At 44.8% G+C, this 144,179-nt stretch overlaps 1 protein-coding gene across 1 annotated transcript; it reads left to right on the forward strand.

The window, feature by feature from the left end:
- Positions 1-37,259: 37,259 nt before the first annotated feature.
- RAB18 (RAB18, member RAS oncogene family) lies at positions 37,260-90,118 on the forward strand. The gene is made up of 7 exons (XM_056519384.1): positions 37,260-37,494; positions 68,563-68,618; positions 69,679-69,740; positions 77,248-77,320; positions 78,678-78,796; positions 81,690-81,756; positions 89,181-90,118. The coding sequence occupies exons 1-7, from the start codon at positions 37,427-37,429 to the stop codon at positions 89,348-89,350; spliced, it is 615 nt and encodes a 204-aa protein (XP_056375359.1). The 5' UTR covers positions 37,260-37,426; the 3' UTR covers positions 89,351-90,118.
- Positions 90,119-144,179: the final 54,061 nt, after the last annotated feature.

The following is a 144,179-nucleotide window of genomic DNA, read 5'->3' on the forward strand; positions in this document are numbered from 1 at the left end:
GGGGACATGTGATGTGGGGGGCTGGAGAGGGGGGACATGTGATGTGGGGTGCTGGAGAGGGGGGACATGTGATGTGGGGTGCTGGAGAGGGGGGGACATGTGATGTGGGGTGCTGGAGAGGGGAGACATGTGATGTGGGGGGGGCTGGAGAGGGGGGGACATGTGATGTGGGGGGGGCTGGAGAGGGGGGGACATGTGATGTGGGGGGGTGCTGGAGAGGGGGGACATGTGATGTGGGGTGCTGGAGAGGGGGGGACATGTGATGTGGGGTGCTGGAGAGGGGGGACATGTGATGTGGGGTGCTGGAGAGGAGGGACATGGGATGTGGGGGGGGCTGGAGAGGGGGGACCTGTGATGTTGGGGGGGGGGGCTTGAGAGGGGGGGACCTGTGATGTGGGGGGGGCTGGAGAGGGGGGGACCTGTCATGTGGGGGGCTGTTATGTGGGGTGGGGGGTGGCCTCTAAGGAGAGAAGACCTGCTGTTACTACTTTGTAAGAGTAGTTTTCTTTTATTGCAATTTAAGTTGTTAGTTAATGAAAAATAATAAATCATTTTTTATATTTAACTACAGTTAAGGGGAATGTTCTGCCTAAACAGAGCGCAGCATAAAACTGGTGCAGGCATCACGATCCCAGGACACTAGGAAAAACACTGAGAAACTCGGTCATTCAGAGTAATCTTAGTTTGAAAATCCTGCTGAAACCCCGGAAATTAGTCCCTGGGGCTGGTCCCAGCGGGGCGGGTGACGCATCTCTCCCTATCAGTGGCGGATCCAGGGGGGGGGGGCAACGGGGCAACAGCACAGGGGGTAGTATATGTGTGGGGCACAGCACAGGGGGTATTATATGTGTGGGGCACAGCACAGGGGGCATTATATGTGAGGGGCACAGCACAGGGGGCATTATATATATGGGGCACAGCACAGGGGGCATTATATGATATAATGTCCCCTGTGCTGTGCCCCACACATATAATGCCCCCTGTGCTGTGCCCCACACATAATGTCCCCTGTGCTGTGCCCCACACATATAATACCCCCTGTGCTTTGCCCCACACATATAATGCCCCCTGTGCTGAGCCCACACATATAAATTATATGTGTGTGGGGCACAGCACAGGGGGTATTATATGTGTGGGGCACAGCACAGGGGGTATTATATGTGTGGGGCACAGCATGGGGGGCATTATATGTGAGGGGCACAGCACAGGGGGCATTATATGTGAGGGGAACAGCACAGGGGACATTATATGTGAGGGGCACAGCACGGGAGGCATTATATGTGAGGGGCACAGCACAGGGGGCATTATATGTGAGGGGCACAGCACGGGAGGCATTATATGTGAGGTGCACAGCACAGGGGGCATTATATGTGAGGGACGCATGATGGGGGCATTATATGTGAGGGGCAAAGAACAGGGGGAATTATATGTGAAGGGCACAGCACAGGGGGCAATATATGTTAGGGGCACAGGGCATTATTATGTGGGGGGAACAGGACGGGTCATAATTATTATATGTAGGGGCACAAGATGGGGCATTATTACTATATGTGAAGGCACAGAGTGTTCTGCATTTCAGAAGTATATTGTAGATTATGAGGAATTTCTGGGGTGGTACGTTTTTTTATGGGCCACAATACATTTGGGTATTTTATTCAGAGGGTGCACTGCACAGCAAGTTATATTCAGAGAGTGCAGTGTGTGGTAGTATTAAATTTAGAGGGCACAGTGTGTGGTAGTATTATATTCAGAGAGTGCAGTGTGTGGTAGTATTATATTCAGAGAGTGCAGTGTTTGGTAGTATTAAATTTAGAGGGCACAGTGTGTGGTAGTATTATATTCAGAGAGTGCAGTGTGTGGTAGTATTATATTCAGAGAGTGCAGTGTTTGGTAGTATTAAATTTAGAAGGCACAGTGTGGTAGTATTATATTCAGAGGGCACAGTGTGTGGTAGTATTATATTCAGAGAGTGCAGTGTGTGGTAGTATTATATTTAGAGGGCACAGTGTGGTAGTATTATATTCAGAGAGTGCAGTGTTTGGTAGTATTAAATTTAGAGGGCACAGTGTGGTAGTATTATATTCAGAGAGTGCAGTGTGTGGTAGTATTATATTCAGAGAGTGCAGTGTTTGGTAGTATTATATTCAGAGAGTGCAGTGTGTGGTAGTATTATATTCAGAGAGTGCAGTGTGTGGTAGTATTATATTCAGAGAGTGCAGTGTGTGGTAGTATTGTATTCAGAGTGCAGTGTGTGGTAGTATTATATTCAGAGAGTGCAGTGTTTGGTAGTATTAAATTTAGAGGGCACAGTGTGGTAGTATTATATTCAGAGGGCACAGTGTGTGGTAGTATTATATTCAGAGAGTGCAGTGTGCTAGTATTATATTCAGAGGGCACAGTGTGTGGTAATATTATATTTAGAGGGCGCAGTGTGTGGTAGTATTATATTCAGAGGGTGCAGTGTGTGGTAGTATTATATTTAGAGGGCGCAGTGTGTGGTAGTATTATATTCAGAGGGTACGGTGTGTGGCGGTATTATATTCAAAGGGTACAGTGTGTTGTTTATTCAGGGGGTACAGTGTGTCAGAATTATATTCAGAAGGTATGTGCCAGTATTATATTCAAAGAATACAGTGTCTGGCAGTATTATAATAATTATTGTTTTCATATAGAGGATCAGAATCCGCTGACATAGTGAGGAGCCATCTGGGCATCAAGTTCTGCAGGGAGAACATTTAGCTGGAACAAGTCCTGGTGGTATATACGTCTGAATTAGATAAGGGAAGACTATAGAGAAGACGTCACCTGTAGTCACTGATATCATTCTGTATCCTCCTGTGTGTTTCCCATCAGAGCTGGAGTCACTTGTAAGTTCTGCAGTAATGATGGGGGAAACAACAACTCCCAGCATAACCTTACCACTGCTTAGGCCATACTGGGAGCTGTAGTTTTAAATGGTTAAAAACTTCTTTAGCACTTTCCCATTCTGTGGCAGTTGTTATATTTGATTATTATTCTGACATATGAGCATGGCCTAAGAGTCTTAAACAAGGTTAGGACTGTATGATACATTTAATAATATTGTAAGTTCCGCAAGCAACACCTTGTTTTCTGTCCGCCAACACAAAATACTCTAATAGTGTCCCTCCTGAGACTCGACTCTGGATCCACCCCTGCTCCCTATGCCAATGGTCTCCAAACTGTGGACCTCCAGCTGTTGCTTAACTAAAACTCCCAGCAAAACTACAACTCCCAACATGCCCAGACCATTTTTGGAACAACTAGCAGTCCACAGTTTGGAGCCCTAGTCCCTATACAGTTAAATTCCTCGCTTCTGCACTACTACTGGAATTCTGTTCCTAGTATCTGGCACTTCCGGGTTAGGTGACGTGACGTCATAAGGCTAGCCATCCAATCAGCGGCTGAGGCTGGACATTGCTTCGGCCCATAACTGAATGAGCAGCTGTGTAACGTCACCTAACCCAGGAGCGCTGGACACTGGGAACTGAATTTCGTGATTCTGGTGGTAGCGTAAGAGCAAGGAAGAAAGGTTTTTTTTTTTATACTGTCTTCCCCAAGTGGATTTTACATAGCGTTAATACCACATTTCTGCCACAACAAAGCTTTCTTATGGAGGCCTGGCAAATCAAATGTCAGGCTTCCCTGTCCCTTCCCTGCAGCCGGCAGCTGCCACAATGACACAATGCTGTGGGGCTGGTATGATCATTTTTTCAGGGCTGGTTTTTAGCCCCAGTTCCGCCCTGGGTGGGGAGAGAGATATAGCTAAGGCTGCATTCACACCACAATTGTTACATACCGGATCTGGCTGGGAGATGTGAAAACCAGGCGCTTCTGTATCTCAGCCGGACCCGGCCCCCATCTCGTTTGAATGAGCCGACCGGAGTCAGATAGTGACTACAGTCGGCTCAGTTTTGCATCGTATCCAGATTTGTGACTGTACTTAAAACTGTAGTATACCACGGTTTTAAGTCTGGTCACAAAACCGGATATGGGGCAAAAATAAGACTCCGGTCGGCTCATTCAAATGAATGAGATGGGGGCTGGGATGGGGGCTGAGATACGTATGTGCCTGGTTTTCACATGTCCCTATCGGATCCGGTCCCGTATGTAACAATCGTGGTGTGAATGCAGCCTAATGTGGAATGGAGGTAGAAGTGGGAAGAAGCCTGCCTACCTACCTAATATATTAACCCCTTAACGACGCAGGACGTATATTTACGTCCTGCGCCGGCTCCCGCGATATGAAGCGGGATCGCGCCGCGATCCCGCATCATATCGCGTGGGTCCCGGCGCTAATCAACGGCCGGGACCCGCGGCTAATACCACACATCGCCGATCGCGGCGATGTGCGGTATTAACCCTTTAGAAGCGGCGGTCAAAGCTGACCGCCGCTTCTAAAGTGAAACTGAAAGTATCCCAGCTGCTCAGTCGGGCTGTTCGGGACCGCCGCGGCGAAATCGCGGCGTCCCGAACAGCTGATCGGACACCGGGAGGGCTCTTACCTGCCTCCTCGGTGTCCGATCGACGAATGACTCCTGAGATCCAGGCAGGAGCAGTCAAGCGCCGATAATGCTGATCACAGGCGTGTTAATACACGCCTGTGATCAGGAAGAGAGATCAGTGTGTGCAGTGTTATAGGTCCCTATGGGACCTATAACACTGCAAAAAAAAAGTTAAAAAAAAGTGTTAATAAAGGTCATTTAACCCCTTCCCTAATAAAAGTTTGAATCACCCCCCTTTTCCCATAAAAAAAATAAAACAGTGTAAAAAAAATAAACATATGTGGTATCGCCGCGTGCGTAAATGTCCGAACTATAAAAATATATCATTAATTAAGCCGTACGGTCAATGGCGTACGCGCAAAAAAATTCCAAAGTCCAAAAAAGCGTATTTTGGTAACTTTTTATAACATTAAAAAATGAATAAAAAGTGATCAAAAAGTCAGATCAAAACAAAAATCATACCAATAAAAACTTCAGATCACGGCGCAAAAAATGAGTCCTCATACCGCCCCGTACGTGGAAAAATAAAAAAGTTATAGGGGTCAGAAGATGACATTTTTAAACGTATAAATTTTCCTGCATGTAGTTATGATTTTTTCCAGAAGTGCTACAAAATCAAACCTATATAAGTCAGGTATCATTTTAACCGTATGGACCTACAGAATAATGATAAGGTGTAATTTTTACCGAAATATGCACTGCGTAGAAACGGAAGCCCCCATAAGTTACAAAATGGCGTTTTTTTTTCGATTTTGTCGCACAATGATTTTTTTTTCCGTTTCGCCGTGCATTTTTGGGTAAAATGACTAATGTCACTGCAAAGTAGAATTGGCGACGCAAAAAATAAGCCATAATATGGATTTTTAGGTGGAAAATTGAAAGGGTTATGATTTTTTAAAGGTAAGGAGGAAAAAACGAAAGTGCAAAAACGGAAAAACCCTGAGTCCTTAAGGGGTTAAGGCTGAACATTTACTTAGCTAAGAAGGGGAGAGGGAAGGGGGGCACCTTTGTAGTGTTGGTATCTATCTGTATATGATCACTGTATGGAGTTAACCTTGGACTTTGCCTAGTGGATTTTTTTCAGTAGCAGTGTGGGGATATTGGTCATTCTGCGGTGATACTGGTCATGATGTGGCGGTATTACTTGTCCCTTGTATACTGATATTGATCATTTCAATCTCAGTTCCCAGGATTTGGTCAGTAACAGTATGACGGTAATATGTATGGGCATAATATTCCTCCTTGTATACTGGTAATATTGGTCTCAGTATACAGGATTTGGCTAGTAACAGTATGGGGATAATATTCCTTCTTGTATACTTGTATTATTGGTAATATTACTCTCAACATACAGGATTTGGTCAGTAACAGTATCATGGTAATATGTATGGTGATAATTTTCCTCCTTGTATACTGGCATTATTGGTAATATTGCTCTCAATATACCGGATTTTCACATATAACCTTTTTAAAACATTGCTGCCATTTTTCATTATAAGCAGGGCCGGCGTTAGGGCGGGGCAAACCAGGCAATTGCCGGCTGCTCAGTAGGGGGGGGACAACTGTTTTAAAGTGGCCGCAGCGTTGGCTTCTTGTTAAAGATCAGCAGTCCGGCCGTGGCCACTTTAAAACAGTGACCAGCTCCGGGCCCCGTGCCCGCAGGGGGCCCCCGTCACATTCGGGACATCCCTGTGTCCCAAAAAATCTTTTCAGGACACAAGGATGCCCCGTTTATCTCATAGCGGCCCCGCGTTAACTTTAAAAACGCTGGGGCCGTTGGGAGGAAGCGCACGCAGTGACGTCACTGACGTCACGTGCGTGCGCCCATAGCAACAGTACAGCAGAGCGCAGCAGTGAGGAGGACGCGCGGGTATGGTAAGTGACCTGTGGTCATCTTCAGTGTTCCAACCGCCGCTCCCGGGATGGCCCATAGGCCATAGCAGTAGATTGTGACCGGGATGGCCCATAGGCCATAGCAGTAGATCGTAACCCCAGAGCGGTGGTCGGAATACTCAAGTGGGGCAGTAAACAGGCATACAGCCTCCAGCCATACACTGTATATGGCTGAAGGCTGTATGTCTGTGGGGGAACATACTGCACCTAATGTGGTGGAATTATAGTGCACCTAATGTGGGGGAACTGTACTGCACCTAATGTGGGGAACTATACTGCACCTAATGTGAGAGAACTATACTGCACCTAATGTGGGGGAACTACACTGCACTTAATGTGGGGGAGCTACTGTATACTGCACCTAATGTGGGGAACTACTGTATACTGCACCTAATGTGGGAATTATACTGTACCTAATGTGGGGAACTACTGTATACTGCACCTAATGTGGGGAATCATACTGCACCTAATGTGGGGGAACTACTGTATACTGCATCTAATGTGGGGGAACTGTACACTGCACCTAATGTGGGGAATTATACTGCACCTAATGTGGGGGAACTACTGTATACTGCACCTAATGTGGGGGGAACTACTGTATACTGCACCTCATGTGGGGAACTATTGTATACTGCACCTAATGTGGGGGAACTACTGTATACTGCACCTAATGTGGGGGAACCACTGTATACTGTACCTAATGTGGGGGAACTACTGTATACTGCACCTAATGTGGGGAACTACTGTATACTGCACCTAATGTGGGGGGACTACTGTATACTGCACCTAATGTGGGGAACTACTGTATACTGCACCTAATGTGGGGAACTACTGTATACTGCACCTAATGTGGGAGACTATACTGCACCTAATGTGGGGAACTATACTGCACCTAATGTGGGGAACTATACTGCCAACCTAATGTGGGGGAACTATACTGCACCTAATGTGGAGGAACTATACTGTACCTAATGTGGAGAACTATACTGCACCTAATGTGGAGAGCTATACTGCACCTAATGTGGGGGAACTATACTGCACCTAAAGTGGTAAACTATACTGCACCTAATGTGGGGGACTATACTGCACCTAATGTGGGGGACTATACTGCACCTAATGTGGGGGACTATACTGCACCTAATGTGGGGAACTATACGGCACCTAATGTGGGGAACTATACTGCACCTAATGTGGGGGACTATACTGCACCTAATGTGGGGAACTATACTGCACCTAATGTGGGAAGAACTATACTGCACCTAATGTGGGGAGAACTATACTGCACCTAATGTGGGGGAACTATACTGCACCTAATGTGTGGGACTATACTGCACCTAATGTGGGGAACTATACTGCACCTAATGTGGGGGAACTATACTGCACCTAATGAGGGGGACTATACTGCACCTAATGTGGGGAAAACTATACTGCACCTAATGTGGGGAGAACTATACTGCACCTAATGTGGGAAACTATACTGCACCTAATGTGGGGAACTATACTGCACCTAATGTGGGGGAACTATACTGCCCCTAATGAGGGGGAACTGTACTGCACCTAATGTGGGGAACTATACTGCACCTAATGTGGGGAGAACTATACTGCACCTAATGTAGGGGAACTATACTGCACCTAATGTGGGGGAACTATACAGCCAACCTAATGTGGGGGAACTATACAGCCAACCTAATGTGGGGGAACTATACTGCACCTAATGTGGGGGAACTATACTGCACCTAATGTGGGGGAACTATACTGCACCTAATGTGGGGAGAACTATACTGCACCTAATGTGGGGAGAACTATACTGCACCTAATGAGGGGGAACTATACTGCACCAAATGTGGGGAACTATACTGTACCTAATGAGGGGGAACTATACTGCACCTAATGTGGGGGAACTATACAGCCAACCTAATGTGGGGGAACTATACTGCACCTAATGTGGGGGAACTACACTGCACCTAATGTGGGGAGAACTATACTGCACCTAATGTGGCGAACTATACTGCACCTAATGAGGAGGAACTATACTGGACCTAATGTGGGGGAACTATACAGCCAACCTAATGTGGGGGAACTATACTGCACCTAATGTGGGGGAACTATACTGCCAACCTAATGTGGGGGAACTATACTGCACCTAATGAGGGGGAACTATACTGCACCTAATGTGGGGAGAACTATACTGCACCTAATGTGGGGAGAACTATACTGCACCTAATGTGGGGGAACTATACTGCACCTAATGTGGGGAGAACTATACTGCACCTAATGTGGGGAACTGTACTGCACCTAATGAGGGGGAACTATACTGCACCTAATGTGGGGGAACTATACAGCCAACCTAATGTGGGGGAACTATACTGCACCTAATGTGGGGGAACTATACTGCCAACCTAATGTGGGGGAGCTATACTCTTTACCTAATGTGGGGGAACTATACAAAAATATAAAATTGTACTATTTTGATCCCTATAACTCTTATTTTTCTGTATATGTGGATGTATGAGGGTCATTTTTTGTGCTGTGATTTGTAGTTTTTATCGGTACCATTTTTGTTTTGATGGGACTTTTCAATAGCTTTTTAGATATTTTTTTATAGTATTTGAAGTGACCAAAAATGTTCAAATCTGGTTAGTGCACTACTACGACTTTTGGGGCCCCACTTTTGATTTTGCCTAGGGCCAAGCTGAGCCTAAAACCGGCCCTGATTATAAGGGAGTGCTGTGCCATTTTACTTTTTGAATTTGTGGTGGACTATGATCGGGTCTTGGACGCTGACACCACTTTATTGAAACATTTGGCAAAGTACTGGTGTATTCCTTCTGTGATATATATATATATATATATATATATATATATATATATATATATAGCCACGCAAAGTGATACGCCTGTGCTCGGTGGCTGTTTGCCGGCACAATGACACAATGCTGTGGGGCTGGTATGCAGTAATTTCCAGGGCTGGTTTTCATCCCCAGTCCGGCCCTGAGTGCAGTGAAAGTGTTCTGCAATGTTGTGGGCATTTTTATGAAAAATTACTATAATGCAGCATTGTGCACATTAGTCTTTTTTTCTAAATCACTTTCATTTTGAAATTGGCACCAGAACACCATTACCGAGCGTCCATTCTCCCTGTTCCATCTCCATGGCACCTGTCTTCAGCACGAGACACAGTGCCATAGAAGCAGATTTCTTGCACTGAAGACGGACGCTATGGAGTGGTAGTGGTTTATTTTTATAGTGCCCTTAAGTAATTGAGGAGTAATGTTAAAACAGTATCTTAATGCACCGGTGATCAAGATGACTCTAGCTACATCTGTATGCCAATGTGCCCTTCCTTACTCGTCCCCTTGTCTTGACTCATCCGCAAATGCATGGTGCTAGACTACCAGCTTTGATTACAAAAAAGGATTTCATGATACTCTGCCTTGAGTTAAATGTGTTTATATGTGGCCACCCAGTGGTTGTGATGTGGATTGCAGCCTGTTAAGGGTTGGTAGCACAAAGATCAATTGAGGTTGTATGGTAAGAAATTAACTATCCATAAACTATATAATCAAAAAGGATCACAAAGGTTGCTCTGTACTAAAATTAATTAGGATTTCGTAAGTTCACAAGAATATCCAAAATAATTTTTATAAGTATTAAGGGCACCCTTAACTGTAGTCTCAAAGATTTGTGTCCATTGTGCTTTTAAGCTTATTGCCAAAGTCTTTTTTCCCTTTTTTCGGTAAAGAGTTGTCCTCGGTTACTAAGACAAGAATAAAAAAGGGTAATAAAACTACCGGCTTAAAGGACGTCCTCTGGACTCATTGGTGGTGTTAGGGATTGTGTAGTGTTTTTTTAAGTATTAGGCTAGGTTCAAACTACGGAATTTCCCCCGGAATTTTCGCTTTGAAATTTCCGGCAGAAATTCCGCTTACTATAATGCATAGTGTAGTGAATGGTTTTTCCGTTCACAAATTCACACTTCGGAATTTGTGAAGCGGAAAATCCGGATGAAAAATCAGCTAGAAAATTTCCGCCTGAAGAAAGGGGTTGCTCTTTCTTCAGGCGGAAATCCTAGCGGAACACATAGCAGTCTATAGGAGACTGCAGTGTCCGCGCGGTCCTAGCGCCAACTAATTCAGTCGGCGCAGGCGGAACTCGGAATCTCCAGGCGGAAATTTTCTGCCCGGAGATTCCGTAGTCTGAACCTAGCCTTAATATTATCAATAGTTTGTAAATATCTGAAAAGTTGTCTAGTTGTCTACTAGGTACATTTTGGAAAAGGTAGAATTGACATTTGTGGACACATCTGTACATAAAATGACTTATATAAATAAATGACTTATATTTAATATACCAAAACATAATTACAATAAACAATTCATATAATTCCTATAAAAACTGGTGAGCGTTTTCATACACTGGGGGGACGGACCGCAGGGCCCTTGTGGTAGACGCAGTAAAATTATCAATCTACAGGTTTACATAAATGTTGCATCACCCGTTTTAATTTAAAAACATAATAAAAAGTATAAAAATAATTATTGCCCTATAGCAAATAATTCACATGATTCCACATCCAACTGATACCGCAATTGTGAAATGTTCAATAGTTCATACCAGCCATTGTATTTATGCAGCAAAATAAGATGAGTATATCCATTTGTAGCTAGCAGTAGCAGGATCGTTACTGTGTCCCATGAAATGATATTACTGCACTCTCCCATAGAAGACAAAGTGTCCACTTAGGATATGGGGGGTATTTATCAAAGGATTTATGTGTTTTTTTCACGTAACTTTGGCGCAATACTTTGGCGCAGTGTCTTTTTGCGCCAAAGTTTGGCACATCTTCTCCTCTGTCATTTTTACAACTTTCTCAAAATCACATGATCCTGTGTGTGATTTTAACTTTAGTCAGTAATTCATCATTTGTGCCAATCGATCTTTGGCGCAATTTTGGCGCAAATCCCATTTTTTTGGCGCAAATCCCCGCCAAGAAATTTTGCACATGGAAAACACACTTAGCAATGTCAGAAAATGTAAAGGCCTCGGGGGGCGTGGCGTGACGCTGAGGAAGATGGCAGCACGGTGTTAGTGCTCCGCCACCATGAGGTCCTCTGCCAGCTACATTTGCCTCCACCGCTGCCTGCTATATGGGGAAATCCTCAAGGAGGACCCCCAGAAGACACCCCACTGCTACCCACCCTCCCTCAGCCTCTGGGGACATCAGGAAGTTCCTGAGACCAGGCCTCACTCCGGGACCCGCGGCCCTGCACTCGGGGGTGAAGCCCTGTCTACAGTCTCCGCTCCCGGCCGGAACCTCCGGCGCCTTCCTCTGCTCCCGCAGCCCGTGTCCTCCAGCCAGCGCTCCCTACCAGCGGTGTCTCCAGCTTACCTGCATCCCGTTCTTCCGGTCCCACGGTAGGAGAGCCTTCCTCACCTCCGGAGCCTGCCGCAACAGCTCCCGACGTCCTGGTCTCCCTGCGAGTTCCCAGAGCAGTAGAGGTGAGAGCTGCGGGCCCGGGCGCACAGCTGTGCTCTCCTCTCCCCGGGGCTAGTCCTCCTATATGGGCCTCCTCCTGCTCAGCCAGCCACCTGTCACCTCTGCAGTGCCCTTCATATAAAGGGCTGCAGGCTGCCCCTTTGACCACCTGGGCTACAGTTGTGAGGGGGACCTCCATCCCACCCCCCCTGTCCTCAGACTCCCCTGACTCCGCTGCCTCTGCATCCTCCCTGCCTCCTTTATCGGAGGCCCTGCAGGCCACCCCAGACTGGACTGCGCCCCTGTCCTTCCAAGACCCGAGGGGCCCGGCTGATCCCCTTACCCTCGATTCACCTGGGGTGCCCCACCTGCACACCTCACTGCAGGTCTCTATTGCTCTTGCCGCCTTGGATCCTGCATTGCCTCCTGCTCAAATGCCTGGCACCCACTCCCACCCTGCGGGGGGGGATCCCCAGCCTGGGTCGGCTCACCTGGCTCGGATCTGGAGCCCTCTGGAAAGCCGGCTCCCACTTCAACTCCTATTGATTTTTCTCAGCTGTTGTCACTTCTCCCCTCTAAAGAGGAATTCCACTCAATTGTTACTAAAGTGAAAGAAGCTTGCAGGGCAGAAATTGCTGTTCTGCGCAAAGATCTATAACATGTTGTTGACCGGGTTGATACGCTTGAGGAGACCCATGATTCTACCAGGGACTATGTTGCCAACTTCAGTCCACAGTGGCGGCCCAGTCGGACTTCCTCAGTGATATGCACAACCATCTGGAGGACCTGGACAATAGGGGCCGGCGCCATAACATCCGTGTCAGGGGTCTGCCTGAGGCCACCCGGGATGAGGATCTCCAGGACACTCTGGAAGCTATCTTTAACCTTCTCCTTGGTGAGTCCCCCCCAGGCGGATTGAGATGGATAGGGCCCACCGTGCACTCCCCCCCAGACCTGTTAATGGCCCTCCTAGGGATGTCATCTGCTACATAAATGACTTTCGCCTCAAGGAGACTATTATGGCAAAGACACGTGCCCAGAGGAACTTTGATTTTGATGGTTCCCCCATCCACTTGTATCAGGATCTCTCTTGGATCACTCTCAGGAAGAGACGCATGCTTCAACCACTTTTGGCTCTCCTTCGACAACACCAAATTCCGTATCGCTGGAGCTTTCCCTTTGCCCTGCAGGCTCGCAGGGACGGACGCTCTGCTGTGCTGCGGACCTACTCGGATATTCCTACCTTCTGCTCTACCCTGGACATCCCTGTGCCTGCAGTGATGGACTGGGGACTCTCCCCTCCCCCTCTGCCTCTACCCCCTGTGTGGCAACCGGTCCACCGTAGACGGTCCGGAGGGAGTAGGAAAGCACCTGCCCCTGGCAAGCCTGGCACTTCTCCTGCAGCTTCTGTGACCTGATTGTGAGATATCGACTACTGTCCGATTCCTGAATGTGCACAGTGCTGCTTCTCGCTGTGCCTTATGGAATGCCCCCTTAATGTTGTTTTCCTTGCTGACTTATTGGGTGGCTGTGGTTCTCCTATGTTCCTGCCTTTTTTAGTTGTAGTGGTGCTTTTATTGCCTATTTCTTTCTTTTTTGTCGCCTTTGGCATGACCTCATGGGCTGGTCCTCTCTGTGCTGGGTTTTTCTTCCTACATGGTGGTTGCTCATCTCCCCACTGAGGCCTTCCCATATGCGACGGTGCCCTTCAGGCGCCTGACTGTTCTCATGTTGTTTTTGAGTTATGCCTCCTCTATGGCCTTTTGGTCATTGGTTCCTTCCTTGATTTCTTGTTTTTGTAGTTCTACTGTATGTTTGTACTGTCCATCCCGTTTTCCGTTGTTTGTCCTGTCTTCGTGTCCCCTTTTGTCCCTCCTCTTTCTCCCTCCCCATCCCTAGTTCTTTTTCAGGTCTTTGGAGACTTATGTGCCTTTCTTCTCACTTCAGACTGAAGATGGGAGCTTGCGGTCCTGGCCTCTCCTACACTGCCTATGGGTAAGCTCGCTTTATACTCTAACCCTTGTACTCTTCTATATCCTCGACTATGGCTAAATGTGTCTCACTGAATGTTAAGGGCCTCAACTCCCCCCCCAAACGACGCCTCTTGCAACGGGAGTTGTTGACGCAGAGGGCTGATATTGTCTTTCTTCAGGAGACACATTTTGACCACTCTGGCACCTTCCAGTTTCTGCAACACCTCTATCCGCTTGCTTTCTCGGCCTCCTCCGGGAGGAAAACGGCTGGGGTAGCAATCCTCATTTCAAGATCTTCAGGTCACCTCTTCTTTTCTTGACCCTAATGGGAGATACGTGGTGGTTGAGGGCTCTCTGGGTGGAAAACCCCTTCTTTTATGCAATGTGTATGCTCCTAATGTGTCTCAAATACCATTTTTACGTCGGGTTCTCACACGACTGCATAAATACCCCCCCATTGGCCTGGCTCCTTGGGGGTGATTTTAACCTGATTTTTTCCCCCCATAAGGGATCGCTATTCCGCTCTAGGCACTCCTGTGCCCCCAGCACAATTGCGCCTCGCTACATTGTTCCGCCGGGCCATACGTTCCTCCTCCCTCTATGATTTATGGCGGATTAACCACCCTACTGACAGATCTTTTTCGTTTTATTCACACCCCCACAAACTACATACTCGCATTGACTACTTTTTTGGCAATTTACCCATGGTGCGCATGCTTTCCTCTGCTTCCCTGGATCCTATCTCTTGGTCGGACCATGGTCCTTTGCTTCTGTCTTTTTCTCCCTTTTCTTCTTTCCCTCGGCGCTGTCATTGGCGTCTCAATGACTCCTTACTCAAATCTCTGCCCTCCCGGGAGTCGATCCAGGCCTCCATAACTGAGTACTTTTCCCTTAACCAGGGATCGGTCTCTTCCCAGGCGGTCCTTTGGGAGGCCCACAAGTCGGTCATCCGAGGGCATTGTATTGCCTTAGGCTCCCATCTTAAACGTGATGGCTTGGCTCGGTTCCGGGAGTTGCAGATGCAGATTCGTTCCTTGGAGGCTGACCTTCTTGCTTCCCCTTCTCTTTCGGTCCTGAGGCGTTTGGTGGCGGCTTGTGCCCAGCTGGGCGAGTTGGCTCTCCATAAGGTGGAGCGGCAGCTTATATATGCCAAGCAGCGGTTTTATGAAAAGGGTAATAAAGCCCATACACTACTTGCTAGGCGTTTGAGGGACCGGGCTGCCGCCCAGATGCCTTCGGCCCTGAAGGACTCTTCGGGTACTCTCCACTATCACCCAGATGCTATCTCTCGCCTATTTACAGACTATTTCTTTAAACTCTATTCTCTCCCCTCTCAACTGCCCTCAGACCCCGTTGAACGTACTGCCCTTCTGGACTCGTTTCTTTCAGAATGCCATCTCCCCTCACTCACATCCGTGGACCATGACGCGCTCAATGCGCTGGTTTCACTGGAGGAGTTGACGGAATTGCTCAAGTCCTTACCCTCGGGGCGTTCCCCGGGTCCTGACGGGTTTACTTATCTCTATTATAAAACTTTTTCTGCCTTCCTTCTCCCCCATCTGGTTTCTCTCTTTAACTCTTTCCTGGGGGGGAGAGGGGATCCTGCAGTCTTTTTTACACTCTCTACTAACCCTGATCCCCAAACCAGGGAATGACCCGCATGACTGTTCTAGCTATAGGCCCATCGCGCTGCTTAATACAGATCTTAAGCTGTTTTCTAAAGTCTTGGCGGCCCGCCTTGGTTGTCTCCTCCCATCCCTCATCCACAAAGACCAGGTGGGTTTTATCCCCTGCAGACAGGGGGGCGACAACACAAGGCGGGTGGTCAATTTAATTGACTTGGTGAACCGGCGGGCTGAGCAGGCAGTGGTCCTTAGCTTGGATGCTAAAAAGGCCTTTGATAGACCGGGCTGGCCTTTCCTTTTTGCCACCCTCCAAAAATTCGGGATCAAGGGTGCCTTTCTTACAGCATTGCGGGGCCTCTACTCTTCCCCCACGGCCTCTCTCAAACTCCCTCATGCCTCCTCCCCCTCATTCCCTATCCATAACGGTACTAGGCAAGGTTGTCCGCTCTCCCCTTTGATCTTTGCTCTGTGCATCAAACCCCTTGCTGCCATGATCCGGGGATCTGCGGACATCTCAGGTGTTTCTCTCCATGACAGGGAATTTAAAATTTCCCTTTTTGCTGATGATGTCCTCCTCACTCTCACTAAGCCTCTGCTCTCCTTGCCTAACCTGTATAGGATCTTACGTTCCTATGGAGATTTTTCTGGCTATAAGGTCAATCTCTCCAAAACTGAAGTCCTACCTCTGAACCTTCCTTCACTTCTGTCTGTACAGTTGCGGGCTTCCTACTCCTTCCGGTGGTCCCCTTCTGCTATCACCTATCTTGGCATCCACCTCACCTCTAGTTATTCCTCTCTCTATTCTACTAACTTCCTTCCCCTCTTCCAGCAGCTGCGTGCACTCATGGATAAATGGCGCACACAATACATCTCTTTTTTCGGGCGTATAGCGGCGGTGAAGATGACTATTCTCCCTAAGTTACTTTATTTTTTCGAGACACTACCGGTCAGGGTCCCATTAGCCGTGTTGAAAGCTTTTCAGTCCGTTGTCTTTCGTTTCATATGGGATGGTAGGAGACATCGTCTCCCGATGTCAGTCATGCTCGCCAGTAGAGTAGGGGGGGCCTTTCAGTTCCAGATGTCACTAAATACTATTGGGCTGCTCACCTACGTCACCTTGCTGCGTGGACCTCGTATCGAGCCTTTAGTCGCTGGATGGAGTTGGAGAAACTGTGGCTAGCCCCAATTCATCCCAACACGTTTCTCTGGAGCCGCTCCCCCCCGCCTTCTCTCTCAGGTCCCCTGCTGGGTCCTATGGCCTTCTCCCGATATGTCTGGGGTTACTGCTCTAGGAAATACCAACTCTTCTCTCGTGTCTCCCCTTTGCAATCTTTCCTTTACCATCCATCTTTCCCCCCGGGTCTTACTTCCCCTGTGGTCAGGGAGTGGGGGGGTAGGGGGCTTTTCTGTTGGGCGGACTTGGTCAATCCTCTCACCCGTATACTGTTACCCTTTGAAGATTTGGTCTCCCGCTTTGGTCTTCCCTCCTCTGAGCGGCTCCATTACCTCCAGCTCAGGCATTTTATGATGTCGGACTTGGGGACCTACGAGGTCTCCCGGCCTTCGGCCTTTGAGCGACTATGCCGGTCTGGGCCACAAACGAAATCCTTACTCTCTGATATTTACTCTATTCTTATAGCACCTCTGGAGGGAGATACCCCAACCCACCGTTATATGAGCCGTTGGGAGGAGGTTCTGAATACCACTATCACCCTTCCTCAGTGGCGATCTATTTGGGATCGGGCTTCCCGAGCGTCCATCTGTACCACATATAGGGAAACGCAATATAAACTATTGATGGGCTGGTATCACACCCCTGAGCTTCTAAACAAATTGAATCCTAGTCTCCCGCCCCAATGCTGGCGGTGTGGTGTAGGGTTAGGTACGACTTTCCATGTCTTCTGGTCTTGCCCCCTGGTTGTTCCCTATTGGGTGATGGTGAGGGGCCTGGTGGGGGAGGTGGTGGGGACTGAGGTACCTCTGGACCCTATGGTATACCTTTTATTTCTCTCCTGTAGATCCCTTCCCAAGAAACCATTTAAGCTCTTCATGCACATGGTCCTAGCTGCTAAAACCCTAATTACTAAGCACTGGAAATCTCCCTTGCCCCCATCAGAATCTGAATTAATAGCCAGAATTTGTGAGATCCGTTCCCTCGAGTCCCTCACAGCTTCCCTTAATAACACTCAACCTCTTTTCCTATCAGTTTGGGAACCCTGGGACAGGTTCATGGACCGGCAGCCTCCCTAGCTTGTTTTCTTTCCTTCTTCCTCCCTTTCGCTCTCCCCCACTCCCCTACCTCCTCTCTCCCCCTTCCCTTTTTTCTGTTTTGCGGTCCTTTGTCTAACGTGTTTGTATGTCTTCCCCTGTCTAATTGTGTTGTCTTTGGTGATACGGATGTATCCGACTTTAGCTCTCCTGGAACGTCCAGGAGTTATCTAATTTTTTAGTCAGAGGTTGAACTATCCTGATTTTGCCCTGCCTTTGCAGTACTGTGCCTTTTGTCTAGGTTACCTGTACTTTTGTTTGACAAATTGTAAAACTTCAATAAACATTTACAGTTGAAAAATGTAAAAGGCCTCAAAATACATTAACATTTTTTTGTGTGAAAGCAGCTACGCCTCCAGGGCTGCTCAATACTATCCTGCGACATAGTTGTCTCTGAGGAACCTTCCCCCCCTGTTGAGCCAGCATTGGACATGGCCGCACAGGTTCAGGAAAGGTCAGCACTAAAGCAGTGGTCTCCAACCTGCGGACCTCCAGATGTTGCAAAACTACAACTACCAGCATGCCTGGACAGCCGTTGGCTGTCTGGGCATGCTGGGAATTGTAGTTTTGCAACATCTGGAGGTCCGCAGGTTGAAGACCACTGCACTAAAGTAACAAACAAAAAAAAAAAAAATACCCAAGTTGAAAATAAAATCCATTTCACATGATATACCGTATATATAAACCCCACGAAAGAAAATAACACATGTCGCTTGCTGATATACTGCAGGAGGGACTCCGAAATGGCTGCACAAGGGGTAAAATACGCGTCCTCTGTGGCGGTAAGTTCTGTGTAAAAGGCGCTGTGAACAGCTGATTTCAACATTTGAGCCAAAATTACTAACAACTTGCACCAAATGATAAATTTGGTGCATGTCCACGAAAACCAAAGTAAAAAAAAAGGGTAAAAAGAAACTGTCAACAGGCAAAATTGATAAATACCCCCCCATGGTGTCCAGTCAAATATAGCTATTATAGATTTGGTGCAATCCACTTTTACCCTCCTGTTGTTTAGATTAACAGATAAACGGAGGTCCGTGGTGTTGGACTGCAAGTCCAGCAATGCCTTAGGCCCCTTTCACACTGCCGGTATTCTCCGGCAAATTTGGCCGGTAAACTCACTCTTTTTATTTATTTATTTATTTTTGCATTTTGTCGGCTGTAATTTTGCCGGAGCATACCGGCAAATAACGGGTCCCGATGGACCCCATTGTATTCAATAGCAGCCATTATTTTAGGAGACAAAAAATAGAGAAAAAGATGGTCCAAGCACAATTTTTTCTCATGCTTTTCTCGTTCCTAAAATAACGGACTTCACACTGCCCGAGACAGCCGGCAGTGTGAACGTAGCCTAACTGTGTTGTGGCTTCCAGGGCTGTGTGTGGGTCCTTGTTAGGGTGCGTTCACATGGAGTAAATGAAGAGTAATTCACGCTGAAAAATTTACGGGCGAAAAAAAAGAAATTTGCGCGCAATTTGCGCGCAATTGCGTGCGGACATGGGGGAGAAAGAAGTGAAGGGTTTTTCAGCCATCTCCGCACAAATTGCACACGAATTCCGCGCAAATTGCCTGCGAATTCCGCGCAAAAACGATGTCGGGCTGAATTTTTTTTACCATTGACTTCAATTGATTTCTGCTAGCGGATTCCGCTTGAAGAATGAACATGTTCTTTCTTCAAGCGGAACGGAATTCAGCGTCGGAATTCTGCTAGCAGAATTTCCGCTGTGTGAACAGTACAGCGGAAATAACATTAAAGGGTACCTCTCATCAAATAAACTTTTGATATATTTTAGATTAATGAATGTTGAATAACTTTCCAATAGCATGTTAATGAAAAATATGCTTCTTTCTATTGTATTTTTCCCGATCAGTCCTGTCAGCAAGCATTTCTGACTCGTGCTGGAGTCCTAAACACTCAGAGCTGCCAGTCTGCTTTGTTCACAGCCAAACAGGCTGTGAACAAAGCAGGCTGGCAGCTCTCAGTGTTCTCCTTTGTGAACAAAGCAGACTGGCAGCTCGTAGTGTTTAGGACTCCAGCATAAGTCTGAAATATTTGCTGCCAGGACTGGTAGGGAGACCCCTAGTGGTCATTTCTTCAAAGTGGAAAATTAAATAGAAAGAAGCATATTTTTTAAAAACATGCAATTGTAAAGTTATTCTGCATACATTAATCTATAATACATCAAAAGTTTTTTTGATGAGAGGTACCCTTTAAAGTCAATGGGCAGAGGAGATGTGCATTAATTTGGAGCGGAGAATTCAAGAGGAATTACTCTTGAATTACTCCGTGTGAACGCACCCTTAGCAGGTTAGCTGGGCAGGCAGGGATTTATCCGGGAGTTTCCTTGATTGGAGATGTCCAGTAAGGTGGTAGATTGGTGGTGTCCTTGTGTTTGTGAGGCGCGCGTTTGTTTGATAGACAAGATAACTGCGGGAGCGTGATGGCGGGACCGTAATTCAAAGTGCTACAGTGCAGTATTATTAAGATTTCATTAGCTGGTTGCATTCCAGAGCATAGCGCTCTTCCTTCAGCAGCATATAGAATTATATGAATTGTTTATTGTGATTATTTTTACTTATATTAAATATAAGTCATTTAACAGTTGTAAATAGTGATTTCCTTCCTTACACATATCATTTTGAGGACTGTATTTCTTTTTATTTCTTTTCTATATACCGTATATACTCGAGTATAAGCCGAGTTTTTCAGCACGATTTTTCGTGCTGAAAACACCCCCCTCGGCTTATACTCGAGTGAACTCCCCCACCCGCAGTGGTCTTCAACCTGCGGACTTCCAGAGGTTTCAAAACTACAACTCCCAGCAAGCCAGGGCAGCCATCGGCTGTCCGGGCTTGCTGGGAGTTGTAGTTTTGAAACCTCCGGAGGTCCGCAGGTTGAAGACCACTGCGGCCTTCAACATCATCCAGCCCCCTCTCACCCCCTTTAGTTCTGAGTACTCACCTCCGCTCGGCGCTGGTCCGGTCCTGCAGGACTGTCCGGTAAGGAGGTGGTCCGGGCTGCTATCTTCACCGGGGAGGCCTCTTCTAAGCGCTTCGGGCCCGGCCTCAGAATAGTCACGTTGCCTTGACAACGACGCAGATACGTCGTTGTCAAGGCAACGGCTCTATTCCGGGCCGGAAGCGCGGAGAAGAGGCGCCCCCGGTGAAGATAGCAGCCCGGACCACCTCCTCACCGGACCACCTCCTTACCGGACAGCCCTGCAGGACCGGACCAGCGCCGAGCGGAGGTGAGTACTCAGAACTAAAGGGGGTGAGAGGGGGCTGGATGATGTTGAAGGCCGCAGTGGTCTTCAACCTGCGGACCTCCGGAGGTTTCAAAACTACAACTCCCAGCAAGCCCGGACAGCCGATGGCTGCCCGGGCTTGCTGGGAGTTGTAGTTTTGAAACCTCTGGAGGTCCGCATGTTGAAGGCCGCAGTGGTCTTCAACCTGCGGACCTCCGGAGGTTTCAAAACTACAACTCCCAGCAAGCCCGGACAGCCGATGGCTGCCCGGGCTTGCTGGGAGTTGTAGTTTTGAAACCTCTGGAGGTCCGCAGGTTGAAGACCACTGAGGGCGAATGATGAAAAGAGGATGATGAAGGGGGGGGGTGTGGGGATGATGAAGGGGGGTGGGGATGATGAAGGGGGGGGGGTGTGGGATGATTACAAGGGGATGATGAAGGGGGGATGTGTGGGATGATAAGGGGATGTGTGGGATGATGACAAGGGGATGATGAAGGGGGGATGTGTGGGATGATGACAAGGGGATGATGAAGGGGGGATGTGTGGGATGATGACAAGGGGATGATGAAGGGGGGATGTGTGGGATGATAAGGGGATGTGTGGGATGATGACAAGGGGATGATGAAGGGGGGATGTGTGGGATGATAAGGGGATGTGTGGGATGATGACAAGGGGATGATGAAGGGGGGATGTGTGGGATGATGACAAGGGGATGATGAAGGCGGGATGTGTGGGATGATGATGAGGATGTTAATGACGGGTCTGGATGATGACAGGGGGGGATGAGGTATTTCCCACCCTAGGCTTATACTCGAGTCAATAACTTTTCCTGGGATTTTGGGTTGAAATTAGGGGTCTCGGCTTATACTCGGGTCGGCTTATACTCGAGTATATACGGTACATTTTTATACTGCCAAGCACTTCTACAATTTCTATATTTTTTTTTTAATGGCATACACTGAAGATCATCATAAATTGTGTTAAGAATGTATTATACTATTTTATGGTAGAGACAATACTAAATAAGGATATTTTACATCTTGGTATCTAAATTTATTAAAGTTTTTTTTTACTGTTACTGCAATTATTTTCTGTGAGAAATACTTCATTTTCTAGAAAAATGTCAAGGGTGCCAACATTTATGGCCATGACTGTATTGATATATATATATGTATATATATATATATATATATATATATATATATATATATAAATGTATTGTACTTTGGTAAAATAATTTCTTCTTTTAAATTTTTAATACAGGTGTATTGTCAGCCAGCCTGTCTGCTGCCCCTGTCATAATCCAGTATGTCTGTGCCCCCCAACCCCTCCATAAATCAGCATCTTTGCAACTCAGGAGTCATCTGCACCTGTTTCTGCTCCACTTCTGAACTCAGTTGAAATTTTTTCCTGGTTTTTTTTTTTTAGGGAAGCTACCTAATGGGGTACTGGGGGATTGTAGCTACATAGACCACCTACCTAATGGGGTAATGGAGGGTATAAACTACAGGGACCACCTACATAATGTGAAATATTACCACCTAACTAATGGGGAATATTATCTATAGGGGCCACCTACCTAATGGGAAATATTATGTAAACAGACCACCTATGTAATGGGCATAGGGGTATTATCTATAGGTACCACCTACCTAATGGGAAATGTTATCTACAGGGACAACCTACCTATCTGGGGATATTGGGGGAGATTCATCAAAACTTGAGCAGAGGAAAAGTCTACCAGTTGCCAATAGCATTTCTTTCATTTTTTTTCAGATCATTTCTTGCATTTTTTAAAAGGCCTCTGCAAAAGAAGCCATCTGATTGGTTATTTTGGGCAACTGGTCAGATTTTCCTCAGAACACTTAATAAACCCCATTATCTAAAGGGACTACCGATCTAATAGGGGATATTATCTACAAGAACCTCCAACCTATTGGAGAATATTATCTACAAGGACCACCTACCCAATTGTATTTATTATCATTATTATTTATTTTTATAGCACCCAAGGTGCCAGGGTGCTGTATATGATTGTGATACAGCGACGGGACCCCGCGATTAGAGGCATCTTATCCACTATCCTTTGGATAGGGGATAAGATGTTTTCCTGCGGAGTACCCCTTCAAAAACCCAAGAACCCCAAAAAGGTGGGGAGCATCCATCTATAAACACAGCATTACTGTAGCCCCAACATCATATATAGAAATGGCACAATAACAACGCACAAGTATGTGCATGTAAATACATAAGTAGTCAATTACCTGAATGGGACATCCTTGTGTATAGGTGTGAAGCACCTCACCACCACCTCCACACGTGTTTCATCACTCTTCATTTACACTTTTTGTAGGTTTTATGTTGTTTCTTTGGTTGACATACTGTATATTGGTACGGCTGCTAGAATTTTGTAGGTTTTGTAACATGTGGAAACATATCCTTAGACTGGGATTCCACTTGGCTTTTTTATTTATTTTTTAATTTTTTTTAACACTCAAAAAAATTCGACATACTAATTTAGTAGCTAATATGGTATTTTTTGGGGACAAAAACGCTGCAGCAGATGTTAGCTGGGAATCAAGGCATATGAAATGCCAGACCCACATTTACTTTCGGCAGTTTTTTAACCTTTTGTTGTGTTTTTATGTTTAGGGCTAGTTTTCCAAAACCACAGCATGCTAAGGGTATGAAATGTCAATTTTTTTTAGAAAATCTTTTTTATTTTATTTATTTTTTTACAGAGACTTCTATGCAATGTGTATTTCAAATTGGTGTTTCTATCCTCTAATCCTTCAGTAGAAATCCTTGAGTCACATGATAAGTCATATGATGAAAAAAGGCAGTAAATAAAGCATCAACAAAAAAACTATAGACTTAAGTTGTTGTTTTTTTTCAAAAATACACCAAGAAATGCCACAAAAATGCAGCGCTCAGATGTTAGATGAAAGTCAATAGGGATTTATAAAACGCCAAACCCACTTGGAGTTTTTTTCTTTGCCCTTTTTTCACTCCTCTTTGTCGTTTTTCTGGCCGTTTTTGGGCTCAATGGCAGTTTTCCAAAATCGCAGCATGTTGAGACTATGGTGTTTTTGGACAATGTCAATGGGAGCAAAAACGCCATAAAAACTCCATTTGAGTTTAGCATTGCGGTTTTTCCCCATTTCTTTAATAGAAATCCTTGAGTCACAAGATGAAAGAAGCACATGACTTGTCATGATAAAAATGCAGAGGGGACAAAAAGGGCAAAGAAAAAAAACGCCAAGATTAAAACTAAAAATATTTTTAGAAAAATGCCACCAAAACTGCATCTTGGGAGCGCAAAATGACAGGGCAGTTTTTGTGGCTTATTTTCAGTCCAATAAAACACAAGAAAAACAAGTGAAAACCTAGCCATACTAATACACTCTGGGGAAAATGTATCATTGGCTTCAGTCTTCATTTTGCTGTATACAGTGACCCCCCCCGACCTATGATGGCCTCATGGCTCTCAGAGGCCATCGCATGTTGAAGGCAGCATCAACATACTGTCACGATGCCGGCTGGCAGGTAGTGGATCCTCTGTGCCAGAGAGGGATTGGCGTGGACCGTGCTAGTGGACCGGTTCTAAGCCACTACTGGTTTTCACCAGAGCCCGCCGCAAAGCGGGATGGTCTTGCTGCGGCGGTAGTGACCAGGTCGTATCCACTAGCAACGGCTCACCTCTCTGGCTGCTGAAGATAGGCGCGGTACAAGGGAGTAGACAGAAGCAAGGTCGGACGTAGCAGAAGGTCGGGGCAGGCAGCAAGGATCGTAGTCAGGGGCAACGGCAGAAGGTCTGGAAACACAGGCAAGGAACACACAAGGAACGCTTTCACTGGCACTAAGGCAACAAGATCCGGCAAGGGAGTGCAGGGGAAGTGAGGTGATATAGGGAAGTGCACAGGTGAACACACTAATTGGAACCACTGCGCCAATCAGCGGCGCAGTGGCCCTTTAAATCGCAGAGACCCGGCGCGCGCGCGCCCTAGGGAGCGGGGCCGCGCGCGCCGGGACAGAACAGACGGAGAGCGAGTCAGGTAGGGGAGCCGGGGTGCGCATCGCGAGCGGGCGCTACCCGCATCGCGAATCGCATCCCGGCTGGCAGCGGAATCGCAGCGCCCCGGGTCAGAGGACGTGACCGGAGCGCTGCCGCGGGGAGAGTGAAGCGAGCGCTCCGGGGAGGAGCGGGGACCCGGAGCGCTCGGCGTAACAGTACCCCCCCCCTTGGGTCTCCCCCTCTTCTTAGAGCCTGAGAACCTGAGGAGCAGACTTTTGTCTAGGATGTTGTCCTCAGGTTCCCAGGATCTCTCTTCAGGACCACAACCCTCCCAGTCCACTAAAAAAAAAATTTTTCCCTCTGACCTTTTTGGTAGCTAAAATTTCTTTGACCGAGAAGATGTCCGAGGAGCCGGAAACAGGAGTGGGAGGAACAGATTTGGGAGAAAAACGGTTGAGGATGAGTGGTTTGAGAAGAGAGACGTGAAAGGCATTAGGGATACGAAGAGAGGGAGGAAGAAGAAGTTTATAAGAGACAGGATTAATTTGACACAAAATTTTGAAAGGACCAAGATAGCGTGGTCCCAACTTGTAGCTAGGGACACGGAAGCGGACATATTTAGCGGAGAGCCATACCTTGTCTCCAGGGGAAAAAACAGGGGGAGCTCTTCTTTTCTTATCCGCGAACTTCTTCATGCGTGATGAAGCCTGTAAGAGAGAATTTTGGGTCTCTCTCCATATGATGGAAAGGTCACGAGAAATTTCATCCACAGCGGGCAGACCAGAGGGCAAGGGAGTAGGGAGGGGGGGAAGAGGGTGACGGCCGTACACCACGAAAAATGGGGATTTGGAGGAAGACTCAGAGACCCTGAAGTTATACGAGAATTCGGCCCATGGGAGGAGATCTGCCCAGTCATCCTGGCGGGAGGAAACAAAATGTCGCAAATAATCACCCAAGATCTGGTTAATCCTTTCTACTTGTCCATTGGACTGGGGATGATATGCAGAAGAAAAATTTAATTTAATCTTGAGTTGTTTACAGAGAGCCCTCCAGAATTTAGACACGAATTGGACGCCTCTATCCGAGACAATCTGCGTAGGCAACCCGTGAAGACGAAAAATGTGTACAAAAAATTGTTTAGCCAACTGAGGCGCAGAAGGAAGACCAGGAAGAGGGATGAAATGTGCCATTTTGGAGAATCGATCAACGACCACCCAAATAACAGTGTTGTCACGGGAAGGGGGTAAATCAGTAATAAAATCCATACCAATCAGAGACCAAGGCTGTTCGGGGACAGGCAGAGGATGAAGAAAACCAGCGGGCTTCTGGCGAGGAGTCTTATCCCGGGCACAGATAGTGCAGGCTCGCACAAAGTCCACAACATCCGTCTCCAGAGTCGGCCACCAATAGAAGCGGGAGATGAGTTGCACAGATTTCTTGATACCCGCATGACCTGCGAGATGGGAGGAGTGACCCCATTTGAGGATTCCGAGGCGTTGGCGAGGAGAAACAAAGGTCTTTCCTGGAGGAGTCTGCCTGATGGAGGCAGGAGAAGTGGAGATCAGGCAGTCAGGTGGAATGATGTGTTGCGGAGAGAGTTCAACTTCTGAGGCATCCGAGGAACGAGAGAGAGCATCGGCCCTAATGTTCTTATCGGCAGGACGAAAGTGAATCTCAAAATTAAATCGGGCAAAGAACAGAGACCACCGGGCCTGGCGAGGATTCAGCCGTTGGGCAGACTGGAGGTAGGAGAGGTTCTTGTGGTCGGTGTAGATAATAACAGGAGAACTTGATCCCTCCAGCAGATGCCTCCATTCCTCAAGTGCTAATTTAATGGCTAGAAGCTCTCGATCCCCGATGGAGTAGTTCCTCTCCGCTGGAGAGAAGGTCCTAGAGAAAAAACCACAAGTGACAGCATGCCCGGAAGAATTTTTTTGTAGAAGAACAGCTCCAGCTCCCACTGAGGAGGCATCAACCTCCAATAGGAAGGGTTTGGAAGGGTCAGGTCTGGAGAGGACGGGAGCCGAAGAAAAGGCAGACTTGAGTCGTTTAAAGGCGTCTTCTGCTTGAGGAGGCCAGGACTTGGGATCAGCATTTTTTTTGGTTAAAGCCACGATAGGAGCCACAATGGTAGAAAAATGTGGAATAAATTGCCTGTAATAATTGGCGAACCCCAAAAAGCGTTGGATAGCACGGAGTCCGGAGGGGCGTGGCCAATCTAAGACGGCAGAGAGTTTGTCTGGATCCATCTGTAGTCCCTGGCCAGAGACCAAATATCCTAGAAAAGGAAGAGATTGGCATTCAAACAGACATTTCTCAATTTTGGCATAGAGTTGGTTGTCACGAAGTCTCTGAAGAACCATACGGACATGCTGGCGGTGTTCTTCTAGATTGGCAGAAAAAATTAGGATATCGTCCAGATATACAACAACACAGGAGTATAACAGATCACGAAAAATTTCATTGACAAAGTCTTGGAAGACGGCAGGGGCGTTGCACAGTCCAAAGGGCATGACCAGATACTCAAAGTGTCCATCTCTGGTGTTAAATGCCGTTTTCCACTCGTCCCCCTCTCTGATGCGGATGAGGTTATAGGCGCCTCTTAAGTCCAATTTAGTGAAGATGTGGGCACCTTGGAGGCGATCAAAGAGTTCAGAGATGAGGGGTAAGGGGTAGCGGTTCTTAACCGTGATTTTATTAAGACCGCGGTAGTCAATGCACGGACGTAGGGAGCCATCTTTTTTGGACACAAAGAAAAATCCGGCTCCGGCAGGAGAGGAGGATTTACGGATAAAGCCCTTTTTTAGATTCTCCTGGACGTATTCGGACATGGCAAGAGTCTCTGGGGCAGAGAGAGGATAAATTCTGCCCCGGGGTGGAGTAGTGCCCGGGAGGAGGTCGATAGGGCAATCATAAGGCCTGTGAGGAGGTAGAGTCTCAGCTTGTTTTTTGCAGAAAACATCCGCGAAGTCCATATAGGCCTTAGGGAGACCGGTTACTGGAGGAACCACAGAGTTACGGCAAGGGTTACTGGGAACCGGTTTTAGACAGTTCTTGGAACAAGAGGACCCCCAACACTTGATCTCCCCAGTGGACCAATCCAGGGTAGGGGAATGAAGTTGAAGCCAGGGAAGTCCAAGGAGAATTTCCGAGGTGCAATTGGGGAGGACCAAAAGTTCAATCCTCTCATGATGAGATCCGATGCTCATAAGAAGGGGCTCCGTGCGGAAACGTATGGTACAGTCCAATCTTTCATTATTTACACAATTGATGTAGAGGGGTCTGGCGAGACTGGTCACCGGGATGTTGAATTTGTTGACGAGAGAGGCCAAAATAAAATTTCCTGCAGATCCAGAGTCCAAGAAGGCCACTGTAGAGAAGGAGAAGGCAGAGGCAGACATCCGCACAGGCACAGTAAGACGTGGAGAAGCAGAGTAGACATCAAGGACTGTCTCACCTTTGTGCGGAGTCAGCGTACGTCTTTCCAGGCGGGGAGGACGGATAGGACAATCTATCAGGAAGTGTTCGGTACTGGCACAGTACAGGCAGAGGTTCTCCATACGGCGTCGTGTCCTCTCTTGAGGTGTCAGGCGAGACCGGTCGACCTGCATAGCCTCCACGGCGGGAGGCACAGGAACAGATTGCAGGGGACCAGAGGAGAGAGGAGCCGAGGAGAAGAAACGCCTCGTGCGAACAGAGTCCATATCTTGGCGGAGTTCCTGACGCCTTTCGGAAAAACGCATGTCAATGCGAGTGGCTAGGTGAATAAGTTCATGTAGATTAGCAGGAATTTCTCGTGCGGCCAGAACATCTTTAATGTTGCTGGATAGGCCTTTTTTGAAGGTCGCGCAGAGGGCCTCATTATTCCAGGACAATTCTGAAGCGAGAGTACGGAATTGTACGGCATACTCGCCAACGGAAGAATTACCCTGGACCAGGTTCAACAGGGCAGTCTCAGCAGAAGAGGCTCGGGCAGGTTCCTCAAAGACACTTCGGATTTCCGAGAAGAAGGAGTGTACAGAGGCAGTGACGGGGTCATTGCGGTCCCAGAGCGGTGTGGCCCATGACAGGGCTTTTCCGGACAGAAGGCTGACTACGAAAGCCACCTTAGACCTTTCAGTGGGAAACAGGTCCGACATCATCTCCAGATGCAGGGAACATTGGGAAAGAAAGCCACGGCAAAACTTAGAGTCCCCATCAAATTTATCCGGCAAGGATAAGCGTATCCCAGGAGCGGCCACTCGCTGCGGAGGAGGTGCAGGAGCTGGCGGAGGAGATGACTGCTGAAGCTGTGGTAGTAACTGTTGTAGCATAACGGTCAGTTGAGACAGCTGTTGGCCTTGTTGCGCTATCTGTTGTGACTGCTGGGCGACCACCGTGGTGAGGTCAGCGACAACTGGCAGAGGAACTTCAGCGGGATCCATGGCCGGATCTACTGTCACGATGCCGGCTGGCAGGTAGTGGATCCTCTGTGCCAGAGAGGGATTGGCGTGGACCGTGCTAGTGGACCGGTTCTAAGCCACTACTGGTTTTCACCAGAGCCCGCCGCAAAGCGGGATGGTCTTGCTGCGGCGGTAGTGACCAGGTCGTATCCACTAGCAACGGCTCACCTCTCTGGCTGCTGAAGATAGGCGCGGTACAAGGGAGTAGACAGAAGCAAGGTCGGACGTAGCAGAAGGTCGGGGCAGGCAGCAAGGATCGTAGTCAGGGGCAACGGCAGAAGGTCTGGAAACACAGGCAAGGAACACACAAGGAACGCTTTCACTGGCACTAAGGCAACAAGATCCGGCAAGGGAGTGCAGGGGAAGTGAGGTGATATAGGGAAGTGCACAGGTGAACACACTAATTGGAACCACTGCGCCAATCAGCGGCGCAGTGGCCCTTTAAATCGCAGAGACCCGGCGCGCGCGCGCCCTAGGGAGCGGGGCCGCGCGCGCCGGGACAGAACAGACGGAGAGCGAGTCAGGTAGGGGAGCCGGGGTGCGCATCGCGAGCGGGCGCTACCCGCATCGCGAATCGCATCCCGGCTGGCAGCGGAATCGCAGCGCCCCGGGTCAGAGGACGTGACCGGAGCGCTGCCGCGGGGAGAGTGAAGCGAGCGCTCCGGGGAGGAGCGGGGACCCGGAGCGCTCGGCGTAACACATACGATGCTTATGTATGTCGGGGCCATCGCATAAACGGCTATCCGGCAGCGCAGACTGCTTCAGCTGCTGCCGGATAGCAGTTTACGGTGCTCCGTGTGCTCCGGTGATGGTCTCCTACCCGTCCTCGGGGCTCCGGAGCGCCATCTTCACGATCCCCTCCATTGCCGGCACTCTCCATCGTCGTCATCACGTTGCGCGCATGTTGTCCCATCATCCAATAGGAGCGGCATGTGTGCGTAGTGACGTGTTGAGGGCAGCGGAGAGCGAGGATCCCGGGGAAGCAGAGACGTTCCGGAGCGTCGGGTACACCACGGGGACGCGGCGACAGCGATGGCAGGCGACATCCAGGGCAGCGGTGACGGTCCGGAGCGGCGGGGACAGGTGAGTACAGCTTCCTATACTTTACATTGCACGGATCCCTCAACATACGATGGTTTCAACAAACGATGGTTCATTTGGAACGTATTACCATCGTATGTTGAGGGACCACTGTGTTTTCACCTGTTTTTTTCCGATGAGCCATTTTAAGCTAAAGCTAATTGTTAAAGGGGTACTCTGCTGCTTAGTGTTCAAAATAAAATGTTCCCAACACTTAGAGATGGTGTGAGGTGCAAAACTGCGCCTCATGCAATTTTGTGTTGGCCCCTCCCCTCAACTGTCCGAACATACAGTAGATTTTGACAGCTGTGAAAATCTACATCCAGGTAGCTGTGTGACCTCCCTTAGGAGGAGAGGGATTTTCACAGCCCCGCTCCTGGATGTAAATTTTCAAGCACCTCCCTGAGGAGGAGAGGGATTCCCACAGCGCCGCTCACACAGCTTTCTGGACGTAGATTTTCACAGCTGTCAAAATCTCAGCCAGGAGCGGGGCTGTGAGACTGTACGTTCTCCTGAGGGAGGGGCAAGGAGGGAACTGTGTACGGGGCTGAGGGAGGTGCAGAACTGCGTCCTGCCCATCTCTGCCTTCCCCCTCCCCTTGCTGTATGTTCGGAAATCTCCGGACAGCTGAGGGAAGGGGCTAATGAAAATTGCATGGGGCACAATTTTGCACCTCACACCGGGGGTTAGTGACGTCAGGGCCCTGCCCCCTCGTGACTTGATGTTCCGCCCCCTCAATGCAAGTCTATGGGAGGGGGCATGATGGTCATCCCGCCCCCTTCCAACGACTTGCATTGAGGGGGTGGGGTGTGACGTCACGAAAGGGCAGGGCCCTGACATCAGAAGCCCCCGGCGCTAAGCGTTCAAAACATTTTGTTTCAAACGCTGTGCAGCGGAGTACCCCTTTAACATCCCTGTATCTCAAGTGATTTTTGCTAAATTGACTCCGTAATGTTTTTCACTGGTTGTGTTCACAGTTGTCTGATACTTGTGAAGTGTGAATTTTTGCAAATATAGAACGCAAAGCATTATAAAATTTGTCAATCTACACTACCCCAAGCAGAGCTCTAGGAAAAGGCTCTCTTAGGCCGTGTTTACACTGTGGAACATGAGTAGACATTCAGCACATTTGACATCTGGCAGGCACTAGGATCGCTTGGAATTGTGCCGTCTCATAGATGGCAATGCATTTCCTTGCTAAGCGTGCATTCCCACAGGGCGTATAAATTTATGGCAGCAGCGGGAAATACACTGCGTATTCCTCGCTCTCTATACACACAGGGCTTTCCGGCGGCAGCCCTATGTGTGCAGTGAGTTTTGGAGGCGGAACCGCGCGTCACAGACACGCCGGCACACGGCTCCGCCTCCAAAACTCACTACACGCATAGGGCTGCCGCCGGAAAGCCCTGTGTGTATAGAGAGCGAGGAATACGCAGCGTATTTCCCACTGCTGCCATAAATTTTGCGCAGCATCAAATACGCTGCGTATACGCCCTGTGGGAATGCACCCTAAATACGCAAAAAGAATAGACAAGTCTGTTCTTTCTGCAGATGTCTGAATTTCCGCGGAAGAGACATTTGACACACAAATTCTGCCGTGTGAACAGTGCAGCAGAACCCCATTGAGCAGAATTCCGCACGGAAAGTCCATCGTGTGAAATACTCCACATTTTTTATCTCACAGCTTTCTGTAGTGTTCTTGCGCTAAATTTACCACATGTTTTGCAAACTTAAAAAAATTTCCCTCAACTTCTGAAATTCTATACAAAAGAAAAAAAAACTTTGAAAATGCAACTACAAACAAGGACCAATAAAATAAAAAATCGCACAAAAAATTGCATTTTGTGAGTGAAAAATGAGGGGTAAGTTTTTCTGGCATTTTTTTCTATGTAAAAAACAAACAACAACAACAAAAAAAAATGCCACACAAAAGGACTAAAATTTTGTGGAGAAAAAAAACGCATACCGTCAGCACACTTTCATTTCGAAAACGGCCTAAAAATGGCACAAAAGGGGGGAAAAAATCTACACAAAAAGCCATATAGGTATGGCAGTGTTTCCCAACCGGTGTGCCTCCAGCTGTTGCAAAACTACAACTCTCAGCATGGCCGGACAGCCAAGGGCTGTCCGGCCATGCTGGGAGTTGTAGTTTTGCAACAGCTGAAGGCACATTGGTTGGGAAACACTATGGGGGAGATTTATCAAAACCTGAGGAAAGGTTGCCCAGTTGCCCATAGCAACCAGATTGCTTCTTTCATTTTGCAGAGGCCTTGTTAAAAATGAAAGAAGCGAGCTGATTGGTTGCTATGGGAAACTGGGCAACTTTTCCTCTGCACAGGTTTTGATAAATCTACCCCTATAGTTTTATTTATAGTTTCTGGTTGTGGCATTTTACCCCATGCGGCGAGTATTTTTTGTGTTTTTTTTCCACAAAAACACAATTTCTAGCCTAATCCCAGCACTGAAGAGGAAAAAAAAAAAAAAACACTGGCGATTGATATTTCCTTATTGACTCTTAGCTAATATCTGGTCATAGCGTTTTTAGGCCCAGGAGCAAGTATGTCGTTTTTGGTGCATTTTTTCCCCCGTGTTTGTTTCCACATCAACCTCTTGGTCCAGTCAGTCCTGATGCGATTGCACTCAGGGTTTACAATATATATAGGCAGGAATCGTGCGCCACCTAGCGGCAGACACTGGTAGCGCCGCTGGTTCCCGGAAGTGATGACTCCAGTGGGTCCGTGCTGCGGTGGCGCCGGTGATGTAAAGTTTACCTCGATCTGTAGAAAACTTAGAACGCATGCGCAACACTACGCTGACAGCGTAGGGCTAATGTAAGCAGTGTTATCAGTGTAGCCCTGCGTATGCGCAGTTGTCCGTACCACGCAAGCAGTTTTCCACGATTCGTAAAAAACTAAGAGCGCATGTGCAGCTTTCCTCCGCTGCACAGTTAGCGTAGGGAGGCTAGTGTAACTCAGCGCATGCCTAGTTGTTTAGGTTAGTCCATAGAAAACTTTAGCGTAGTTTAACATAAGTGTAGCGTAGCTAGCTTAGATTGTAACGTAGTTTAGGTTTTATAGTGAAAAGAGGTAGGTTATAGGTTTCAAAGTAAAGAGACTACAACTCCCAGCATGCCCAGGCATGCTGGAATTTGTAGTTTTGCATGTTTTACAGTAAAGGGACCACAACTCCCAGCATGCCCAGAGAGCTAAAGGCTGTCCAGGCAGGATGGGAGTTGTAGTTTTACACAGGTATAGAGTAGTTAGCATATCGTAGTGTTAGCATATTTAGCGTAGTGTAGTGTTAGCAAAGTTTTAGCGTAGCGTAGTGTTAGCAGTTTTAGCACATTTAGCGTAGTGTAGTGTTAGTGCAGTTTTTGCGTAGTTAGCATACCGTAGTGTTAGCGCAGTTTTAGCGTAGTTAGCATAGCGTAGTGTTAGCGCAGTTGTAGCGTAGTTAGCGTAATGTAGTGTTAGCGCAGTTTTAGTGTAGTTTTACACAGGTGTAGTGTAGTTATCGTAGCGTAGTATTAGTGTAGTTTTACACAGGTGTAGTGTAGTGTTAAGTGTAGTATTGCACAGGTGTAGTGTAGTTAGCGTAGTATTAACATAGTTAGTTAGATAAAGCGTAGTTTAGGGAGTATAGCGTAGGGTGAAGCTTAGCCTAGTCATACAGTGAAGGGGCTACAACTCCCAGCATGCCCAGACAGCCAAAGGCAGGATGGGAGTTGTTGTTTTGCAAAAGCGGCAGAGGCAATTGCACTCTGCTAAGTTAATGTAGCAGAGGCCATTGCACTCTGATACATTGAAGTAGCAGAGGCCATTGTGCTCTGCTACATTAATGTAGCAGAGGCGAGTGCGCCCTGAGCTGCGCTAGTTAGTTCATTAGGGGTATACATCCATCTATATAGATGGCTGCATATGGTGATCAGAAGGCCACTTACCCACCTCCGTTCCTGCTCCGTCACAAAACGTGGAGCAACACAGGAAGATGACTTGAATGGGGGGTGGTAAGTTAGGCTCTCCAGGAGAAGAACCCCCAAAAATGTGCTAACCCATTTTTTTTGTGTTTTTCTTCTCTTCTCAGATACGTGAATGCGGAGGACTACATCAGATTCGGTGGACTACGACGATGACCTGCATTTTTTTTTGTTTTAATAAAACGGATAACGAGAGCTGTGGTAGTCAGAAATTAGTTTCTTAATAATTAATATTAGTTTTGCTCATTTTTAACAGATTTTGGGAAGACAGCACTTTGCTCTGCTTCTATCTTGTCCTAAAATGGCTGACGAGTAAAAAAAAGGGTGGAGTGTGGGGTGGAGAATGGGTGTCATCCTTTTTCCATGGGATGTCTCTTCCACATTTCTCCGCGCGAATTCAGTGCGAATTCCGCGCGGAAACAATCTCGGGCATAAAAGTTTTTTTCCCATTGACTTCAATTGAATTCTGCTAGCGGATTCCGCTTGAAGAATGAACATGCTCTTTCTTCAAGCAGAACGGAATTCAGCGTCAGAATTCCGCAAGCGGAATTTACGCTGAGTAAACAGGACAGCGGAAATTACATTGAAGTCAATGGCAGAGGAGATGGCAATTCTTTTGGAGCGGATAATTCAAGAGGAATTACAGGGACTATTGTTACTGCCCCCCCCCCCCCCCCCCCCTAAGTAACACCAGCCTTTTACCACCTAGGCCCAAGAGCACCATATTTGACGCTCCGGGCCTGTTGGGACCGGCTCTTCCCGGCACCCCTGTGGCGGTGGGTACCAGGGTAGTAAGTAGGGGATAGTGCTATCTGTTTTTGGGGCTAACGCTAAGCCCCAGCTCAGTAATGGACTCCGTCTATAAGACAGCTTCCACTACTAAGCGTGTAAAGTAATAAATAAAAAAAACACACACACAAGTTAAAACATTTTTATTAGGAAAAACACTCCCCCCACCGCTCTCGTTAACCATTTTATTAAAACAAAACAAAAGAAAAATGCAGGTCATCGTCATAGTACACCGAATCCGACGTAATTCGCATCCGCATTCACGTATCTGAAACGAGAAGAGAAGAAAAACACAAAAAAAATGGGTTAGTACATTTTTGGGGGTTCTTCCCATGGAGAGCCTAACTTACCACCCCCGTTCCAGCTCTGTCATCTTTCTGTGTTGCTTCACGTCTAGTGACAGAGCAGGAACTGAAGTGGGTAAGTGGCCTTCTGATCATCGTATACAGCCATCTATATAGATGGATGTATACCCCTAATGAACTAACTAGCGCAGCTCAGGGCGCACTCGCCTCTGCTACATTAACGTAGCAGAGCACAATGGCCTCTGCTACTTTAACGTACAAGGATGTACTCGCCTCTTCTACGTTAACGTAGAGTGCAATTGCCTCTGCTACTTTTGGAAAACTACAACTCCCATCCTGCCTTGACAGCCTTTGGCTGTCTGGGCATGCTGGGGGTGGGGGTTGTAGCCCCTTCACTGTATGACTAAGCTAAGCTACACTCTCTAAACTATGCTTTATCTGCCTGTAAAACTAATTTAGCTACACTACACCTGTGTGAAACTGTGCTAACACTACGCTACGCTAACTACACTACACCTGTGTAAAACTAAACTAACACTATGCTACGCTAACTATGTGCTAACACTACGCTACGCCAACTAAGCTAAAACTGCGCTAACACTACGCTACGCTAACTAAGCTAAAACTGCGCTAACACTACGCTACACTAACTACACTACACCTGTGTAAAACTACACTAACACTACGCTACACTAACTATGCTAAAACTGCGCTAACACTACGCTATGCTGACTACGCTAAAACTGTGCTAACACTACGCTATGCTAACTACACTAAACCTGTGTAAAACTACTCTAACACTATGCTACGATAAAACTGTGTTAACACTACGCTATGCTAGCTACGCAAAAATTGCGCTAACACTACGCTACGCTAAAATTACGCTAACACTATGCTACACTAACTATGCTAAAACGGCACTAAAACTATGCTACGCTAACTATGCTAAAATTGTGCTAACAATACGCTATGCTAACACTACGCTACGTTAACTACGTTAAAATTGCGCTAACACTACGCTACGTTAACTATGTTAAAATTACGCTAACACTACGCTACGTTAAAATTGCACGAACACTACGCTACACTAGCTATGCTAAAACTGCACTAAAACTATGCTACACTAACTATGCTAAAACTGCGCTAACACTATGCTGCGCTAACTATGCTAAACCTGCGCTAACACTACGCTGCGATAACTACGCTAAATCTGCGCTAACACTAAGCTACGCTAACTATGCTAAAACTGCTAACACTACGCTATGCTAACTACTCTATACCTGTGTAAAACTACAACTCCCATCCTGCCTGGACAGCCTTTAGTTCTCTGGGCATCAGGGCATGCTGGGAGTTGTAGTCTCTTTACTTTGAAACCTATAACCTACCTCCTTACACTATTACAATCTAAGCTAGCTACGCTACACTTATGTTAAACTACGCTAAGCCTACGCTGGTTTCCAGCTGCCTACGCTAGAGCTCTGCGCATGCGCTCTACAGCTACGCTATCACTACGCTACTAACGCAAGCCTACGTTAGCCCTACGCTGTGAGCGTAGTGCTGCGCATGCGTTCTAAGTTTTCTACGGATCGAGGTAAAACTTTACGTCACCGTGTCCATGACGCAGCAGCCGGAACATGAGCGCGCACGTAAGGGGGAGGAGAGAGGGGGAAGATCCGGAAGAGCGGTGGACGGGGTCGCGCTTTGCTCAGCTGTTGTTGTCCGGACTGCTCTGTCTCGGGGACGCGCAAAGGGTAAAAAGGGCGTCGGGAGCGCGCAGGGTTGTGCTGCGCAGAGCCGGAGCGGCGGTGGCCCCAGGATGGAGGAAGATATACTGACCACCCTGAAGATCCTGATCATCGGGGAAAGCGGGGTGGGCAAGTCCAGGTAAGAAAGAGAAGGAGGGGGGCAGTGCTGTGGACGGGCCCAATGTGGAGGCGGTACAGGGGCTTGGGCTCGTCAGAACTACAAATCCCAGCTTACACCTACCTCTAAAGACTGTCAGTTAAAGCTGGGACTTGTTGTCCTTTAGCAACCTGTGCTGTCCCATAGTAACCTGTCATCCCCCAGGGAAGGGAATGGTGTCACCGTGTATGTTGCATTGTCCATCTGGCACGTCAGTTTTGTAGTGTATTTGGTCATGTGACCTTATCAGTGTATCCAATCTCCTAGTTATTGTACCCGTCTGCTAAATATAAGGTGATGCGCCCCCCCCCCCCCCAAATATCCCCAAAATCTCCAGATGTTTCTCATATACGTATTGGTATTAGATATGGGCTGGGGGGGTGGGGTCAGGGTTTATGTCGCTTTGTCACCCTTCATGTCAGCTCCTTGAATGTTCTATATCCCAGGGCTCGACAAATCCCAGGCGCCAGGTTGACATAATGACTGAGCATTTCATCCTGGCGCCTAGTTTTTTGTCATCCCTTTCCAAAAGGGTTGTAATTTATATATTTTTTCAACTAGTCTATTTACCGCTGTCTCTGATCCCCTGTTCTGCCTCCGGTCGACGATCTGTTGTTACATGAGCAGCGAATGTCAGGTGACCAATCAACGGCCTTGGCAGTCGGGTTCCGTACTCAGGAGTGTTGCAGCCGACGCTAACGATTGGCTACGGCAATCACGTAACATCCGCTGCTGAACACTGGAGCTTGGTCCTGAACACAAGGGACACAGGGAGAAATGAGTGGACACTGATGACTGTGACATAGGAAGATATGAGTGGGCACTAATGACTGGGACACACGGGAGAGATGAGGGGGGACGCTAATGACTGGGACACACGGGAGAGATATGAGGGGACGCTAATAACTGGGACACACGGGAGAGATATGAGGGGACGCTAATAACTGGGACACACGGGAGAGATATGAGGGGACGCTAATGACTGGGACACACTGGAGAGATGAGGGGGGGGGGGCGCTAATGACTGGGACACACTGGAGAGATGAGGGGGGGCGCTAATGACTGGGACACACGGGAGAGATATGAGGGGACGGTAATAACTGGGACACACGGGAGAGATATGAGGGGACGCTAATAACTGGGACACACGGGAGAGATATGAGGGGATGCTAATGACTGGGACACACTGGAGAGATGAGGGGATGCTAATGACTGGGACACACTGGAGAGATGAGGGGGGGCGCTAATGACTGGGACACACTGGAGAGATGAGGGGGACGCTAATGACTGGGACACACGGGAGAGATGAGGGGGGGACGCTAACGACTGGGACACACGGGAGAGATATGAGGGGACGCTAACGACTGGGACACACTGGAGAGATGAGGGGGGGACGCTAATGACTGGGACACACTGGAGAGATGAGGGGGGACGCTAATGACGGACACACTGGAGAGATGAGGGGGGGACGCTAATTGCTGGGACACACGGGAGAGATGAGGGGGGGACGCTAATTGCTGGGACACACGGGAGAGATGAGGGGGGGACGCTAATTGCTGGGACACACGGGAGAGATGAGGGGGACGCTAATTGCTGGGACACACGGGAGAGATGAGGGGGACGCTAATTGCTGGGACACACGGGAGAGATGAGGGGGGACGCTAATTGCTGGGACACACGGGAGAGATGAGGGGGGACGCTAATTGCTGGGACACACGGGAGAGATGAGGGGGGACGCTAATGACTGGGACACACGGGAGAGATGAGGGGGGACGCTAATGACTGGGACACACGGGAGAGATGAGGGGGGACGCTAATTGCTGGGGCACACGGGAGAGATGAGGGGGGATGCTAATGACTGGGGCACACGGGAGAGATGAGGGGGGGACGCTAATGACTGGGGCACACGGGAGAGATGAGGGGGGGGGCGCTAATGACTGGGGCACACGGGAGAGATGAGGGGGGGACGCTAATGACTGGGGCACACGGGAGAGATGAGGGGGGGACGCTAATGACTGGGGCACACGGGAGAGATGAGGGGGGACGCTAATGACTGGGGCACACGGGAGAGATGAGGGGGGACGCTAATGACTGGGGCACACGGGAGAGATGAGGGGGGGACGCTAATGACTGATCATATAAGTTTGTCATTTGCTTTGCGATACCTACAGTCCTATGTAAAAGCACAAATGAAACTGCTATCATGATAAAACTGCATCATATGACACATTCAGCTCTGCTACATATGGATGCTGTGATGGCGAAGTGTCAGAATAGACGTGTGTGATCTAGAGGGATCAAAAGACCTGCTCTGGGATCTACTGTAATTTTTCATTCTTCTCATGGTTACAACTGATTTTTAAGCTTCCCATAGACATTAGATTATTGGTGACCCCTGACCCCACCGCCCATGTGCTCAGCGCCTTATGGTGGGAGAAGGATTATCAGCCAGAAGACACCTGCCAATGCTTATGTAAGGGGGTCCATATGTTACCATAAACATTAGTTTACTATTGTTTGTGGCTTTAGTTGATCCAAAGTTGGCTATACAACAGCTCTTCTTCTTCACTCTATGCACGCTCACCTCAGTGGAGAATGCATGAGCTCTCGATAAGAAGGTCCTCATATACAGTAGGAAAAAGTCAGCCAATCCTACCGACTTCTGATAGTCCGAACCGACAGGCCAGGCCTAACCTACTTTTGCGGGGGGCAGTATACTCTATCATATGGGTCCACAGGTATCATCAGTGCCCACCTTCCCCACCCTGTGGCCTATCATGGTGGTGTCTTTCCATTGGCACCCCACGTTATCGCCACTGACAGATCATTGAAGCATTGCAACATCGTATCTAATAATTGTCAATGTAAATGTGTTGCGACATCCACAATCCTTCCACAATGCGACAGGTGCCCAAATTCCGAATGTAGTGGCGAGTTGCAGCTGACTGTGCCAGCCGTGGCCTCAATGCAAGTCATGTTTAAATGCAACCTTCGGCTGTCGGGGCATGCTGGGAATTGTAGAGTTGCAACAGCTGGAGGCGTACTAGTTAAAGGGATATTCCAGGCAAAACCTTTTTTTTTTTATATATATATATCAACTGGCTCCGGAAAGTTAAACAGATTTGTAAATTACTCCTATTAAAAAATCTTAATCCTTCCAATAGTTATTAGCTTCTGAAGTTTTATGTCTAACTGCTCAATGATGATGTCACGTCCCGGGAGCTGTGCCCATAGGAACTGCACAGCACCCGGGACGTGAGTCATCAGAGAGCAGTTAGGCAGAAAACTAAAACTCAACTTCAGAAGCTAATAACTATTGGAAGGATTAAGATTTTTTAATAGAAGTAATTTACAAATCTGTTTAACTTTCCGGAGCCAGTTGATATATAAAAAAAAGTTTTGGCCTGGAATACCCCTTTAAGAAATACTGAGCTGTCAATACCAGATTCGGAAAGTATGTACAAGGGCAGGGACTCCTGTCAAAGACAAGAGTCCGTGCTCTTTATTCTAAACTGAGCCGGGCAGGGTGCCTAGCATACAGCATCGCCCATTACTTCCAGAAGTCTCACTGTACAAGAGCTGGGACAAAATAAATCTGAAATCACAAAATGTCTGGATTCTAAGAAATCTAATTTATTTTTTATTTGGATTAAATCCGATTTATGACAAGTCAATTCGCCCGTCTGTAATTGAGAACGGTGCAAATATGTTCCTGTACTGTAGAAAAATAAGTGGGAATGATGGGGGAGATTTATCAAAACCTGTCCAGAGGAAAAGTTGCCCAGTTGCCCATAGCAACCAATAAGATCGCTTGTTTCATTTTTAACATGGCCTCTGCAAAATGAAAGAAGTAATCTGATTGGTTGCTATGGGCAACTGGGCAACTTTTCCTCTGGACAGGTTTTGATAAATCTCCCCCCATTATCCAGAGGGTTTCTGTCGGTGCGCACAGTGGGTGTGCGCCTGTTCTGTTATCTTCGTTGATTTGTTTTGGGCCTCTGTGTAACTTTTGCTTTTATAACTTTATAACTCTGAGTAACACTTTTTGCTTGTATAACAAGGTATCCCTTTGTGTTAGTTGCTGCGGTTCAGCCTGCTGAGTGCTGATGTGGCAGTGCTGGGCAGTCAGAGCTCGGGAGAGTCCTGTACTACAAACCTGCAGTCACCTGAGATCTTCCCTACCTGATGTGAACAGACATCCTATGGTTAATCCTCCTGGCAACATAATGCGCCGTCTATTTCTTTCTGGCTGACTTATGTGTTCGCACGTGATCACTGTGTCAGCCGCCATGTGACAGTGATGTCACTCTTACAGCTGTGACCGTCCGGGTGTGTATATATATATATATATATATATATATATATAATTTTTTTTTATTACTGTTCATTATCTATTTAAGTCAAGCGAGGAACTCCTATCTGCCAGGGCTAATCCATGCTAAGGGTGCAAGCACACCACGCTTTTGCTATACAGTTCCCGTATACGGTTTCAAGTTAAAAACCGTACGGAACCGTATAGAAAGCCGTATGCAATGACTTAACATTATAAACCGTACGTCAAATGCATCATCCGGTTTAGTCTTGTTTGAGTCCTATACGTACCCAAAACCGTAGACTGCCACGTTTTTTTTTGTCCGGGGGAAAAAAACGTATTAAACCGTATACGATTTATTTATTTATTTTTTATTCTTTTAACATGGGGGTCAATGGGAACCGTACAGAACCGTATGTGCGTACGGTTCCATCCGGTATGTACCATACGTGTTTTGACTTTGCACATTTTTTTTTTCTTGGAATTTCAATTAAACAAGTGAAACTTTATTCAAAATGGAGTGAAAAGTTAAAACGTATACTTTTTTTTTTTTTTTTCTTTAAAAATGGATGCAACCGGACTTCATTTTTTCAAACCGAATACAGGTTGAAATTTGTACACAGGTTTTGATACAGTTTAGTCGGGTTTTGAGGAATCCGTTTTTCATCAAAAACCGCATACGGGAACTGTATTGCAAAAACGTTGTGTGAATGCAGCCTAAGGGTGCTAGGAAATTTAAAAAACATAAAGTGATAAAAGCATATAATTATTAAAGGGGGTTATCCAGTGATATTTCTATTAGAGATGAGCGAACTTACAGTAAATTTGATTTGTCACGAACTTCTCGGCTCGGCAGTTGATGTCTTTTCCTGCATAAATTAGTTCAGCTTTCAGGTGCTCCGGAGGGCTGGAAAAGGTGGATACAGTCCTAGGAGACTCTTTCCTAGGAATGTATCCACCATTTACGCAGGATAAGACATCAACTGCCGAGCCGAGAACTTTGTGACGAATCGAATTTACTGTAAGTTCGCTCATCTCTAATTTCTATATATTTGTGTGTGTGTGTTTGTGTGTGTATATTATATTATATTTGTCGGCCGCAACGATGTCCCGCTTTTGCTGATAATAGGCTGAGCGGCAGTGGGATGTTATGGGCCGTCACCAGCCAAAGCAAGACATTGCTGCGGCAGACATTAAGCTCAGTGCAGTCCTGGGATTTTGTGGGCAGAATAATGGACCTTTAATGTAACATACAGATCTATACAGGGACTTTCTGATGATCAAAAAATCCTATCAGGTCAGTGTTTCTCAACCAGCGCACCTCCAGCTGTTTCTACATTAACTCCCAGCATGCTGAAAGTTATAGTGTTGCAACAGCTGGGGGTGCACTCATTGAGAAACACTGAGACTTTTAATACCAGATTCGGTTGGGATTCGAAAGTATGTACAGGAGCAGAGACCCCTGTCAAAGACAAGAGGCCCTGCTCTTGTACCCTAAACTGAGTTGGGCAGGGTGCGGCTAACGATAAGCTCTGTGCAGTCCTGGGACTTTGTGGGCAGATTTAGTAAAAATAGATAAATATGTCAATTTATGCTGTAGAATCGGATTTATGTGAAAACTTCACAGTGAGGACAGTGCAGCGACCTCCCATTGATGTAAATTAGAGGCTGCTGCAATTTTGGTGAGAACAAAGGATATGACACGGGTGTCAGGCTCTCTAAATGCCAGACACAATCTACACCAGACAGACCACATTGACTATAATGGGGTTCGGCGGGTATCCAGCATTTTACCAGACAAAAAGATGCGCTGCGTGAAGAACTATTATGTTCAAGATTTCTGCTAAATTCTACAACGGAGACCACTAAGAGAACCTCCAACACAAAATATGAACATGGACTAAGACAATCTGGAATCTCACAAGCTGGAGAGAAGATGGACTTTGTACGTGTTTGTATGACCATCCAGTAAGACACATTGGTAGACAGTCTGTAAGATTTATGTGTCTGTTCTTGTAACGTACATTGATCATAATGAAGAGAATGTAACAGCCAACTCTCCAGCCCTTACCTCCCAATTCACGGTCATAGAATCTCAACTTTTCTCATGATTTGTTTGGATCCTAGCAGCTTGGACCCAAAGGATGGATCGATTCTTTTCACTCTAGTCATTGTTCCCCAATTCTTGGATTCCCCCTTTAGGGTATGTTCACACTAGGTATGTGTCGCTGAATCTCCGCTCGTGGAATTCAGCTAGCGGAGATTCAGCCTGGCAGCCGGTGGCGGCGGTAGGACCGCGCGGCACTGCGCCGTCACCATTGAAAGCTATGCAGTACTCGCGGACTTCCACGCAAAGAATGAACATGTTCTTTCTTTGCGCCGAACAACTTCAGCCGTGGAATTGTCTGCCGCTGAAATTCCGCAGTGTGAACGGCTCTCGCTGAAGACCCATTCACACTGATGCTAAAGTTCAATGTGCGGAATTCCACTCACGGAATTCCGCTCACGGAATTCTGCAGTGTTAACATACCCTGATAAGGATAGGTTGCATGACATTGCATGGAATGTTAGGGAATAGTGTGCATGTAACATACTAGGGCTGCTACTAACGATTATCTTCATAATCGATTCGTTGCCCGATTATTGTTTCGATGAATCAACTTATCGGATAAAAATAACCAGCCATAGTGGAGTTAGATTAGGGAGGGAGTTAAAGGGTTACTCCGCTGCTCAGCATTTGGAACTGTTCTGAGCGTTGGAGCTTGTGACGCCATAGCCCCGCCCCCTTATGGCATCATAGCCCCGACACCTCAATGCAATTCTATGGGGGGGGGGTTGGTGGGTGTGACGGCTGTCACGCACCCTCCCATAGATTTGAGGGGGGGGGATCGGACTGAAGGTCTTCTGTGTGTTTTAGGTAAGGGATGCATTGTGTGTGAAGAGAAAGTTTGTGGGGTTGGCTAGATGCTGAAAGGAGGAGCTTTTTATTATATTGAAATACATATAACAATTATTTTAAATATAATATACCTTTTTTTATTTTTCCCTTGTAACGGTTATACCTCCTCCCTGTTTTTTTTTTACCTGTGGCCAGATAGGAGGGGCAGCACATCCCCTGGTTATCCATCCTACGTGCCCCCAGCAGATTACTTGCCAGGGGCCCAGCACACGCAATCTTCCGCTTCCGGCATCTTCTCTTTGCATCTATTGGGAGGCTGGCCTTTAGTACAAAACCTGACAACCGGGGACTCGTGATAGCTGCAGGAAATGGTGTGTGCTGGGCCCCCTCTTCACTACACAGGCTGTTGAGGACCACAGTTGCATTTATACATAGTGATAATTGCTATGTGTATGTAAACTTTAGAAATTGGCCAACCAACTGATCGACCAACCGATTAATAATCAATTATGAAAATATTTGACAACGATTTACATAATCGATTAGTTGTCTTAACCCTACAACATACTGTGACAGTCACAAAAATCTTTGGACTTTTGGTCATAAGTCTTAATGAAAGTTGCGCGACTGGGACTTCTTTGAGATTTTATTAACAGCGTATCTCAACTGTAATAAAGTTGTGCGACGGCAAGTCACACATAATATTTTGGTTGCACCTTTGGTTGAGGCTTTAAAGGGGAACTCTGCTGCTCAGCGTTTGGAACAAACTGTTCCGAACGCTGGAGCCGGCGCCGGGAACTCGTGACATCATAGCCCTTCCCCTTCATGATGCTACACCCTGCCCCGCCCCCTCAATGCAAGTCTATGGGAGGGGGCGTGACAGCCGTCACGCCCCCTCCCAAAGACTTGCATTGAGGGAGTGGGGCTATGACGTCACGAGCTCCCGGTGCCGGCTGCAGCTTTTGGTACAGTTTTTTTCCAAGCGCTGAGCAGTGGAGTACCCCTTTAACACATGGCGTGATTTGTGATGTAGAGATAGCCCTAGCTAAAGGGGAGAGAGATGAGTGCAGCTTCTGCTTTGAAGAACTTTGCATTACAATGTATTTGAGCAAATGCCATAATAAAAAAGGTATTACAAGATACTGTAAATTTTTTTGATTTGCTTCTGCATTACTGGACTAATACGGCTACTCAAATTTACAACAAATGCCATGTAATACAACCTTTAACCTGTAGGAGTCACTGCTGGAGGAATGGGCTTCCCCCACTGGAGACCACTCTATAGCAGATCGCACAGATCGGCAGTGTAAACCCCCAACAATCGGCTGTCATCAGTCCTCATGTGACTTACGAAAATCCTGCGTCACAGACCCATGATAAGGTGTGTGATCACAAACCCAGCCAAAAATAACAAAGCATGTCATTCCAGGTATACAAAACATCATTATCACAATGTGGGCAACAATACAGTATAAAATACAAAGAGAAGACCTGTCTGAGCCTGGCTGGGGTTCGGAGATTTAGCCCCATATTTCCGCAGTCACTGGGCTTCAGGGGAGAGTATACAGGTTGTCAGGTAAGTTATGTAAAAAAAAAAGCTGTGTTCTCACATTTGCAGTTATAAACTGCAGTTAAAGAAAAAACATGCATTTTTATACGTTTATCAGCAGCAGCAAAACATGATCTTGCAACAGTCATAAGAGATCAGCTATTATAGAGGTTGTCCGGACAAAATTAACTTAACACCTATCCTGTCGATAGGTGATAAGTATCGGGTGGAGGCCGACCGCTGGGACCATTCATTTCTACGGGGGTGCTGGAGGTGCCAGAGCGCTGTACATTGGTCTCTTCAACGCTCCCAAAAAAATGACTTGTGTGTGTTCCACCTACCGCATGCGCTCCTCACTGAGAGCCGGGGTCCCGTACTGGATAGGGGATAAGTAGCTGATCGCAGGAGGTTCAAATGCTTGGACTCCCCCCTGTGGATAGGGGATAAGTTAGATTTGGCTTGACAACCCCTTTGAGGGCCCTTAAAAGGAGTTCTCCGCCCCTAGACATCTTATTCCCGATTGCTGGGGACCTCCGGGATCTCGGCTGCGGCTGCCCCAGACATCCGGTGCACAGAGCAAACTTCGCTCCGTGTCGGATGACTGGCGATGCGGGACGGTGGATCACAGTCACGCCCTGTTCATGATGTCTAGACCACACACCCTCAATGCAAGTCTATGGGAGGGGCGTGAAGGCCGTCGACGCCCCCTCCCATAGACTTGCATTGAGGGGGTGTGACCATGGCGTCATAAGCCTCCGGCGCTGCATGCTCTTAAGGAACGCCAGGTGCCCAGGGGGTCCCCAGCAATCAGATAAGATATCTAGGGGCGGAGTACCTCTTTAATGATTTGTTGACTTCCTGTAGGAATGAATGACCACATCACCTGTTACATATAGGGTGATGTGTGGCCGATTAACAAGATACTAACACCCAATGAACAAGCTGATCGCTGGCCTTCTTACACTGCCCGATTATCGGGACCACTCATTTGGAATCAGAACATGTATAATATCCTTAAAGGGGTACTTTGGCGCTAAGGGGATAGGGGATAAGATGCCTGATCGCAGGGGTCCCGCCGCTGGGGACCCCCGCGATCTTTCACGCAGCACCCTGTTAAAATCAGTCCCAGGAGCATGTTCGCTCCAGGTCTGATTACTGGCGATCACGGGGCCGGCGCATTGTGACGTCACGGCTCTGCCCCCGGGTGACGTCACGCTTCGCCCCCTCAATGCAAGCCTATGGGAGGGGGTGGAGGCTTGTATTGAGGGGGCGGAGCGTGACACCACATGAGGGCGGGGGCGTGACGTCACAATGCTCCGGCCTCGTGATCGACAGTAATCCACCCCGGAGCGAACATGCTTCGGGACTGATTTTAACTGGGTGCTATGTGCAAGATCATGGGGATCCCCAGCGGCGGGACCCCCTCGATCAGGCATCTTATCCCCTATTCTTTGGATAGGGGATAAGCTGTCTTAGCGCCGGAGTACCCCTTTAAGCCTGACAATACTGATCACACTGCAGAGCCTACATACACAGACAATGGAGATTCTAAATTATGTAAACAAAGAAATGCTTTAAAAAAAAAAAGCAAACATGGGAACACTGCCTCTATCTAATACAAAAACTGTCATGTAATAGGAATGGCTGGCGGAAATCTTGACACCAATGACATGATCAATTCTCAGATAATGTGTTGACCTCTGCTCTGCACAATACAGGCAATACTTGCCGTGGGTACAGTTATCCTGAACACTCAAACTCTGACTGATAACTTGAACGAGCAGGGGATCTGTGTCTGTGACCAAGACGGTCTTATAGACTTACAGTATCGTCTTGATCACATGACACAGAAGAGAACGCACAAGGCGCACATTTCACTCAGCTCATTCCACTGATCGGTCAGGGTCTGAACACGTAGACCCCCTACCGATCAAAACTTTATTTTATTTTTTTACCAGTGCCCATTTTAATTGTTCTTGAGTGTTATAACTGGTGATGTCCGTCACCTTCTTTTTGTCATTTAAATAAAGCGTTAGGGATACATTCACACATACTGTATCTGCAGTAGATTTGATGCACTGTTCAACTATCTGTTTGTATTCATTCACGATTATGAAATCTGCAGCATCAAATCCTCATCTGATACTATACGTGTGAATGTACCGTTAGGATAGGGTCACACACAGCATATGCTCCGCTTATTTCACGCTGTGCGAAATCCACTTCACATTGGGAAAGTCGTTGCCTATTTTCCTATAAGCAGACACACAAAGTTATCCAGCAGCAGCCCTGTGTGTGCAGTGAGGTTTGTAGGTGAGATGAGCCCGCCACCAAACATCACTGCGCACACAGGGCTGCCGTCGGGTAACTTTGTGTGTCTTCTCAGGAGAATACGCAGCATAGCGTGAAATCCGCTTTGTATACGCCATGTGTGACCCTACCCTTAGGCAGCAAAACAACGTTTTCTCTCCAATGTTATATATTTAGCTCAGTATTAGCCAACAAATACTATGCTGTGTCTATAATGTACAGGGCGTAACGGAGTCGCACAGTCCCCTGCCCATCTGGTTGGTGTATTCTCCTTGGATGTATTTATAACTGTTGCCGTATAAAATGAGGTGATAAGTATGATTAGGGAAGAGTTGGCTCCAGTCGTTCACAGGGAGTCGCTCACATCTCTATAATGGGCCTAGGAGATTAGTCAGCTGCGAATTCTCTTGTAGTTTCTTTTGTACATGGCTTAATATGCTCGTATAATGTTATTCCCCGGCTCTGGTCGTCACTATCTGAGAGTAAATGCTGTTTTATTGGACACCTTTGTACTGCGTTATAGGGGAGAGTTCATCGGGAGCTGTCTGTCCTCTCTGGGCACATTTGGCAAGTTATTCCAAAGTACATTCTATATATAAGTTGTCATGTCTATGATGGCGCAATAGCCTGGTTATAATGTAGAGCTGCGAAATCTTCCCTACGCTGAGGTCATGTTTTGTCCTAGAAATGACAGGGTGGAAACTGAAGGAGCTCACACGGCTGTCATTCTGTATGATACAGTCCTAACCTCAGTATCTGAGGAAAAGAAATTAGAGGGTTATTATTTGAAGTTTGGCAGACAATGTCATAGGGCAGCAGGAAATGCGAGCAGAATGATTGGCTGTATTCTTGGCAGTAGAGAGGGAAGTGCTCATGAGTGTATAGGGAGAGGTATTAGCAATAGAGAGGGAAGTGTTCATGAGTGTATAGGGAGAGGTATTAGCAATAGAGAGGGAAGTGTTCATGCCGCTGTACAAAGCACTGGTGAGACCTAACTGTCCAGAGGGATATAGATCCATTGGATTGCAGGATAAAACTTAGGCTTCTTTTACATATATGCATTGTCCATTCCATGAGGATAGGGATAGGCATAAGGCTATCCTTCATATAAGATAGGGATAGGTATAAGGCTATTCTTCATTTAAGATAGGGATAGGCATAAGGCTATCCTCCATATAAGATAGGGATAGGTATAAGGCTATCCTTCATATAAGATAGGGATAGGCATAAGGCTATCCTCCATATAAGATAGAGATAGGCATAAGGCTATCCTTCATATAAGATAGGGATAGGCATAAGGCTATCCTTCATATAAGATAGAGATAGGCATAATGCTATCCTTCATATAAGATAGAGATAGGTATAAGGCTATCCTTCATATAAGATAGGGATAGGTATAAGGCTATTCTTCATATAAGATAGGGATAGGCATAAGGCTATCCTCCATATAAGATAGAGATAGGCATAAGACTATCCTTCATATAAGATAGGGATAGGTATAAGGCTATCCTTCATATAAGATAGGGCCAGGACTTTCTGGTGCAGCAGAAACCCATTGAAGATCATGAGAGGTAGAACTTGAAATTCTGGATTCCACTGAAAGAATGAACATGTTAATTATTTTTGTCTCCTCTGTTATGCATTTCAGTCAATGGTGATGGCACATGTCTGAACGGTCCTGCTGTGCACGGAATGTCTACCTGGAATTTCCCCGGGTGAACATTCTGTAGTGTGACTATGCCATCACTGTAGATTTACCAACCACATCTGCTGGACACTTGTTATAAGTATCTACTACTCTATTAGTATAATTTTTTTCACCTTGCTTCTGATCTTGCCCACGACTAACTTCAGATTGTCATTGGTTGTTCTTGAGTTTAGGTTCTTATTGAATACACCTACCTCCTGAACCTTTTTTAAAGGGGTGACTCAGGTGGAAAACACTTTTTTAAATCAACTGGTGCCACAAAGTTAAACAGATTTGTAAATTCTGTAAAAAATCTTAATCCTTCTAGTACTTATTAGCATCTTCATGCTCCAGAGGAAGTTGTATTTCTTTCTGAATTTATTGACTGACCACAGTGCTCTTTTGCTGACACCTCTGTCCGTGTCAGGAACTGTCCAGAGTAGGAGAGGTTTGCTATGCGGATTTGCTTCTACTCTGGACAGTTCCTGACATCGGCAGAGGTGTCAGCAGAGAGCACTGTTGTCAGACTAGAAAGAACTTCAAAAAGAAGTACCACTTCCTCTGCAGCATACAACAACTGATAAGTACTGGAAGGATTAAGATTTTTAAATAGAAGTAATTTACACATCTGTTTAACTTTCTGGCACTAGTTGATGATTTTTTTTTTTTTTTTTTCACTATTGGAATACCCCTTTAACTTATGAAAAAAAAAATTCCCTCATGTTCCCTAGCAGAAAGTGGTGCTAAGAAACATGTTAAAATGTCTTTGAAATGAGTCCTGTAGTACAGAATGTGCCTAATGGAAGGGATTCATCATAGGTGTCTGTGGATATATATATAGATATAGATATATATATATATATATATATATATATATATATATGCATGCATTTCCCAGTAATGGTCCTAATTGATCAAAATGGCAAATGCAGCGTGTTAGGCATGTATTCTGCTTTGTGTCTGGCATACAAATTGCACATTAAAAATACCTTAAACAAATAATATATCTGGCATAGTGGATGAGAAATACCTCACACATAAGAGAAACTTACCATAGCGACTTACTGTCATGTTTCCAGTAATTGAAATGTGGCACAATGTTCTGTACACACATCACACAGTCATTGAATGTGTCCTAAAGATCTTGTTTCCAGAAAGGCTTTCCCATGTGTACATGAAGGTTAGCTCTGTTTCTGACCATTATATAACTTTTATATCACACTTTTCACCAGTTTTCCCCTCTGCAGAATCCATCTCTTAATTTATTTGCTGTTAAAATTCTCAACCTTTTTATATGATTTTAATGTGTTTGAAAAAAAAGGCCACTAGGTGGCTCTGTTCTGTTCCCTGACGCAAGTCAAAAGTTAGTTTGGTCTCCACTTGGACTTGCAGAAGTCCAAACTCAGAAAGTGCGTGTGGGACATGGCGAGGCACAGCTCTCACAGGCTTCAGTGACGTTGCGTCTGCTGGGGAACACCCACTTTCTCCTGCCGGGAGCTCACACAATGTGAGCAAGGGGATAGGTATGATACACAGCTTTTTAAAGCTTGAAAAAAAATTTTAAGGGCAGGAAGGGTGTTAAGGGTAGTTAGGGAAGATAATCTGAGTTACGGTAGTTTAGAAAATAGAAAATATGGTTTGATGACAGGTACTCTAAGTTAATTTTTCCCTGAGCTAGTGAGTGGAGCATAACTATGATGGCTCCCTGCACACACACAGAAGAGGGGATCCTGCTTACCCTCAGATGCTGCAGCAAAGAGGACATTATAGAGCAGTACTTAGCAGTGTGAGCTGTAAATCCAGCACCAGAGTAAAGGTGCATTAACACTTCATTTCAGCTTCTGGTGACGAAGTCCAGCAGGAGAATTTCAAATACTGCCTACCTCTGTATCACCAGGTCATTTTCCAACCGTATCTGTCTTAAGGCCTGGGATAGTAAGGCTAGGTTCACATCACGATTTAACCATCCGATTATCGGACCGTAAAATCGGACGAAATCGGATTGCAAAAAAAATCTTATACAATCGTATCTAAAAAAAAATTTGCAATCCGATTTTAAAATCGTATCCAAAAATCGTACAGATGAAATTTCCATCCGATTTTCAATAAAAATCTGATCCTGTTTTTAAAATGAATATGTATGCCAATGGCAATAAAGTTAAGTGTATGTGTTTTGAAGTCTACTGCACATGTGTACTAAAAAATCGCGTACGATTAATCTGATAGAATCGCACAGTCACGCGATTCCATGTGATTTACATAGACATCAATAATAAAAAAAAATTGGACACGATTTTGATCAGATTTAGAATCTGGACGAAAAATCGTGGTCAATCACGATTTTAGCTCCGATCTGAAATCGTGCAAAATCGGATGCATTTGTGGTCTATAATTAATGAATGGAAGTCAATGGATACGACTTGGCGTGCAGATTTGTATGATTTCAAAGTAAAAAATCGTGAGAAGAAGTAGGATGGTAAAATCGTGATGTGAATGCACCCTAAACCATAGTCTGCTGCAGTTTTCAGTCTGGGCCAAATGCCGAGTATGGTTGGAAAATGACCCAACCGGAGTCACTTGTTGACTTAGTTAGGCTTATTGAATTGAATAAGGTATGGCAGGTATACGGCAGCAAGCAGTTTTAAAATTTTCCTGCTAGATCCTTAACCCCTTAAGGACGCATCTTGTTTTCACCTTAACCCCTTAAGGACGCATCTTGTTTTCACCTTAACCCCGTAAGGACCAAGGACGTACCGGTACGTCCTTGGTCCTGCTCTCCTGATATAACGCGGGGTAACCCCGCGTCATGTCACGGCGGGCCCGGTGTCATAGTGAAGCTGGGACCCGCCTCTAATAGCGTGCAGCGAAAGTGAAAGTTGCCGGCTAGCTCAGTCAGGCTGTTCGGGATAGCCGCGGCTAATCGCGGCATCCCGAACAGCTGACAGGACAGCGGGAGGGCCCCTACCTGCCTCCTCACTGTCCGATCGCCGAATGACTGCTCAGTGCCTGAGATCCAGGCATGAGCAGTCATGCGGCAGAATCGTTGATCACTGGTTTCTTATGAGAAACCAGTGATCAATGATGAAGATCAGTGTGTGCAGTGTTATAGGTCCCTATGGGATAATAATGATCAGTATAAGAGATCAGTGTGTGCAGTGTTATAGGTCCCTATGGGATAATAATGATCAGTATAAGAGATCAGTGTGTGCAGTGTTATAGGTCCCTATGGGATAACAATGATCAGTGTGTGCAGTGTTATAGGTCCCTATGGGACCTATAACACTGCAAAAAAAAAGTGGGAAAAAAAAGTGAATAAAGATCATTTAACTCCTCCCCTATTAAAAGTTTGACTCACCCTCCTTTTCCAATAAAAAAAAAGCAGTGTAAATAAAAACTAAAATAAACATATATGGTATCACCGCGTGCGGAAATGTCCGAATTATAAAAATATATCATTAATTAAACCGCTCGGTCAATGGCGTGCGTGCAAAAAAATTCAAAAGTCCAAAATAGTGCATTTTTGGTCACTTTTTATATCATTTAAAAACTTCAGATCACGGTGCAAAAAATGAGCCCTCATACCACCCCATACACGGAAAAATAAAAAAGTTATAGGGGTCAGAAGATGACAATTTTAAACGTATTAATTTTCCTGCATGTAGTTATGATTTTTTCCAGAAGTGCGACAAAATCAAACCTATATAAGTAGGGGATCATTTTAATCGTATGGACCAACAGAATAAAGATAAGATGTAATTTTTACCAAAAAATTTACTACGTAGAGACGGAAGCCCCCAAAAGTTACAAAACTGCTTTTTTTTTCAATTTTGTCGCACAATGATTTTTTTTTCCGTTTCACCGTAGATTTTTGGGCACAATGACTGACGTCATTACAAAGTAGAATTGGTGGCGCAAAAAATAAGCCATCATATGGATTTTTAGGTGCAAAATTGAAAGAGTTAAGATTTTATAAAGGCAAGGAGCAAAAAACGAAAATGCAAAAACGGAAAAAACCCCGGTCCTTAAGGGGTTAAATGGGTACTCCGGTGGAAACCTTTTTTTTTTTTTTTTTTTTTTTTTAAATCAACTGCAGGGATGTGGAATTTCTATCGCCCGACGCCCGGGACTAGCAGTTTTGGACGCCGGGCAGGTGAATTTGTCCTGCCCTTAGCCCGGCATCGGGCAAGCAGGGCCGGACCTGACAAGTGCAGCGATCTGCAGTCTGTATGGAGCGGGCACCCCACTCCTGACCGCTCCATACTCTGCAGCCTGTGTCCTCGGAAGCAGAGCAGGGGAGATGAGGAGCTGTGTATGTCTTCTCTCCCCTGCTCTGCAGACGTGCGGGGGGGGGGGGGGGGGGCGTGGCTTCTTGCTCCCCGTGCAGACTTGAGTCCTCTGCCTTCGCTCCCCGCACGTCTGCACGGGGAGACTGCATGCGGCGCTCACAGGGGAGTATGGAGCGGGCTCGGTATTCCTGCCCGCTCCATACTCTGCAGCCCCCGGCTGTTCTCAGTAGCCGGGGGTCGCTGCTAATAGCCAGCATGCGGCGATCGCCGCGGCTGGCTATTAACCCTTTAGATCGCCACTGTCAAAGCTGACAGCGGCGTCTAAAGGGACATGTGAACGCTCCCTGGTGGGCTAGTGGGGTGGATCGCCCCCCCGCAGCGTGATCGCAGGGGGAGATCCACTATAGAGGTAGCCGTAGGACTTACCTCTGCTTCCTCCTGTCCCAGCTCTGTCATTCATAGATCCTGGCTGGACCAGGCTCTATCAATGGATCACAGAGCACACAGATTAATACAGTTCAATAGAATCTATTCATCTGTCTGAGGAATCTAATGATTCCTCATAAGTCTAATAAAGTGTAAAAAAAAATAATAAATAAAAGTTTTAATAAAAGTTTGAAAGACACATATTAACCCAGTGGTCTTCAAACTGTGCCCCTCCAGATGTTACAAAACTACAATTCCCAGCATGCCAGGACAGCCGTTGTCTGTCCGGGCATGCTGGGAGTTGTAGTTTTGCAGCATCTGGAGGGCCACAGTTTGAAGACCGCTGCATTAACCCCTTCCATGTTAAAAGTTCAAATCACCCCCTTTTCCTATATAAAAACACGTAAACATCATAAAAATAAACATATTCGTTATCGCTTTGTGCGTAATTGTACGACCTATTAAAATATAACATTATGTATCCCGTACGGTAAATGTAAAAAAAATACCAAACCACAGATTTGAAATTTTTATAATATCCCATAAAAAAAAGTAAAAAAGCGATTAAAAAGTCAGATGAATACCAAAATGGTACCGATACAAAAAACTGATTATGGCGCAAAACATGAGCCCTCATACAGCCTGGTATGTGGAAAAAAAATAAAGCTACAGGGGTTAAAAAATGGCAAGTAAAGAAAATTAGAAAAAGTCCAGAATTAGTAAAACATGACGTAAAAGATACAAATCTGGTATTACTGTAATCAGGCGCCTAAAGTATAAAACAACATGTTATCTCAACCACAAGGTAAATGGTGTAGAAAAGAAAAACCACCAAATCTGCAAAATTATCTTTTACTATTTCAATTTCACTTCCCTTAATATATATTTATATATTTTTTTGGTTCAGAGAATGTTATTGAAAAATTAAAAGGTATCATTATAGTAGGTAGTTATGACTATTATAGGGCGAGGAGGAAAAACGAGAGCGTAAAAGCGAAAATTGGCCCAGACAAGTGGATCGTCATGAGGGACAAGTAGATTTTGCTCCATTTTAGTCCCATGGACAAGTAGTTTTTTATAAAATTTCCACACCCCTGAACTGGTGCCAGAAAGTTAAACAGATTTGTAAATTACTTCTATTAAAAAATCTTAATCCTTCCAGTACTTATTAGCTGCCGAATACTACAGAGGAAATTCTATTTTTGGGTACACAGTGCTCTCTGCTGACATCTCTGTCTATTTTAGGAACTGTCCAGAGCAGCATATGTTTGCTATGGGGATTTTCTCCTACTCTGGACAGTTCTTAAAATGGACAGAGATGGCAGCAGAGAGCACTGTGCTCATGATGTCAGCAGAGAGCCCTGTGTTCCAAAAAGAAAATAATATCCTCTGTAGTATTCAGCAGCCAATAAGTACTGGAAGGATTAAGATTTTTTAATAGAAATAATTTACAAATCTGTTTAACTTTCTGGCACCAGTTGATAAAAAAATAAAAAAAATAAAAAGTTTTCCACCGGAGTACCCCTTTAACCCCTTAAGGACTCAGCCCATTTTGGCCTTAAGGACTCAGACAATTTAATTTTTACGTTTTCATTTTTTCCTCCTCGCCTTCTAAAAATCATAACTCTTTTATATTTTCATCCACAGACTAGTATGAGGGCTTGTTTTTTTGCGCGACCAGTTGTCCTTTGTAATGACATCACTCATTATATCATAAAATGTATGGCGCAACCAAAAAACACTATTTTTGTGGGGACATTAAAACGAAAAACGCAATTTTGCTAATTTTGGAAGGTTTTGTTTTCACGCCATACAATTTATGGTAAAAATGACGTATGTTCTTTATTCTGAGGGTCAATACGATTAAAATTATACCCATTATTATATATATTTATATTATTGTTGCGCTTAAAAAAAATCACAAACTTTTTAACCAAATTAGTACGTTTTTAATGCCTTTATTTTGATGACCTCTAACTTTTTTATTTTTCCGTATAAGTGGCGGTATGGGGGCTCATTTTTTGCGCCATGATCTGTACTTTTTTTTGATACCACATTTGCATATAAAAAACTTTTTTTTTTTTAAATTCGTTTTATTGAAAAGTAAATAACTTTAGACCACAGGCCCATTAAAGTGAACACGAAGCATATCTACAGTACATAGAAAAGGGTCATGAGACCATACATCAAAATACAGAATGCAAGCGACAGGACACTCCAGGTTACATCACTTGGTATACATCGAAGTCATAAAACACTACCCAACTGAGGTAGGTAAACTGAAAACAAAATAGAACAAGAAGGCGAACATTCGCCAAAATTAGCAATCGTATACCATCCCGCGAGGAGCACCAATACTATCACTAGTTAGTGGTACCATCAAATAACCCATGATAAATAACCCCAAAAGGCAACCCACGCATCCAAGGAGGAGAAAAAGAATCGACAAACGTACACAGAAAGAGAAACAAAGGTTAGTAAAGACAACAGACAGCAAGCATAGCATCAATGTATCTTACATTGTCCCAGAGGAGGTCACAGAGTACGAGCATTGAGTCAAGGGAGAGGAACACCAACCACCCCACACAGAATAAAATTTACCCGGGCACTTCCTATGTTTGTACACTATGTGTGAGAAAGGCAATGTAGCATTTACCATAGCCTTCCATTGAGTCAGGGTAGGAGAGCCGGGGTCCATCCATTTAAGAGCAATCTGTAGAGAAAAGAAAAGAAAGGACCGACGGACGGCGCCTCGTGTATTTACCCTCAATAGATCGGGTGGTGGGTGGGGGGGGAACCCCACGGGGCTTATAGATGGCCGCTCACCTTGAGATCTATGCAAAAAAGCATATCACCCACGATATAATCTGGGTACTGTAGTACGAGTCGCTGCTATGCCGATGGGTTGCAGGAGGAAACAAGTCGTCCTGGGAGTCAATATTAGAAGTAGAGCAGGAAAAAACCCTCAGGTATGGAGCTGCAGACTCTTGTAGACAGATGAGGCGGATGCCAAAGGTAATAGGAAAGTCCTCAGCAGGACATTTTATTAAAAAAACAATAAAATGGACAAGATTACGCGTTTCGGGAGGATCCCTCCCTTCCTCAGATCCTGATCTGAGGAAGGGAGGGATCCTCCCGAAACGCGTAATCTTGTCCATTTTATAGTTTTTTTAATAAAATGTCCTGCTGAGGACTTTCCTATTACCTTTGGCATCCGCCTCATCTGTCTACAAGAGTCTGCAGCGCCATACCTGAGGGGTTTTTTCCTGCTCTACTTCTAATATTTAAGAGCAATAGCCTTCCTGGCCAAGAACAAAGTTTCCCGCAAAAACGTACGTACGTGATGTGTCCATATCTCTTCATCTAAGATACCAAAAAGGCAGATCAAAGGATCAAGAGATAGGGAAGGTTGAGCCACATATAAAAAACTTTTAATACATTTTTTATAATTTTTTTTTTAATAAAATGTATTAAAAAAGTAGGAATTTTGGACTTTTTAATTTTTTTTTCGTTCACGCCGTTCACAGTACGGGATCATTAACATTTTATTTTAATAGTTCGGACATTTACGGACGCGGCGATACCAAATATGTCTATAAAAAATGTTTTTTACGCTTTTTGGGGGTAAAATAGGAAAAAACGGACGTTTTACTTTTTTATTGGGGGAGGGGATTTTTCACTTTTTTTTTACTTTTAAATTTTTTAACATTTTTTTTTTACACTTGAATAGTCCCCATAGGGGACTATTCATAGCAATACCATGATTACTAATACTGATCTGTTCTATGTATAGGACATAGAACAGATCAGTATTATCGGTCATCTTCTGCTCTGGTCTGCTCGATCACAGACCAGAGCAGGAGACGCCGGGAGCCGCACGGAGGAAGGAGAGGGGACCTCCGTGCGGCGTTATGAATGATCGGATCCCCGCAGCAGCGCTGCGAGCGATCCGATCGTTCATTTAAATCGCTAACTGCCGCAGATGCCCGGGATCTGTATTGATCCCGGCACCTGAGGGGTTAATGGCGGACGCCCGCGAGATCGCGGGCGTCGGCCATTGCTGGCGGGTCCCTGGCTGCGATCAGCAGCCGGGATCAGCCGCGCATGACACGGGCATCGCTCCGATGCCCGCGGTTATGCTTAGGACGTAAATGTACGTCCTGGTGCGTTAAGTACCACCTCACCAGGACGTACATTTACGTCCTGCGTCCTTAAGGGGTTAAGGACGCAGCCCTTTTTTTTTGCAAATCTGACCACTGTCACTTTATATATAAATAACTCTGGGATGCTTTTGCCTTTCATTCTGATTCCGAGATTGTTTTTTTTTTTTTTTTTTTCTTTTTTTCATGACATATTCTACTTTAACATAGTGGTACATTTTCGTCGCTACTTGCATCCTTTCTTGGTGAAAAATCCCCAAATTTCATGAAAATTATGCATTTTTCTAGCTGTGAAAATCTCTGCTTGTAAGGAAAATTAAATAAATAGAAAGAAAAAAGACCGGGGAACGGCGCCTCGTGTATTACCCTTAAACACAAACAGCAAGTGTAAATGTGGGAGAAACCCACGGCACTTATAGGTGGCTGCTCACCAGATGTAAATAGAAGTAACGCATATCACCCCAAATAGGGGTACTCACTGATGTCCAAAGGAGGGCTGCAAGCCGGAGGTCACAGGCACATACGTCCTGACGTAGTCATCAAACGGAAAATGGAAAAGGACCTCATTCATCCAGGCGCTGCCGGTTAGGTCATCAGGTGCACAAAATGATGCAATGTATACCTTGGAATATTGTATACATGAAAGTTTCTTAAAAAATAATAAACATACAGATTACGCGTTTCGAGGGTGACTCCCCTCTTCCTCAGATCAGGTGTGCACACCTGATCTGAGGAAGAGGGGAGTCACCCTCGAAACGCGTAATCTGTATGTTTATTATTTTTTAATAAACTTTCATGTATACAATATTCCAAGGTATACATTGCATCATTTTGTGCACCTGATGACCTAACCGGCAGCGCCTGGATGAATGAGGTCCTTTTCCATTTTCCGTTTGATGTAAGGAAAATGGATATTCCAAATAAATGATATATTGATTCACAAATACAATAGGTCTACTTTATGTTGGCATCATAAAGTTTACATGTTTTTACTTTTTGAAAACATTAGAGGGCTTCAAAGTAGCAGAAATGTTCAAAATTTTCACAAAAATTTCAAATCTGAATTTTTCAGGGACCAGTTAAGTTTGAAGAGGATTTGAGGGGCCTTTCTGTGAGAAATACCTCATAAATGACCCCATTATAGAAACTACACCCCTCAAAGTATTCAAAATGACATTCAGAAAGTTTGTTAAAGGAGATCTGTAGTGCTCTGAACTTTATCCCCGATCCGAAGGATACGGGATAAGTTTTAGATCGTGGGGGGTCCGAGCGCTGGGGTCCCCCTCGATCTCCTGTACGGGGCCGCGGCAATGTACAGGAAAGGGGACGTTCCATCCCACATGACACGGCAGCTGGAACGCCCCTCCATGAATCCCATAGAGATACATGGAGGGGCATGCCGGCTGCCGCGTCATGCGGGGACGGAATGTCCCCTTTCCTGTACATTGCCGGGGCCCCGTACAGGAGATCCTTCAGATAGGGGATAAAGTTCAGAGCACTACAGATCTCCTTTAACCCTTTAGGTATTTCACAAGAAGAGAAGCAAAGTGGAGGAGAAAAATCTAAATCTGCATGTTTTACATGAACATGTTCTTGTAGCCCCATTTTTTTCATTTTTAAAAGTGGTATAAGGAGAAAACGCTCCCCAAAATTTGTGGCCCAATTTCTCTCGAGTATGGAAATACCTTATATGTTGACATAGGTGTTTGACAACTTTGCGTTGAAGATGGACGTGAAAATGAAAAATTAGATTTTTAACACTAAAATGATGGTGTTACCCCAAATTTTTCTTTTTCACAAGAGGTAATAGGAGAAAATGGACTCCAAAACTTGAGGCCCAATTTCTCCCGATTAAGAAAACGCCCTATATGTGGACTTTAAGTGCTCTGCTGGCGCACTACAGGTCTCAGAACAGGAGGGGGGCCATTGGGCTTTTGGAGAGAGAATTTAGCTGAAATTGAAGTCGGGGCCATGTGCATTTGCAAACCTCCCATAGTGCTAAAACAGCAGAACCCCCCCCACCATTTTGGAAACTACACCCTTCCAGGAAAGGGTTACAGTGAGTACTTACACCTTACAGATTTTTTTGAACAGTGGGCCGTAAAAGTGAAAAATTAGATTTTTTGCAATATATTGATAGTGTTACCCCAAATGTTTCATTTTCACATGGGGTAATAGGGCAAAAGGCCCCCAAAATTTGTATTGCAATTTCGCCTGAGAAAGAAAATACCCCATATGTGGATGTAAAGTGCTCTGTGGGCGCACTGTAATGCTCAGAATAGAAGGAATGCCATTGTTTTTTTGGAGGGAAAAGTTTGTTGGAATTGACCATGTGCGTTTACAAGGCCCCCATTGTGCAAGAACAGCAGTAACCCCCCCCCCCCCCCACATGTGACACCATTTTAGAAACTACACCCCTCAAGGAATGTAATTATAGTGAGTACTTACACCTCACATGTTTTTTGAACAGTGGGCCAAAAAAGTGAAAGAATTGATTTTTAACACTGAATTGCTGGTATTAATCAACATTTTTTTTAGTTTCACAAGTAGTAAGAGAAAAAAAGCTCCACAAAATTTGTAGCCCAATTTCTCCAGAATAAGGAAATACCCCATATATGGTGGTAAAGCACTATGCGGATGCAAAACAAGGCCTAAAGTGGTGCTTTGCACTGCAATGGTTGAGGTTCTGACATAAAATATAAGAAAAAAAAAAACCCCGGCAAGTGACCACAATTTTCAAACTACACCCCTCAAGGAAGGTAACAAGGGGTACAGTGAGTATTTATACCTCACAGGTTTTTAGAACAGTGAAACAGTAAATAGAAAAATTCGATTTTTTTTGTTTTTTTTTTACATTAAAATGCTATTAAAATGCTGGGGTTACCCAGTTTTTTTTACATCTTTGTAAGGGGTAATAAGAGAAATTGGGTTACAAATTTTGGAGGGCTTTTTCCTCTGACCATGGAAATACATCCACATATGGGGTAACGTGCTGGACGGGCGCACAACAAGGCTCAGAAGTCATAGAGGTCTCTTTGTATTTGAGGCCTATGGCATATCAGTAGTTGACAGTTACATACATTTACTGGAGAAAAATTTGAAAATTGAAAAAATGAAACACCCACATGTGACACCATTACAGGAAGTACCCAACCTGAGGAATGGGTATAGGGGTAAAGAGGACATTTTAAACGCACGGGTGTTTCCTAAATTTATTTTCCAGGAATGGATGAAGGGTAGCTTTTGAAAATTACAATTTTCAACGTATACTCTGCTTCATCTTTCTGGGAACAACCAACATGTGACTCCGAATTGTCACCCGGAAATACGACAGAGCTCAGCGAGAACTCTTCGCATTTGAGGCCAATGTTTCTTACGGACCTAAGAGTTGCATACATTCAGAGGAAAATACAAGAAAGGAACACCCACATGTGTGCCTTTTACAAACAGTACACCCCCTAAGGAAGGTGTTTAGGGGTGAAGAACAGATGGGTGTTCCCTAAATTTATTTTCCAGGAATTGAAGTGTAGTTTGAAAATAGCAATTTTAATACTGAAATGCCAATTATTTTCCCACAATGATGACCCAGAGTATAGCCAAAAGTAAAAACGATGCCCGCCCCAAACCCTATTCTCTGAATCATCATTCTGGGAATGTGATGTGTGGGGCCGTCCCTATTCTGTTACCTCAAATGCGCACCCCGCTCAGGTGGGGGGAGAGCGCTGCGCATTTGAGGCAACTGCTAACCCCCCAATGCTGTTGACTCTGTGTCCCATGACCCATTTTTTTTTTTGGGGGGGGGGGGGGGAAATAAAGATATCGGGGGTATTGGGAAAGATTTTTTTTTTCTTTTTTTTTTTTTGGGGGGGGGGGGGGGGGGGGGGTTGGTTTTAAATCTGGAAGACAATGTGCCCTGGACTGGTACATTGGAGTCAAATTCGGGGGAATTAAAATTAAGTGAAAATGTTAAAGATTTAGAACTCCATGGAAGTGTGATACGCCCTGAAGCAGTCCTTAAAGGGGTTCTCCACCATAAGGTGATTTTAGTATGCACCTGGCAGACAGTAATGGACATGCTTAGGAGGGAGCTGTGCTTGTCTTGGGGATAAATGGCTATGTTGTAAGATTACCATAACACTGTGGCTAGCTTTTTGTGACCTGGTATTTCCTGTTAAAATTTTCTTCTTTTGCCTACAAATCCCATAATTCCATTTTCCTCCCTCCCACACATCAGCCACCCCACCCATTGAAACATAAATGAGCTGCATCCATTCAAAAGACCTGTGATTTTCAATCAGGGTCCCTACAGCTGTTGCATTAGTTGCAGATTGATCTCTCTCCCACCAAGCGATCGCTCCACCCATTGAAGCAGACAGGCTCCCTGTCATCAGCTGACTAGTGAGTAAGGTCTCGGCCGCATTGCAACCTGGGAAAAATCTAAGACAAAAGTAATTTTGTATGCTGTTAAAAATAAATATTGGGGTGAAAATCACAGAAGAATTGTGAGAAAACCGTCACACACAGATACAGACACTATATTATGAACTACACTAACTTTACAGTCCCTGTAGCATAGTAAAATAAAAAAAAATCCTCGAATACCCCTTTAATGAATACCCCTTTAATTCAGCGGCCCGGGGCAAGTGTCGCATTGAGTGGTGGTGTCCTTCCGTATCCTCCTCTTGTAACACACTCTGCATTTTTTTCTGGGATCATCCCTTCTTTCCAGTGTGGGGGACCTTACCTGGAAAGTGTTGGCCGGGGACGATCCGGGGGGCCCACAGTTCCAGAGGTGCTCTGGCCCGCACTTTTTTTGTACCATACCAGTCTTTTCCGCATGGCATTATATGGCTTGAGGACTTGGTCAGAAAGATCAACTCCTCCCATATACTTATTGTAGTCCAGAATACACTCAGGCTTGAGGACTGGTCCTTCAGTACCTCGCACAGGGATGGGTGCTGCCGTTCCCATGAATTTTGGTGAGCATAAAAGGGATCCCTCTTATCCTTTATACCTGACCAGCAACAGGTTTTCATGGGAATTTGGAGGGAATAGGAAGGAAGGCCTATTTGATTCTTCTGGACTGACCCACAAGCGAGTGGATCTGGTGGCGAGGGATGTGAAGAGAGGGATACTAGTATAAAAGTTATCCACGTAAAGGTGGTAATTGGTACAAAAGGCCCCAAACAATTTACCCGCTAACACCCAGAATGGGGGGACATTCTGGGGGTTCAATAAGGGAATGTCGTCCCTCATACACCTTAAAGGGTAGCTCCCACCATCATGTTTTTTTTTCTGCTCCTGCCTATTGCCCTTCTATCCCTAACACCCTCCCTGCCTGTATTTATTTTTTTTTTTACTATTTTAAAAATAGTATTTAGTCTGCTCCCTACCAGGCAGACTTCCCCATCAGGCACCACGTCACTGATGCCTGCTGGGGGCCAACTTCCGCCCTTAGTTCTCCTAACAGGGTGCCTCCAGCTGTTTCACCACTACAACTCCCAGCATGCCCTGACATCTATTGGCTGTCAGGGCAAGCTGGGAGTTGTAGTGGTAAAACAACTGGAGGCACCCTGTATTGGAAGGCAACCTCCGTGGCTCTGTACCGGGCGGACAGCGGCGGGGAGCTGGAGCGGAGCCGGAGCCCGGCCATGGAAGGCGGCAGCTACACCGGAGTGGAGCCGGAGGGCCCCCTCAGGCGGCTGCTGAAGAAGGACGTGCGTAGCCCCTTCCAGCTGCGCTTCTCCCTGCACCAGGCCCACCCCCCGCCCGGGTTCTGCTGGCTGCCGCCGCCCAGGACAGGAGCTTCATGGGGGAAAGAGTTAGCCAGGAGCCGATGCGGGAGGGACGGGTGCAGGGGAGCCTCTTCCTGGTTCTCCTGTACGGGGCACCAGTAAACTGGCTGGGGGGGGCCTTTACTAGTATTAGTGCCAGGGGGACTCGTACTTGCATGGGGCACAGGGTCAGGAGCGGAGGAGGTTTGCGGCCTAGCATGGCGGCATCTCCGCCGCCTTTGTGGCTCATCATCAGAACCATGTGATGAGGAGGATGAGGTAATAAGGAAGGTCGTCCTCGTCCTCTGTGGTGCTTTCAGTGTCGGAGGCAACTAAGGCATTTGCCTCCTCCGCTGAAAATGCCCTGCGGGCCATTTCCCTACTCTAATGGGGATGGGTGTGTGTGTATGTGTGTGGGGAAATCTTTATTTATGTGCTGTGTGTGGTGTGGTGCGAGACTACCTCCCCAACCCGCCCTAACAGAAAAAAAATGGACTTCCATCGCAAAAAAAGCCCTGCACCAAAAAAGCGTTTACCTAATCAGTGGCATGCGCACTGATTAGCGCTTGGTGGCGGCAGGGGGCGCAGAATTCAGTGGGGGGGGGGGGGAGGTCCGGCCACTCAGCCAAGAACAGTGACTGGTGGCACATACACAGACCCCCACACAAAATACCCAAAAAATAAAATTTAAAAACTCTTAACCCCGAAAAAATGCACCCACCTGAACCCCCAAAAAAACTGATCACTGATAAATCATTGACAGTGGTGGGGCAGGCCGCACACAGAGGTACGGTCTGTCCACACAGCACAAGCCTGCTACTGGTGGCACGGACGACCTATAGGTGCAAAAAGAATTTTAAAAGCTGCTATAACCCGAAAAAGTGCTGCACCACAGAAAAGTTAAAAAAAAATACACCGATCAGTACTACGGGATTGATCAGCGGTGGGTGGGCTTTAGCTAATGGTGGCGGACTGCTCTTTTTTTTATAGCTAAGCGGGCGGCAGACCGCAGTGACCCAGCAGATGTCTGATCGCGGGGGTCCCGCTGCTGGGGACCCTTGCAATCTCTGCTGCGGCACCCCAGACATCGGGTGCACAGAGTGAACTTCACTCCGTGCCGGATGACTGGTGATGTGGGGCGGAGGCTTGTGACACCTGGTGCAGCAAGCAGTCTTCTTATCCCCCTATGAATTGGATAGGGGATAAGATGTCTAGGGGCGGAGTACCCCTTTAAAACATGGTGCAAATGCACCGTGAAATATAACACTGACTATAAGCTGCAGCAGCATCACTGTGTTTGTTCCACTCACTCTGCAGCTGATCCACAGACCGTTGTGGACCCATATTGTACATCAATGTTGCTCTATATAATCGGCGTAAACCATATCATGTTATACTCTTATTGTCCTCTTCATGGGGAGGGAACGGAGGCTAAAGGAGGCTCCATATGATGGCATGCCGAGGGCCCGTACCATGAAAAGACATGTGAAAGACGATGTACTAGGTTGCACTTATTCTAATCTCTATATTTGGCCTCAGGAAGGTATTTTGGCCTCCGGACTGCTTTCTCAGATAAGGTGGAACTAGAAGTACTATGGGGCAGGCATGAGCCATATGGTCAGACCCTGGTAGTAGATCTCTGTTTAGCATCTGGGATTACACCAGCTCGGCTCTACGGATGTCTATCGTATGTCGGCAGTCAGAGTTGACATAAGGGAGTTGCTCTGCGTAGGTTTGTTTGTGTATCTAAATGTTAAATAGCTTTGTATCTTCTTACCCGTTGCACGTCGCTCAGTGTTTAACTTGAAGCAGATTGTGGTAATAGCCTTATAAACAAGCGACAAAAGACAAGGAAAGTGCTGTTTCTTAAAGGGGTACTTCACTGGCCAGCGTTCGGAACTAAATTTTCCGAACGCTGTTTTTGCGCTGTGGGGGTCGGACACGCCCCTCATGATGTCATGGCCATGCCCCCTCAATGCAAGTCTATGGGAGGGGGCGTGACATCGCCACGCCCCCTCCCATAGACTTGCATTGAGGGGGCGTGGGCATGACATCACGAGGGGCGTGGTCGACCCCCGCAGCGCAAAAACAGTGTTCGGATGTCGGCCATTACGGGTGGGTCCCCGTCTGCTGCTAGCAGCCGGAACCTGCCGTTTATGATGCGAGCACCGTTCCAATGCTCGCCGTCATACACAGGACGTAAATGTACGTCCTGGTGCGGGAAGTCCCGCCAAACCAGAACGTACATTAATGTCCGTGGTCGTTAAGGGGTTAAAGAACAGTGGAATTTAGCTTGCCCAATCTTTTATTCTAACAGGCAAACGTGCTGTGTACAGGAAATTGCAGCATAGCCCCCATTGAATTGAATGAGACCTGCTGATGATTTCTGTACAGTCGGGTTCACAATGGTGCTGTGCAGGGGGAAAAACGCCAGCTCTGCGCCCCCTTCATTCTCATTATCTAAGTGGTCAGACCCCTTACGATCATCACGTGATGGCCTGGTGGATGGATGTTACCTCAGTTTTGCCCAAATTGACAGAGTTAGCAGCAGAAAGCAGATCTTCTGTGGTGTCAGGAATTGTCCAGAGCAATTGCACAGTTCCTGACACGGACAAAGGTGGCAGCAGAGAGCACTGTGGTCAGACTGGAAAGAATTACTCAACTTCCTCTGCAGCATACAGCAGCTGAAATGTACTGGAAGGATTAAGATTTTTACATGCACGAGTTGATCTGAAAACATTGGGGGAGATTTATCAAATCCTGTCCAGAGGAGAAGTTTCTGAGTTGCCCATAGCAACCAATCAGATTGCTTCTTTCATTTTTGAAAAGGCCTCTGGAAAATGAAAGGAGCGATCTGATTGGTTGCTATGGGCAACTCAGCAACGATCCCTCTGGACAGGCTTTGATAAATCTCCCCCATTTTCTTTTCTCCGGAGTACCCCTTTAGTATCATCAAGACATTCTGGGGAGATCTGAAATGTGCGGTTCATGCAAGACAACCAAAGACTTAGCATGGACTGGAAGCATTTTGCCAAGACGAATGGGCAGCTATTCCATCTGCAAGAATTTGGGGCATCATAGACAACTGTAGACACTGATGCTTAATGGGGTAATACACAGCATTCAGAACTAAGGGGATGAGGACTTTCAAACAGCTGTCGTTACATTTTTGTATTTGTTGCCATGTATTTTTATTATGGGGCCTTTCTGTTATAACCTACGGCTGAATATAAATCCCATAAGAAATAAAAGATGTATTTTGACCTGTTCACTCATGTTTTCCTCTAAAAATGATTCATATATTACCAATTCTCCAAGGGTATGTAAACTTTTGAGCATAGCTGTAGTGTATCTAATAAAATGCATCAAAGGTTCCTCAAGTGGCAGTATATACAGATCAATGGAATCCCACATTTGCAGCTGTGTATATATTAATTATATATACACACACAAATAAATATATATATATATATATATATATATATATATATATATATATATATATATAAATTTAATTTATTTAAATATATATATATATATAATATATTTTGTTCTGGGAAGTGTTTAGTGGGAAGTGCATCCCATAATTAAGAAAAAAATAGCTTTTATATAGTTTTCTAATAATTTTTTTTTTTTCTTCTCTCCAGCCTTCTGTTAAGGTTTACAGATGACACATTTGACCCAGAACTTGCTGCTACCATTGGTAAGTAGTTTCTTTCAACCGCATTGACGTACCAAGACGTTTTTAACATTCATAACATTGTCACATAATAAGTGTCGTTTGGTGGCCCTTCAATCTGTGGCCTGTAGACTTTAAAGTGGTACTCCGGTGGAAAACTTTTTTTTTTTTTTATTCAACTGGTGCCAGAAAGTAAACAGATTTGTACATTTCTTCTATTAAAAAAATCTTTACCCTTCCAGTACTTATTAGCAGCTGTATGCTACAGAGGAAACTCTTTTTTTTTTTTTCTTTTTGAATTTCTTGTTTTGTCTTGTCCACAGTGCTCTCTGCTGACACCTGATGCCCGTATCAGGAACTGTCCAGAGCGGGAGAAAATCCCCATAGCAAACCTATGCTGCTCTGGACAGTTCCTGACACAGACAGAGGTGTCAGCAGAGAGCACTGTGGACAAGACAAAAACATACAGCTGCTAATAAGTACTGAAAGGATTAAGATTTTTAAATAGAAGTAATTTACAAATCTGTTTTTACTTTCTGGCATCAGTTCATTACAAAAAAGAAAGTTTTCCACTGGAGTACCCCTTTAACCCCTTAAGGACGCAGGACGTAAATGTACGTCCTGGTGCGGTGGTACTTAACGCACCAGGACGTACATTTACGTCCTGTGCATAACCGCGGGCATCGGAGCGATGCCCGTGTCATGCATGGCTGATCCCGGCTGCTGATCGCAGCCAGGGACCCGCCGGCAATGGCTGACGCCCGCGATCTCACGGGCGTCCGCCATTAACCCCTCAGGTGCCGGGATCAATACAGATCCCGGCATCTGCGGCAGTTCGCGATTTGAATGAATGATCGGATCGCCCGCAGCGCTGCTTCTTGTGACTTTTCTAATAGCACCATGTCATGACATGATGGGAGTTGTAGTTTGCGACAGCTGTAAACCCACCTGTTAAGGAGGAACACTGTCCTACAACAATGCCTGAGCTTATGTCTCCCTCAGTAAATCATCACCATTTACTTGTACAGAAGACGCCGTGTTATCTCATGGGAAACAGATCCGATAACTATGACTTATTTTCCAGGTGTTGACTTCAAGGTGAAAACCATTTCTGTTGACGGTAACAAGGCGAAACTGGCTATATGGGTACGTATAAGAACAATCACCTCTCTGTTATGGTATGTATGCAGACATTTAGGGCAGTGCAGATAACCACATACCTTCAAGACGTGTCTAGATGTGCCTGGAATGACATATCTTGTGATCATGCACCCAGGAAGCTTATGCCTGTCATTACTGACATGGAGAGGAGCGTCAGCCGCCATCTTGCTTAATGTTATCACATGCTGGTGAACAGGGGTGTGTTACTAAGAGGCATCAACTAGTTAAAGTGCAGTTTACAAGTTTTAAAGAGGGGAGGATGAATAGGCCTCATGTGGTCCATGACTCGCGCAAAACACAAATGGTAGAAATCACGAGCGAGCCGCGCTCTCCTACACCACCATATTCTGTATGTGAGCCTTTGATGTGTTTGTTGATAGGAATTATACTAGTGTTTCCCAACCAGGGTGCCTCCAGCTGTTGCAAAACTACAACTTCCAGCATGCCCGGACAGCCAAAGGCTGTAGACACCCTGGTTGGGAAACACTGAGCTATACGGTATGGCAACCATGCTAAATACAGAACTGGCTAACTCGCTGTGTGGCCCTCCCCATTTCTTACAATCGTACACCTATGGGGGAGATTTATCATTGAGTTTACCCCTTTTTCTTGTGTATTTTTTTCACTCCTGGGACCCCCTGCGACCTTTACTGCACCGCCCCTAGTGATGACGTCATTAGGGGCGGAGCTACACTGTCCAGGCCTGACTCTATTCTCATTATGCGTTTTGCATAATGGGAACAGAGCCTTTCTGGCAGTGTGTTCTCAAATAGGGAGACTCCAGCTGTTGCTTAACTACAGCCCCTATGATGGGAGTTGTAACTTTGCAATAATTGGTAGCTCCTTGTTTGGGAACACACTGCAAATGTACTAACCTATAATTCTTTTTTTCTCATTTCACATACGTGAATGCGGAGGACTAAGTCAGTCGGTGGACTGTGGCGATGACCAGCGTTTTTTTTATTTCAATAAAATGGTTAACTAGGGCTGTGGGGGAGGGTTATATTTTATAAAAAATTTATTATGATATCTGGCTGATACTGAAAATAGGGGGAACCCTATGTGTTTGTTTTTTTAATAAATAAAAAAATGTGTGTGGTTCCCCAATTTTTTCAGTATCAGCCAAATACCAGCCAAGCAGCAACAGCCTGATGTTACCAGGGTGTGCGAGGACCATTGTTACTGGCCCTCCCCAGCCTAAATAACGCCAGCCTGTTACCGTCATTTTTGACTCTCCGGGCCTGTTGGTACCGGCTCTTCCCAAAACTCCTGTGGCAGTGGGTACCGGGGTAATAATTGGGGGGTTAGCGCTAACTGATTTTGGGGCTAACGTTAAGCCCCGGCTTAGTAATGGATTTTGTCTACAAGATGGCTACCACTACTAAGCCTGATAATTCATTTATAAAAAAAAACACAACACATTGAAAAAAAAAATTTATTTAAAAAAACACTCCCCCACAGCCCTAGTTAACCGTTTTATTGACATTTAAAAAAAACACTGTTCATCGTCGCAATCCACCGAATTTGATGTCCTCCGCATTCATGTATCTAAAATGAGAACATCATTTAGAAGTAGAGAGAGGGCGACAGTGCTTTCTGTGCCTATATCATTTACATGGACTGATAGTAAGGCAGTCCTAATTGTGCCTGCATTATTCACTGTCAGAGACGGGGAGGTAGTAGTGTGTGCACCTCCATCATTTACAGTGATAAGTAGGCAGTACTGTCTGTGCCTACATTATTTACAGAATTAAAGGAAATCTGTCATCAGAATCACCCGCACTAAACCTGTTACACAGGCTTGTAGTGCAGGTGATCCTGATTAAAACGCTTCTTACCTGGTTAAAAATGGTTCAGCGGTTCTTCAGATATCTTTATTTTTAGTTTTCTGTTATTCCCTGGCTTGGGACTCAGTGGGAGGTCTTATCAGCTCGGACTCGGCTATACGTCATTCCAGCTGGGCGGAGCGGCCGCCTGGCTCATGAATATTCATGAACTTATCATCGTTGTCTAACTCCTTTTTCTAGGTCACGTGGGGAGGGCCACGCATGCGCCACGTTCCGTACACCCGGAAGTGGCGTTCTCCCCCCGGCTTAACTTGAGCTGCGGCCCAATACAAGTAAGAAGATGGACCGCAGCTCGAGTTAAGCCGGGGGGAGAACGCCGCTTCCGGGTGTACGGAACGCAGCACATGCGCGGCCCTCCCCACGTGACCTAGAAAAAGGAGTGTAAATGATAGAAATAAAATCTAACTTTTGTTGACATATTATAAGAATGTCTAATCTGTAATTTGATGCCTTTTGGAGATTTTTCCATCTTTCCTTGGCTTCTTTATGCACATTAAGACAAATTTTTACCTGGGGTGCCCAAACTTTTGATCCCCACTGTACAAGCACATAAAAGAAAACGTCCTGCCACTCCAGACAGGCATATATCGGGAAGTCCGAGCATTAGAATAAAGTGCATGTACAAAATGTTGGTTTTAAAGGGGAACTCCGGTGTAAAACTTTTTTTTCTTTAAATCAACTGGTGCCAGAAAGTTGAACAGATTTGTAAATTACTTCTATTAAAAAATATTAATATTTCCAGTACTTATTAGCTTCTGAATACTACAGAGGAAATTTTCTTTTTGGAACAAAGTGCTCTCTGCTGACATCACGAGCACAGTGCTCTCTGCTGACATCTCTGTCCATTTTAGGGACTGTCCAGAGCAGCATATGTTTGCTATGGGGATTTTCTCCTACTCTGGACAGTTCTTAAAATGGACAGAGATGTCAGCAGAGAGCACTGTGGTCATGATGTCAGCATAAAGCTCTGTGTTCCAAAATAAAAACATTTCCTCTGTAGTATTCAGCAGCTAATAAGTACTGGAAGGATTAAGATATTTTAATAGAAGTAATTTACAAAACTGTAACTTTCTGGCACCAGTTGATTTAAAAAAAAAAAAAAAAAAAATTCCACCCGGGGTATCCCTTTTAAGACAGTGCAGGGTCAATAAAAACAAATACAACCTGTTAGACAAGGGCTCCCACAGGACACCTTAAGGGGTATTCCAGGCAAAAAAATTTTTTTTATATATTAACTGGCTCCGGAAAGTTAAACAGATTTGTAAATTACTTCTATTAAAAAATCTTAATCCTTCCAATAGTTATTAGCTTCTGAAGTTGAGTTGCTGTTTTCTGTCTAACTGCTTTCTGATGACTCACATCCCAGGAGCTGTGCAGCTCCTATGGGGATATTCTCCCATCATGCACAGCTCCCGGGACGTGACATCATCATTGAGCAGTTAGACAGAAAACTTCAGAAGCTAATAACTATTGGAAGGATTAAGATTTTTTAGTAGAAGTAATTTACAAATCTGTTTAACTTTCCGGAGCCAGTTGATAGAGATATATATGCCTGGAATACCCCTTTAAAACAGCCATATTTAGTGTCATATACCGGCTGGAAGAAGAGTTACTAAACGTGAAACAGTCTGTCCCGGTTACATCCCCCGCCTCCGCTCTTGCACCAGCTTGTTATGCCTGACTACTATCAGTAAAACGCTGTACGGACAGTGAGTGCAGTCTTTGCCTTCTCTTTAACACAGCTTTATTTATGTCACTACACAACAAGTCCCATCAGACACTATTATTGGAAGTTGATGTGAGTGCACACTCATGAAGTAGCTGATACTGCATCCTTACTGATCGGCGTCTTGTTCGGTCGGTATTACAGTGCGCTCTTTGTATATATCACACTGCTGGCTTCTTACACTGGCTCCTCTAAATGAGCAATGCCATGAATCCTTCCTTACTTGAAACAAATGAATATATTTCTAGTCTGCCGGGTCTTAAAATCCGCTATAAGCCTTAAAATCCACATCACAAAACCAACAGGACTTTAATTACTTGTGTGTTATTAATTTCAGACTAGTAATAAGTAGTGTAACTGTAACCGGTGCAGCACATTGCACTTTCTAGAACTACTGTGTAAAAAATGAGGCCAGGAATTACAGTTTTATTGTAAAATTAAAGAGCACTTACCTCTCCCACTACAACAATTAAAAAGTACCAGGTCAGCAAAATAACTTTATTTTTATAAAAAATTATATATTCATTTTTATTTTTTTATCTCATTAGTTTATTGTATATCCAGATACTGGACCAGTTGTTCTTCTTTTTTTTCTCTCTATTTTCATCTTTGTATTTTCTGTTAGCATTTTTTCCAATTTTTTAAATGTATTTTTATATGCATTTTTGTACATTATGAAGCTCCCCCCCCCTTCCCCCAACTGATCAGCTTTAGATCCCCTATCCTGTGAAAAGGGATACATTTTTGAGTTGGGAATATACCTTTATTTAACTTAAATTAACTTTTCCCCCCATCTACAGGATAGGATAAGTGAGATCACAGGGGGTCTGACCAATAGGCTCCCCCGCAATCTCCAGAACAACATCCCAATTTGTTTTGAATGGAGCACAGGGTCAGCAGGCACCCCACTCTTAATATCTGTGAAGCTGCCCAAAATTGTTGAGCCCTGTATTTTGCCATATCTGGCAGCTCTGTAGACCAAAGTGCCTTCAGCTGTTGGAATACTACAACTTCCTGCATGCTGGGAGTTGTAGTTTTGCAACAGCTGGGGGCACCCTGGTTGGAAAACACTGCTTGCTATAGACTATAAATGGAGCAGTAGGGTACATGCCGACCCTTTTTGAAAACAAAAGCCTCATATCCCATATCTTGTGTAGGGTGGATAAATTGAAGAAAAAATAATTATCTTTTAAGACTTTTAAATCCTTCACTGTAGATAATAAATTGAAGTCCTCTAGTAAGTATCTCGCCCACAGATTGAGTTAGAGTAATGGTGAGGGAAGGGTAGTGAGGTCAGTGTTTTTGGGATGCTTGATGCATCTTAGTATCTGTGACCTCAGTGCTTAAAAATTGTCTGCGGTCTAAAACATGGACAGTGATGTTTCTAGTGTTTTCCAGTCAATTACAATTTGATTTGTTAAAGTGACCTTGTCATTTTTATTTGACTGTGCTAAAGGGGCTATAAAGTTAGTGTAGTTCATCATATAATGACTGTACCTGTGTGTGATGGGGGTCTTGCAATTCTTATGTGATCTTTGCCCTAATGTTCATTTTTAGCAGCATACAAAATGAGTGTTATCTCAGGTGTTCCCAGCTTGCACTGCGGCCTGAGACATTACATCAATAATCAGGTGTTGAAAGGGAGCATGGTAGTGCTTCAATGAGCGGAGCGACCGCTGGGTGGGAGGGGTAGTGTCTAGCAAAGCACGCAATGAAGGGAGGCTGTCTGTGCTGCAATGGGTAGGGTGACCACTTGTGGGGGGGAGATCACTCTTTACAGGGCTGCAGTGAATTGTAGTTTCTAGCACAGCACACATGGCAGGATGCCTAGCTTTGCTGCAATGGGTGGGCAGGCCGAAGTGGGAGGGAGATAAAGTCATCTACCACCTAGAAACAAAGGATCCTGGGGATTGTAGTTGGAGAGATGGTACAGAAACAGGAAATAGCCAGTCCACACAAACAAGCCACTTTTGGGCCACTTTTTGGGGCACTCAGGACACGGCAATTTACCATAAACACAAGCACGGATCCTTCCTAAGCATGCTAATTAGTGAAGTCACCTTATGTTGGATAAACCTGCAATAAAAATGTGAACGTGAAAACACCCTGTTAAATAAATACATATACATATATATATTAGAGCTGCAACGATTAATCGATAAAATCAATTAAATTCTATAACGGGATTCGTTGTCGACGAATCAGGTTATTGAATAATCGCCCGATTCGTTGTACGCGGTGGCAGTGAATGAATGAATGAATGAAGCTGACATGTCCCGCATGTAGACTTCATTCATTCACCACTGCTGCCCAACATGTCCCCGCTGCTGCTCTACTCCTAGTGCAATTAGCGAAGCGCCGGGACATGTCTATTCTTTGCTGCTCATCTCTGTACCCGACGGAGATGAGCAGCAGAGAATAGACGTGTCCCGGCGGTGCGCTAATTGCGCTAGAAGTAGAGCAGCAGTGGGGACATGTCGGGCGGCGGCGGAGAATGGAAGTATCGGGCCAATACTAGCAATTTGCATGGTGTCTGGGACTCATTCAGTGTTCCCAAAACCGATACCTGCTTCTCCCGTTCTCCTGTCCCATGGAGGAGCATGTGACACACATCACTCCACCTCCTCCCCCCGCGCCCAGCGTAATGCTACGGAGGAAGCAGAGTGACGTGTATGTCACATGATCCTCCATAGGACGACATGATGCGGATGGGAGAACAGGGCAGAGGACAGCCGCAGGTGAGTGCTGTCCACAAGTGTGGGGGCTGCCGTCTACTGGAGGGGCTGCTACTAATGGCTGCTACACATGGGGGGGGGGGGGGTTTCTGCAGCGCATTGCACCCTAGTGTCATCTACAGACACTAGGATGCAATGCTTTGCACATACCCCCATGTGTATAATAGTGTAAGTGTATACTACATGCACACTGCTATACACATGGTAGTATGTGCAGAGCATTGCATCCTAGTGTCTGTACTACAGACAAAAGGGTGCAACGCTCTAAATATACCCCTATGTGTATATCGGTAAGCAGTGCACATCGCTTTACCCGTGGGGTTTGTGCAGAGCATTCCACCCTTGTGTCTGTAGTACAGACACAAGGGTGCAATGCTCTGCACATACCCCCATGGGTAAAACAGTGTGTATGTAGTACATATACACTGCTATACACATGGGGGGATCCTAGTGTCTATACTACAGACATGGGTCGGGTGCAATGCTCTGCAGTCTGCAAATACCCCCACGTGTATAGGAGTGCTATAGAAAAAGTGTGAAGTAAAAACAAATTAAATGTAAATAAACCGCCCCCCAATAAAAATTAGCTCCACCTTTTCCTATTGCTATACAAAAATCGTAAAAAATATATATTTTTACATATCCTGATACTGCTACATAACTAATTGTCTGAACTATTGAACTTAAATGTTAGCAAATCATTACTGCAGCAGTATCAAATTTACGCTGGTTTCTGTACACGATCATTAATAATGACCCTGTATAGCAACCAGCGTAAACTTATAAAAAAGGCAAAAATTGCTGTTGTTTGGTCACATCACATGCTAGAATACTTTTAATATGGCCATTGTACATAATTCTTCAAGTAGAATCAGCTGGACCCCTTATTTTGGCATTTTGGCGTTTTTTTCCGATCGATAAAATAATCGACATCTAATCGATTATTAAAATAATCGTTAGCTGCAGCCCTAATATATATATATATATATATATATATATATATATATATATATATATATATATATATATATATATATAAATATAATAAAAAAATTTTTTTTTATTATATCTGTGATTTGTACCAGATTCCTGTGCAGTTAACCTTTATGTCCACTGGGTGGTGCTAGAGTACAACTTTTAATGAATCTTCTCTTTTGCTCTGTATATTTATAATTTCTCTGCAGGACACTGCCGGACAGGAACGATTCAGAACGCTAACTCCCAGCTATTACAGAGGTGCACAAGGTGTTATATTGGGTAAGAATGGATAATGTGAACAGATGCTCCTACCTCTTCCTGCTTTTGTTTAAAAAAAATAAAAATAAAAAAATCATACGGTACCTAAGAGTTTCCTACAAAATTGCTTTTCATTAGTAAATGGGAATAAGTTGTCAAATTGACAGATATTACACGTATATAATTGTCTGGATATTCTTGTCCTGTCAAATCTACAAGCTTAGAGACTTCTCTAAAAGAGCTTTGAACAAACCAGCAAATTCCTCTACCAGAAATCGGCCTATGGTGTGGGTTTCATGTCCGCAGCATTCTGATTTTTTTTTTCCTCTGGCAACAGTTTTTCCCAGTTGACCGTGATGAGAAAGTCAAAATCCACAATAAATCCTCAACTACAGATCTTATTTTCGAGAACTAGTCTATAAAGGATTTTCATATATAGATATGTTGTATAAATAAAATGATTTAGTACCAGCGCTCCAATTGTTCAAAAACAGTCATGAATTGAACATTAAAGACAGACAAATGACAGTGTTTCTATGTATCACTTCTATATTGTGAGTTATTCTGTTAATGATAATAAAGTGTCATTTTTACCTTGTGGATGCTAAGTAGCTGTTCAGTGTAACGAGCGTTCCCAAAGAGTTGTTACAAAACACTTTCACCAGAAAGGATGTTACTCCAATAAAGAGAAGAATTTCCAAGGTAAGTCTCCGTTACTTATGTAACCTCTATTTGCATATGCAAATAAATATTACATTAAGTAACGGAGACTTACCTTGGAAATTCATCTCTGATGAAGGAAAACACCTTTTCCCGAAACGCGTTAGATGCTTTTTGACCCTTACAGCTTGGTGTAGTGACGTCACACAAAGCCATAGGTCTTCGTTACCATTCACTGAACGCAATCGCTGGTTGTAGACGCCGCCGGCCGGGGCAGTCTCCCAGTAGAGAGCATTTTGCAAGAACTTTTCCAGAGCAACCTCCTTTCTGGTGAAAGTGTTTTGTAACAAATCTTTGAGAACACTCGTTACACGGAACAGCTACTTAGCATCCAAAAGGTAAAAAAGACACTTTATTATCATTAATGGAATAACAATATAGAAGTGATCCATAGAAACACTGATTTGCCTGTCTATAATGGTCAATTCATGACTGTTTTTGAACAATTGGAGCGCTGGTACTAAATATTTTTATCTATAGAAGTTTTATTTATTGTGTGACAGGGACCCATATTTTAGTACATGAGCAGCTATACTGTCACCTTATCCAACAGCACCAATGTTTTTTTTGTTTTTTTTTATACAGATATATGTTGTATTTTTTGTCTTTCATACAGTTTCCCCCCCCCCCCCCCTTTTTATACTTTTTATCTTTTTAGTATATGATGTCTCGAGAAGAGACACCTTTGTAAAGCTGGACAACTGGTTAAATGAGCTGGAGACGTATTGCACAAGAAATGACATAGTAAAAATGCTGGTTGGGAACAAAATAGATAAGGTAAGTGGAAGGAGATGTGTAAGAATCGAGTTGGCAGACTTTGATCATTCATCTTTATTGCGTATACATGATAACCTATAATTGAACCATTTAAGGACGTGTTCTAACGTTGTGGTTACGTTACATTTCTCAATGCATTTACTGCACTGCGAAAACATCTTGTTTTGGATTGCCTAAAATATGAATGTTCTTGTAACATTGAATAAAAAGCAAATGCCCACCACCTAAATTGCGTTCTGTGATCAGGATTGGGGTTTCAGAAAATACCCAGACTATTGATCATTAATGTGTTTTCTCAGTGCAGTACCTGATGCAGAGAATCCCAACACTCATTCTATGCTGGTGTAGTAGTTTACTGCGAGTCCATAGTAAACTGTGAGCGCATGCGTAGGGGTAGAATAGTTGGCGTACTTAGAGTAGATGGAGCATAGTTTTAAACAGCGGGGGGCGACAAATGTAGACTTGCAGTACATTTTAAGTAGTGTATCATAGTCAGCATACATAATGGAGTACAGAGCTCCATTATTGTGCCCTGCCCTGGGGTACTCCGGCCCTAAGACATCTTATCCAAAGGATAGGGTATAAGATGTCTGACCGCAGGGTCCCGCCGCTGGGGACCCTCGCAATATTGCATTCGGCACCCAACTCGCCGCGCTGCCAGCTCACAAACTACCGGGTGCCTACCACGGGGCCGGAGTATCGTGATGTCAGGACTCCGCCCCCATGTGACTTCACGCCCCTCCCCTGCTATGCAAGTCTATGGGAGGGGGCGTGACTGCCATCACGCCCCCTCCCATAGACTTGCATAGCGGGGGCAGAGTCATGACGTCACACTACTCTGGCCCCGTGGTCAGCACCCGGCAGTTTGCGAGCTGGCAGCGCGGCGTTCAGCTCAGAGAGGTGGGTGCCGAATGCAAGATTGCTGGGATCCCCAGCGGCAGGACCCCCACGGTCAGACATCTTATCCCCTATTTATACAATAGGATAAAGAAAAGCAGCGTTGGAGTACTCCTTTAACATAGATGGAGCATGGTTTTAGACAGCGTAGGGAAGTGCAGTAAAGTTTACAGTGAGTCTACACTTGTCTCCCTCCCTCCGCTGTCTAAAACTATGCTCCATCTATCAACACCGACCTGAGAACTAGTTAGTGCACACAACACCGGAAAAGGATGATTAAAATGAACCAACTTTATTAGAAAAATAACAAATACATAAAATCCACAGAAGAAATGAAAAAATTGGAAAAAAAAAATAACAAAAGAAAAAGGCACCAGAATACAACAGACACTTAGGTAAAAGGACTGGAAATGCTGAATGGATAAGACATACATCAGCAACATGTGGACTGCAGTAAAAGGATTGCTACCAAAGCAAAGGCATACACCACCATACAACACAAGTCCTATGTGCCAAATATTTTTATTCAAATATAAATATGCTTTGGCACATAGGACTTGTGTTGTATGGTGGTGTATGCCTTTGCTTTGGTAGCAATCCTTTTACTACAGTCCACATGTTGCTGATGTATGTCTTATCCATTCAGCATTTCCAGTCCTTTTACCAACCTTTTTCTTTTGTTATTTTTTTCATTTTTACATTTCTTCTGTGGATTTTACGTATTTGTTATTTTTCTAATAAAGTTGGTTCATTTTAATCATCCTTTTTCGGTGTTGTTCGCACTAACTAGTTCTCAGGTCGGTGTTGTTAGTTTGCAGTGCACAGTTACTTACTTTTTTAGTAAGGTTATATTTATCGGTGTTTATGCACGCTGACTACACTACCCCTATACTACGCTGCTCCCTGAGTTAGGCCGAGAGAGTTTACGCAAGGTATGGGGCCCAGCCAATCGGGAAGTAGCAGGGGAGCGGACGCGAGGTTCGTAGTAAACTGTGCATGCGCTCGCAGTTCACTACAGACTCGCAGTAAACTGTACTACCCCCAGAATTAATTCTATACGTACTTGTTTATATTCTCCACGGGAACCACTACTACATACAGTGCCCACCCCACTCTACTGGACTTAATTAATGCAACTGTAGCCTGAGCGTGAACACTACACTACACTGCCTCTGCTGGTCATCTTCCCATAGTGCATCCTGATGCCATCTCTTCCACTGGTATGTAACACACGTGCAGCCAGCCAACCACAGTATATAAGTAGAGATGAGCGAAATTACAGTAAATTCGATTCGTCACGAACTTCTCAGCTCGGCAGTTGATTACTTTTCCTGCATAAATTAGTTCAGCTTTCCGGTACTCCGGTGGGCTGGAAAATGTGGATACAGTCCTAGGAGACTCTTTCCTAGGAATGTATCCACCTTTTCCAGCCCACCGGAGCACCTGAAGGCTGAACTAATTTACACAGGAAAAGTCATTAACTGCCGAGCAGAGAAGTTCATGACGAATCGAATTTACTGTAAGTTCGCTCATCTCTATATATAAGTAAACATGAATCCTCAGACCAGGCCACCATCTTCTACTTCATTGTCCTATCTGAGCGCAGGGAGGGTACAGTCTCCAAAACTCCGGCGCAGACTCTTCCCTAAGGACGCAGAGGTGGTCATGTGTATGCGCACCACTACTCCATTCATTCTCTGACAGTGTTTTTCAAACAGTGTGTCTCCAGCTGTTGCAAAACTACAACTCCCAGCATGCTGGGAGGTGTAGTTTTGCAACAGCTGGAGACACACTGTTTGAAAAACACTGCTGTGTAATTGGCCTGCAGTAGAGGGGGAATAACAACTATTCGGGGGCAATCCCCTTCTAGTTAAAAATTATCCTCAGGTTTGGCCACATCTAGACCTGTAATCATCTAAACGTCGCATGTCTTTGTTGTATCAGACTTATTGAGTTGCTCATATATAAAAAATATATATATTTTTTTTTATTTCAGGATAACAGAGAAGTCGACAGAAACGAGGGTCTCAAATTTGCAAGAAAACACTCTATGTTGTTCATAGGTATGCGAAGTATAATGTTTCAGTGTTCAACCAGTTACTGTACTTGCTGGTCCTATTTTTTTCAGCCTTAGACAACTGGATTAAAAAGTGATCAAAAAACTGAATTTTCCCCTAAAATGGTATCCATAAAAATAACAGCTCTCCCTTCAAAAAGAAGGGGGGGGGAGAGCCCTTACAAAACTCCATCTGTGAAGTAAAAAAGAAAATTGGGGGTCAGAATATTCAAATTTAAGTTTTTTTTTTTTTTTTTTTCTTAAAGGGGTATTCCAGGATTATTATGATTTTTTTTTATTTGACTATGTTACAGGGGCTGTAAAGTTAGTGTAGATCATAATATAGTGTCTGTAACTGTGTGTGACGGTTTTCTCACAATTCTTATGTGATGTTCACGCCAATATTTATTTTTAACAGCATACAAAATGACTGTTATCTCAGATTTTTCCCAGGTTTCAGTGCGGCCGAGACCTGTCTCACTAGTCAGCTGATGACAGGGAGCCTGTCTGCTTCAATGGGTGGAGTGATCGCTTGGTGGGAGAGAGATCAATCTGCAACTAATGCAACAACTGTAGGCACCCCGATTGAAAACCACAGGTCTATTGAATGGATGCAGCTCATTTATGTTTCAATGGGTGGGGTGGCTGATGTATGGGAGGGAGGAAAATGGAATTATGGGATTTGTTGGCAAAAGTAGAAAACTCAAACAGGAAATACCAGTTCACAAAAAGCTAGTCACAGTATTATGGTAATCTCACAACATAGCCATTTAGCCCCAAGACAAGTGCAGATCCTTCCTAAGCATGTCCATTACTGTCTGCCAGGTACGTACTAAAATCACCTTATGGTGGAGAATCCCTTTTTAAAGCTTTTTATTTTTTAAAAGTTGTAAAATATAGCGCAAATTATTTATTCATAAAGCTGTAGTCTTAAGAGCCCGTTGACACTACTAAACTCCGCTGCAGCTGCCTCGCGTTGTTTTCTATAGGACTCCGCTGCACCGTTCACGCCGCATGATTGTCACGTTGGAAATTTTTCTGATGACATTCCGAATTCCTGGCTCCGTTGAATCGGAACTCCGTGCAGACTGCATTGCAGTCAGCAGGGACATCGCGTGTCCACTTGGTCCTAGCGTTGATAGGTTTTGTTGTCACCCAATGCACATGCAATGTCTTCCCAGAGATATTCCATAGTGTGAATGGGCCAGAATTGACTTCTCTTCTGCACTGTAAACTATAACAAAAAGGTGGAATTGTTAAAGGGAATATGTCATCTAAATATTTTTTTTTTCTGAATAGAGATATCTTCTGAAATCTGTTACTATTTTCTGATTTGTAATTTCATCTTTTGTACATTCTTATGGGGACTGCCATTTTGTCTGAGCTGTTTATAAGAGCATTTAGTGATATGCTTTACCACAGGACCCATGGACCATAGACAACAATAGACAGGACCTGTCCCCTTCAGATCAATTGGAGACTTTTTGGCTAGATTCACACTGTGGAATTTCCAGACAGAGAACTATGTGTCTGGAGATTCAGAGTGTGCCTCTTGGACATTGTCTTCCCCATAGACTGCAATGTCTTCAGCACGGATTCCGCCTAAAGAATGAGTGAGCTCATTATTTCGGCGGCCACTGCTTAGAATCCGTAGTGTGCACTGTGCAGTAGAATCCCACTGCCATCAATAGGATTATGCTGCATCAGAATTTCTGACATTCCAAAGTGAATTTCTGGAGTGTGAACCTGGGCTTACAGAGGTCATTCTACAAGGAAGGAAATGCTGATCTCTGTTGTGAATGGTGGTGGATCCAGTGTTATCTGTCTACTGGTGTCACCTTTCTCTGTACTCCCTGAGAAGAAAGGCATTATTGGGAAATGATCTGTACGGAACAAAAAGTCTCAACTTAGTTTTAGCCCTAGTGGCCAGAATGGAAATTGCAAGATTTTTTATTTATTTATTATAAAATATTGATGACAATGTTTACTTTTGTTTTAGAAGCGGCGATCAAGTTTGATCGCCGCGTCTAAATGGTTAATGCCAGACATCAGCCCGATCGGTGTTGTCCAGCATTAGCCATGGGTCCTGGTTGCTTATAGCAACCAGAACACACCGGGTATGATGCGCGCTCACGGGAGCTGTTAAGGGGTTAAACAATAGGTCCTTTTTCTTATGACACAATCTAGTTGCTTTTGGCTATGCCCGACATATGGTGCTGGTTAAGTGTAATGCCAGACGAGTTATGTTGGTCAGTCCGGTAGGACGGGGCTTTACAGAAACCTTTCAGTGGTGTAGATCTGTTGGCCTTTACTATACAATGCGTCTGCTTCCTCCCTTTTTACCCGCAATCTTGGTCTCTAAAACCTTTAAGTCATGGATGAGACAGGAAACGGTCTGTTCCTGAGACCGCAGTGTTTTATTTTCTACCCGTCTGACTCTCCATTTGATCTTCTTTTATTTTTTATTTAACCACATCTTACAGAGAGGCAATCTGGTCTTGATTGTGCTCGTACAACATGTAAATAACCAGTTACATGCGTCGCTGCCTACAGCTCCTCCAAGACTTCACTTGTATCGTTCCCCATAATAGATTTGACACATTGTAACTTCACCTGTTCCAAAAGCAGGATCATTTCCTGATCGTCTGATATCCTTTTTGCCCTGGAGATGTATTGGCTGGCCGAGCAAATGTCTCCGCGCTGAGTTAGGCTGATGACTATTTCTTGTGCCGGATGATTCGCTCCACTTTTGTTGTGGTGTTCACTCGATGCAATGGTTTATCTTTGTACGTGCTGTAAAATCTTTTGTTGATCTGTGTTGGCCGCCGTTTTTCTTTTCCTTTTTGTGGCTAGTAGCTGTGTAGACCTGATGGCTGGCACTAAAGGCCTTTGGTAGGAATCTGAGCTGGGCACCCTCTGCAGTTGGCATGGTCTACCTGTGCTTTTGCAGGTTTACTTCAGGTACTCCAATTTCCTCTTTCAGTCTTGATATATACTTCGGGTGAAGTAAAAATTTGCCTAATGCTGGGAAAGTTAAACACAGAAAAGTTGTGGGTGCTGTTACGGGAACACTCAAGATACGCCAGTTTTCCAAAGCCCATGCATCTTCTTAAATATTTTGGACTGAGAGGGTAAAGTTCCCCCTTGAGTAGTGTTCTAAAAGCATGTGGAGTTCTATTTGCCATGGGAAAACAAATGTACAAAGTAGCCTTCTTCTAGGACAATGTTTCCCAACCAGGGTGCCTCCAGATGTTGCAAAACTACAACTCCCAGCATTCTGCAACGTCTGGAGGCACCCTGGTTGGGAAACACTGTCTTAGGAAGTAGGACCATCTATTGCAGGTAGCAAGGGGTATTCTGGATAATGATATTTTTTTATATGTTGCTGGAGTGCTATGCAAATAAAAAAAACATAAAATGGACACATACTAACCTACCTGGATTCCTAGGTCCCCCTCTATGATTCGAACACCTTGCTGGTTATTACTACCTCGCAGACTTATCTTGGCAGTAACTGCCCACTCACTAGGTACAGGGGTGCTTGCCTCAGTCAGTGATGGGCTAAGCGGGCCATCACTGCCAAGGTCAGTCCATCTCCAAAGTATTAAAACAGGGCAACCGACTGGGGAGCAGAAGACGTCACAGGGGAAGTCCCCGGGGACTTGGTATGTTTTTTTTGTTTGTTTGTTTTTATTGTTTTGTCATAGTGGCCCCATCAACTTTAAAAATATAAAATAATAATTTTCCAGAATACTTCTTTAGGAGCCCTGGACATGACTGGGATTGTAAAACAAGAAGAGTTCTCTCTCTGGAGACAGCTGTTTTGGGTTCCTTGGCTCTTGTCATTGCAGATCAGGCAGACTGGCAGGGAGGCTTTTGTCATGGCCTGAAGGGCTAAAACTGAAGGGTTTTCTTTATGGGAAAACCGCCAACTGAGTTTGAAGTCTTATAGGCCATACTATGCAGCACTGGGCATCTGCTAGCTTTTCTTGTGCATATATGAATACTAAACTTTTTATTTTTTCAGGTTTGATAACTCCATCTTAAAGTCTAAGATAAGTGTAAAGTAACACATACAGTGGGGATCAAAAGTTTGGGCACCCCAGGTAAAAATTTTGTATTAATGTGCATACAAAAAGCCAAGGAAAGATGGAAACCTCTCCAAAAGGCATCACATTACAGATTAGACTCTTATAACAGATTCTTATAATATATCAACAATAGTTAGATTTTATTTCCATCATTTACCGTTTCAAAATAACAGAAAACAAAAAAATGGCATCTGCAAAAGTTTGGGCACCCTGCAGAGTTAATATCTTGTACTGCCCCCTTTGCAAAGCTGAGACCTGCCAGTGTCATGGATTGTTCTCAATCATCATCTGGGAAGACCAGGTGATGTCAATCTCAAAGGTTTTAAATGCCCACACTCATCTGACCTTGCCCCAACAATCAGCACCATAGGTTCTTCTAAGCAGTTGTCTAGAAATCTGAAACTGAAAATAGTTGACGCTCACAAACCTGGAGAAAGCTATAAGAAGATAGCAAAACGTTTTCAGATGTCAATATCCTCTGTTCGGAATGTAATTAAGAAATGTAGGTCATCAGGAACAGTGGAAGTTAAAGAAGATCTGGAAGACCAAGAAAAATATCAGAGAGAACAGCTCGCAGGATTGTGAGAAAAACTATTCAAAACCCATGTTTGACTGCACAATCCCTCCAGAAAGATCTGGCAGACACTGGAGTTGTGGTACACTATTCCACTATAAAGAGATACATGTACAAATATGGTCTTCATGGAAGAGTCATCAGTAGAAAACCTCTTCTACGTCCTCACCACAAAAATCTGTCTTTGAACTTTGCAAATTAACATATAGACAAGCCTGATGCATTTTGAAAACAAGTTCTGTGGACCGATGAGGTTAAAATTGAACTTTTTGGCCGGAATGAGCAAGGGTACGCTTGGAGAAGAAGGGGAACAGAATTTCATGAAAAGAACCTCTGTCCAACTGTTAAACATGGGGGTGCATCAATCATGCTTTGGAGTTGTATTGCAGCTAGTGGCACAGGGAACATCTCACGAGTAGAAGGAAAAATTGATTCAATAAAATTTCAGCAAATTTTGGATGCTAACTTGATGCCATCTGTGAAAAAGCTGAAGTTAAAGAGAGGATGGCTTCTACAAATGGATAATGATCCTAAACACACCTCGAAATCCACGGGGGATTACATCAAAAGGCGTAAACTGAAGGTTTTGCCATGGCCTTAACAATCTCCTGCCCTCAACATAATTGAAAATCTATGGATAGACCTTAAAAGAGCAGTGCATGACAGACAGCCCAGCAATCTCAAAGAACTGGAAGACTTTTGTGAGGAAGAATGGGCAAAGATACCTCAAACAAGAATTGAAAGACTCTTAGCTGGCTACTAAAAGCGTTTACAAGCTGTGATACTTGCCAAAGGGGGCAGTACAAGATATTAACTATGCAGGGTGCCCAAACTTTTGCAGATGCCATTTTTTTGTTTTCTGTTATTTTGAAAGTGTAAATGATGGAAATAAAATCTAACTTTTGTTAACATATTATAAGAATGTCTAATCTGTAATTTGATGCCTTTTGGAGATGTTTCCATCTTTAATTGGCTTCTTTATGCACATTAATACAAATTTTTTACCTGGGGTGCCCAAACTTTTGATCCCCGCTGTATGTGGGGGAGGTCGGGAGCAATGGGCCTGCAGCTATCTAAGGTGTATTTGCAGACTACATTATACGTATGCTGTGTTGTGCTCTGCATGGACACCTTGTATGTTAAAGTTGCGACCCATGTGGGCACATTACCCAAGATCCAGTCTTCAGGACCATAATAATGGAATATATTACAAAGACCATGCGTTCTTCCTGCAGGCATTGCACCAAACTGTAATTCATTAAAGCGCTTGCAGTAATTTTGGGTGGGTGTAGCAGCTATATGCCATTATACTGCCCTCTCGGGTTCCTGAGGTCAGGCACCGCACCTCCATGTCCAGCACCTACTTTGTACAGTTTAATACTTTACTAAAGTGCGTCTGCCAAGAATCATAAGGCTTGACCCCTGAAACACAGAGCCGTAAATTTTAATGATACTTAATGTGTTTTCTTTTGATTATCAAGTGCAGCGCTGCGGGATTCAGGACCTGTCATTGCCGTTCAGTTAAATCTAGATTTAGTAAAAAGTCAGCATAACGCCTGCCGAAGTGAACGAGATCTGAAGATTTACACCCGATCAGTTTCTGGTTATTTGAGGGCAGATATATATTTGTCATTCTACCACTTAATGATTCAGATTTAATGAACTCGAGCTAACGATTTTACATAATAGAGATTGTATCCGTGTTATTGTACCGCATAGTGAACGGATTAGGTTGTACCTTTTATAGCCGTACAGGTGATTGTGTGTTCAGGCTCCAGTATAATTTTTTTTAATTGTGTGCGTATATATAATATATATTTTGGAGGGGACTTATTGGGGGAAACTACTTAGGAAGGGATGCCCCCCATTAACTACTGTGGGCTTATACCTCAAAGGGAAGGGGTCCCTACCTACTGGGGGGGGCATCTTCTGTGCTAACAGACCCTGCCTAAATGGGTCGGAGCCCAACAGGTCCAGACTGATCCCATTGACTTTGCATGGGGTCTGTCATGTTTCTGTTATTTTGGAGGAGTAAGCAGGAGAAAAGTGCTGGACATGCAGTAATGTTTCCTCTGATAAACTCCTGTCATTTTACAGTGGAAGTCTCTTTAATTTCTTATCCACCATAAGGTGATTTTAGTACTTACCTGCCAGAACTGGGTATTTCCTGTTGGATTTTGTTCTCTAAACTACACATCCCACAGTTCAATGCTTGAAAGTTTGAGGCTTCCTTCCTCCCACACATCAGCCACCCCACCCATTGAAACACTGTTTTCTAACCAGGGGGCCTACAGCTGTTGCAAAATTGAAGCAGGACAGGCTCCATCTGATCACCTGACTAGCGATGTCAGGTCTCGACTCACTGCAACCTGGGAAATCCTGAGACATGAGTAATTTTTGTATGCTGTTAAATATAAATATTGTTGCGATATTCACAGAACAATTGTGAGAAAACCGTCACACACAGGTACAGACACTATATTATGAACTACACTAACTTTACAGCCCCTGTAGCATAGTCAAATAAAAAAAAAGATATCCTGGAATACCCTTTTAACAGTGCTCAGTGGTGGTGTGAAAGATCTTTAATTGGCATCAGTGAGGTCTCGAAAAATATATGTACTCATAATTGCTTTTAAAAAAAACAAAAAAAAACACTATTGGGACATCCCTAACATAAACTGATCATGAATGAACGGGTCACATACCGTACACAGAAAGACTGTGTTGTATGCCATGCTGATTTATGTCTTCTCTCTGTTCCAGAGGCCAGTGCTAAGACCAGAGACGGAGTTCAGTGTGCCTTCGAAGAACTTGTGGAAAAGATAATACAGACCCCCGGACTATGGGAAAGCGAATCCCACAACAGAGGCGTTAGATTGTCCAATGAAGAAGTCGGCAGAGGAACGTGTGGCGGCTACTGCTCCATGCTGTAAAATAGTTGTTGTCCCATCTTCCGCCTATAGTCACACCAGTTTTCCTGTATATAAAATCATTTACAGTTAATATAGGGACCTTACCAGTTTGCACATATCTGTTTGTATCATGAGGCGAATTATTTGTAGAATACCATTCGGCAGATTTGCAGTCAGAAAAAAAAAAAAAGTTAAGCGCATGAAACTTGTGACTTTTTACCAGCGGCATGAACGAAAGCGCGTAAGCAACTGCATTAACTACAATGCCACCTGTTCATGTTGTACTTTTTAACTTTCTTACCTTGCAACATATTACTATTCTATGTAGCCAAGTCTTATTTGCCCTCCTCCCTGATCTCTTTAGTTTGCTCCCGCCTGTACAGTTGTGTCTTCTGTTAAAAATCTTTGCGGGTTACACAATCCCGGCGCTGACCTTGTTGAAGACGACCCCTCGCTTGTCTCCGGATGCACTCCAAAGCATGTTCGAGCAGATGTCTTTTTATCACTTTGACAGCAAATTTGCAATTTCCTCTGGTTCCGTAGGTAATAACCAGCGGCATATGGTGTTTATGTTTTGTAAGTCGCGTACCAAATCCCTAATGAAGTCATCGCTTCTCCATACGTCTCCTTAATATAGGTTTATAGTCTATGGAGGGGGTCATCTCGCTATGTTCTTATAACCAGAAGCTGAATGTTGCCTTCCCAGTGCATGTTGTGACTACAGTTTTATTTTTCCGCTGTGTGTGATTCACAATCTATTACACTGAATGTAGAAGCAAAAAATATAAATATATATCATTTTTTTTTTTTTTTTTTTTTTAACCCTGTGGCTTCAATTGCTACTATGCTGATAAAGTAGGACTTTGTTCTCAATCTATCCTCTATTATTATGTTATTCATATACCATCTCTACCTACAAGCACCACCTTTAAAGGGGTACTCCACACTGGAAAATATTATTATAATTTTTTTTTTTTTCTTTTTTTTTATCAACTGGTGCCAGAAAGTTAAACAGATTTGTAAATTTACTTCTATTAGAAAAATCTTAATCTTTCCAGTACTTTTTAGGGGCTGTATACTACAGAGGAAATGCTTTTCTTTTTGGATTTCTCTTCTGTCACGACCACAGTGCTCTCTGCTGACCTCTGCTGTCCATTTTAGGAACTGTCCAGAGCAGCATATGTTTGCTATGGGGATTTTCTCCTGCTGTGGACAGTTCCTGACAAGGACAGCAGATGTCAGCAGAGAGCACTGTGGTCGTGACAGAAGAGAAATCCAAAAAGAATAGCTTTTCCTCTGTAGTATACAGCCGCCAATAAGTACTGGAAGGATTAAGAATTTTTAATAGAAGTCATTTACAAATCTGTTTAACTTTCTCGCACCAGTTGATAAAAAAAAAAAAGTACCCCTTGAAAGACCAATCAATAAGTATAGATGTTTTAGCAACATGTCTGTGTAATATGAGATTGGAAAAGGTTTGTTTCCGCAGAAACCGCACTCCTCTTGCGTAGAAGCAGGTTATGGTATTGCATCTAAACCCCCTTTCACTAAACTGCAGTACCAGACGCAGCCTATAAACAAGAATGGCGCTGTTTTTTAAAAGAAAAGCTTAATTAAACAAAATAACAAATTAAATAAATGCAGACTTGAGTCTTTAGCAGTGTTTCCCAACCAGGGGTGCCTCCAGATGTTGCAAAACTACAACTCCCAGCATGCCTGGACAGCCTTTGGCTGTCCAGGCATGCTGGGAGTTGTAGTTTTGCAACATCTGGAGGCACCCCTGGTTGGGAAACACTGGTCTATCGGATTGTATAGCTTTAGAGGGACTCGTTCAGAGTTATGAAGGCGACCAAATAAAAATTTTGAATTAACCCTTACAGGGAACCTTAGCAACCCCTACCACCCTTTGCAGCAGAGGTTCCCTAGGATAAAGTAGTGAGACCAAATTTAAAGAACTTCTATCTCTGTAGTTGCAGACGTGCTGATGAATATGCTGTAATTCTGTTACAACGTTCCGGCGAGGTGGTAGTCTGGCATTTTCATGAGATGCAGACGACCCCTTGCCATCCCACCACAGATTGACAGGTTTTACATCAGCATAATTTGGCTGCAAATTTAGGCCCAACCGCGGGTCTCCGTGACCCAAACTCACAGCTGTCAGTTCAGGTCTTCAGACACATGGTCAGGCCGGGCCTTGCGTCTCTCTTACCTGCAAACCCGGCCTTATAGGTGGAGTTAGAATCCCATGAATACACTGGATTCCTCCCTCCATAGTCATAAACTGTCTTTGTTCATATGAACCAATCACAGCTCAGCTTTCATACTTTTAATAAAATATGGTTAAATCAAAGCTGAGCTGTGATTGGTCAAAATGGGTAACATCGTCCTGCCTAAAGATAGGGCAGTAAAAAGGGTCTGACGTATTCCCTGCAAACAGAAGCCATATATATATATATATATATATATATATATATATATATATATAGTATGAACACGTGTTTAAAGCTTTTTTTTTTTTTTTATGGGCTCAGCTCCTCTTTATATCATCTGAGAGGCTGCTGTATACTGCAGCTTGAATGGGAAGGATACAAGAGGCGTAAGAACGACTGGTTTTGTCTGGCTTAGTAGATACAGGTGCATGGAGAGCAATTTTGGAGCATTATTCAGTAGGTGCTATTCAGACGGTCACCTTTTATTCAGTTCACCCAACCCCAATAAAATCTTACCTTTTTTTATTTTTGGGTTTAGTAGTTAATCACCTCATTACCGCCATCACTCCATGCAGCTTTTCATGGGACCCAAAATTGCCTTGAAGTTATAAAATTTTATTCCACTTACCAAAAGCACATTATAACTTATTTGCAGAAATGAATAAATTTGCTCTCATCATTCTCTTCTGCATTTGCTGTGTTTGTGTTTTCTGTCTATATTTAATGTTTAGGCAGATACATAGATGTACATGTACTACCTTCAGTAGTAGTGTAGATGCAGCACTATTATTGAGTATAGTAAATGCTCTGTTAAGGGGATCTGTCAGCTCTATAGCATGTTGAGAGCTCAAGTGTCAAGGAGGCAATGTTGAGTAGTTAAAGCATTCGTGCATCCTCCCTCCCCCACCCTTGACTGATGCACAAGACTATACTTCAAGGCAAGGAGGGGTGGTGGAGGGAGGAGATGTGCATGATGCAGCCTGACACCTGAGCTCTTGTAATCGACGGATTCCCTTTAGAATACTGTACCGATAGGGTGCTTCAGACTTGTACTTTTCGCAAATGTGATCTGTAAACTGGCAGCTTGTATTATCTATATACAGGTGTAGCAGAGCTAATTCTGCCATTGTGAATATTCTACCATTGTAAAGATGTAGCAGAGTTGCATTTGTTACATTGAATAGGGGCTGCATTGCTTGTGAATTGTGTGAGAAGCTGTAAGGCTAAATTTATTCATTTTTTGTGGGCAAACAAGTATGTCATGTGGCCTGTTTTGGAAAAGTTGCAACATTGAGCCATTTAGGTATATATTTATGCAGTTTGGACCTGCTTCACCCCAATGAAACAGCGCCATGTCTGATATTGCAGTTCTACCTCTCTTGAATGGGGCTGAGCAGCAATATCAGATGCAGGCAGCCCAGAAGTGGCGCTGTTTCTAATCACACAGTTTTTTTTTTTTTTTACATGGTTATTTCTTTGTCCAAAGAAGAAGGCCGTGCATGGTCTTCAAAGCAGATCTGTCATGTACAAATGAATTAATGAACTGGCGGCACTATTCAATAGATCATAATAAAAGGACACTACTTACCAAAGGTATGACATGTATATGAGTTATTCTTGTAAAAAATTATGCTTAATAGAGTTGTCTGCTTTAGGGCTGAAACTCCTCTCTGCATTTTTCCGCTGCCCTCCTGCAGCTTGATGGACAGGGGGAGGTTTCCATATGTGTGCGCCACCACAGAGACCGCATCAGATCTGTCTTGCCACTGTCATTCTGGCTGCACACGCACAGTGAATGCTACAAGTGATGCAATGACTTCAATAGCTTACCGCACATGCGCCACAATTTTATGTGATAGCCCGTGCGCAGGTTTTTAGCTTGGCTTGGCAACATAAGCCGAATCCAACCCGTCCGGAAGGCTGCAGAAGGGTAGGAATACAGGCCGGCATTTATCATTGTAGGTCTAAGTGAAGCATTTTCTACACCTTTTTTTTTTGTGTGCTGGTAATGTGTAGGGGCGCCAAATTTATTAAATGGTCACAGCGGTTTTGATAAATTTTGTGCAGGTCACATTTTCAGAAATTTTTCTCTTCACATACACCAAAAAGCTAAGTCTGGGCTGGTGTAGTTTTAGAGACTGTTCAGTGGCTCTGCGCCTTTTTTTGCGCAAAGCCACTGAAAAGTCTCTAAAATTACACCAGCCCAGACTTAGCTTAGCTTTCACAAAAAAGGTGCAGTTGATTAAAACCCTTCCATATCATGTGTATTGCCAAAATCAGTGGAATACAACTCAAAATCAGCAGAAATGTGTAAACCGAAAAGGCGCAAATAAACCCTGCTTGTGCCTTATTTTTTTGGACCTTTTCAAGACACTAAACAGTGTAAAGACAATGATAAATGTCGGCCACAATTTGCAGAGGCATTATGACCCTAGGCCACACCTCTGTGACACTTAAAGGGGTACTCCGCTGCTCAGCGTTTGGAACAAACTGTTCCCAGCGCTGGAGCCGGTGCCGGGAGCTCATGACATTATAGCCCCCTCATGATGTCACGCCCCACTCCCTCAATGCAAGTCTATGGGAGGAGGGGCGTGATGGCTGTCACGCCCCCTCCCATAGACTTGCATTGAGGGGGCGGGACATGACATCATGATGGGGCGGGGCTATGACATCACGAGCTCCCGCCTCCATCGTTCGGAACAGTTTGTTCCAAATGCTGAGCAGCGGAGTACCCCTTTAAACAGTGCCTTTATAGTGAAATAAAGCCTGACCCTAGCTACAATGGTGTAACTTGTATAGTTTTATTACAATCTATTGAACACTGCCATCAGTTCATTAGTGAATTTGTAAATGACAGATTCACTTTAAAGGTAACTAAATAGATGGATTATTTATTATTATAATTATTTTTTTTTTCTCTCTATGGCAAAAAAGTGCTAAGGGTGCATGCACACCACGTTTTTGCTATATAATTCCCGTATACGGTTTCAAGTTAAAAACCGTATGGAACTGTATAGAAAACTATATGCATTGACTTAACATTGTAAACCGTATGTCAAACGCATCATCCGGTTTAGTCCGTTTTGCGTCTTATACGGTTTTGTCTGTTTTTTTACCCGTACCCAAAACCGTAGTCTACCACGTTTTTTGATCTGAGTTAAAAACTGTATTAAACATAAAGGTTTTTGTTTTTTTTAAACATGGGAGTCAATGGGAACCGTACAGAACTGTGTGTGCGTATGGTTCCATCCGGTTTTCGCCATGCGGTTTTTGACTTTGCACAGTTTTTTTTCTTGGAATTTCAATCAAGCAAGTGAAACTTTATTCATAATGGAGTGAAAAGTTAAAAACAGATTTTTTTTTCTTAAAAAACTGATGCAACTGGACATCATTATTCAAATCGTATACGGTTTTCAAACGTATATGGGTTAAAATTTGTACACACGTTTTGATACAGTTTAGTCAGGTTTTGAGGAATCATCAAAAACCTGATACGGGAACTGTATTGCAAAAACGAGGTGTGAATGCAGCCTAACACGAACTTTCCACAGCAATGAACAAACGGACCCCTCGAGTCTGTGTCTGACAACATTATAACCCTCAACATTGCCAGAAAGACATAAAAGCCACCATTGTATTAAGAATTTCGTATTCAAACGCTTTGCGGTATGTTGTGTCCAAGCGTGTGTGCAGGGTCAGATCATGTGAAGCTTCAAAAGCATTTTCCGCATGTGTCTTCCTATTAGCCCTTGCCCAACTTTCATCAGCAGTAAACAAGTATAGTTATATAGTGTTCTTCATACTAGAAACTATTCCTTTACATGTACACAGTATGTATATCATTTACGCTACATACACTGTTTGAAATAATGTTTTGTTTTTTTAATTTTAATAAAGTAATAATACATGTTACTCTGAGATGGCGTATACTTCCATAGACTAGTACAACATTGGACGTTGATTTGTAACTTGTATTGTAAGAAGCCGCACAACGCCTGGCAAAAAAATGATAGAATCCTTACTAGAGATGAGCAAATTTACAGTAAATTTGATTTGTCACGAACTTCTCGGCTCGGCAGTTGATGACTTATCCTGCATAAATTAGTTCAGCTTTCCGGTGCTCCGGTGGGCAGGAAAAGGTGGATACAGTCCTAGGAAAGATTCTCCTAGGACTGTATCCACCTTTTCCAGCCCACGGGAGCACCTGAAAGCTGGACTAATTTATGCAGGAAAAGTCATCAACTGCCGAGCCGAGAAGTTTGTGATGAATCGAATTTTCTGTAAGTTCGCTCATCTCTAATCCTTACACTTAGAGGATAAACACACAAGCTTTGTCGCTGTTCTTTGGGCTTTTATGACTTCTGAATTTTTTCAGGCTAGGACTTTACTTTAGAAGAAATAACATTTTTCTTCAGACAGATTACAACTATCTAATTGACAGATCATCCTTGGATCGAGACCTATGGACCAATTGTGGGTTTTTTTTTATCTCCAAAAATTTTCTTCGCCGTACTATTTGGTGGATATCCCAATAAGTTGATGATATACCTTTCCCAAAAGAAAGCTTGATAGGTGTCATCCCAGAGTCAGCTTATAGAAACAGACTGTTAACTTTACCATAATTTCCTACTATGATTTTGACTCCCGTTCCCCCACTGCATTCTACACTAAGCAAAAAAAAAAAAAAGCGCAATACCCAGAGCATGTTGCTTATTCCGAAAAACTGCCTAAAAATGCCACTAAAGGATGAAAAAAAAAAAATCAAACTTAGAAAAGCCATCATTACCTCAAGATGTCTGACCCGACTTGCGGGCCTCTGCCATATTCACCTCACCTGGTCCATGGTGTTTTGTTACGTCAAGGGTTGTGAATGGGTTAAATGTTTAAAAAAAATAATTTTTTATTAGCAAGAACATATACATACAAAAACAATCTCATAAAACCAGAGACATGGGGTTCCACTACAGGGGGGGGGAAGCATTCCTTGCTCAACACAGTACAAAAATATATATTTATACAGGTATATCAATTCTTTCCTTCTGGAGAGATCTGTGGCTTGGCATACATTCCCAGTCAGTTTCCAAGACTCCTAGGTAGAGTGAAACACTGACTGCTCCTTCTACCATGTGTATCCATTTATGCATATATTTTTTTTCTTAACCCCTTTAAGCATAATGGAAGATTAGTATAGAGGAAAGACTTTTCACCTTTGGGTCATCTTATCCACTACTTTTACCTAAAAATGAACTAAAAGGTGTTTTTGAACTAAAAAGTTTTTTAAGAATTTTGTTGTTTTACATAAGAAAACAACCCCTAAAATAACATGAAAACCTGCTTCTATCTTATGAAATTGAACATTGACATCTTATGGTCCACGAGTCATCAATAGCATTTTTTTTTTCCTTTAAAGGGGTACTCCGCTGGAAAAAAAAAATTCTCGGTCGCTTCTTCATTGGGGGGACACCTAACTAATGGGGTATATGCTCTTGCCACTAGGAGGCGCTGACACTAGGAAAAAAAAGTCGTCTCCTCCCTGGCAGGCTATACCCGCCCACTGGAAGTGAGGTAATCAGTTTTAGCTAGTGTCAGTAGGAGGCAAGACACAGGTCTGGGAGCTTTCCAGACCTGGTCTTTTTTATTATTTTCTAGTAAGGGCTGTTTAGTTAGATTTTTTACTCCCTTTTGTTCCCTTTTTTCAGATGGGGGTTCAGGAGCATGGCGCTACCTGTTCCCCCATATGCGGTTAAGGGGCACGGGACATAAAGAAAAATGCACCGTTAACCCCTTTCCCCTTACAGCGGGACCCGGCACTGTATCTCCTCTTCCAGCAGCCAGTATAGCACAGGTGCTGCCTGACGGGGACTCGATCCTCCCCCCAGTGCTTGTATATTGGCAGGGGCAGCGGATTGCTTACCAGACTAGACTAAATCATATTTGTCATGAGGTTGTAGGTTCAAGTCCTGGTAGAGTCTCATTTAATAGTCAGAGGTTTCCAATGTGTTAGAGCCATTTCAAAACTAAGCTTTATTTTCCTTTCAGAGCGGTGACATTTTCTACTGAGGCATTTATTACTGATCTACACCATTATAGCAAATAGTTTTTCATCGTAATAACATAACTTATAGTGTCACAATAGTCTTAGCATGCTTCACTGTTGTATTAATACCCCCATTCTCCTCTGCCCTGGAGGGGGAAAGCTCACGCTCAAAAAAAAAAATTTCTATTAGATGGTGTCATGTCATGTTTGCCAGGTCCGCAGGAGTTTTTGATGTGTACATACGTTATTACTTCTTCCACAGGCTGCCAAATTTGGGGCTGCTGTCCCGGACCCCCACGTCCAGGGCGTGGTCTCCGTGGGAGTGTCCCTGAGTGGCCACGATTACACCGGCTCTCATGAGACCAGACAGCAGTCTCACCTGTCACTTATCTCACAACTGACACGTCAGCGACTGGGTTTCTGTACCCCACTACTAGTGCGAGGTGACCGCTGGAGTACCCGTTGTCTTCATGGACCCATACCAGTAAGTCAGACAGTGGTCTGCATAATTTCCTCTGCCGCCTGTTGCTTCCCCAAGGGCTGTCGTATCTGCGACTGAAGTTCTGGTACCCCACTGCTAGTGCGAGGTGACCGCTGGACTGCACCGTTGTCTACATGGACCTATACCAGTAAGTCAGACAGTGATCTGCATGGTTTTCTCTGCTGCCTGTCACTTCTCCAAGGGCTGAAGTATCGGTACCCCACTGCCAGTGCGTGGTGTCCACTGGAGTTCCCCGTTGTCTATATGAACCCATACCAGTAAGCCAGACAGTGGACTGTATGGTTTTCTCTGCCGCCTGTCAATTATCCATGGGCTGATGTATCTATGGCTGAAGTTCCGGTACCTCACTGTTTGTGCGCGGTATCCGGTGGAGTGACCTGGCATGTCCTGTGGACCCTATGTAGGGCGTAGGGGATTTAATCCATGGCTCCTAACTTCCCCCAATCTCCCAGGGAGACGGGGATTCTATTAATTTCTTCTAGGCTTCACTGCATTTCCATATGTGGAAAAGGGCCACAGTTATTTTCTGTCTGACTAATGTTCCCTTATCACCAGCGTCTGGAAGGTCACTCATTACGCCAGACTGTTGTCTGCACAGTTTCCGCAGCTGTCGGGCTACCATCTCTGGGCTGCCATGTGCATATCTGGCTTCCCGTACCTTACTGTTTGTGTGAGGACTCTGAGGGTTCCTGCAGGCACAAGGGTCTGCTGCCAGTCAGCCAGTCATTAGTCTGCATGGTCTCCTACACCACTGGGTCGCCCATAAGTTGGCCACACTCCTGTGCTCCACTGGCTATGGGAGAGTTCGAAGGAGCATCCTTTTGTGCTCAGGAATCCTCCACTTGGTCGGCTGTCTCCATAGTTTACAACTACGTCGGATCAACTACCATGGGTTTCAGGGTTTCAGGCTGGTGGTCCACTTTTTGTGTGTGGGTCTGAAGGCGGAACCAAGTGTGGCCATTTTCCTATGCCAGATAGCCACTCTGTGTCTGTATGGCTTTCTTCTTCTCCAGGTCCCCTCCCCCATTCTTGCCGCTCCCGCAATCCCGTGACTCACTTCCATGTGAAGCTCCACGTGGGGTCTCGCTGTGGCCCCCCCTGCACGTGTATAGCCCTCTTTTCCTTCTGTCAGTGGGGTGTGCCTTGGGCCTTCCTGTCATCTTGTTTCTGCAGGTCCGCAGCGGTTGAGCACCTTTGTGCTGGCATGGGCCTGATGCCCCCCCCCCCATGTCTCCAGGTATCTTCCTGAGTTCCTGGGCAGGGTGGCTCAGGCACCTGCTCTGTTGCCTTAGACCCAACCGGGTTGACTCCGTTGGCGTCCATCTGGCCAGGGTTTTTCACCCTGGTTGGGTGTTTCTCTCAATGCTGTTGGTTGCTTTGTATCTGTGTGTGCTCCTTTCATTTGTAGTCACATCTTTGTATCTTTGCCCAGCCCGCACACCCAGTACTTTGTTCCATTACCGTAGGGGCAGCATTTTCTCTGCTCCTGCAGTGCCTGGCCCACTTTTTTCATCCCCCTTCCTGAGGGGGGTACAGGGATCAGGGAGCATGGTGAGTCAGGGCATGGTTTTTCCTCCAGACCACCCCTTGTTTTCCCCTCATCTAGGGGGACTATTTCGCTGAGAGCTTTGCACTAACAGGATGGAGCCTTCTCTCTCTTCCCACTATTTAGGTGTGGTATCAAGCTGGGCCCTTATTTTTTGACTGTGAGCTTTCAGATGAGCTTTTGGCTGTCTATACTTGTGTGCCCTTGCCCACTATTGCCTGACTCTCTTCCGGTTTCTTGGTTTCTTCTGCTGCTCATGCAGCCTTGTCACTCTCCTCTGGTGGCAGAGTTCATGCACTCATGTATGGACAACAGCCGGTCTGGCCACCATCTGTTGTTGGGGTCCTTTCGTGGCTCTCCTCCTTCCTCAGTGCAATCTCCCTGGAGGGTGTCTTTATCCTCCCCTTGACCGTGTCAGTTGTCCTACACTGACACCACTGTCTCTGGAATGACCTTCCTGTGCCCTGCTGGTTTCCCTGTCATTCCCCCTCCATTCCTGTCCTGGCGGGATGTTGCCTCGCAGTGCTCTGGTCCGCTGGACCACTAAGGCCAGTTAGTCCCCTTGTCTTGGACACTATCCCAGGATGCAGTGGTGTGCCTTCTTTTCTAGGACGGCCCTCCTGGTTCTTGGACTTTAGTGATGGTTCAGGTCTTGGGCACATGTAGTGCTCCTGCCCAGACTTCTTTGCGATCCCAATTGTGGGGCGGTTTTTCTGTTCCGCTCTTCTTCTGTGTCGTTACGGAAGTTTGTCACCCGGAGAATTTTGCAAACCCTGGGTTCCTAACTCTTCAGGTGTAAGTCTTTCAGGAGACTCAGGAACTTCCACTTCCCATGTCTGTCGCTCGGGTGTTCCGGGATACCCTTTATAGGGCGTTCCGCTACTTTTTTGTCCATTCTTCCTTCTGTCTATGTACTCCCAAGATGAAAGGCATTCCGGTCATCCGCAGTCTGCCAGTCCAGCTCATTTCGCCTCTCGGGTGCTCGCGTCGGGCCCCTGGGATAGTGATTTTTGGGTCTGCTGAAGTTCAGGTTTTTGATCTTATCTCCCAGACCTCTCTAGAACCGGTTTCCGTCTTTTCTTTTTTTCAGTGGTTTTCTCATCTCTGCCTTCTGTGCTTGCATTTTGTTCAGGCGTCCGTTGCTCTCCCTGCATTTCTCATTTATCGGTTGACTCTGGATGGGGCTCTCTTGTTGTTCCCTTTTCCCTTTTTTGTTTTCCAGCCGGGATAGTCCTCTTTCTGGTGCTGTGTTCCTGGGTATTGTTTTCCTACTTCCTTCAGGGGGGTTCCTGGCCATCTGGTTTCCTAGTCGACCTTTTTTTCTTGTCTCTCCATATGGACGTAGGTTTAGAGTCTCTGCTTGGTATCCTAGTCCATATCCATGAATGGGAGATCTCCGGGAGCTCAGTTTCTGGGCCTCAGTTGTATCTGGCCTTGGGTCTTGTTTGCAGGCCTTACGGACCTGTGGGTTCAGTCTCGGGACTGCTCCCCTTTTGATAGTGGTTGTTTTATCCCACCCTAAGGGACTGCTTTGGTAAGTCCCATCAGTAGGGTGTCCCCCAATGAAGCGACCGAGAAAAGGAGATTTCTTTTATAATCACCAAAAAGTCTCTTTCTTGTAGCCTTCATTGGGGGACACGGCACCCACCCATTTTTTTTCCATTTTTGTCCGGATAGTCTATTCCGGTTATTGGGTATTTTCTCTGGGATTCCTTTCTAGGGTCCTTCAGACATATTTCTTTGTGGGCTTCTCCTACTGCTTTGTGACAAAACTGACCAAAGCAGGAGCAAAACTGTCCGAAGTAGGAGCAAATCCCCATAGCAAACCTATCCTGCTCGGGACAGTAGAGAGCACTGTGGTCAGATGGAAAGGAAATTCAAAAAGAAAAGAACTTCTTGTGGAGCATTTAGCAGCAGATAAGTACTGGAAGGATTAAGTTTAATTAAATGTTTAAATAGAAGTCATTTACAAATCTGTTTAACTTTCTGGCACCAGTTTATTTAAAAATAAATGTTTTTCAGTGGAGTACCCCTTTAAAGCAGCGCTCCTTTTTCTATTCCCCCAGATTATGCATACTCACCATCACTAGTCAAACAGCACTATTTTTTTTTTCATTCCAGCCCAGCTGCATCTATGTGTTTTACTACTTTAACTTGGTCATGTGATCGCCAGTCTGACTTAAAAAAAAAACTTACTGTGAGTCACAGGTTGTCGGTCCTGGGTGAGTTGACTTCCTTTGAACTACAGGATGAAACCATCACCTACCAGATCCCTCCTACTTGCTCCTGGACCCCTCCCCTTCCAGCTCCATCTGCTATCTCTATGGGTTCAGGATATATAGTAGTTATTCAGCTCTCCTCCAGCTCTATATGTATACTGCTGCTATCTCTAAGGGATCAGAATATTTATAGTAGCTATACACCTCCCCTCCAGCTCTATCTGTATACTGCTGCTATCTCTGTGGGATCAGGATATATAGTAGTCATACAGCTCTATCTGTATACTGATGTTATCTCTGTGGGATCAGGATATATAGTAGTTAGAAAGCTCCCCTCCAGCTCTATGGTGGAGATTCATAAAAACCTGTGCAGAGTAAAGGTTTACCAGTTGCCCATAGCAACCAATCATATCGCTTTTTCATTTTTCAGAGGCCTTATAAAAATTAAAGAAGCGATCTGATTGGTTGATATGGGCATCTGGTCAACTTTTCTCTGCACAGGTTTTGATAAATCTCCCCCTATCTGTATACTGCTTTCTCTATGGGATCAAGATATATAGTAGCTATACAGCTCCCCGGAGGCTGTGTTCACACATTGCGTTTTTTATTTATTTGCTGTGTTTTTTCCTCAAATCATGACAGAAATAGATATAATGTACCACAATTGGGCAAATAACAGTAAAACTGTATCATTTTTATTATGATTTTGGAAAATAACAAAAACAGCATAGCCCAAATAAAGTAAGAATGTGACCTAAAGACTTAAAATCTTCATAAAACATCACAGTTGTCATTATGGGTCAAATCCCTTTTGCCTCATGGAAATATTTCTCTAAAAAAAAAAAACACATTCCGAAGGATAGGGGATAAGTTATTTTGCACTATAGATGTCCTTTAAGGACGCAGGGTTTTTCAGTTTTTGCACTTTCGTTTTTTTCCTCCTTACCTTTTAAAAATCATAACCCTTTCAATTTTCCACCTAAAAATCCATATTATGGCTAATTTTTTGCGTCACCAATTCTACTTTGCAGTGACATTAGTCATTTTACCCCAAAATCCACGGCGAAATGGAAAAAAAAATCCTTGCGCAACAAAATCGACTTTTGGGGGCTTCCGTTTCTATGCAGTGCATATTTCGGTAAAAAGGACACCTTATAATTATTCTGTAGGTCCATGCTGTTAAAATGATCCCCTATTTATATAGGTTTGATTTTGTTGGTACTTCTGGAAAAAATCATAACTACATGCAGGAAAATTTATACGCTTAAAAATGTCATCTTCTGACCCCTATAACTTTTTTATTTTTAAACTTACAGGGCGGTATGAGGACTCATTTTTTGCGCCGTGATCTGAAGTTTTTATCGGTACATTTTTTGTTTTGATCAGACTTTTTGATCACTTTTTTCATTTTTTAATGGTATAAAAAAAGTGACCAAAAATACGCTTTTTTGGACTTTGGAATCTTTTTTCGTGTACGCCATTGACCGTGCGGTTTAATTGATGATATATTTTTATAGTTCGGACATTTACGCACGCGGCGATACCACATGTTTATTTTTCTTTACACTGTTTTATTTTTTTTATGGGAAAAGGGGGGTGATTCAAACTTTTATTAGGGAAGGGGTTAAATGACCTTTATTAACACTTTTTTTAAACTTTTTTTTTGCAGTGTTATAGCTCCCATAGGGACCTATAACACTGCACACACTGATCTCTCATCCTGATCACAGGCGTGTATTAACACGCCTGTGATCAGTGTTATCGGCGCTTGACTGCTCCTGCCTGGATCTCAGGCACGGAGCAGTCATTCGCCGATCGGACACCGAAGAGGCAGGTAAGGTCCCTCCCGGTGTCCTGTAAGCTGTTCGGGGCAGCCCGACTGAGCAGCCGGGATACTTTCACTGTCGCTTCAGATGCGGCGGTCAGCTTTGATCGCCGTGTCTGAAGGGTTAATACAGGGCATCACCGGACCGTTGATAGCCGCCGGGACCAACCCGATATGACGCGGGGTCACTGCGTGACCCTGCAGCATATCGTGGGAGCCGGCGGAGGACGTAAATATACGTCCTTCGTCGTTTAGGGGTTAAGCAACTGATAAGTACTGGAAGGATTAAGATTTTTTAATTTAACTAATTTACAAATCTGTTAAACTTTCTGGAGCCAGTTCATATGAATTGTTTTTTATTTTTTTATGGAATACCCCTTTAACCCCTTCATGACCCAGCCCATTTTCACCTTCATGACCTGGGCATTTTTTGAAAATCTGACCACTGTCACTTTAAACATTAATAACTTTGGAATGCTTTTACTTATCATTCTGATTCCGAGATTGTTTTTTCGTGACATATTCTACTTTATGTTATCGGTAAAATTTCACTGATATTTGTATCCTTTCTCTGTAAAAAATCTAAAAATTTCATGAAAATTTTGAAAATTTTGCATTTTTCTAACTTTGAAAGTCTCTGCTTGAAAGGAAAATGGATATTCCAAATAAATTACATATTGATTCACATATACAATATGTCTACTTTGTGTTTGCATTAAAAAATTGACAAGTTTTTACTTTTGGAAGACACCAGAGGGCTTCAAAGTTCCGCAGCAATTTTCCAATTTTTCACAAAATTTTGAAACTCGCTTTTTTTCAGGGACCAGTTCAGGTTTGAAGTGGATTTGAAGGGTCTTCATATTAGAAATACCCCATAAATGACCCCATTAGAAAAACTGCACCCCCGAAAGTATTCAAAATGACATTCAGTAAGCGTTTTAACCCTTTATGGGTTTCACAGGAATAGCAGCAAAGTGAAGGAGAAAATTCTAAATCTTCATTTTTTACACTCGCATTTTCTTGTAGACCCAATTTTTGAATTTTTACAAGGGGTAAAAGGAGAGAAATCACCCTAAAATTTGTAACCCAATTTCTCTCGAGTAAGGAAACACCTCATATGTGTATGTAAAGTGTTCAGCGGGTGCACTACAGGGCTCAGAAGGGAAGGAGCGACAATGGGATTTTGGAGAGTGAGTTTTTCTGAAAGGGTTTTTGGGGGGCATGTCCCATTTAGGAAGCCCCTATGGTGCCAGAACAGTGGACCCCCCCCACATGTGACCCCATTTTGGAAACTATACCCCTCATGGAATTTAATAAGGGGTGCAGTGAGCATTTACACCCCACTGGCGTTTGACAGATATTTGAAACAGTGGACTGTGCAAATCAAAAATTTAATTTTTCATTTTCACAGACCACTGTTCCAAAAATCTGTCATACACCAGTGGGGTGTAAATGCTCACTGCACCCCTTATTACATTCCGTGAGGGGTGTAGTTTCCAAAATGGGGTCACATATGGATATTTATTGTTTTGCGTTTGTCAGAACTGCTGTAACAATCAGCCACCCCTGTGCAAATCGCCTCAAATGTACATGGTGCACTCTCCCTTCTGGGCCTTGTTGTGCGCCCCCAGAGCACTTTGCGCCCACATATGGGGTATCTCCGTACTCAGGAGAAATTGCGTTACAAATTTAGAGGGTCTTTTTTCCCTTTTACCTCTTGTGAAAATGAAAAGTATAGGGCAACACCAGCATGTCAGTGTAAAAAATTTATTTTTTTACACTAACATGCTGGTGTAGACCCCAACTTCACCTTTTCATAAGGGGTTAAAGAAGAAAAAGCCCACCAAAATTTGTAAGGCAATTTCTCCCGAGTACGGCGATACCCCATATGTGTCCCAAAACTGTTGCTCTGAAATACGACAGGGCTCCAAAGTGAGAGAGCACCATGCGCATTTGAGGCCTGAATTAGGGATTTGCATAGGGGTGGACATAGGGGTATTCTACGCCAGTGATTCCCAAACAGGGTGCCTCCAGCTGTTGCAAAACTCCCAGCATGCCTGGACAGTCAATGGCTGTCCGGCAATACTGGGAGTTATTATTTTGCAACAGCTGGAGGCTCCGTTTTGGAAACAGTAGCGTACCAGACGTTTTTCATTTTTTGGGGGGAGGGGGGCTGTGTAGGGGTATGTGTATATGTAGTGTTTTTTACTTTTTATTTTAGGTTAGTGTCAGTGTAGTGTAGTGTAGTGTTTTTAGGGTACAGTCACATGGGCAGAGGTTCACAGCAAGTTTGCCGCTGGAAGTTTGAGCTGCAGCGCAAAATTTGCGCCATCTCAAACTTGCAGCACTCACTGTAAACCTCCGCCCATGTGAGTGTACCCTGTACATTCACATTGGGGGGAGGGGGCAAACATCCAGCTGTTGCAAACTCCGAGCATGCCCTTGAGCTGTCCGTGCATGCTGGGAGTTGTAGTTTTGCAACAGCTGGAGGAACACTGGTTTGGAAACACTAAGTTAAGTAATAAACTTTCAAGTGTTTTGCAACCAAACTTAGTGTTTCCAAACCAGTGTGCCTCCAGCTGTTGCAAAACTACAACTCCCAGCATGCATGGTCTGTCAGTGCATGCTGGGAGTTATAGTTTAGCAACAATTGCAACAGCTGGAGGCACTGAGGTAGGAAACGGACAATGTTTCCCAACTAGTGTGCCTCCAGTTGTTGCAAAACTACAACTCCCAGCATGCCCAGACTGCCAAGGCATGCTGGAAGTTGTAGTTCGGCAATATCTGAAGGATCAGATGTTGCCGAACTACAACTTCCAGCATGCTTGGGCAGTCTGGGCATGCTGGGAGTTGTAGTTTTGCAACATCTGGAGGTCCACAGTTTGGAGACCACTGTATAATGGTCTCCAATCTGTGGTCTTCCAGATGTTAGAGAACTACAACTCCCAGCATGCCTGGACAGACTGAGCATGCTGAGATTTGTAGTTTTGCAACATCTGGAAGACCACAGATTGGAGACCATTATACAGTGGTCTCCAAACTGTGGACCTCCAGATGTTGCAAAACTACAACTCCCAGCATGCCCAGAAAGCCAAAGGCTGTCTGGGCATGCTGGGAGTTGCAGTTTTGAAACTCTCAGAGGCAGCAGTGAAATCGCTTTACGGCGATCTCACTGCTGCCAATGAAGATGCCGCCCTGCTGCCGGAAACTCACCTCCGGGACGCAGCGCAGCCGGGACCGCACGGAGGACGCCGGGACCGCACGGAGGACGCCGGGACCGCTCGGGACACCGCTCGGACGGGTAAGTGACGCCGGGGGACGGGTCAGGGACACTTAGCAGAGCGGTGTGTGTCCCGATCCCCGTGATCCGGACTCACACACCGCGCTGCTAAGTGTTTTCATAGCGAAACGCTGCTATCAGCTAGTCAGATTTGACCAGCTGATAGCAGCGATCGCTGGGGGGGGTGGGGGACGAAACCCCCCGTGGTCGCATGGTAAGATGGCTGGCTATCAGTGATAGCCACCATCTTTCCGGGCGCTGCGGGGTGCCGCGAGTAGCGGCAGTAATGTCCATGACGTACCTGTATGTCATGGGTCGGGAACGCCTTGCCACCCATGACGTACAGGTATGTCATAGGTCGGGAAGGGGTTAACTCCTTAATGACGCAGGATGTATATATAACGAGTCGGTCCTGGCGGCCACCAACCTGCGACCCGCGGCTAATACAGGACATCACTGATCACGGTGATGCCCTGTATTAACCCTTCAAACGCGGCGATCAAACTTGACCGCCGTGTCTGAAATGAAAGTATCCTGGCAGCTTAGTTGGGCTGTTCGGGACCGCCGCAATGAAATCCTGCCTCCTCGGTGTCCGATCGGCGAATGACTGCTCCATGCCTGAGATCCAGGCAGGAGCAGTCAAGCGCCGAAAACACTGATCAATGGTATGTTAATATATGACAGTGATCAGTGTAAAAGATCAGTGTGTGCAGTGTTATAGGTCCCTATGGGAGCTATAACACTGCAAAAAAAAAAGTGTTAATAAATGTATTTTAACCCCTTTCCCTAATAAAAGTTTGAATCACTCCCCTTTTCGCATTAAAAAAACGTGTAAATAAAAATAAACATATATGGTATCGCCGCATGCGTAAATGTCCAAACTATAAAAATATATTGTTAATTAAACCGCACGATCAATGGCGTACACGTAAAAAAATTCCAGTGTCCAAAATAGCCTATTTTTGGTCACTTTTTATACCATTAAAAATGAAGCGATCAAAAAGTCAGATCAAAACAAAAATGGTACCGATAAAAACTTCAGATCATGGCCCAAAAATGAGCCCTCATACCGCCCTGTACGCGGAAAAATAAAAAAGTCATAGGGGTCAGAAGATGACACTTTTAAACATATAAATTTTCCTGCATGTAGTTACGATTTTTTCCAGATGTATGACTAAATCAAACCTATATAAGTAGGGTATCATTTTAACCGTATGGACCTACAGAATAAAAATAAGGTGTAATTTTTACTGAAAAATGCACTGTGTAGAAACGGAAGCCCCCAAAATTTACAAAATTGTGTTTTTTCCTCTATTTTGTCGCACAATGATTTTTTTGTTCGTTTCGCCATGGATTATTGGGTAAAATGACTAAGGTTACTGCAAAGTAGAATTGGTGGCGCAAAAAATAAGCCGTAATATGGATTTTTTAGGTGGAAAATTGGAAGGGTTATGATTTTTAAAAGGTAAGGAGTAAAAAAAACGAAAATGCAAAAACTGTAAAACGCTGAGTCCTTAAGGGGTTAATTAGATGACCAACTGGAGTGATCAAACTCCTGACCCTCAGCTGACAAACCCACACACTATATAGCCTGTACTGTACGTCCTACTGGATCATTCCTCAGTAAATAAATGTCTCATATTTTGGCTAATTTCTTTCATTTGGTTCTCTTTACTATTAGGACTTCTAAGCCAGATGTAGTTTTAGATCCAATTTAGGCAGAATTATAGAAATTTCCGAAGGGTTCACAAACGTTCAAGCATTACTGTATATAAGGACATTCGTAAGCGCTGAACTGACTCCAAGTGATGATACAGCGTTACCATTAAAATGAGGCAATCTCGATGCGCATTATCCAATTGTTTCAATGACAGTGAAGTATGGAACCATTTAGGCTCATTTCATGTTTTTTCGTTACAGTTCTAGGTTATGCGAATCACAAAGGATTTTAGACAAATACATTTGCTCTTGCTCTGACCTACAAATGTTCCTTAACTTTTTCGTTTTTTTTTTTTTTTATCCCTCCAGCCAATGTGTGTTGTTTTAACCCAACTATTTGTTTGAAAAAGAATCTGAACATGCTGTATTGTTTAGGTAAAATATGATATAACAATAACACAAGCCAAAAGGCATTAGAAAAAAATAAAAGTTAAAAATATATATATATATTTAAGTGGTACCTGCTACAAAGGAGAGAAGCCGGTCTTACAGCCAACGACTAAATGAATTCCCTGTGAAAATAATTCGATCTCGCCCTGCCAGATCCGCAGTCGCGTCTGCCCGCTGTGCCAACTTTAATGGTAATTTGTTGGACCCGAGTCTGAGGCTGGAAAGGGGAAAGAAACAGGACAAGGATGTCAGATACATTATTCCTTACTGTGCAGGAGAACAGAAGATAAACTGTTTTGTCAGGATCCAACACACCAGAGACTCTACACCAGTGTTTCCCAACCAGATTGCCTCCAGCTGTTGCAAAACTACAACTCCCACTGTCCGGGTATGCTGGGAGTTGTAGTTTTGCAACAGCTGGAGGCACCCTGGTTGGGAATCCCTGGTCTACACCAACATTTCAGATCACTGTTCACACCACGTTTTTTGCAATACAGTTCCCGTATCAGTTTTTTTTTAAAATGAAAAACGGATTCCTCAAATGTGTGTACAAATTTTAACCCGTAAACAGTTAAAAACCGTATACGGTTCGAAAAATGATGTTCGGTTGCATCGGTTTTTTTAAGGAAAAAAAATGTATACGTTTTTGACTTTTCACTCCATTATGAATAAAGTTTCACTTGTTTGATTGAAATTCCAAGAAAAAAAAACTGTGCAAAGTCAAAAACCGTATGGTGAAAACCAGACGCACATACAGTTTTGTACGGTTCCCATTGACTCCCATGTAAAAAAAGAAAAAAAAAAAAAATTATATATATATATATATATATATATATATATATATATACGGTTTAATATAGTTTTTCACCCGGACCAAAAACCATGGTAGGCTACGGTTTTGGGTACGGGGGGGGGGGGGGGGGGGAAACTGACAAAACCGTACAGGAAGCAAAACGGACACAACCTGATGCATCTTTTGGCATATGGTTTTCAATGGAGAGACAATGCATACGGTTTTCAGTACGGTTCTGTATGGTTTTCACATTGAAAATGTATACGGGAACTGTATTGCAAAAACGTGGTGCACACTGAATGCACACTGAATGCACACTGAGGCCGGGTTCACACCAGGTTTTTGCAATACAGTTCCGGTATACGTTTTCAATTTAAAAACCGTACGGAACCGTATTGAAAACCGTATGCACTGACTCTCCATTGAAAACCGTATGCCAAAAGATGCATAAGGTTGTGTCCGTTTTGCATCCTGTACGGTTTTGTCAGTTTTTTTCCCGTACCCAAAACTGTAGCCTACCATGGTTTTTGGTCCGGGTGAAAAACCGTATTGAAACGTATACATGGGAGTCAATGGGAACCGTACAGAACCGTATGTGCGTACGGTTCCATCCGGTTTGCACCATCCGGTTTTTGACTTTGCACAGTTTTTTTTCTTGGAATTTCAATCAAACAAGTGAAACTTTATTCATAATGGAATCCAAAGTTTAAAACGTATATGTTTTTTTTCTTAAAAAAACAGGTGTAACCGGACATCATTTTTCAAACCGTATACGGAGTAAAATTTGTACACATGTTTTGATAGAGTTTAGTCAGGTTTTGAGGAATCCGGGAACTGTATTGCAAAAACGTGGTGTGAACCTCACCTTATCTGGAGAGAATAGTCTCCACTTTTATAGGCAAGAAAAAGATACAAAACCTAGTTTGAAGAAGCCGTAATGATAATAATGATGACCCCATACGGTCAGATGTTTAGGGTCAGAACTGACTTTACATGGGGCTGTTTGGTAGCTTATGTGAGTGTTTCCCAACTAGTGTGACTCCAGTTGTTGCCAAACTACAACTCCCATCATGCCAGCTTGGCTGTTTTACAGCTTCTTGACCACTGCAATCATCCCAGGGAGCCCTCGTTCTAGAGGTAGATGTGGGTTCCAAAGGTGGGGCCCCCAATCTATGGGGCATTTCTAGCATATCCAGTGGATATACCATAAGGCTATGTTCACACTTCGGAATGTCGGCATGGAAAATCTCCGTGGGGACATTCCAGAGACTGCGGGCGCCGGCATAATAGGACTGCACAGGAATGCGGCGTCTCATAGACGGCTATGCATCCCATGCGGAATCTGCACAAAGAATGAACAGGATAATTCTTTCTGCGGACATGGATTTTGGAATTTCCGTGCCGAAACATCTGCCACAGAAATTCTACCGTGTGCACAGTGCAGAAGAATCCTGTTCAATTCAACAGGACTCTGAAGTGGAATCTCCGTGCAGAATTCCAAGCGGAATTCCGACATGAACTTAGCCTATATGTCCTAAATGCGAATACCCCTTTAGGCTGGGATTACAAACAACTTTTGACTATTTAAAAAAAATAAATTCAGGGAAAACAACCAAAAAATGCAACAAAAAAAACTTTTACATTATGTTTTCAGTTCCAAGATGCAGTTTTTATGACGTTTTTTTTTTTTTTTTTTTTAAATAGTGTGTAATTATATAGGTATTTTTCTTCGACCTTTGATCTGCATTTTTTGTTATTACAAGTCATGATTATTTCATCATGTTAATTTCTTTTGATGAACTGGGGAGAAAAAATTGAGAAAAAGCACCAGATTTCCATACACGATGCATTTTTTCTGGCTTTTATGTCCTACCATAGATTTAAAAAAATTTAAATAAAAAAAAAAAAAACAGCAAATTTTGGTGACCAAATGCCCCCAAGTCTTAAAACACCACAAAAGAAAGAAAAATGCCCAAATCGCCATGTGGGTATGATGCACTGGGAGTTGTAGTTTTGCAACAGCTAAAGGCACACTGGTTGGAAAACACTGCCTTACGTTGTGTCCTGCCATATGTGGTGCTTAGGTTGGTGCCTTTAGGCATGTATACTTGGGTGCTTTGTAGCAGCTTTTTTTGAGCCATGGTCAATGCAAGGATGTGGGGGGGGAAAGGCTTTTCCTGAAGAGAACCACAATATCTAATAAAATACTTGCAGGTGCGGCTGGTATTCTTTCTGTTGCGGATGGGAGCACTGCGAAAAGCCAACAGGACGGGGCTGATATACGGCTGAAGGCTTTTCCTTCTGTCCAGTGGCAGCCTGGGCTGAGATGATGCTCACATATGACCAGGGGGGAAGGGATCATCGCGATCATATCCCTTCCTCTCAGTGCTCAGTTATGAGCTTGTTATTTTAACCGTTTGGCATAGCCCTAACATTTGTCTAAATTCTTCACTATCTCTAAAAGCTGTGACCAAATGTTTGCGGGAGCGGGCAGCAATGGACACAAACATGTTGCAGAGCAGGCAGAATTGGACATACATCTTGCAGAGTGGCCCGGATTGGACACCAGAATTTGCAAGACTCGAGGAGCATTTTCCACTGCAGGTGTGTAAGACTCACGGCAGTAGGCGGTAGTAGTGGATCTACTGGACCTGTGTGGTAGATGACGTGGGCTGTGCCAGGGAGCAGAGTCTAAGGTGCCGCTGGTTTTCACCAGAGCCCGCCGCAAAGCAGGATGGTCTTGCAGCGGCAGGTGGCACCCAGGTCGCTACCCCTAGCACGACTCGACCACTCAGGAGGCTGAGGAGGTACGAGGCACAGGAGGGATACTGCAAGTCATGGTCAGGATAGCAGTAGGTCAGGGCTGGCAGCACAGGTGCAAGGTCAAGAATGCAGAAGGAGGTCAAAAGGCAGGCGGCACAGGAGCTAGGTAAGGTCATGGAACAAAGGGGTCTGGAACACGGCAAGGCAAGGACAAAACGCTTTCTCTAAGGCACAAATGGCAAACAAAGATCCTGCAGGGGTAAATGGGAGGTGCAGATGTAAGTGATAATTACGGTTGCACTAGCCCTTCAAATCTAAGAGCTCTGGCGCACTAGGAGGCGGGGGCACGTGTGCCTGCGCTGCAAGAGGACCGGAGGGACAACAGACTGGGAAGGTGAGTGACAGGCTAAGATTCCAGTGCGGGCGCGTCCCGCGATGCGAGTCCCAGCTCCGCCGGCAGAAGAGGACAGAGCGGGGGAACGCTCATTGCGAACATGTCTGGCCGGAGTGCAGAGCGCAACAACAAGGTGCACCAGATATTCAGCTATGGAGTCCAGGGAATACCCTGAATGATGTTTATATGCCTGATAGATTGTCTTATGTGACAGAGCACATCCTTTTTTCTGATCAATAAGAATTCCCTTCCGGCCAACTTCAATATGCTTGACATATATTTGGTCTACCGAACATTTGTGCCATGTACTGTGCTGTGACAAGTTCTTCCTGACCTAGATTATGCCTGAGCAGAATAGTGAAGGGAAAGAGTTCCCATCAAGCAAATTGCTCGAAAGGGACTTAAAAAATAAGAACTGAAGCCTAATTTGTTGTCATAGGAGACTGCTCCACTTCTTTGCACCAGTTTTGATCAATCTCCTCCATGATGTTGATGGACCCAATTTCTGTTGTGTCAAAATTTGTGCCTAATTGTACTGATAAATCTGTCCCGACGTCTTGTACAGCTTAGCAAATGTTGACTTAGAGGTTGCTGACATATGTATGAGCTCCTGAATGAGCGCTCCGCAATGGTTCTTTATCTGATTTATGCGGCAGTTTATTGCTTTTACTATCCTTAAAGCTCAGACCCACAGCTACAATGAAACCATGATGAATTCCTTGTTATCGTTTTTAGAGAAAACTTATTGTGAACAAATATGGCTTTAATTTCCGAACATTTAGGATGCAGTATTTCTTTTCTACAGGTTATAGTGTCATTCAGAGTTATAGGCACAGAAGAGTCCAAAAAAGCTCTCAAATGTAATCCAGCCACCGGGCCAGTGATAGCATATGGTTCTGATAACAAGACCATCAGGGGGGATTTCTGTAAAACAGGGAAGGGTGAAAAAAACATCCAAGAGGTATAGATTTCAGGAGTCATAGCAGGTATAGTGTGAGCAGATAATGCCGGTTTTCTGTAAGTGTAAAATATTGCTCAACCTTTGGACACATAAAGGTATGTCAATGGGCAACCTCCCATCATTGAAAGGCTCCCCCTACAATGAACTTATCATTATCACATTGTGTTCTCTTACAAAGATTATTGAATGTAATCTAAGAGAGTACCTGGCAGGAAGGGTTCTTGTTCTCTGCAGCACTACCACAGGGGAAATGGAGTATTACATTGTTTTATTAGAAATCAGTTAGCTGTTCTTGCAATAATAAACAATTGTGCTGTGTCTTCTAGACTGACACGCTCTTCACTCTGGTCAACAGAAAAAAAAGATATCTCCTTCTAACCCTGTATAGTTAATAAAAGTGTATTTGAAAAACGGTTTTGTAACAAGACAATCCCTTTAAAGAAGCCTTCCAGCAAATTCTTTATAATGTAGAGGTTCTTGTGTATACCTCTTTTTGCTAATGTGGCAGGCATGTGATACATACGTATTTTTCCCCATATAAGACGCACTTTTTCTTCCCCAAAACTGTGGGGGAAAAGTTGGTGCGTCTTATACAGCAAATACACATTAAAACCTGTCCTATCGCGGCGGTCCCTGCGGCCATCAACGGCCGGGACCCACGGCTAATAAAGGACATCACCGATCGCGGTGATGCCCTGTATTAACCCTTCAGACACGGCGATCAAAGCTGCTCGCCGCGTCTGAAGTGACACTAACCCGGCTGCTCAGTCGGGCTGTTCGGGACCGGCGCGGTGAAATCGTGGTGTCCCAAACTGCTTACAGGACACCGGGAGGGACCTTACCTGCCTAGTCGGTGTCTGCTCCGTGCCGCAGGGATGTGCACAGACATTTTGGGGGGGCAGGGGCTCAAGTAGAAAAAAAGGGCACTTCTATTAAAAAAAAATGCTTGTAAATTACTTATATGTGACCGTCATCCAATAGGAGCGGCGTGCGTAGCGACGTGATGGCGGCAAAGGAGAGCGAGGATACCCGGCAGCAGAGGCGTTCCAGAGCGACGGGACACCCCAGGGACGCGGCGACAGCGATGGAGGGCGACATCCAGGGCAGCGGTGATGGGTCCAGAGCAGCGGGGACACGTGAGTATTACCTCCTATACCAGTGGTCTTCAACCTGCGGACCTCCAGATGTTGCAAAACTACAACTCCTGGCATGCTGGGAGTTGTAGTTTTGCAACATTTGGAGGTCCGCAGGTTGAAGGTTCAGAATCTTTTTTTTCTACATTTTCACCCTTTAAAATTGGGTGCGTCTTATATGCCGGAGCGTCTTATCTGGCAAAAAATACGGTACATATCAATCTCTCTATCTATATTACAGCAATACTCCGCCAAATGTTTTAATGAAATGGTGGCGGCATTTAAGATTCAATCACAATCCACAAATTCAAAAAGTAAAATGGTGCATATGTGGCAATTTTGCATGCATGATAACACTGTATACCTCTAAATAAGTCATACAGTTACCAAGTAACAATAGTATAAAAAAGGAAAGGAAATATTACCACCGTACTGTTACTGACCAAATCCTGTATATTGAGACCAATAATACTAAAATACCAGTATACGAGGAGGAATATTATCACCATACATATTACCATCATACTGTTACTGACCAAATCCTGTATACTGAGACCAATATTACCAATAATACTAATATACAAGGGAAAATAATACTGCCACACCGTAACCACAATGACTAATACCCCCTCACTGCTACTGAATAAAATCCACTATATAATGGCCAATTTTCCCCCATACACTGATATACAGATAGAAACCAACATTACACATAGGCTGCAGACCATATAAGTGATCATCAGTTTCATCTAGTGACTCACAGGTGACGTCTTTTGTAAGTTAATCACTTTCACTTTTATTTTTCTTCTCCATCTGTCTGTCGTGCATTATGAAGACTCCTCTCATCCAAGACTTTTCTCTTCAGCATCTGCCAGACATTTTAGGCTCCTCACTTCATCCCCATCCACACCTCTATACAAACTTCCCATCAATATTGCCTTACAAAGTAATAGTGCCCCCATTTAGCAGTTTGGCTCCTCTGTGCCCCCATACAGCAGTTTGGCCTCCTCTGTGCCCCTTATAGTAGTTAAGTCCTCTCTGTGCACCATATAGTATTAGCCCCCTCTATGCTCCTATATAGTAATTAGGCACCCTATGTGCTCCTACATAGTAGTAAGGCCCCCTATATGCCCCCATGTGGCAGTTAGGCCCCCTCTGTTCCCCCTTATGGCATTTAAGCCCCCCCTATGCCACATATAGTAGTTAAGCCCTCTCATCAATGTCCCCATATTAGCTAGCCAGATCACCCATCTCCATTTTAGGTCAGTAGACTTCCCCTTTTATATTACGTAAATGGGTAGGTAGGCAGCCCTTCCTCCATACTAGCAAGGTGCATTTCTTCACCCCATATATTGGTCGTTGTCACGATTCGGCTGGCTGGAGGTGGATCCTCTGTGCCAGAGAGGGATTGGCGTGGACCGTGTTGGTGGACCGGTTCTAAGTTGCTACTGGTATTCACCAGAGCCCGCCGCAAAGCGGGATGGTCTTGCAGCGGCGGTAGCAACCAGGTCGTATCCACCAGCAACGGCTCAACCTCTCTGACTGCTGAAGATAGGCGCGGTACAAGGGAGTAGACAAGAGCAAGGTCGGACGTAGCAGAAGGTCAGGGCAGGCAGCAAGGATCGTAGTCAGGGGCAACGGCAGGAGATCTGGAACACAGGCTAGGAACACACAAGGAAACGCTTTCACTGGCACAATGGCAACAAGATCCGGCGAGGGAGTGCAGGGGAAGTGAGGTATAAATAGGGAGTGCACAGGTGAACACACTAATTAAGCCAGCTGCGCCAATCAGTGGTGCAGTGGCCCTTTAAATTGCAGAGACCCGGCGCGCGCGCGCCCTAAGGAGCGGGGCCGCGCGCGCCGGGACGAGACCGACGGAGAGCGAGTCAGGTACGGGAGCCGGGATGCGCATCGCGAGCGGGCGCCTCCCGCATCGCGAATCGCATCCCGGCTAAGAGAGGTATTGCAGCGCACCCGGTCAGCAGGTCTGACCGGGGCGCTGCAAATGCGAGGATGTTGCGAGCGCTCCGGGGAGGAGCGGGGACCCGGAGCGCTCGGCGTAACAGTACCCCCCCCCCTTGGGTCTCCCCCTCTTCTTGGAGCCTGAGAACCTGAGGATAAGACTTTTGTCTAGGATGTTGTCCTCAGGTTCCCAGGATCTCTCTTCTGGACCACAGCCTTCCCAATCCACCAAGAAATTTTTTTTCCCTCTGACCGTCTTGGAGGCCAGAATCTCCTTCACGGAGAAGACGTCAGAAGAACCGGAAACAGGAGTGGGAGAAACAAGTTTGGGAGAGAAGCGGTTAATGATGAGTGGTTTAAGGAGAGAGACATGGAAGGCATTGGGAATACGAAGAGAAGGAGGAAGAAGGAGTTTGTAAGAGACAGGGTTAATCTGGCACAAGACTTTGAAAGGACCAAGATAGCGTGGTCCCAGTTTGTAACTGGGGACACGAAAGCGGACATATTTAGCGGAGAGCCATACCTTGTCTCCGGGAGCAAAAATGGGGGGAGTTATTCTTTTCTTATCGGCAAACCTTTTCATGCGGGATGAAGCCTGTAAAAGAGAATTTTGGGTCTCTTTCCATATGGTGGAAAGATCACGAGTCACTTCATCCACAGCGGGCAAACCAGAGGGCAAGGGAGTAGGGAGGGGGGGAAGAGGGTGATGGCCGTACACCACGAAAAATGGGGACTTAGCAGAAGATTCGGAGACTCTGAAGTTGTATGAGAATTCGGCCCATGGTAGAAGATCTGCCCAGTCATCCTGGCGGGAGGAAACAAAATGCCGTAAATAGTCACCCAGGACCTGGTTAATTCTTTCTACTTGCCCATTGGATTGGGGATGATAAGAAGAAGAGAAGTTTAATTTAATCTTGAGCTGTTTACAGAGGGCCCTCCAGAATTTAGACACGAATTGGACGCCTCTATCCGAGACGATATGCGTGGGCAATCCATGAAGGCGAAAAATGTGTACAAAAAATTGCTTTGCCAACTGAGGCGCTGAAGGAAGACCAGGAAGAGGAATAAAATGTGCCATCTTGGAAAATCGATCAACGACCACCCAAACAACTGTGTTGCCACGGGATGAGGGCAAGTCTGTAATAAAGTCCATACCAATCTGTGACCAAGGCTGTTCGGGAACGGGCAGAGGATGAAGGAGACCAGCAGGCTTCTGGCGAGGAGTCTTATCTCAGGCACAGACAGTACAGGCCCGCACAAAATCAACAACATCCGTCTCCAGAGTCGGCCACCAATAAAAACGAGAGATGAGTTGCAAGGATTTTTTGATGCCCGCATGGCCTGCGAGATGGGAGGAGTGTCCCCATTTGAGAATCCCGAGACGCTGGCATGGAGAAACGAAGGTCTTCCCTGGAGGAGTTTGCCTTATGGAGGCTGGAGAAGTGGAGATCAGACAGTCCGGAGGAATGATGTGTTGCGGAGAGACTTCTACTTCAGAGGCATCAGAAGAACGAGAGAGGGCATCGGCCCTAATGTTCTTGTCAGCAGGGCGAAAATGAATTTCAAAGTTAAAACGGGCAAAGAACAACGACCACCTGGCCTGGCGAGGGTTCAGTCGTTGGGCAGACTGGAGATAGGAGAGATTCTTGTGATCAGTGTATATGATAACTGGAAATTTTGATCCCTCCAGCAGATGCCTCCATTCCTCAAGCGCCAATTTAATGGCCAGTAGTTCTCGATCCCCGATGGAGTAATTCCTCTCCGCTGGAGAGAAGGTCCTAGAAAAAAAAACACAAGTAACAGCATGCCCGGAAGAATTTTTTTGTAGAAGGACAGCTCCAGCTCCCACTGAGGAGGCATCTACCTCCAAAAGGAAGGGTTTAGATGGGTCAGGTCTGGAGAGCACGGGAGCAGAAGAAAAGGCAGACTTGAGATGTTTAAATGCGTCTTCCGCTTGTGGAGACCAGGACTTGGGATTGGCATTTTTCTTGGTTAAAGCCACGATAGGAGCCACAATAGTGGAAAAGTGTGGAATAAATTGTCTGTAATAATTGGCAAACCCCAAAAAACGTTGGATAGCACGGAGTTCGGAGGGGCGTGGCCAATCTAAGACGGCAGAGAGTTTATCTGGGTCCATTTGTAGTCCCTGGCCAGAGACCAAGTATCCTAGGAAAGGAAGAGATTGACATTCAAAGAGACATTTCTCCATTTTGGCATAAAGTTGATTGTCCTGAAGTCTCTGAAGAACCATGCGGACATGCTGGCGGTGTTCTTCTAAGTTGGCAGAAAAAATCAGTATATCGTCCAGATAAACCACAACACAGGAATATAAGAGATCACGAAAAATTTCATTAACAAATTCTTGGAAGACGGCAGGGGCGTTGCACAGGCCAAAGGGCATGACCAGATACTCAAAGTGTCCATCTCTAGTGTTAAATGCAGTCTTCCATTCGTCCCCCTCCCTGATGCGGATGAGATTATAAGCCCCCCTTAAGTCCAGTTTGGTAAAGATGTGGGCACCTTGAAGGCGATCAAAGAGTTCCGAGATAAGAGGTAAGGGGTAGCGTTTTTTTACCGTGATTTTATTAAGTCCGCGGTAGTCAATGCAAGGGCGTAGGGAGCCATCTTTTTTGGACACAAAAAAAAATCCAGCTCCGGCAGGAGAGGAGGATTTGCGGATAAAGCCCTTTTTTAAATTCTCCTGGATGTACTCTGACATGGCAAGAGTCTCTGGAGCAGACAGAGGATAGATTCTGCCCCGGGGTGGACTAGTACCCGGGAGGAGGTCAATAGGACAGTCATAAGGCCTGTGAGGGGGTAAAGTCTCAGCTTGCTTCTTGCAAAAGACGTCAGCATAGTCCATATAAGCCTTAGGAAGACCGGATACAGGGGGAACCACAGGGTCACGGCAGGGAGTACTGGGAACCGGTTTAAGACAGTCCTTGAGACAAGAAGTACCCCAGTTCTTGATTTCTCCTGTGGACCAATCAAGGGTTGGGGAATGGCGTTGAAGCCACGGTAATCCAAGAAGAATTTCAGAAGTGCAGTTGGAGAGGACCAAAAATTCAATTTTTTCGTGATGAGGTCCGATGCACATTAGGAGAGGTTCCGTGCGGTAACGCACGGTACAGTCCAATCTTTCATTGTTAACAGAATTGATGTAGAGGGGTCTGGCGAGACTGGTCACCGGGATGTTGAACCTGTTGATGAGAGAGGCCAAAATAAAATTTCCTGCAGATCCGGAATCCAGGAAGGCCACGGCAGAGAAGGAGAAGGTAGAGGAAGATATCCGCACAGGCACAGTAAGGCGTGGAGAAGCAGAGTTGACATCAAAAACTGTCTCACCTTTGTGCGGAATCAGCGGACGTCTTTCCAGGCGGGGAGGACGGATAGGACAATCCTTCAAGAAGTGTTCGGTACTGTCACAGTACAGGCACAGATTCTCCATGCGGCGTCGTGTCCTCTCTTGAGGTGTCAAGCGAGACCGGTCAACTTGCATAGCCTCCACGGCGGGAGGCACAGGAACGGATTGCAGAGGACCAGAGGAGAGAGGAGCCGGGGAGAGAAACCGCCTTGTGCGAACAAAGTCCATATCCTGGCGGAGCTCCTGACGCCTTTCGGAAAAACGCATGTCAATGCGGGTGGCCAGATGAATAAGTTCATGCAGGTTAGCAGGAATTTCTCGTGCGGCCAGCACATCTTTAATGTTGCTGGATAGGCCTTTTTTAAAGGTCGCGCAGAGGGCCTCATTATTCCAGGATAATTCGGAGGCAAGAGTACGGAATTGGATGGCGTACTCGCCAACAGAAGAATTACCCTGGACCAGGTTCAGCAGGGCAGTCTCAGCAGAAGAGGCTCGGGCAGGTTCCTCAAAGACACTTCGAATCTCCGTGAAGAAGGAGTGTACAGAGGCAGTGACAGGGTCATTGCGGTCCCAGAGCGGTGTGGCCCATGACAGAGCTTTCCCAGACAGAAGGCTGACTACGAAAGCCACCTTAGACCTTTCAGTAGGAAACTGGTCCGACATCATCTCCAAGTGCAGGGAACATTGTGAAAGAAAGCCACGGCAAAACTTAGAGTCCCCATCAAATTTATCCGGCAAGGATAATCGTAGGCCGGAAGCGGCCACTCGCTGCGGAGGAGGTGCAGGAGCTGGCGGAGGAGATTGTCGCTGGAGTTGTGGTAATAGCTGCTGTAGCATCACGGTCAGTTGAGACAGCTGGTGGCCTTGTTGCGCTATCTGTTGCGACTGCTGGGCGACCACCGTGGTGAGGTCGGCGACAACTGGCAGTGGGACTTCAGCGGGATCCATGGCCGGATCTACTGTCACGATTCGGCTGGCTGGAGGTGGATCCTCTGTGCCAGAGAGGGATTGGCGTGGACCGTGTTGGTGGACCGGTTCTAAGTTGCTACTGGTATTCACCAGAGCCCGCCGCAAAGCGGGATGGTCTTGCAGCGGCGGTAGCAACCAGGTCGTATCCACCAGCAACGGCTCAACCTCTCTGACTGCTGAAGATAGGCGCGGTACAAGGGAGTAGACAAGAGCAAGGTCGGACGTAGCAGAAGGTCAGGGCAGGCAGCAAGGATCGTAGTCAGGGGCAACGGCAGGAGGTCTGGAACACAGGCTAGGAACACACAAGGAAACGCTTTCACTGGCACAATGGCAACAAGATCCGGCGAGGGAGTGCAGGGGAAGTGAGGTATAAATAGGGAGTGCACAGGTGAACACACTAATTAAGCCAGCTGCGCCAATCAGTGGCGCAGTGGCCCTTTAAATTGCAGAGACCCGGCGCGCGCGCCCTAAGGAGCGGGGCCGCGCGCGCCGGGACAAGACCGACGGAGAGCGAGTCAGGTACGGGAGCCGGGATGCGCATCGCGAGCGGGCGCCTCCCGCATCGCGAATCGCATCCCGGCTGAGAGAGGTATTGCAGCGCACCCGGTCAGCAGGTCTGACCGGGGCGCTGCAAATGCGAGGATGTTGCGAGCGCTCCGGGGAGGAGCGGGGACCCGGAGCGCTCGGCGTAACAGTCGTCTTTATGTTACTTAAGTAGTAAGCCCCCCTCCATATTAGCTAGGTAGATCTCTTCTTCCCCCTTATAATAGGTAGGTAGGCAGGCCCCTTACCCAGCACATTAGCTAGGTAAATAAAAAATACTTTGTCATCGAGCCCACTCTGGTCCAGTAATGTTTGTGTCCTAGCATAGGAGGCGCAATGACGCAGACATTCTGTGCAGCCTCCCAAAAGGTACTAGAGTGGCGGGGCTGGAAGCATATAGCTCTTAGCTCTGCCCCTCTGCGGCCGGTGCACACAAGGTCCTTAAACTAGTGTCAGGACCTTGTGTGTTACTGTGGGTGGGCAGTGCCTACTTCTTGCCATGGGATGGCAGTGCATCAGGTGGCCAAGCAAGGGCCAGTTGCTGCTGGCCCACAGGGCGCTCGACCTACAGGAATTTTCCCTGGAAGGCCAGTCTGGCCCTGGATTGAGGAAAACATTCTAATGTGCAAATCAGCACCGGAACTACAAGTTTGAAGGTTCATGAAATAATAAGTGCTGCGGTTTGCAATGGAAAGAATGTGGTTGACCCTGGAGCAAAATGGTTATTTCTGTGTTCAGCACAGAATGGGAAAAAAATATCCATAAAATCACATTGTCTGATTTTTAAAGAATTTATTTGCAAATTATGGTGGAAAATAAGTATTTGGTCACCTACAAACAAGCAACATTTCGGACTCTCACAATGTAATGTCCGTTTATTTGTTTTGACATTTTTCTGTTTTAAACCTTGTTCAGACCTTGTTTTTCATGCTTTATCTGTTTTCTGTTCTTTTCTTTCAGGCGTGGAAGAGTTAATCCTTTCACCCAATTGTGTGCCTATATATCGCCAGCTCAGTCTGCATTCTATTGGGGGTTATTTAGTGCAATACACTTTGTCTGTTTGTGCAATAATGCTACTATGATGTCTGTGCAATACACTTCCCAGTCTTCTTGAGCATGCTGCTTGTATTTATCTTGTGATATTTTATCAGAGTTTTAGCCATGGTTTAAATAGTCTTATATTGTAGATTTTAGTCTGCGTTACATTAGTCAGTTTTAGGATTGTATTTCCATTCTGCTATGTCGCTGTTCACACTGTGAGTCTTCTTGTATCCGTTTTCTGAGCTTTTGTAACAAGACATCCCTGTGAACTTTTAATGGGACTCTGGGGAATTGAGATTTAGTACAAGATATCATTGTGCGCCATGGTTGATTCTAGCAGATTGAGTTCTAGTATCAAGACATTCTCATGTTTTCTGGAGGTTTTCTGGGAAATAGAGTTTTTATTCCTGTTTGCTCCTGGAATCTTTGCTGACTCATCCGTTTCCTAGTCTTGTGTTCTTGACCTAATCTGTTTGTTAGTTTTCTGTGTCCAGTATAATCAGTGTTCTATATTTATATCCTGTTTGGTTGATCTGATCTTTGTTTATTGTACTTGTATATGTTTGTGAACAGTGTCCTATGTTCTTCATCAGTTTGCCTGCTTAGATTCTGCCCTGTTAGTATCGGTAACCTGTCTGGTTGTCTGGTAGTTTTCCGTTTCTGTTTCTGGCCTGCGACCGACTATGTAGATTTTATTTTAATTTTTTAAATTTTTTTTTTACAAAAGCTTGGCTCGTGGAATGACTTTCAGTAGATCGTAGCGACGGAGCTACTCTGCTATGCACGAAACCCTGACCCAGAATCAGGTCGTCTATGAATGATTTAGCATGGGATGCGCTCCGGGAGAGAGGCGGAGGTCTTCCTTCCGCACTCCGGTCAAGAGGCGTGCGGCTCTACTCACCAGCCCGCCCGCGGAGGGCGGGCAGGTTATTCCAGGCTGACCCAGGCTCCTCGGCACTGCAGTATTGTCACTTTTAGGGGGGATTCTGACTTAGAGGCGTTCAGTCATAATCCCATAGATGGTAGCTTCGCCCCATTGGCTCCTCAGCCAAGCACATACACCAAATGTCTGAAACTGCGGTTCCTCTCGTACTGAGCAGGATTACTATTGCAACAACACGATCATCAGTAAAGTAAAACTAACCTGTCTCACGACCGATGCATAGTATTTGTTTTTATGCCACTGCACTGCAGCGCAGGGAGGGACCGATTCCAAGTTATCGATACATCAGGATGGATGGGCCAGTGGGCAGGGAGAGTGTTTTTAGCAATCTCCCAGTCTGACTGGGAGCTCATGTTGAGTGAGCATTTACACCCTGTTCACACTGGTGTGGTGCTATGCGGCGTCCGTTGCTGCCTTGGCGCCGTGTCTGTAGGGAGGTGTGACCCAAAGACTGGTTTGAGTGGCATTGGGGCCGCTCTGCCAGTGGGTCGTTCCCCCTGTTGGCACTGGTGCTGCGGCGGTGGCGGTCGCCGCCCAGTGCTACGCCACTTTATGCTAGGGATATTAGGGACCCACTCTAGATAGGTGGCTGTGAAGTGGCGAGTGGGCTTGTACCTTTTGATCAAAATGTATGCTAACAACCTGTTAGTTTTTGAATTTATGCTGAGAAGCAATTAGATCAAAATGCAACATGTAGATGTGCGACCATGTCTTTTTTCTACTTGAATTCACATTGTTTTTAGGGTCAGTTTAGGGCTCACTCTTCCTGTACCACCCCCCACCCCCCAGTCGGTCGTGACACACAAACTTGTAACTTCTTCTTTAAGAGTCTCCTCTGTCCTCCACTTGTTATTAATGTCACCTGTTTGAACTTGTTATCAGTATAAAAGACACTTGTCCACAACCTCAAACAGTCACACTCCAAACTCCACTATGGCCAAGACCAAAGAGCTGTCGAAGGACAACAGAAACAACGTTTTAGACCTGCACCAGGCTAGGAAGACTGAATCTGCAATAGGTAAGCAGCTTGATGTGAAGAAATCAACTGTGGGAGCAAATATTCGAAAATGGAAGACATACAAGACCACTGATAATCGTCCTCGATCAGGGGCTCCACGCAAGATCTCACCCCGTGGTGTCAAAATGATCATAAGAACGGTGAGCAAAAATCCCAGAACCACACGGGGGGGCCTAATGAATGACCTGCAGAGAGCCGGGACCAAAGTAACAAAGGCATTAGTAACACGCTACATCGCTAGGGACTCAAATCATACAGTGCCAGACATGTCCCCCTGCTTAAGCCAGTACATGTCTGGGCCTGTCTGAAGTTTGCTAGAGAGAATTTGGATGATCCAGAAGAGTATTGGGAGAATGACGTATGGTCAGATAAAACCAAAGTAGAACTTTTTGGTAAAAACTCAACTCATTGTGTTTGGAGGAAAAATAATGCTGAGTTGCATCCAAAGAACACCATACCTACTGGGAAGCATGGGGGTGGAAACATCATGCTTTGGGGCTGTTGTTCTGAAAGGGCGACTGATCCATGTAAAGAAAAGAATGAATGGGGCCATGTATCGTGAGATTTCGAATGAAAACCTCCTTCCATCAGCAAGGGCATTGAAGATGAAACGTGGCTGGGTTTGCATGACATGATCCCAAACACACCACCCGGGCAATGAAGGAGTGGCTTCGTAAGAAGGTCCTGGAGTGGCCTAGCCAGTCCCCAGATCTCAACCCCATAGAAACCTTTGGAGGGAGTTGAAAGTCTGTGTTGCCCAGCGACAGCCCAAAAACATCACTGCTCTAGAGGAGATCTGCATGGAGAAATTGCCCAAAATACCAACAACAGTGTGTGAAAACCACCTTGTGAAGACTTACAGAAAACGTTTGACCTCTGTCATTGTCAACAAAGGGTATATGACAAAGTATTGAGATGAACCATTGTTATTGACCAAATGCTTATTTTCAACCATAACTTGCTAATAATTTCTTTAAAAATCAGACAATGTGATTTTATGGATATTTTTTCTCATTCTGTCTCTCATAGTTGAGGTGTACCTATGATGAGAATTACAGGCCTCTCTCCTCTTTTTAAGTGGGAGAACTTGCACAATTGGTGGCTGAATGCTTTTTTTGCCCCACTGTAACAGCGTAGTGAGGATGTGATATCATAAGGTACAATATCATGAGTCCAAAAAGCTGAACTCTAAATTTGGCTAAGAAGTATTGTTAGATCCATAAACCATGACCTTCAAATTGTATGTAAAAATATCTCCAATATCCGGTTAGCAGAAAATTAGAATTTTCTGGTTTGAGGAGTTTAAAGACAAGCGTCATTGGATCAGCAGTGAAAATACACATTCTGCTTTTAGTTTTTGAGAGATCAGGCCAACATATCCAGGGCATGAGTTGGTGGCCAGTTCTTCTCTATATTTTGACACACGCAGGAGCAGTGGTGAGCAGAGAGGTGAGTACAGGTTTTGGACTCCCATTCCTTGCACTTCTTCAACTGTTTTTTTATTACAGAAAACCCATTTAAACATATTATAACGTATTGTCTACTAATAAAAGGCAAACAGCTGAATTTCTGAGGAACACATATAGTTCTGTAGATCTCATATGGACGGATCTTGGCTGGTTCGGAGAGCTGATGTTGAAGATTTACTAGCGATCATGAATTACATGGTCTCCTCAGGACAGTGCTGAAATATAAGATGGGATTTCTGGGCCAAAGTTGTAATATCTAAATGTATCATTAACAAACCAACAATTTTTAGAGTAGCAATAAAGATGTTAACATGTGCACACCCACCCAGGTGATTTATACCTCGGGATGTCCCTAGGATTTATACCGCACTGGCAATGTCAAAATGTTTGAACAGTTTTGGAGGTAGAAACGTTTTAAGCCCTTTTATTAAGCCTGTGCATGATAAATGTGTTTTCCAAGCCTATCAATTTCACACTGTGGTTTCAAAGAACGTTACCTTTGACCTGATTTTTACCCTAATAAATAAAAAAAAATTTCATGTCTGCTGCCAAATCTTTACTGTATGGTGTATTAGCAAAATTTACCAAAAATGGGAACAAAATAATTTAACTTCACTGAAAAAAGGCCATAATCTGTTACTGGTGCAAAAGAAGGTTTAGAACCCTCAGAATCTCCAGCGTCCTGATTCACTGGCCAAAAACCCAAAAGCAGGATGATGTCGTGGCCATACCTCCCAACTTTTGCTGAGGGTTAAGAGGGACAAGCCACGCCCCTAACCACACTCATGACCACACACCCTAACCACGCCCTCAGTCACGCCCTAACCATGCCTGCACCTGCAGAATGGGAATACCTCTTAAAGGAGTAGTGCAGCGAAAAATAACTTATCCCCTACTCAAAAGATGGGGATAAATTATAGATCGCGGGGGATTAGAGTGTCGGGACCCCCCGCAATCTCCTGAATGGGGCCCTGGCAGTCTGCTGGAAACGGCCATTCTGACGACCCCCGCAGGAAGCTGCAGCCACTCTGTGCAGGGTTCTGCAACCCCCTTTAAGCAGACTGCCGGGGCCCTCTTCAGGAGTTCACTGAAGACTAGTTTTATGCAGTGGGCACTGATTCATTATCTGCGATTTTTCTCTGAAAGTCGCAGCGCTGAGATTTACACGGAAACTCATGCCATCTAACTTCAGCCCTGGAAAGCATGGGCGTAGGAGAGAGTAAATTCATCAAATAGTGTGCGACATCTGATGAATTTGGTGTGGGAAGTTCAAATACAAGGCGCCTTTTTACTACTAAAATAGAATAGAAAGGAGAGAAGAATTGATGAGTGCCCCTCATTATCACCTTCAATATTACCACGATACTCGGCATCTAGGAGAGAAGAATTGATGAGTGCCCCTCATTATCACCTTCAATATTACCACGATACTCGGCATCTAAACAGGCTGAAAGTAAATGAAAAAAATATGCTGGCAGCAGTGGGATAGATAGAAAAAAATGAGAAGATAATTGCGGCACTCCAAAGTAGTGATTCAAATGGGTAGTGTTTATTCCATCCAGAAACACATGACAACGTTTCAGCTGCTCCAATGCAGCCTTTCTCAAGCGAGAGTTTGTGTTCAGCCATGGAGGCCCGTGGCCAGGGGTCTCCGCTCTGACGTGCACCCAGCATATCTCCACCACCAGGAGTGCTGCTACCTTCTTTTGTTTTAGATAGATAGATAGAAAAAAAAGAGGTCCCACAGCACTCCAGAGTAGAACATCAAGCCAAAAACATGCTGGGAGTTGTAGTTTTACTACAGTTAGAGGCACTCTGCTGAGATGGTTCTCATTTACCTCCCACTGTTTCCCAAACCTGACACACCCTCCCCCTTCTCCCAAAGTTACTTACTATAAAGGGCAGCATCAGGGTGGGCAGGGTAAGTCTTTCTTTTCCTGGAGGCATGGGTGGGTGTCCGGTCCTGTTGAAGCAGAAAACATAGCCCGGCCTGCTGGAAACACAGCACACAGGGGAGTGAGAGGGGGAGGAGCTTATCTCTCTGCTCTCTTTCTCAGTCAGCCCCTGTGATGTGAAAAGGCCTGCAGGCTGAATGATGCTGACAGCAATGGGACCATTCTCAGTCCTGACATGTGGCACGGCCCCAAACCCCTTAAGGACCCAGCCCATTTTCACCTTAACTCCTTAAGGACACAGCCCATTTTCACCTCTAGGACGCAGCCCTTTTTTGCACATCTGACCACTGTCACTTTAAACATTAATAACTCTGGAATGCTTTTACTTATCAATCTGATTCCGAGATTGTTTTTTCATGACATATTCTACTTTAACATAGTGGTAATTTTTTGTGGTAACTTGCATCCTTTCTTGGTGAAAAATCCCCAAATTTGATGAAGAAATTGAAAATTTTGCATTTTTCTAACTTTGAAGCTCTCTGCTTGTAAGGAAAATGGATATTCCAAATATATATATATTTTTGGATTCACATATACAATATGTCTACTTTATGATTGCATCATAAAATTGACATGTTTTTACTATTGGAAGACATCAGAGGGCTTCAAAGTTCAGCAGCAATTGTACAATTTTTCACCAAATTTTCAAACTCGCTATTTTTCATGGACCAGTTCAGGTTTGAAGTGGATTTGAAGGGTCTTCATATTAGAAATACCCCATAAATGACCCCATTATAAAAACTGCACCCCCCCCCCCAAAGTATTCAAAATGACATTCAGTAAGTGTTTTAACCCTTTAGGTGTTTTACAGGAAAAGCAGCAAAGTGAAGGAGAAAATTCAAAATCTTAATTTTTTACACTTGCATGTTCTTGTAGACCCAATTTTTGCATTTTTACAAGGGGTAAAAGGATAAAATTTATACTTGAATTTGTAGCCCAATTTCTCTCAAGTAAGCACATAGCTCATATGTATATGTAAATTGTTCGGCGGGCACAGTAGAGGGCTCAGAAGTGAAGGAGCGACATGGGGATTTTGGAGAGTATGTTTTTCTGAAATGTTTTTTGGGGGACATGTTGCATTTAGGAAGCCCCTATGGTGCCAAAACAGCAAAAAAAAAAACACATGGCATACCATTTTGGAAACTAGACCCCTTGAGGAACGTAAGAAGGAATTAAGTGAGCCTTAATACCCCACAGGTGTTTCATGACTTTTGCATATGTTTTTTTTTTCACTAAAATGTGTGTTTCTCCCCAAATTTCACATTTTTGCAAGGGTTAATAGCAGAAAATACCCCCCAAAATGTGTAACCCCATCTCTTCTATTTATGGAGGTACCCCATAAGTTGACCTGAAGTGCACTACGGGCGAACTACAATGCTCAGAAGAGGAGTCATATTTGCTTTTTGAGAGCAAATTTTGCTTGGGGGGCATGTCGCATTTAGGAAGCCCCTATGGTGCCAGGACAGCAAAAAAAAAAAAAAACAACAACACATGGCATACCATTTTGGAAACTAGACCCCTTGAGGAACGTAACAAGGAATTAAGTGAGCCTTAACACCCCACAGGTGTTTCACGACTTTTGCATATGTTTAGCAAAAATGTTACATTTTTAAAAAAGGTAATAGCAGAAAATACCCCCCAAAATTTGAAGCCCAATTTCTCCCGATTCAGAAAACACCCCATATGGGGATGAAAAGTGCTCTGCTGGCGCACTACAGGTCTCAGAAGAGAAGGAGTCACATTTGGCTTTTTGGAAGTAAATTTTGCTCTGGGGGCATGCCGCATTTAGGAAGCCCCTATGGTGCCAGGACAGCAAAAAAAAAAACCCACATGGCATACAATTTTGGAAACTAGACCCCTTGGGGAACGTAACAAGGGGTAAAGTGAACCTTAATACCCCACAGGTGTTTCACGACTTTTGCATATGTAAAAAAAAAATATATATTTTTTACACTAAAATGCTTGGTTTCCCCGTAATTTTAAATTTTTACAAGGGATAATAGCAGAAAATACCCCCAAAATTTGTAACCCCATCTCTTCTGAGTATGGAAATACCTCATAAGTGGACGTGAAGTGCACTGGGGGTGAACTACAATGCTCAGAAGAGAAGGAGCATCATTGAGCTTTTGGAGAGAGAATTTGGCCATGTGCATTTAAAAAGCCCCCCGTGGTGCCAGAACAGTGGACCCCCCCACATGTGACCCCATTTTAAAAACTACACCCCTCACGGAATGTAATAAGGGGTGCAGTGAGAATTTACACCCCACTGGCATTTGACGGATCTTTGGAACAGTAGGCTGTGCAAATTAAAAAATTTATTTTTCATTTTCACAGACCCCTGTTTCAAAGATCTGTCAGACACCTGTAGGGTGTTCATGCTCACTTTACCCCTTGTTACATTCCGTGAGGGGTGTAGTTTCCAAAATGGGGTCACATGTGGGTATTTATTGTTTTGTGCTTATGTCAGAACCGCTGTAAAATCAGCCACCCCTGTGCAAATCACCTATTTAGACCTCAAATTTACATGGTGCACTCTCCCTTCTGAGCCTTGTTGTGCGCCCGCAGAACACTTTGTGCCCACATATGGGGTATCTCCGTACTCAGGAGAAAATGCGTTACAAATTTTGGAGGCTTTTTTCTTTTACCGCTTGTGAAATTTAAAAGTATGGGGCAACGCCAGTATGTTAGTGTACAAAAAATTTTTTTTTTACACTAACATGCTGGTGTAGACCCCAACTTTACCTTTTCATAAGGGGTAAAAGGAGAAAAAGCCCCCCCAAATGTGTTAGGCAATTTCTCCTGAGTACGGCAATACCCCATATGTTGCCTTGAAATACGACAGGGCTCCAAAGTGAGAGCGCCATGTGCATTTGAGGTCTAAATTAGGGATTTGCATAGGGGTGGACATAGGGGTATTCTAAGCCAGTGATTCCCAAACAGGGTGCCTCCAGCTGTTGCAAAACTCCCAGCATGATTGGACAGTCAATGGCTGTCCGGAAATGCTGGGAGTTTTTGTTTTGCAACAGCTGGAGGCTCTGTTTTGGAAACACTGCTGTAGGATACGTTTTTAATTTTTATTGGGGGGGGGGAGGGGGGTGGTAGGGGGTGCTGTGTATGTGTGCATATGTAGTGTTTTACTCTTTATTTTATGTTAGTGTAGTGTTTTTAGGTTACATTCACACTGACGGCAGATTACACTGAGTCTCCCGCTAGGAGTTTGAGCTGCGGCGGAAAATTTGCCGCAGCTCAAACTTGAAGCGGGGAACTCACTGTAATCCGCCGCCAGTGTGAATGTAACCTGTACATTCACATGGGAGGGGGGTCAAAACTACAACTCCCAGCATGCACTGACAGAACGTGCATGCTGGGAGTTGTAGTTTTGCAACAGCTGGAGGCACACCTGTTGGAAAATACTGAGTTAGGTAATAGAACCTATTACCTAACTCGGTATTTCCCAACCAGTGTGCCTTCAGCTGTTGCAGAACTACAACTCTCAGCATGTACTGATTGCCAAAGGGAATGCTGGGAGATGTAGTTATGCAACAACTGGAGGCACGCAAGTACAACTCCCAGCATGCCGAGACAGCTTTTTGCTGTTCCTGAATGCTGGGAGTTGTAGTTTTGCAAGATTTAAAGGGGCTCAGGCTGGAGATCACTGACAGTGGTCTCTAAACTGTGGCCCTCCAGATGTTGCAAAACTACAAATCTCAGCATGCCAACACAGCAAACAGCTGTCAAGGCATGGTGGGAATTGTAGTTTTGCTACATCTGGAGGGCCACAGTTTAGAGACCACTCTCCAAACTGTCGCCCTGCAGATGTTGCTAGGCAACAGACTCCCGGACACGCGGCGCCATACTCACCTCCACCGCCGCCATGATCACAGCCGCTGCCGTCATCTGGAGCACCGCCGCTGCTACTACACGGTTCCCCCCACTGTGCCCGGACACCGATGGGTGGGCATAGCGGGGGGCACCGAACTTTAACCCCCCCGCCCCCAGTCTGCTATTGGTCGGTCGCTCCGCCGATCAATAGCAGGGATAGGAGGGGTGGCACCCCTGCCACCTCACTCCTATCTCTTCAGGGGGATCGAGGGTTTCTTGGACACCCTCGATCCCCCTTATTTTATCGCGGCGCCGCCGTTGGTGGGCAGGGGGAGAGCACTCTCCCTGCAAACACCATAGATGCCGTGATCAGAACTGATCACGGCATCTATGGGGTTAATGCTGCCGGGACCGGCGCGATCGTGGCCCCGGCAGCTGCGGTGGGACGCCGGCTGTGATTGACAGCTGAGTCCCGCCGGCGATCTCCTGCGCTGCCCACGGCAGCGCAGGAGATCGCTTGGACGTATGCATACGTCCATTTGCGCGAACGTGTAGTTTGCCTGGAGGTATGCATACGTCCAATAGCGGGAAGGGGTTAAGGACCCGAGCATTTTTTGCTCTTCTGACCACTGTCACTAATAACTCTGGGATGCTTTTACTTTTCAGTCTGATTCTGCGAATGTTTTTTCATGACAAATTCTACTTTATGTCAGTGGTACATTTTTGTCGATACTTGCATCAGTTCTTGGGGAAAAATTCCAAAAGTTTATGAAAATGTTTTTTTTTTACTTTACTTTAAGTTCAGCAGCAATTTTCCAATTTTTCACAAAATTTTCAAAATCGGAATTTTTCAGGGACCAGTTCAGTTTTAAAGTGGGCCTTCAAATTAGAAATACCCAATAAATGACCCCATTATAAAAACTGCACCCCTCAAAGTATTCAAAATGACATTCAGTAAGTGTGTTAACCATTTAGGTGTTTCACAGGAATAGCAATAGTTTTTGAAATTTTACAAGGGGTAAAAGGAGAGAAATCACCCCAAAATTTGTAACCCAATTTCTCTCGAGTAAGGAAATGCATAATGTGTGGATGTCAAGTGTTCGGTGGGCGCAGTAGAGGGCTCAGAAGGGAAGGAGCGACAGTGGGATTTTGGAGAGGGAATTTTGCTGAAATGGTTTTTGGGGGGCATGTCACATTTAGGAGGCCCCTATGGTGCCAGAACAGCAGAAAACCCCCACATGGCATACCATTTTGGAAACTACACCCCTCAAGGCATGTAACAAGGCATCCAGTGAGCCTTAACACCCCACAGGTGTTTGACGACTTTTCGTTAAAGTCGGATGTGTAAATAAAATTTTTTAAAATTTCATTAAAGTGCAGTTTTTTGCCCAAATTTATCATTTTTCACAGGGTAATGGGAGAAAATGCCCACCAAAATTTGTAACCCCATCTCTTCTGAGTCTATAAATACCCCATGTTAGGACGTAAAATGCTCTGCGAGCGGACTACAATGAGTCACATTTAGCTTTTGGAAAGCAAATTTTGCTGAAATGGTTTTTGGGGGGCATGTCACATTTAGGAAGCCCCTATGGTGCCAGAACAGCAAAAAAAAAAAAAAAAAAAAACACATGGCATACTATTTTGGAAACTACACCCCTCAAGGAACATAACAAGAGGTACAGTGAGCCTTAACACCCCACAGGTGTTTGATGACTTTTTGTGAAAGTTGGATGTGTAAATGAGAGAAAAAAAAATTTTTCACTAAAATGCGGTTTTCCCCCCAAATTTTAAATTTTTATAAGGGCTATTAGGAGAAAATTACCCCCCAAAATTTGTAACCCCATTTCTTCTGAGTATGGAAATACCCCATGTGTGGACATCAAGGGCTCTGCTGGCAAACTACAAGGCTCAGAAGAGGAGGAACGCCAATGAGCTTTTTTAAAGAAATTTTTTTGGAATGGAAGTCGGGAGCCATGTGCGTTTACAAAGCCCCCCGTGGTGCCAGAACTGTGGACCCCCCCCCCACATGTGACCCCATTTTGGAAACTACACACCTCATAGAATTTAATAAGGGGTGCAGTGAGTATTTACACCTCACTGGCATTTGACAGATCTTTGGAACAGTGGGCTGTGCAAATGAAAAATTTTATTTTTCATTTTCACGGATCACTGTCCCAAAAATCTGTCAAACACCTGTGGGGTGTAAATGCTCAATGTACCCCTTATTACATTACATGAGGGGTGTAGTTTCCAAAATGGGGTCACATGTGGGGGGGTCCATTGTTCTGGCGCTATGGGGGCTTTGTAAACACACGTGGGCTTCATTTCCGAACAAATATTCTCTTCAAAATCCGAATTGGCGCTCCTTCTCTTCTGAGCATCGTTGTTCGCCCGCAGAGCACTTTACATCCATATATGGGGCATTTTCTTACTCAGAAGAAATGGGGTTACAAATTTTGGGGGTCTTTTTTCCTATTTTCCCTTGTGAAAATAAAATATTTTGGGTAACACCAGCACTTTAGTGTAAAGTTATTTTTTTCCTTTTCCCATCAACTTTAATGAAATTTGTCAAACACCTGTGGGGTGTTAAGGCTCACTATACCCCTTGTTACGTTCCGTGAGGGGTGTAGTTTCCAAAATGGGGTCACATGTGGGTATTTATTTCTTTGCGTTTATGTCAGAACCACTATAAAATCAGCCACCCCTGTGCAAATCACCAATTTAGGCTTCAAATGTACATAGTGCGCTCTCACTCCTGAGCCTTGTTGTGCGCCTGCAGACCATTTTACGCCCACATATGGGGTATTTCCGTGCTCAGAAGAAATTGCGTTACAAATTTTTTGGGGGTCTTTTTTTGGTTTTACCACTTGTGAAAAGAAAAAGTATGGGGCAACACCAGCATGTTAGTGTAAACATTTTTTATTTTTTTTACACGAACAGGCTGGTGTAGCCCCAAAGTTTTCCTTTTCATAAGGGGTAAAAGGAAAAAAAATTTGAAGTGCAATTTCTCCCGAGTACGAAAATACCCCATATGTGACCCTAAACTGTTTCCTTGAAATACGACAGGGCTCCGAAGTGAGAGAGCGCCATGCGCATTTGAGGACTACACAGGGATTGCATAGGGGTATTCTACGCCAGTGATTCCCAAACAGGGTGCCTCCAGCTGTTGCTAAACTCCCAGCATGCCTGGACAGTCAGTGGCTGTCCGTAAATGCTGGGAGCTGGAGGCTCCATTTTGGAAACACTGCCGTACGATTCGTTTTTCATTTTTATTGGGGGGGACAGTATAAGGGGGTGTATATGTAGTATTTTACCCTTTATTATGTGTTAGTGTAGTGTAGTGTTTTTAGGGTACATTCACACTGGTGGGCGTTTACAGTGAGTTTCCCGCTAGGAGTTTGCGCTGCGGCGAAAAATTTGCCACAGCCCAAACTTGAAGCAGAAAACTCATTGTAAACCTGCCTGTTTGAATGTACCCTGTACATTCACATGGGGGGCAAACCTCCAGCTGTTGCAAAACTACAACTCCCAGCATGTACTGACAGACCATGCATGCTGGGAGTTGTACTTTTGCAACAGCTGGAGGCACACTGGTTGGAAAGCCTTCAGTTACCTAACTCAGTATTTTCCAACCAGTGTGCCTCCAGCTGTTGCAAAACTTCAGCATGACTGATTGCCAAAGGGCATGCTGGAAGATGTAGTTATGCAACAGCTGGAGGTACACAACTACAACTCCCAGCATGCCAAGACAGCTGTTTGCTTGTTCTGCGCCCGCAGAACACTTTGTGCCCACATATGGGGTATCTCCGTACTCAGGAGAAATTGCGTTACAAATTTTGGAGGCTTTTTTCTTTTACCGCTTGTGAAATTTAAAAGTATGGGGCAACGCCAGTATGTTAGTGTACAAAAATTTTTTTTTTTACACTAACATGCTGGTGTAGACTCCAACTTTACCTTTTCATAAGGGGTAAAAGGAGAAAAAGCCCCCCCAAATGTGTTAGGCAATTTCTCCTGAGTACGGCAATACCCCATATGTTGCCTTGAAATACGACAGGGCTCCAAAGTGAGAGCGCCATGTGCATTTGAGGTCTAAATTAGGGATTTGCATAGGGGTGGACATAGGGGTATTCTAAGCCAGTGATTCCCAAACAGGGTGCCTCCAGTTGTTGCAAAACTCCCAGCATGATGAAATGCCTGTCCTTATATTCCGGAATCGGCACAAATCGCAGGTGTGAATTCACTTGCGATTTGCGCCGATCGCCGACATGGGGGGGTCTGATGACCCCCCTGGGCATTTGCGCGGGGTGCCTGCTGATCGATGTCAGCAGTCACCCCGGTCTGGTCCCCGTCGAGCGCGCGGCGGGGACCGAAATTCCAATGGGACCAGGGACCGAAGGCGTACCTGTACGCCCTGGGTCCCTATGTGGTTAAACAGAGCACCATTTTCAAGCAATATGGGGAAGAAAAAGGATCTCTCTGCTGCCAAAAAGAGTGAAATAGTTCAATGCCTTGGACGAGGTATGAAAACATTAGATATTTCCCAAAAACTTAAGCATGATCATTAAGAGATTTGTAGCTGATTCAGAGCACAGACGGGTTCATGCAGATAAAGGCACACTGAGGAAGATTTCTGCCAGGTTCATGGATCGGATCAAGAGAGCAACTGCTAAAATACTATTACATAGCAACAAATAGATATTTGAAGCTGCTGGTCCCATGGACCTCAAGGTGTAGAGTCGTCCAGAGTCTTGTAACTGTGCATAAACCTTCTATTTGTCCATCAGTAACCAATGCTCACATTCAGAAACGGTTGCATTGGGCAGAAAAATACAAAAAGACAAATTTTCATACAGTCCCGTTCACTGATGAGTGCCGTGCAACCCTGGATGGTCCAGATGGAGGGAGTAGAGGATGGTTGGTGGACGGCCACCCTGTCCCAACAAGGCTGCATCAGCAAGGCGGTGGTGGAGTCATGTTTTGGGCCGAAATCATGGGAAGATAGCTGGTCGGCCCCTTTAGGGTCCCCAAAGGTGTAAAGATGACCTCTGCAAAGTACGTGGAGTTTCTGACTGATCACTTTCTTCCCTGGTACAGAAGGAAGAACTATGCTTTCCGTAACAAAATCATCTTCATGCATGACAATGCACCATCTCATGCTGCAAAGACTACCTCTGCATCAATGGCTGCTATGGGGATAAAAGGAGAGAAAGTCGTTGTGTGGCCTCCATCCTCCAATCCAATTGATAACTTTAGTTGCATCCTCAAGCAAAATATCTATGAGGGTGGGATGCAGTTTACATCCAAACAGCAGCTCTGGGAGGCTATTCTGACATCTTGCAAACAAATTCAAGCAGAAACTGTCCAAAAACTCACAAGTTCAATGGATGCAAGACTTGTAAAGCTACTATCAAATAAGGGGTCCTATGTTAAAATGTAACATGACCTCTTAAAATGTTTAAAAAGTTAAAATGTTGTTCAAAGTTTGACCAAAATAGCTGAAATAGCTTTTGATTTCAGTAAATATGCTGCATACACAACAAATAACAATTTTCAGTTCTTTACAACCTATAAAGTGTTTTGAAACTTACTGTGCATAATAATTTGGTACAGAGCATTGTACATTTTTTATGTTTAAAAAAGAAATACTGTTATTAGGATATTTTTATTATGCTGACTGTTTACATCAACTATTTAGGTTAATGAGAAAAATATCATTTGCAGAATAATTTGGAACAGGGTGTAATAATGGCCACATCTCATATGGACCCTTTGGCTCTGCTTGTCCATGACATTTCTACCGCCACTAGAAAATATGTCATCCCCACCCTAAACAAGACTGAAAGCAATGTTGTTTGTAATTTGTTCTTTAGACATAATACATTGTCGTCCCATGAACAAAAACAATAGTAATATAAAAGTCATGCATGTCTAGCTTGACATTTGTAAAGGAGCTGGCCGCCACCTCTTTTAGGTTTTCGTAGCCAGCAATGTATAAGTAGGATTAATATTTTCCATTGTGTTACAGATGTTTTCTGAGGCTATTGTTTGACCTAAGTGACTTTGTTGACCTGATTAGTCGATGATATCATATCCCACACCAAGCGTAATGAGCCAAGATCTAATACAGACCCGTCCTTGCCCGTCCGTAGCCCAGGCTCTTGGAATTATCACTCGTCTTAGACATTCAGGTTAGAATGTGCCACCTGAAGACGAGCTGTGTTTTTGTAAGGTCTTAAAACTTGAAACAAATGCTGATCAAAAATGTGGCAAGTCGAGTCCAATAACATCTTGAACTTGTAAGTATCTCTGTGTTGTCTTTCAAGCATTAATAAAATCCACATTGGAGATGTGGCTTTGATACCGAGGAAAGGAAGCAAACACATCTGTATTCGCTAAACCTTGGCCCACTTTTGTGTTTGTTACTTTTGTCTTCCCCGTTTGATGACATCTTTTGGACGGTGTTTTAGGCTTAACATATTATTACATTTTATTTTTGCGGGGGGCATGGAATAATCTAATTTCATATTATCCTTTTTCTGTTATATTGTTATATTCTCCCGAGCATGCGTACTGTTTTTTTGATTATCTCATTTTATTAAGATTACCTGTAGACTAGAATACATTGGGTAATGCAGCCTTATGATGGATTCTTAGATGTCACCAATACATTCTGTGATTAAATAAAGACATGGATTTATTCTATAATTACTTAAAGTATTAGATATATTTTGTTACGCCACAGACAGGCCTCTGGCAATGCTGACAAGATGTGAATGCTTGTAGATTGACCATATGAAGCTTAAAGAGTACCCAGTTATAAACCACCCCCTGCCTTTATTTTTATTATTTGTTAGTTTTCTACCTTGATATTGGTCTGTAGTTTCTGCTCAGTCTCAGTCAGATTCACAGACTGGGAAGGGGCGCTCCCCAGCAGTTGTGACATCATCTGAAGCCCTTCAGGGGAAAACGTCCTCCCTCACTCTGCTACACACAGCCCAGAGCAGTTCAGTGTGAGATGAGCTATGATTGAATAAGGCTGCACTCCCCCCCCCCTCAGCATTTCCTTATTTTGGACTTATGCCAGGCCAGCAGGAGTCCAAAGTCTGTGCAAGAGATGGGGAGAAATGTGCTCTGGACAAGTAGGGAGACACCTAGTGGCAGCTTTTTTAATCACAAATAAAACATAGAAAACCTCATTTTTTTAAACAAACTACATTAGAATGATTTTTTTATGTACCATAAGGAGTGCAATAGCAAAAATTAGTTTTAATGACAGTGCCCATTTAATGCGGAGCAGAAGATAGGTGACACCCATGTTCTTCTTTGTGATCAGAACTTCTTTGGGTGTGAGCAGTGAGAGAGCTCATGTTAACCATATTGTTTTTTTTATGTATTATGTACGTATTATGCATTTATGCATGTATGTATGTGCTATGTATGATGTGTGTGTATGTATATATGATGTGTGAATGTATGTATTATATATGTGTGAAAGATGTGTATGTGATAGATGTGTGTATGAATGTTGTGTGTATGCATGTTAGATGTGTGTACATATGTATGATAGATGTGTATATCATACACACATCTAACAAACTTACACACATCTATTGTCATACATACACCGGTCATATACAAATCTATTATACTCAGGGGTCTGGGAAAAGGGGACAGAGGAGCCTGGAGAGGACTTAGTTAGGGGTGGGGGGAGGGGAGACAGAGAAGTCTGGCAGTCATTTGGGTTGGGGTTGGGAATGTAACAGAGGAGCTGGGTATGTTCACATGACGGAATTTCCATGTGAAATTCCGCAGGAGTATTCCGTACGGACATTCCACTGCAGCAGAGTATCATTGCTCTCAATGGGATTCTGCTGCACTGTGCACACTGTGGAATCTACTCCGCAGATGTTTCTGCTGCAGAAATCCCAATTCCGGCGTATTTCGCTTGAAAATGCATTGCCATCTACAGGTGCATTTCTGAGCAGTCCTGGTGTCTGCCAGATTATTCAAATGTGCGGAATGTCCACTTGTGTTTTCTGTGCTGACATACCGCACAAATTACACCATGTGAACATGGTCTCAGGAGTTTGGGGGGGGGGTCAGAGGGGTCTGAAGGAGGTTGGAGGAGGACAGATGGGTCTGGAGGAGGATGAAGAAGGACAGAGGGATCTGAAGGGAGATGGAGGAAGACAGAGGGGTCTGGAGGAGGTGGATAGAGGAGGATAGAGGGGTCTGGAGGAGGAGGATGGAGAAGGGAAGAGTGGCCTGGAGGAGGAAGACAGAGGGGTCTGGAGGAGGAGGAGGAGGAAAGAGGGGTCTGGAGGAGGATGGAGGAGGACAGAGGGGTCTGGAGGAGGACAGAGGGGTCTGAAGAGGAGGAAGATTGAGGGCGACAGAGGGGTCTATAGGAGGAGGAAGTTGGAGAAGGAAAGAGGGGTCTGGAGGAGGATGGAGGAGGACAGAGGGGTCTGAAAAGGAGGAAGATTGAGGTGGACAGAGGGGTCTATAGGAGGAGAAGGAGGAAAGAGGGGTCTGGAGGAGGATGGAGGAGGACAGAGGGGTCTAAAGAGGAGGAAGATGGAGGTGGACAGAGGTCTAGAGGAGGAGGTAGTTAGGAAAGGACAGAGGGGTCTGGAGGAGGATGGAGGAGGGCAGAGGGGTCTGGAGGAGGATGGAAGAGGACAGAGGGGTCTGGAGGAGGAGGAAGATGGAGGAGGACTGAGGGATCTGGTGGAGAAGAGGAAAGAGGGGTCTGGAGAAGGAGGACAAACAAGGCAAGAGGGGTCTGAAGGAGGGAGATGAAGGAGGACAGTGCACAAAATGTAGTGAATGAAGCGATTCGTTACGAAGTGCGAGGAAATTCGGATTCATCCAGAATCAAATTTTTCATGAAATTCGGAACAAATTTGACCTTGTCAGCTTTGATTCGCCCATCTCTACCTATTTTGTTCAATTAAGAGGTTGTCAGAAAGAAAACTCAGCAGTTATTAATTGACCAACATAGGTCTGGCTTCTCTTACCCATGCTTTGAATGGTGGTAAGGTTCTTCTTCAGGGCTTCATATGTGCAATGGCCAAATGCCCTAATACAGTCATGGCTGTAAATGCTGGCAACCCTGAAATTTTTCTAGAAAGTGAAGTATTTCTCACAGAAAAGGATTGCAGTAACACGTTTTGCTATACACAAGTTTATTCCCTTTGTGTGTATTGGAACTAAACCAAAAACGGGAGGGAAAAAAGCAAATTAGACGAAATGTCACACCAAACTCCAAAAATGGTCTGGACAAAATTATTTGCACCCTGTGAGGACTCGTTCTAGCAGATAGGTGCGGTTGCAGTATTGAGGTTTAGGAGACATCGATTTTAAATTAAAGTCCAGTGTTTTATTCACACTTGAGCGTACAGCAAAACAGTCTTTAAACTCAGAACAAAGGAAAACATAACAAAGTCCACCTGTATTTCCTTGGTGTTTGTTCACACCTGAGTTCGTGCCTTGCGGCACTAAGCAAGACTTTTCCAAGCCTCCAGCTAGGCTGTTCAGCAGCTTCCACTCTTGGAGCAACTAGAGGGAAGAACTCCAAACACAGCTTTCACTTGCACTGTGAGCTGCAAATAGCAAATCCCCCTCAGCTGGTGAAGCAGACTAGCTTTAAGGCCAACAAAAGCCGGCCTGGATTGTGGGGAATGACCCCCACCCTGCACTTGGTGATTCCCAGTAAGAGCCGTCCAGGATTGGCCTTCCAGCCATACTACAGCCTTAGTGTCAGACTGCATCGCAGTATAGACACTGAATAATACCGGCTCTTACATCACCAAAGCCAGGAGCCTTGGTGACACATAGCGTCCATTGACCACCAAACCCTTCACCTTCTCACAACCCTTAACTTAATATTTGGTTGCACACCCTTTGGAAAAAATAACTGAAATCCGTCGCTTCCTATAACCATCAATAAGCTTCTTACACCTCTCAGCCAGAATGTTGGACCACTCTTCCTTTGCAAACTGCTCCAGGTCCAACAGCAATTTTAAGATCTCTCCACAGGTGTTCAATGGGATTTAGATCTGGACTCATTGCCGGCCTCTTCAGAACTCTCCAGCGCTTTGTTGCCATCCATTTCTGGGTGCTTTTTTTATGTATGTTTGGGGTCATTGTCCTGTTGAAAAGACCCAAGATCTCAGTGCGACCCAAAATCCATTGGTAATCCTCAGATTTCATGATGCCTTGCACACATTAAAGGCACCCAGTGCCAGAGGCAGCAAACAACCCCAGTGCCACCTCTACTCATGCTGCTGCCACCTCCAGGCTCTGTCATTGTGCCACCCTATGGTCTCATCATGCTGCTGCCACATCCAGGCTCTGTTATTGTCCTGCGCTATGGTCTTGTCATGCTGCTGCCACCTCCAGGCTCTGTCATTGTGCTGCCCTATGGTCTTGTCATGCTGCTGCCACCTCCAGGCTCTGTCATTGTGCCGCTCTGCGGCCTACATAAGATGCCGCCACCTCCAGGCGGTTTCATTGTGCCACTATGTGATCTCCTCATGCTGCTGGCACATAAAACTTGTTGATCTCTTCAAAATCTTCAATTGACATTTAAAAAATCTCTTCAATTGTAAGGCCCTATGGTCTCGTCAGGCTGCTGCCACATCCAGGCTGCAAGAAAACAGGTTGGAGCAATAAAAAATAAATAAATCATAATATGGCACACATGGTCAATCTGGTTGTCAAGCGGTTCCTTAAGTCTTCCACCCATTTGCAAGACGTCTAAAAAATGTCCAGGAAACTTTGCATTCACTTCAGCCACTGGTACACTGCAAAGCACACCTCCTTAAGCTGCTCGTCGTCATACATTATTTCTGGAATAACCAAATAAACCATGACTGATTAAAATAAACCATAACTGATTAAATTACACATTCACATTACCAGCCGTGTTTACTTACACGTGCATGGATTAATATTTTAGACAAGCATGTGATATTGGCAGGATCTACCCAGTAGCCCTCCCAGGTTAGGCCTGTACCACTGAGAGGGAGGACAAACTGACACACTACTCTGTCATTGTGCGGTTTAATTAATGATATAATTTTATAGTGCGGACATTTACGCACTCGGGGATACCACATATGTTAATTTTTATTTTTATTTACACCGTTTTTTTTATGGGAAAAGGGGGGTGATTCAAACTTTTATTAGGGAAGGGGTTAAAGGACCTTTGTTAACTTTTTTTTTTTCACTTTTTTTTTGCAGTGCTATAGCTCCCATAGGGAGCTATAGTACTGCACACACTGATCTCCTATACTGATCCCTGCAAAGCCATAGCTTTGCACGGATCAGTCAGATAGGGGCTTGATTGCTCAAGCCTGTAGCTCAGGCTTGGAGCAATCAATCGATGATCGGACGCTGCGGAGTCAGGTAAGGAGACCTCCGTCTGCGTCCCAGCTGATTGGAACATCGCGATTTTATCGCGATGTCCTGATCAGCCCAACTGAGTTGCCGGGAAGCGTTTACTTTAGTTTTTAGACGCGGCGGTCAACTTTGATTGCCGCGTCTGAAGGGTCAACAGCGTGCGGCACAACGATCGGTGCCGCTCGCTGTTAGCCCAGGGTCCCGGCTATCATTAGCAGCCAGACCAACCCGGTGTGAGGCGGGGTTACACAGTTTTTCACACTGGGATCGGGCTTAGGGCGTGCAGGTATGCCCTAAGTCCTTAAGAGGTTAATAGCGATTCACCGCGTATATATTCGTATCGAACCAAATTTTGGGGGGAAATTTGGTGAATCGGCCAAATCGAATTTTTGAACAATTTGCCCATCTCTAAAAATAGGGTGATATGACGAATACCAATACACCATCAGGCTTTTGTTCCTAAATGACTATGTGCAGCTTATACTATATACCAGATGAGGCTGCCTATACTGCCATGCACTATTTCAGACTTCTGCAGTTCTGTGAAGCTTTTGAACTTTTACACATATATTTTATGTAACCAGAT

The sequence above is a fragment of the Hyla sarda genome, chromosome 5, assembly GCF_029499605.1.
Source record: "Hyla sarda isolate aHylSar1 chromosome 5, aHylSar1.hap1, whole genome shotgun sequence".
NCBI classification, from domain to species: Eukaryota; Metazoa; Chordata; class Amphibia; order Anura; family Hylidae; genus Hyla; species Hyla sarda.

Coding starts and splice junctions, on each gene's coding strand:
- RAB18 (XM_056519384.1), top strand. CDS start 37,427: ATGGAGGAAGATATACTGACCACCCTGAAGATCCTGATCATCGGGGAA. Junction 69,741..77,247: donor AGGCGAAACTGGCTATATGG/GTACGTATAAGA, acceptor ATTTCTCTGCAG/GACACTGCCGGACAGGAACG. Junction 78,797..81,689: donor TTGGGAACAAAATAGATAAG/GTAAGTGGAAGG, acceptor TTTTTATTTCAG/GATAACAGAGAAGTCGACAG.